The 112,862-nt window shown below is 41.1% G+C and overlaps 1 protein-coding gene and 2 pseudogenes across 2 annotated transcripts; 1 reads left to right on the top strand and 2 right to left on the bottom strand.

Moving 5' to 3' along the window:
• Positions 1–10,788: 10,788 nt before the first annotated feature.
• Positions 10,789–106,655, bottom strand: MAPK1 (mitogen-activated protein kinase 1). Of its 2 annotated transcripts, none has more exons than XM_090290956.1 (9): positions 106,327–106,655; positions 57,938–58,120; positions 56,039–56,228; positions 45,266–45,382; positions 39,590–39,704; positions 38,921–39,052; positions 27,708–27,817; positions 25,627–25,752; positions 10,789–10,926 (listed from the first exon to the last, which is right to left on the bottom strand). In XM_090290956.1, exons 1-8 carry the CDS (start codon positions 106,443–106,445, stop codon positions 25,636–25,638), a joined length of 1,083 nt encoding a protein of 360 aa, XP_090147082.1. In that variant the 5' UTR covers positions 106,446–106,655; the 3' UTR covers positions 10,789–10,926; positions 25,627–25,635. The 2 variants fall into 2 exon arrangements, with proteins under 2 accessions (XP_090147082.1, XP_090147081.1); XM_090290955.1 differs by lacking the exon at positions 10,789–10,926 and adding an exon at positions 16,424–21,114.
• Positions 54,853–55,742, bottom strand: LOC149997147 (nuclear receptor subfamily 2 group F member 6 pseudogene; annotated as a pseudogene).
• Positions 76,315–76,509, top strand: LOC149997146 (negative regulator of P-body association pseudogene; annotated as a pseudogene).
• Positions 106,656–112,862: the final 6,207 nt, after the last annotated feature.

Genomic DNA, 112,862 nt, shown 5'->3' with positions numbered 1-112,862 from the left:
CCAGGAGAAGGCCGCGGGTCATCTACTTTCTCCGCAAGTGTGGGTCGGCCATGGATAGCTGGGCTCACAACTCTCGGGGCGGAGGTGGGACGTGCGGGTTGACCGTGCGCGACGCCTGGGTTTTCCTAGCCAGACCCTCCTTTACCCTGTCCGCAGAGTACAGGGTTTTGCGTGCTTACCTGCTCCGACCACCTTCCCTGAGCTCTCCAAGTCATTCTACTCGAGAACCTCTGGATCAGCACCTGGTCACGAGGTCTGCTCTGGAAGCTCCAAATCAGACCGACGGCGCTTTCGACCCCGCAAGCAGCCCGCCACCTCTCGTTGTCCACACCACACTTTGTTCCCCGACTCCTTTCATATGATTATTTTGTTGGGCCCATAGCCTTTCTTTATAGTTTGTTTTTTAAATTACATGAATATTTAAAAACCCACACAGTTGAGGTCACAATGTATGTAACGTTTTTATACATGTTAGCATCCTTCAGATCTTTTGTGTAATGCACTGTACGGATCTGTGTCTTTGGGTTTCACCCTAATTATTAGGAAGCAGCTGGACGTTGCCATTTTTTTTTTTCTCAAAATGTTTTCTTTTAATTTTTTAAGAGATTATTTTTAGAGAGAGGGGAAGGGAGGGAGAAAGGGACAGAAACATCAATGGGTTGCCTCTTGCACGTCAACTGGGGACCGACGCACAACCTAGGCATGTGCCCTGACTGGGATTGAATGGGGTTTGCAGGCCAGCACTCAATCCACTGAACCACGCTGGGGCTGGATGTTACCTCTTAAACATTTGTGGGAATTTAGTGTTCTCCTAGCTATGTCTCCAGCTCCTGCTTTCACAAACCTAGTTGCAAAGTGGGAACTCATGATGGTTTTAAGAGGCGTTTTTCAGATGTGTTAGCATCTCTTCCTTAACTGTTAAGCCTTTCAGGGCTCCTTCAATTTCTTAAATATTAAGGGTTTTTTTTTATATGCTTTATTGATTATGCTGTTACAGTTGTCCCAATTTCTCTTCCCTTTGTTCCCCTCCACCCAGTGACTCCCCTCCCTCCAATTGTCCCCCCCCTTAGTCCATGCCCATTGGTTCTGCACATAGTTCTTCTCAACATCTTCCTGTCTGCTCCACTCCCTCCTACTATGCTTCTTAATTCCTGTACCATCTCCCTCCTTTTCCCCCATTCCTCCTCCCTGCTGACCTCTCCCAAATATGTTCTCCATACCTATAATTCTTTTTCCACTCTTGCTGCCTACTTAGTTTGCCTTTGTTTCGATTCCCTAGCTTCTGTTGTTAGTTGTTGTGATTTCATTTTAATGTTCATAGTTTTGATCCTCTTGCTCCTAAACAAGTCCCTTTAACATTTCATATAACAGTGGTTTGGATCTGATGAACTTCAGTTTTACTTTGTCCTGCAGGGAAGCACTTTCTCTGCCCTTCTATTCTGCATGACAGCTTCGCTGGATAGAGTAATCGTGGTTGTAGGTTTTTGCTTTTCATTACTTTGAATATTTCTTGCAAGTCCCTTCTTGCCTGCAGAGTTTCTTTTGAGAAATCAGCTGACAGTCTTATTTGGGACCCCTTTGTACATAATTCTGTTCTTTTCTCTTGCTGCTTTTAAGATTCTCTCTTTATCTTTAATTTTTGACATTTTGATTATAATGTGTCTTGGTGTGGTTCTCCCTGGGTCCAGTTTTTTTTGGAACCTTCTGTGCTTCCTGGACCTCTAAGTCCATTTCCTTCCCCAAGTTAGGGAAGTTCTTCTTCATTAGTTTTTCACATAATTTTTCAATTTCTAGTGCTTTTTCACCTTCTGGCAACCCTATGATTTGGATGTTGGCCCGCTTATAGCTGTCCCATAGGTTTCTGAGCCTCTCCTCATTTTCCTCACTTTTTGTTTCCTCTTTCTGCACTGGTTGACTGTTTATTCCTTCCCTATGTTCCAATTTATTGATCTGATCCCTGGTTTTCTTTCCCACACCATTTGTTTCGTATGTGTTTTTGTTCATTCAGCAGGACTAGCCTTCATTCCTTCCCCGTCTTGTTTAAGATCTGCTGTCAGGTCCATAAGCATTTTTATAACCAAAGTTCTGAACTGAGCCTCAGAAAGATTTCTTATCTGCTGCTTTATTAGATTAGATATTTGCTGTCTGGTCAGCTGTGTCACTGGGATCTCTATCATGATCTGTGCCATCCTGACAGTTTTATGTTTACCTTTGCTTCCTGGGCAGGACTGTCACACTTCCTATGCTATAGGGGGCGGAGCCCTGTGCACTCATTACAATCGGTTGACCCTTCTCACCATGCCGTGGCATTTTGTGTGGGGGTGGGGGTCCGAGATGGATTCTTGCCGTTCATTCTCCTCTGAGAGACTGGGAGCCTCCTCCTCCATCCCCACCCCCTCTGGGCCTCACAGTCCAAGGCAATGGGGGTCTCCCTTCTCCGGCATTGGAATCGCAAGCTGACAGGTCTGTTCTGCAGCTGGGGGTGCTCCCCAGGTGCTTCTCGCCTCCCCTTAAATACAGGTGTCTGTGCTTTGTGCCATCCCACTGTCACCACCGCTGCTGCTGCTGCCAGCACAGCTTGACCTCTCCTCCCCGGCTTCGCCCCTCCTACCTGTCCGGATGAGCACCACTTCTTTATAACTTCATACGTTTGACTTCCATGTGGCTTTACTTTCTGGAACTTCTGGTTACTTCTGGGTTTGCAGTAGCTGTATTCCTTCTTTCTTGTGGAGGGAGATGGAGCATGTCAGTCTAGACCTCCATCTTGGCCAGAATTCCAAGTTTTTGTTGTTTTTGCTATTGCAAATATCTTTTCTCAACCAGTGCTTTGTTGAAAACAAATTGTAATTCTCAAAGTTTATATAATTTGTATTCTGCTTTTTGAAGGGGAATTTTTCTGTTACTGCAGCATTTAAAAAAAATCCTCACCCAAGGGCATTCCCATTGATTTCAGAAAGAGGAAGGGACGTAAAGAGAAGGAGAGAAACATTGATGTGGGAGAGAAACATCGCTTGTTGCCTTTTCATACTCGCCCCAACCAGCAGTGGAACCTGAACCCAGGCATGTGCCCTGACTGGAATCAAACCAGCAACATTTTAGTTTACAGGATGATGCTCCAACCAACTGAGCTACCAGCCAGGGCTGTTATTGCAATGTTTTAATAAATATTTTCAGTGGCTGCACAATATTAAACTTAACAGATACCTACCTACATATCTATGGGTGGTGGTTGGGCACTTCGATTATTTATGCAGATCCTTTCACTCTTTGAAATTCTTAGCACTGGATTCACTATGGTTCTTTGCATTATGGCTTAGCTTCATTCTTGGAGGCTCAGGTTTCTGTTAGAATCTAAGTGACTACAGCATGTAGACCACCCTTCCAGCACCCTGGCCTGTCTGCTCCACTGGCCCCTCTCCTGCGAGGATCTTGTCATCTGCATGGCCCAGATATGAACCCCCTTGCTGACCACTGACCAGTGCCTTTCAAATGTTTTTAACTCTGACCATAGTAAGTGGTACAGTTCATGGGTACGAAGTTTCTGTTCGGGACGATGATAATTTGGGGAACAGACGGTGGTGATGGCTGCACAACAACGTGAGTGTACTTAATGCTGCTGAATTATACACTTAAAAATGGTTAAAATTGCAAATGTTATTGTTTTACCACAAAAAATAGTGAGAAAAAACCCTTATGACCCAGTACAGACACGTCTCACGATTTAACACACACTCTTATTTGGTGCAATGCTCTAGCATTTTCCATACCTGTTTTTATTGATGACACTCTATGTGACTTCACAAGGAACCCATCAGCCACAGCCTGCAGTCTGCCCTCCACTCTGTCATCACCACCCTCCATGACCTCAATTTTGGGCAGCCCACTCAAGGACACTGCTGTGCTCTTTGGCTCCCTCCTGTTAGTGACCTGATCACAGCCACCTTTGCCCACAGTAGGAGCCACAATGCACTGTCCCCTCCGCCTACCTGCTGGCTGTCCTCCTCCCTCATAGGCTCACCTCCTTAATCCCCTTCTCACACCACCTACTTGCCCGGCAGACCCCTGTCCTGGGAAGACGAGAGTGTGTGGCTGGAGAAATGCTTTACTCGTGGGGACGTTTCTAGGGCAGTGCAGTCCTCCTGGCAACCCTACACCTGCTCCACCTCTCGGGTCCATTCAGGCTCCCACTCTCCTGGAAGATGATCTTACGCCTCCTCCCCTGCTAGCTCTGTGTCCTACTTCACCGAAAATATCCACCTCAACTGGATAGCGTGCCTCCTGCCCCACCCCCTGCTGTGAGTATGTCGCCTGTGTCTCTCCAAGACCCTGCAAGTGGCACTAGTCTATTCGGCCCACCCTTATGCATGCTGAAGGGTCACGTGAGCCAGGATGTCCTCTTTCTCATGCTTCCTCAGTCACCTCTGCTGGGTTGTTCCATTGGAATGAGGCATGCTATCACCTCCACAAACCCCCTTTCGCTGTCATCACGCCTCCTGCGACTGTTCAGAGCAATACTGCCCAGGAGCCGTGAAGCCAGACGCCCTCATACCCAGGTTTCACTCCCAACCACTTGGCCTGCACGGTGCCCAACCTCATGTCAAGCCTCAGCCAAGCCTTACTGGATGGTCCAAGCAGCATTTCATCCCTCATCTCACATTTCCTACTCCTGCCCCTGCAGGCAGTTAGTCAGCATTTAGAGCGGACAGTCTACACAGCACCAGTCACTTCTGACACCAACTGCAGGTTGGAAGCTCCCCACGAGGGCGCTTAGGTTCAGTAACTTCCTGGAACACACAGAAAGCTGCTACACTCCTGGTTATAGTTTACAACAGAGGAAGGATACAGATGAGAACCAGCCATGGGGAAGAGCACACACTAAAAGGTGTAGGGAACTTCCAAATATGGAGCTTCCGATTGTCTTCTCCCCAGGAAGTCACCTGCTCTCCTGGCATCAATGAGTGATGACATGCACAGTCCTGCCAAGCAGGGGAGCTCACAGAGCCTGGGGGCTCAGAGCTTTTATTGGGGCTCTATCAGACAGGCATGACTAATTGATAGATCGCTCCAGTATCCTACCATGGGTGTGACCCAAAACATGCACCATTGATCATGTGGTGTCCCCACTTTAAACCACATTGTTAGGCCATCCGAAAGGATGCAAGTCCCTGGGCAAACAGACATTTCTATCAGGACTTAACAGATTACTTCCCAGAGCAGAGGGCAAAGGCCAGACTTTTTTTTTTGGGGGGGGGGGGTGAGGTTAAATTTGTTCCTATGCAGTCCTCTTACCACTCTTACCACTCTTCAGACACATGGCCTCCTGGCTGCTCCTCCTCAGGAACTCTGTACTTGCTGTCCCCTCCCCTGGAAGGCCCCTTTGTTTCAGGGTTCTCCTTGAATGTGACCCCAGCAGAGAAGCCATCCCCTCCAGGCTCTGGGGATCAGCAGCACCTCACCCACCCCTGCCCCCCTCCCTTCATCCAGCTTTGTTTTTATTCCTTACTCACCTCCTGCCCCAGAGTCTCTATTTTCTTCTTTGATTTATTGTCTGTAAAGCTACACCAGAATGAGTGCCCTGATGGCAGGGAACTTGCTGAATGAGCGACTCTTGCACGATGACTGAGGACTCAGTGAGCCCCACGGTGCTGGCCCAGGAAACGTTAGCATTCCCCCAGCTCCTTCCTCCCAGGACGCTGGCGTACTGGAGGCAGCACTGAGATGTGCGGGCACTCGTCAGAGCCTGGTGTACCACAGACTGGCACCATAAAACACCTACCAGCGAACCGGCCTTGTGATAGGGACTCAAGTCCAACGTGGGTGAATGGAATTCGAAAGTGGATTAGAATATGGAATCCCTGACACAGCAGGTGGCTCCGCAGGGTTGAGATTCTCCAGGCCCATGTGGCACCACGGCACGTGTTGGCTGACATGAGCTGGAGCCAGGCTAGCACGGGGCTCACATGCAGGGGCTGAGGGCTGAGGCGGTCATCCTCAGGCGATCTGGTCTGGCTGAGTGGCACAGGCTGAACTGTGCCCCTCACAAATGCGACTAATTTAGAGATGGCAGTCTTTATTTATTATAAAAAATTTTATTCATTTATTTTATAGAAAGAGGAAGGAGGAAGAGAAACATCAATTTGTTGTTCCACTCATCCATACATTTATTGGTTCATTCTTATATGTGCCCTAAGCGGGGATCACACCCGCAACCTTGGCGTATCGGGACAAAGCTCTAACCGCTGAACTAGTCAGACAGCGCTGGAGATGGAGGAGGCAACTAAATTAAAATGAGGCCGGTGGGGTGGGCCCTAATCCAGTCTGACTGGTGTACTCATGAGAAATGACCACATGAGGACACGGAGAGGACGGCTGTGGCAAGCCAAGCAGAAAGGCCTCAGGAGAAATCAAACCTGACAATGTCTTGGTCTCAGTTCCAGCCTGCAAAACTGTAAAGAACCAAATCTGTTAAGCTACCCAGCCTGGGGTACTTTGTTATGGGAGGTCTAGCAAGCTAATACACTGGGTTTTAGTTTAGGTGTAACCTAAAGCAATTCTCATAAAGGGTCTGCCAGACTGCCTCTGTCCCACTCTTCCAAAAACCCTCAGATTGGCCCAACCAAGCAGCCTACTTAGGGGTGACTTCAGTGCAGGCTGGCAGGTCATCGTGCGGCAGACAAGAACTTTACCTCCAGGCTGGGGGCTATCTTTGGCCAAATCAGGGGATGAAAGCTCTTGGTAGCCCCTTCATGTCTAAAATTCTATGATTTGGCCCTGACTGGTGTGACTCAGTGGGCTGGGCATTGTCCCGCAAACCTAAAGGGCACCAGTTCTATTTCCAGTCAGGGCACATGCCTGGGTGCCAGGCCTGATTCCCAGCTGGGGGCGTGCAAGAGGCAACCCATTGCTGTTTCTCTCTCTCTCTTCCTCCCTTCCCCACTCTCTAAAAATAAATAAATAAATAAAATCTCTTTAAAAAGGAAATAAAATCCTATGATTTGCTGATAGTTGCCTTTATGATAGTCAAGACCACTAGGAAGAGTGTAGTTACTCTTGGCACAGTAACAAGCCATTTTATGTTCTTTCTAAATTAAAAAAATGTCCAGACTTCTGGTCAAGATGGTGGCCTAGGTAGACACAGCTCACCTCTTTGCACAACCACATCAAAATTGCAACTAAAATATAGAACCACAATTACTCAGGACCATCAGAAATTGAGTTGAATGGAAGTCTGACAACTACGAAATTAAAGAAACCACATCCATCCAGATGGGTAGGAGGGGCACAGACCCGGAATGGGCTGGTCCCACACCCACGTGTGGTGGATAAAAAGTCAGGGGGACTATCTCGGCAGTGAGGAGTCTCAGCCCCACGCCAGGCCCACCAGCCCAGGGTTCCAGTGCCAGGAAGATAAGTGCCCACAACTTCTGGCTGCAAAGACCAGTGGGGATTGAGTTGGTGGAAGAAACTGCTCGAGCTCCAAGCAATTCCTCTTTTTCTTTCCTCAAGATTTTATTTATTTACTTTTAGAGAGAGGGGAAGGGAGGAAGACAGAGAGGAAGAGAAGCATTGTTGTGCACAAGAGAAACATAGATTAGTTGCCTCTCACATGCCCCCAACCTGGGTCCTGGCCCATAACCAGAGGGAACTGTATGTGCCCTGACTAGGAATCCAACCAATGACCTTTCGGTTTGTAAGCTGGTGCTCAACGCACTGAGCCACACCAGTCAGGGCCCAAGCAGTTCCTCTTAAAAGAACCCCCACACAGACTCACCTACTCCGACTCACTCCCTCTGAGCTCCAGCACTGGGATAGCAGCTTGAGGGGCACCAGGAAGAGACAACTGTTTGGCATCAAGGCAGCAGAGGCCATTGTCCCTTTTCTAAATCCTCCCCCCACAGGGCCAGCAAGCTGGTGCCATATCTGAGACCCATCAATCTCGCTAACACTGTTTGACCTGCCTAGTAGATCCCCAGAGACTCGACCCCACTCCACCCCACTTACAGGCCCACCCAAGCCTCTTTTCCATATGAATAGCTGGTCTTGGCTCCTGCTTCACAACTTCCTAAATCCTATCAAACAAGCAACAGCTGGCCTCAGTAAACCCCAGGCTACTGAGTGCAGCAGCCAGCCTAGATTCAAAGCTTGGCTTCACCTGGGAATCCCAAGGTCAGCACAAGTAGCAGCCATCTCAGACTGCTTTATAGTTCAGGCAGGGTGGCCCCAGGCAAAACACAAGTCGGGGCTGACCTTGGCCTGCACTACTGGGGAAACCCCAGGGCCAGCACACCCAATGAACATCTACAGACCACATCAGAGCACCACCACCCTACCCCTGCACAGCTGATCCTCCACGGAAGGCAGAGGTTGGTGGTCAGTGGTTACAGCCAGTCCCTGCAACTGATTGTCCTCGGTAAATCCCTCCCATTGATCTGCCAAGAGCAACCAAGGCTCAACTACAAGAGGAGAGTGTACTCAGCCCACGCAAAGGGCACACCTCAAGTAGCCAGCTTGGGTGATAGGGGGGCTGTGCCACCAGACCCTACAAATAGGCCACACACCAAGACAGGGATTCAAAGCAGCTGTACCTAATACACAGAAACAAACACAGGGAGGCCGCCAAAATGAGGAGAGAAACAAACACGACTCAAATGGAAGAACAGATCAAAACTTCAGAAAGAGAGTTAAACGAAGTGGAGATAAGCAATCTATCAGATGCAGTTCAAAACACTGGTTATAAAGATGCTCAAGGAGCTGAATGAAGACCTCAGCAGCATAAAAAAGATCCAGTCAGAAACAAAGGATTTGTTACAGAAACAGGGGAGTCCAAAAATCCCTGGAGTTTGTGGCTGGGGGATGGGGAGAAGGAAGCAGCTTTCAGAATGCCTCCACATGCCTGAGGCTGGTGTCTGGTGTCTGGTGTCTTTCATTATGCAAAATTGCTTGGATGCTTCCAAGGCCTCAGGTGGATGGGAGGAGTCTTGAACCAGGTGATGGTATGGAAAGCACGCAGAGCCTACGTGGGGTTCTGTGAATGGTCAGAACTATTGGCAACACCCACTGCGTCAGAGGACGCCGTCAGGGATATATAGGCAGCTGCGAACACTTTGGGGAGACGGCGTGCTCTGGGGCTGTCTCCCTCGCTGGCGGGTGTTCGCAGGGGTGCTCTGGAGAAGGAGATGAGATCCACGCGGTTTACAGAAAGAAGATAGTTTGCAAGGAGGCTGAGAATCCCGGTGGTTTTGTATTGAGAGCTGAAGGGCACCACAGCACAGAAAGGACCTCCCCAATCAGATTGAATGATTGGCAGCCACTGGTAAAGCTGAACTGTGTTTGGAAGGTAGGGAAACGGTGTTTCTGACCTTCCTAAAATTGGCTAGGTTTGGTAGGGGGGAGGCAAGGATATGTGCAACTGTTAAATAAACAACTTTCTTTTCACTCAACTGAAGTATTAAGAGATGTAATTCTGGCGGCGGGCAATCGGACCCCTAACTAAAGAGCCCGTGGGTTTGTTTTCAGTTGCAGCAGCCCAGGGGTTCTGTAACAGATTCACTAATAGAAATAAAGAACAATTTACAGGGAAACAATAGAGTGGATGAAGCTGAGAATCAAATCAATGATATGGAACATAAGGAAACAAACAAAAAACAACCCATCAGAACAAGAAAATAATTTTTAAAAATGAGGATAGTATAAGCAGCCTCTGCGACAACTTCGAGAGGTTCAATATTTGCATCATAGGGGTGCCAGGAGAAGAGAAAGCAAGAAATTGGAAATCTGTTTGAAAAAATAATAAAAGAAAACTTCCCTAATTTGGTGAAGGAAATAGACATGCAAGTCCAGGAAGCAGAGAGAGCCCCAAACAAGACGGATATAAAGAGGCCCACTCCAAGACACATCATAATTAAAATGACAAAGGTTAAAGATAAAGAGAGAATCTTAAAAGCAGCAAGAGAAAAGAAGGTAGTTATCTACAGAGGAGTTCCCATAAGACTGTCAGCTGGTTTCTCAAAATTTTCCAGTCTAGAAGGGATTGGCAAGAAATATTCAAAGTCATGAAAAGCAGGGACCTATAGCCAAGATTGCTCTACCCAGCAAAGATATCATTTAGAATTTAAGGTCAGATAAACAGCTTTCCATAAAAGAAAAAACTGAAGGAGTTCATCATCACCATGATGAACCATGAAATATTAAAGGAACTTATTTACGAAAAAGAGTAAGATCAAAACTATGAACAATAGCCCTGGCTGGCATGGCTCAGTGGATTGAGCACTGGCTCGTGTGTCAAAAGATCATGGGTTCAATTGCCAGTCAGGGCACATGCCTGAGTAGTAGGCCAGGCCCCCAGTCTGGGATGTGCGAGAGGCAATCAATCTATGTATCTCTCGTACATCGATGTTTTGCTCCCTCTTTTTCTCCCTCCTTTCCCCTCTAAAAATAAATAAAAATTTAAAAAAGAACTATGAACAATAAAATGGCAAAAAGTATACAGCTATGAACAATTGAATCTAAAAAGAAAAGTAAGCAAACAAGAACAGAGACAGAGTCAGGGATCCGGAGAGTGTTTTGATGGTTGCCCAATGGGAGCAGGGCGTGGGGGAATGGGTGGAGAGGTGAGGGGATGTACAGTACAGTACAGGAAATGCAGCAGCCAAAGAACTTACAGGCATGACCCATGGGCATGAACAACGGTGGGGAGGTTGCCTGAGGGAGTGGGCAGTGCTGGGTGGAGGGCAAAGCGGTAATGATCAGGACAACGGTAATAGCATAAGCAATAAGTATAATGAAAACTTTCCAGCTTCAGGATTAAGGAGAGAAAGATGTAAAAGCAGAGATGAAATTAAGCTACTGATGGAGGCGGTTGCCATGGCATCATACTGTCCTTGGAGTCTGCCAGCTGCCACTGTGATTTCTTCCTTCTGCCTACGACTGAAGAATCCCAAGAGAAAAAAAAAATAATAAAGAGGGAGAGAAATAAAATGTCTTAATTAGGAATAGTAACTAATGATGGGAATTTATATGTTAAGAGTCTGTATCAACATACAGGGTTTCTCAAAATTTACACAAATCACCTTGCATCTTGTTAGCATTGATGTTGAAATGCAGCATATCTGGGTGGGGGCCTGAGATTTTGCATTTTGATTTAAAAAAAAAAGCTTTTTATTTATTTATTTTTAGAGAGAGGGAAAGGGAATTGGAAAGAGAGGGACAGAAACATCAATGTGTGGTTGCTTCTCACACACCCCCAACTGGGGACCTCGCTGGCATGTGCCCTGACTGGGAATTGAACCAGTGACCCTTTGGTTCACAGGCTCGCACTCAATCCACTAAGCCACAGCAGCTAGGATTGCGTTTTAGTTTTTAATTGTGACAAAATTTACATAACATAAAATTTACCATATTAAACCACAGAGGCTGCATCTTTAATGGGCTCTGGGTGATGAGGATGCAGGGGTTCCATGGCCCCCATGCTGTGCATTAGGCTTTAATAGAGCCTTTCTTTGTACAGGTGCCCATGGTAGGTGGTAGGCAAACCAAAATGAGCAAGCCACACAGGGTGCTTTCCAGAAAGTTCCTGGCAGGGAGACAAGAGAAGGGGCAATGTCAGAGTGGCCAGAAAGCTGCCTGACTTAGAAGTGAGGCTGGGATTTGCATGTTGGAAGAGTAAAGCCATGTTAAGACACTTAATTCTGTCATTGCTGTACTCACTTGCAAGTTTGCTAGGCCATTCCCTAATGCTGGATGTGGAGGCTTCCTTACTTTCTTTTCTTTTTTGTTTTTTAAATTCTCACCCAAGGATATATTTATTGATGTTTTTAGAGAGAGAAAGGAAGGGTGAGAGAAACATCGATTGGTTGCCCTTGTATGTCCCTCGACCAGGAATCAAACCAGCAACCTAGGTATGTGGCCTGACCAGGGATCAAGCTCTCAGCCTTTTGGTGTGTGAGATGACGCTCCAACCAGCTGAGCAAACCGGACAGGGCTGCTTTACCTCCTTTTTGCCATTACAGATAATGTTGGTGCAAATGCCCTGTACATGTGGCTGTTTTCTCTACCATTATTGTCTAGGGGGGAAAAATCCCAGTAATGGAATTACTGAGTCAAAACATGTCTTCTGATTGGCTCCAGTCTCTGCCAGATTCCGCTGTATTCATCTACAGCACTGTTAGCAACACCAAAGGTTACATACTCCTTTACAGCTTCACATTTGGCTTTTGTAATTTCGCTTTTCCCGAAAAACCAGAAAGCAGGCTATGTACAACATGGCACTTCATCATTTTAATTGGCATTTCTTATTTATTAATGGCCCTGAATGTTTTTCCTCATGGAAGCAGACAATATTCTTTGATTAATATTCTTTGATTGGCTATCAGTTGGGAACGAGGCAAATTTGTATTTCTGTGATTCATTTGGTGTTCTGGAACACAGACTTTTATTATTGGTCGCCCAGGCAGATGTGCCCCTGGCTCCTGTGCCTGCCCCTCACCCCACCGTTGTCCATCCTGGCCTGTGTTGAAAGCAGATGTGGAGATAGGTCTCTCCAGTTCTCCAGTTTGTCCAAGTCACTGGACTTATTGGTTTTCTCCAACCACACCTGCTGAGTGAAACCTCTGCCCTTCTAGATGCATTTGTCAGGAAAGGTACAGGTAGGTAGCAAGCATAAAAAGAGGGTGATTCATTTTAGCGTCAATATGTAGAGCTTCAAAGTCATCACTCCTGCCCTCACAAGAAAACAGCTGAACTAAAAATCAGAGACATCCTGGATCCATCAGAGAACTGAGGCCGCAGGACACACCCCACACACCCCAAACTGTAGACAGGCAAAGACAGAGAATTGCACAGCTCACCAGCAGCACAGGCCCCTGGAGCCAGGAACTCACAGGAACACTCAAAATGACCCCTTAAATGCTAAGGCTGATGAAGTGTTGGATGCTGAGTGTGGACTAATTTGAGTTCAAAACTCATGGGGACCAAGTCTAAGGGGGCCCCACAATTTCATGTGTTTTACATTCAGGGAGCCCCAACAGGTAATCACAGTGAAGACTGGAGCAAAATCCCCTTGGTTTTGATTATGGGGAAAGTATCCATTTGAAATATGCCCAGATTGTTCATTCTCCATAACGAAGGCCAGCCAGCAAAGTAGATGGCTTCCTCAGAGCTTCAGCCCACAGGGGAAAAGATCCGCCTACCTCCAGCCCCTCTTGCCTTTCTGTGCTGGAGGAGCACGTATGAAGGCCACATCCCAGGCTCACAGGCCCCCTAGAAGACTGAGATCTATCCATCTGATTACCAAAAGCTTCCCATTCTCCCAAGCCTTACCACCCCATCAGAGCTCCTGTATACTCCAGCTTGAAGCTGAAAAAATGGCAAGTCTCTGATTCGATTTAAGAAGGAGTGTCTTGGTAAATCCAAACAACAGGGAAACAAAAGCAAGGACGCTGGAGGAAATTTCAGCCTCTGACACCTACAGCTGAGCACAGACTAATTCCTAGCCAGAAAAACATAACTTCACACTTATGGCCTGTCTACCTCAGTTTTTATTATCCAATATATTATGTCTGGCTTTTAACAAAAAAAATTATAATCATGCTAAAAGAAAAAAAAGTCTGAAGAGCAAAGCAAGCACTAGAACCAGACTCAGATATGGCAGAGATTTTGGAATTACTGGACTGAGAACTTAAAACAATTATGACTAATGTGCCAAAGCTCTAAAGGGAAAAGTGGCCACCACATAAGAACAGATGGGCAACGTAAGCAGAAACATGGAAACTTGTAAGAAAACAATCAAAAGAAAATGCTGGAAAGCACACCTAGCAGAAATGGAGACTGCCTTTGATGGGTTCACCCAAAGCCTGGACACCAGTGAGGAAAGAATCAGTGAGCCAGAATGTCTTGTCGGGACTTCCACACCGCTTGATCCCACCCCAGGTTCCCTGTGGAGGTGGTGACTAGTCACCCATGGCTTGGTGTTCCTTCAGTTTTGCTCTCTTTGGTGGCAGGCATTTGCTCTTCTATGGTTTCTATGATCATTTTGGGGTTCTTCTAGGGTAGAAGCACTGTGTTGTTCTGTGGGAGGAGACAGGTGGGCTCCTGGGCTGCCACACCCTCCTTACTCAGAGCAGGTGAAATTTTACTGATTTCATTTCATAAAAGAGCACCAGTGATAAAAAATATTTGAAAACCACTGTTGTGTGGAAAGTGTACGTGCAGCAAACACTTTCAAGGGCAATAAAAAACCCTGTAATTATTTAAATGAGAATACTTGAGTGTGGAAGTAGTGGCGACTCTGGGAAGGAAGTACAAGGACTGTGTTTGGGCTTCAGAGGACAGAGATTACTGGGAATGATGTGGCCACTGGCCCTTCCCTGACTCTCTCCAAACTGGCCTGTGTCAGCCTGGTGGCCCTCTGTGTATAGACAGCCAGCTCGTGCCTGCACTCGCTGTTTGGAGACCTCCCTCCAGTGTTGGCACCTGAAAAGTTTTGGCCCTGGTGCCCCAGGTCACTGCACACCCCCTTCCCACCACACAATGTGCTTTCGCCACCCCTAACCCCCGTGCGCCCCATCCTCCCGCCATTTTCACAGCTGTTTTCTTCCACTGGGGGGACTTGCAACTGAAACTGGACAAGGTACCTTCCTTCCCTGCCGCTACTGACCAGCTCATGTCACATCAAAAACCCCCCACTGTGGGCCCTACTCTGGCTGATTTTCTGCTCCCCTGGTAACCCCCAGCTTGTCATGCTGGGACAGTGCCTGTGAGATCATAGAAAAGTACGTATTGCTTTCTGCCCCTGGTTTCTGACAAAGGGCTCTTGAAACCCATGTCATTTTCTGGGTGACAGGGCACTAGGACACTAGGAGCATCTTCTAATTGGTCTTTGACCTGGTTTCTGACGCTGGGCTTCTGCAAACTTCACAGTTTACTCAGTGCTGGGTGTGACTGTTGTTCTAATGAAGTCACTCTGGGTGGGCTCCTGGGTGAGGGCTGGTCATTGGAAACACCAGGTTATAATCAGAAGCTTGGAAATTTCAGCCCTATCCATTCTCAAGAAGGGCTGAAAATGGAGTTAATGATCAACCACACCTATACGAAGTCTCCATAAAATCCCAAAAGTATGGGGTTCAAGGAGCTTCCACACTTTCGGGGGGATAACGCACAACTCAATGAGGACAGAAACTCCTGTGCTTGGGACTCACTATGTATCTTATCTGGCTGTTCATCAGCATTGTTGTATCCTTCCGTGAACTGGTAAACCAAGTTCTGTGAGATATTCTAATAAATTAATGGAACCCAAGGAAGGGGTTGTGGGAACCTCTGATGTAGCTAGTTGGGTCAGAAGCCCAGGTCACAACCTGGGCTTGTGACTGGCATATAAGGGGGGGGGCGGCGGTGGGCGGGCAGGGAAGTAGTCTCATGAGACTGAGCCCTTCACCTGTGGGATCCGATGTTATCGCTGGGTAGATGGTGTCATAATCAAGTTGAATTCTCGGATACCCAGTCGTTGTCCCAAGAAGTGCTTGGTGTTGTATGGAAAACCCCGCCCCAGCAACGCTGGAACCCATACAGCTTCATTTTCAAAGAACGTGATGGGAACGTGACCACTGCCTCCTACTTTCCACATCCCCCACCTCACCCCTGCGACCCAGGCTCCCCTTCCGCAATTCCTTTCTGCCCGCGCGCTGTCACCTCGCCCTCCCTTCCTAGTCCTCTCGGGCCACTGCCCCACCCAGCTACTGACATCAGAGAAAAGCGCTGTTGCCCCGCAGGCCTACTTCACGCCATACACTCATGGCGTGGCCCAGTCAGGCCCCGCAGCGCTGGGAACCCGTTTCTGCTTCGCTTGGTAGCTCTTCCTCATTCTCCATAAAGTGTTTCCCACTTCACTGAAAAAAACATGTCAGGGTACCACCTCACTCCATTTCTTCTTCTCCACCTTTTGTCTTCAGCCCCCCCTTGGTGCTAGATTCATAAAGAGTCCTCACATCCCATGTCTGCCTAGAGCTACCCTTTACGTGCCCTCAGCCTGCAAGGCCCAGCTCCATTGTCCTGTCTCTCCTTCCTCCCTTAGACTCAAAGACAGTCAAGCCTGTCCATGAAAACCAACCCCGTCACTGTTCCTCTGTGAAGACACCCACCCTCTCTTCCCTCCACACTCAGGGCTTGGGGAAGGGGGGCCTCTGCGCCTGGCCCCCACCTGCTCTGTAACCCTCAGGACCTGGGTTTGGTTTCTGCTCTTGTCAGAGGACTGCTCTATAGTCACTACTCAGCTCTGAACACCCTGGTTCTGATTAAATACAGCGAACTGGGCTTTCCTCTTTCAGGTTAACAGAAAGCAGTTAGTTCGATTAGCAGACATTTTAGTGCCACCTTAACGACAAAGTTTTAAAAAGTAAAGCATTTAGGAAGATTTGATATTACTGAGTACTTGTTTTTAAAATTTTATTTATTGATTTTAGAGAGAGGAAGAAAGACAGACAATGATTTGTTGTTGCACTTATTCATGCATTCATTGGTTGATTCTTTTATGTGCCCTGACCAGGGATCGACCCCACACCCTTGGTATATGAGGGCGACGCTCTAATCAACTGACCTACCTGGCTAGGGCCTGAGTACTTGTTTTGAGGTCCTATACTAGAAAGCTGAAATATGTTTTCATAATCCTCACCACATCCATGAGAAGGATATTGGTTCCATTTACAGGTGAAGGACTGGAGCAGAGAGAAGCACAATGACCTGCCTAAAGCCAGCTGCAGTTTATAAGCAGCAGGCTGGTTTTGAATCCAGTTCAATGGGCCCCAAACCTGTACTCTTTCTACACTGCTACACCAGAAACATTTCCAATATTTTGTCTTGTAAATATCTCATCACACGGTGCCCAATATCGACAAGAACCACATGTCTGAGAGTCCCTAATATAGTCATGGTCTCTTGGTCTGAAAGAGGCTCCCAGTGACACCAGCCCTGGTGGCAGAGTTGCTGAAGTTCAGGAAAGTAAGAGACACACGTGGGCACTGTATTAGGACTCCCAGTACCGCCTTCTTTCCTCCCCTACAGCCAGTGGTCTAAAGAATAATCTGGAAAACCCAATGGAGCACTAAAATTCCAATAAACTCCAGAGCACCAGCTTATGGTTCTATCACTAATAAGCAAATTCAAATTAGGAAGATACAGTTATTTGGGAAACGTTCTAATAAAGGAGTAGATGAGTTCATATTTTCACACATAAAATTCCAATTAAAATGTACATGCACAGTACCATGTTATTTGGGTAACACAGGGACACAATTTAATGATTCTAATTTCTTTGTAGTATTTTTTACAAGTCAGGTGCCATAACATTCAAATAATCCATCTTTTAAAAAGTACGTTTACAACATCAAAAGAATTAAGATGAAATATAAACCTTTCTACTTACAATTTTTATACAGATTAACCGAATCACAGATACCACAAATAAATGTTAAATTGCAACAATATAATGAATAAACATTCAGATTCTTAATAAAATCTTCCTTTAACTTTATACTAAATAATCTATGCAGAGTTTTGGGGTACAATACCAAGAAGGCACCAACAGTACAAAGCAGGTACAAAGCAGTTCAGAACTTTCTTGAGTGCTCTACACGGATAAACAGCACAAAAAAGGCAACAAGCTTTAGGTAAACCTGGTGCAACCCTAGAGAATTCCCTCTGGATGCTCAGTCATTTCTGATCCATCCTGCCAAGCTGGGTTACAGTGAGAGAAACCAAAGATTTACTCTACTGCTACATGCTTCTCATCTGCACTATGGGAGTATATTTCAAACACCAGCATAACAATTTTAAAGCACAAATGCTTTAAAAATGTATAAGCAAAAGGATTGCTCAGATTTTCAAAACCACTACATTTACAAAAATATTTCCCTTAAACTTGGGATTACTTCAAAACATTGATTTACAAATATAAAAGTATTATGGAAGGACCCAAAGCATGTGTGCATATGTATGTGTGTATTAACATACTGTTACCATACTATAGAAAAGTTACCAATTTAAAAACTGTATTAACATATAAGCAAATAAAGGTAAAACAGTCGCCTCTGAATGGTCTATTACGTGGCATGCGGCGTGGGCAGTATACCTGTGACTCTTTAGAAATAACCACTGATGAACCACATATGGCTCCTGAAAGCTAACAGGGACCTCCACACCCATCACCTATGCCTGCAGCAGCAGGAGTCACTGTGAACACACCGAACACTGTGCACTACACACAAACAGAATATTCCTCAACCCATGCATCAAAATGGTCTGCATGTCTCTACCAGCTCTGAAGACCTGTCAGCAGAGTCATCACGAGTTCTCTCAAATCCACTCCACTGGCTTGTTAGGTATTTTATTTCACACTAAATGAAAGGATTGGAATGTTTCAACAGGAATTTTTTGCTTACATTTTAGACACCAAAAAAGCTGTTAGTTTAAATGCTTATGTGATCATACTAATAATAGAGGTGTTCGGTACCACTAACATTGATTTATGACCTTATCTGTACATTTTTCAGAGATGCAAGAAGACCCAAATGGTGAGTCATCACACATAACAGCGAGTACTTTCTCACAGGTACCTAGGTTATGACAATTCTCTGACCTATTAAACCAAGTCTGGCGTGATTAGTAAAAAGCACACAACAAACGGTTACAATGATTCTAGAATGCATTAGTGGTTTCATGCCACTCTGACTCCAGGGTACCAGCAAGGAGGATGAAAGAGAGCCCGGTCCCCAGGGATTAGTAACCAAGGCTATGGCTTTCTATTTAGAGGACTGCAGATTAACCTCCTAATAATACTCACATTCCACTTAAAAACAAAGAAACGCGTAATAAAACTGTCAATGCTCCTTTTAAAATTAAAACTGACTTATCGACGTATCAAGTTAACAGTCAAATCTGTATCCTGTCAATGCTGTGTGAACCTCGGCATGGCAGCTCTGAGCACGGAGGTGAAGCTCATGTATCTGAGAGCAAGAATCTAGACTGATTCTGATTTTTGAGGATGAGTCAGCCATCCTTGTTTAGCCCGTGAGGCATAAGCATCAGCACCCTGGGCTGGGTGGGCCAGGCTGAGGGGTGCCTAGCTGCAGCTCGGGCACACAGGCAAGCCCTCTTTAGAAAGAACCAGAGAATCCAACCTGAGACATTTGGGCTTCTTCACCAGGATTTGACATAATATTTCAGACCTATGACTTGAATAAAGAAACAGGTCAGAATTGATTTCTCTGCCATGCAAGAAAGAAAAAGGGGGAAACTGCTTCCTAAATCATTTTACGTAAACCGAAGTGTTGGGGCCAGGCCTGGGTGGACGGTGAGGCCTATCAGCGCTTTTGCTCTAAGCACAGACTGAACCTGACTGTCCATTCGGACACGCTGATCCAGAGGAAATCAACACTGAATCTTAATGTGAATATGAAGATAGAAGATGTACATTTATTTCCATGAATTACAAGTGCATTTCTGTTCATATTAGCAGGCAGTCTTTATATAACCCATTCTTCATTGCTGTCAAAAATCAAACAAGAGAAAAGGACAGCTGAGAAATGAAAAGCTAAAAATAGAATTATTCCTAAGTGATCTGCTGAATAGCATTTTCCGTGGAACACAACTCAGAGGTAACAATAGATTTTTCGTTTCAATCATAGGCATGTGGCACTTGGACAGTCATCTCTGCACAGAAAGCTGTAACAGTCATGCGAGGGTACAGTAATTATTGAACAAGGCAAATTTCTCACCACAGAGAGCAGTGGGGGAGTCAAGAGGAGGCACCGCACTGGGACAGAACACCGAGTCAATGCCACAGTGTACAGTGGCAGGAACAAATACTTAGAGATCAGGAAAATAAGGGACTGAGCTCCAAACATGACTTAGTGCTAGCTTTTTCTGATGGTCTTAGCTCAGCAGTATCAGAAACATTTGCGAGCACTTGACGACAGAACAGTGCTTCATGTCATGAGCTCATGAAGGCTTTATTACAAACTGTTATATTGTAGGTTGAAAAATGAACTTGAGATGCTGACATGCTGTAGGAGGAGAGGAATTGTACACTTTCTCATTTGAAGACGCAGTGTTTAACCTCTGCTAAATCCTCAGGCATCGAAAGCGGTTACACTGAATGTGGCACACCATGTGAAGCGGTTTGGGGCATGGAACCTGGGGACGGAGCTCCACCCAGTGATATCAGGCAGCCTGCTGGCTACTGCTCCAGATACTTCCCTCACACCCTGCTGTGAGCTTTGTACATTTCTCACTAAATCCCGAGTGAAGATGCCACTTTAAAGCTTTTTGCATAAGTCTTGCAAACACTCTGTTCTGCATATAATGCATTTTGGCAAGTGTTATACCTCTACAAATGGTACAAGTAACCAAAGTAAATCTACAGAGTGAAGTTGCTGAGTGCAGTACATCTTTCTCTTATTTAGAAAAATGACTGAGTTTTCTAAAAGCCGGGCAAATAGCACATACCTTAAGTGATAGTGACTAACACATGATATGAGAAAGAACGCTGACAAATGCCCCCAAAGATTCCCAGGATGGGAGCACTTGCTGCAGGCTGCAACGTCATCCCAGGTGTTTCCATGAGTTCCTGCTCTGGGGAAACAATTACGGTGAAAAGGTGAAGTGCAAATAAAGGGCTGTCACTGACTTAAAGTGCCCAAGGTAGTAGCCTTCCCTATCATAAAGTGAGATGCCAGTGACGAGAGCCAACTTGGAAAAAATGATCTCTGGTGCAACTGCACGGGCAACAGGGTGTCACGTAAGAAAGGATTCAGGAGAGAGAGGAACCACTGCATCTTTCAAACCAGAAAGCGATTAGTGACTAAAGCAACGGTAAGCAGTAGGTGCACCGAAAGTACATACTGCCACAGGTCACCAGTGGGTGACACACACAGGGGTGCCAGGAACAGTTCTCTGGACTGAAGGAATTCTTTGAAAGCATAAAAGCCACAACTACCAGAAACCACTCCTCTGAATGGCTCAAAGGAGTCAAGGTGGATAAGCCGAGACAGGCTGGAGACAGGACCAGGGTCAAGAACTGGGAAGAACACCGATGTTTGAGCACGTCCCGTCCTCTGAGCCCTTGTCCTATTGAAAAACAAACAAACCTATGAATTAAGAATAAGTCACATTAAAACATCAGCAGCAGCATTAGGAAAATGTCCAAATGTAAAGAATGAGCCATATTAAAGCATCATTAACAACATCATGAAAAAGCAAAGGAAAAAACTACATTTACTGGGAACACTCGGGCATGTGCAGCATGAGGAGGCAGGGCGCCCCAGCGTTGAGGGCCCTTCTCAGGTATTTCTCAGGGTGTTTCCGTAACACTTGTAGGACACACACACACGCGCGTGCCCACAGGCTGGCTGGCTTCACTATTCCCAAGCTGCCTTTTATTAACCACATACCCACCATGCTAATGGTCAAAATCAGAGTCTTTGTAATATACTACAAAGCAAAAAACTCTTCTCCCTCCTCCTATTCTGGGTAAGTCTTTTTCTCTCTGGATGACCAGGTAGGACAAAATCAATGACATGGCAGCAGAAAGCGTGTTGTTATTAAAGCTCAAGTTTTATCCGACTGTGATACAGAAGAACAGCAAAACAAAGCGCTGGTTGAAAGAGTGAGGATGGCGGGCCCAGATTCCAGAAAGGCAGGGAGCTGTGGCATGGCTCCCACAGGCAGGAGAGGGTTCTGATCAACCAGCTCAGAGGCGATCTGACCTGCAAGACAGTACCCTGAAAGGCAGCAGGCGATAACTTGCTGACAGCCTTCACTCACTTTCTACACATGACAAGGTTCACCTGGCTCTCCAGATGTTTGCAAATGGGCCACCTCCAAGAGGCCCACCAGGAGTGTCACACTATAAAAGTATAAGCAGCACATTTCCCCCTTCATTACCCTAATGTCTCTATTTTACTTGGAGGAATTACACCCCAAGTCAGATCTACTCTAACCATGTATAGGCTTGTAGTTCTCAACTGTGAATATTAGAATCCCCTGGAGTACTCGTTAAAACACACATTGCTGCAGGGTGGGGTGCAGACCGCACTTCTGAGAGCCACTGCCTAACTGTATATAATGAATTAACTTCACCCCTACGTCTCTCTTAGTTTTCTTTCATCCTTGGGAGAAGTGAAAACACTGCCACTGAAATCATGTCCTATACTCTTGGTTCTGATGAGGAAGCAGGGTCAGGATGGCCAGGAAGGTAACCAAATGTGTCCAAATGCAAACGAGAGATCTTCTCCTTGGAGACCCTTATTGGTGTGAGAAAGTCTGCTAGTATGATGACAGTAAAATGTCACTTTGCTATTTCACAAAGCACTTTCAGAGAGATGGCTTTTGTCTACCACTCAAGACTCAGGACAGGAAGGGTGGGTGTTACAGCCCAACGATGTGACAAGGAGAGGGGCTCAGATATGGGAAATGACCTCCATCTAGAAGTGCGCCATTTTGAGCTGCAGCCAAACCCACTGACTATAAGGCAGCTGAGCTCTTGGAAACTTCCTTTGAAATGCATGAAAAAAATAAGATGGGTTGAACAGATGAACAGCTATGTGAGAAAATAAACATGGTAAAACATCAATCTATAATCTAGGTGGTGGAAATTTGGGTATCTACAGTAAAACTTTCAACTTTTCAGAATGGTTGAAAATTGTTATTTAAAAAACATTGGGGAAAAAAGAATCAGGCTTTAAGCATGTACTTGCCTTCTGTGACTCTGGAAGAAGTGACCTAAACACAGAGTGACCATCTTTGCCACCCCCCCGCCCCCCACTGGTAACAGTAACAAGCCCCAGTCCGTCAGATTGGAGTGGACCCTAGGAGGGGCCTTGGTCCTTGTCTGCTAACTGGGACTTCAGGAGGCACCTAGCCAGCAGCCACGTCCTGCGGCCCCAGAAGCACCCTGGTCTTCATCTTGTTCCCCATACTCACTGCACTTCCCTTCTCCTTGAGAAGCCTGGCCAGTTGTCCCACAGGTTCCTGATCTCCATGGTCCCCCAACACCTTACCGCCCCGAGTCACCTGCCCCAATGCTTCAGGACCTAAAACTACCTTTGAAAGGAAAGGTGAGCTTCTTGGAAGGCTTGGGCTTCAGCCTCTCCACAGCCTGGCTCTTGTGGGGCTCCATGTGGGCCTGTCTCCCTGGCTCCTCACTGCATGTCTCTCCTCCACCAGCAGTGCCACTGTCACAGCACTGTGATGTCGGCCCTCCTCAATCTTTGCAGCCCATACCCACGCGTGATAGAGCACCCAGCTCCTCACCGTCTCCCGTGTCCAGCTGTCAAACTTTGGGAAAGCAAAGCCTAGGTCTTTACTCGTACGCCTCTTTGGTTTCCCTGACCTGGCACCAGAGTGGTCAATGGTGATTAAATGAATAATGACAAACTGATAACTATGCCAACCCCAGATGCTCTTTTACACTAAAAACATGCATGACAGTTTTGTTCCCTACTAGACCACGTGATCTTTTGAGGCCACGTTCAAGTCTGCTCACCTGGGTGTCTAACACAAGTCTGGCTTAGAGTAAGCAGCTGTATGTGTGCATGAAACAAGAAACTGGGGAAAAACGGAGGCCACCAGCTGGCTTCAGTAAAATGACCTGTGAAGGGATTGTGAAGAAAGAAAAGCAACAGACACTGCTCAGCTCCATCTTCTAGGCTGGGGTTCGGCAAACCTGCTCTGTAAAGGGCCAGGTAAGACTATTTACAAAACCCAGTGGTAGCCAATCTGACTGCAGGTGATCTGACCTTGTGTGGACATGGGGAAGGAAGAGCAGGCTCTTGGGAGATCTTGAGAGACTGTTCATCCTACTGTGAGCCCCGACCAGAGGGGCCAGGAAGGAAGCCCCATGGGGACTCAAGTTAAGGTGTGAACGTGGGTGGGCTCTGGGGACTGGCTTTCTATCAGTGAGTGACTGTGCAGATCACTGTATGTAATAAATACTTCAACAGATTGTCATACTTGTGAGTTGTGCAAAAATAAAAGAATTCAGCTCTCACTAGACTCTGCCAAACCTCCTTCTCAGCCGCGTGCTAACCTCTCCCTCCTTCTCATTCGGACTCTTCCCAAGGGCTGGTCCTTAGGTAAGGATGGTTTCCACAACATTTCACTTGCTTTGAGCTTGTCTTTTGGGGTGTGTCCAGTGATAACACCAGGCTAAGAAAGGGCCTAACATCACTCCTCCCAAACCCCGTTGCTAGACTGAGAAAATCTGGAGTCTTTGAGCCCATTCCTTCAGCCTCCTGAATTCACTACTGCCCTAGTCCAAGCCTGCAGCCATTTGGTCTGCTTTGAGCTCATCTCCCACCCAGGCTTCTCCTCCAACCCTTCCTGCTGTGGTGTCACCCTTCTGAAAGCACCCTTTTCCACCCCCCAAACTAGTTAAGAGTCTGTACCCTACGTGTTCCCAGCCCTCTCACTGCCTGGCTCTCTCAGCTTGAGTGGGCCTGTTTTCAGCTCTTTTCTACCTTTCCCTTGCTTGTCCTCTGTCCTTAATGACAGGGTCGGAGACATATCAATGGCACTGCTGGACTTCCTTGGTGGCTGGCTTCTGGGGAGATTCTGCCAATGCAGGCAGTGAGTGAAAAAAGCCATGCTTCCTTCCCTTTTCTGCTTCTAATGACACATGGCTATTCGGGATGAGGGGTGGCTTCTGCGTTTTAGAAGCACTGGCTTGTGGTGGTGGTTTCAGGCCCTCGAGATCCCTCACATCAGTAGCAGTGCAGACTCCTGACCCCCCGTTCAGTGATAGTGATGCTCTAATGGATGCAGTGACAGCAGGTGCCTAGCACCCTGCCTTGTGCGGTGATCAAAGCCCCTGGCTAATGCCATTTTCCCTTTTGCTGAAGACTGGGGACAGCTTCCAGCAGTTACCAATCTGCAGGTCACCCCACCTCCTTCTTCTTGCTCTCCAACCCTTCTAATACCTTCTGACCAATCACATGCTCTCTATTTAAAACAACTTGAGCAGCTTCTGCTTTAGAGTCTGGATGCTGCCCAACAGTCAACCAGGTATCAACCCTCAGCCTGAGCCACTGCCCCCAGGTCCCATTATATGAAAACAAAAAGGACAGGACCTAAGAAAATGGAACAGAGATCCAGCTAAGAAACCCCAAATGTGTACCTCTGCAGAATCCACTGTCCCATAATGTCAGCAGGGTGGCTGCCTATTCCAGTACAAGCATAGCACCCCCTGGGCCACCTTTCTGCACCCTGCACAAGATGCTGTTGCCTGCCGAAGGCCGCCTCCAGCCCCTCCACACCAGTCTGCCTGAGCATTTCCCCAGCAAATGCTTCAACCCTTGGTTGTAATTTTTACCTCACGTTCACTTCCACAGTGTTCTAATGTAAGCTCTGTTCACTTTCCTCTTCCATAGGTTCTCTCAAATCAAGATTTGCATTTCCTTTATTTGAGCACTTGTTTTTTTAAAAAATCTACCAATATCACTGCATTATTGTCCATTACACCTTACAATCTAAGCTTATAAAGCTTCTATGCAGGCCCATGGAAATCCCTCTTTCTTTTAAATAACTTTTAATTTACATTCTCTCTCCTTCACTGGGGTTTATTATGGTCAAAGCTCCAGGTACCTGACAAATTTAAGATCTGTATCCTGGCTGGAATCTAGCAGTCTCTTCAAAAATGAGTTCTTTGAGCTTTTCCTTAGGCAAGTCATCCAATTCCATGTCAAACTTGAATGGTGCTTCAGCAATGGGCTTTAAGAGAAAACAGAACATTTAGTAGACAACAGTTGTTATGGTCAAGGAAATTGTTTACTGATTCTTAAAATAACTATGGCTTAGTCTCTCAAATTTACACAAGGCTGACGTCCACTACAGATTGAGAACTACGGTAAGTATGTACTTGTGCCCCAGGTGCCTGAAAGTGCACTTCCTATGAGTACTTAATAAACGGACTAGGAGCAACTGAATCGAGTATTTTTCTGAACTTATCCCAGAATACTTTTCAAATGTTTGAAGGCACTGAAAGTTAAAAATCACAGAAACTTGATGTTGTAGGGGTGATGGTATGTTTATACAATCAAAACCCATGACACTTGAATAGATGCATTTGATTAAATACATCAGTCTCTTTAATTGAAGAAATAGTATGGAACTGTTAAGACATGAAGCTGCAAGAAAGATAAAAAATGCCCACGTGTTTGTTAAGCAGAATGAACCCTATTTTATTTTAAATTTAGATACAGAGACATAAGACTGGGCAGGAAACACTCTAAAATTTTAATAATATTAACTGTAACAAGACTTCGAAGTGATCTTTCTTGTATTTTTTTCCTGCAAGTTTTCTTTTAGCTCTCTCTATAAATAACCAGAAAAAAATTTAAGTATAGATTTGAACTATTTATGTCAAAGAACCCCCATACATAATCAATGACAAAAAATGTCCATTAATATTATTTATATTTTGATTTTAAGTACCTCCAACTAATGCTATATTGTAGAACTAACCTAATGACGATACCAGTTGTTGATCACTGGATGCCTAGTAGTTATTCATGTACTTCTCACACCTGACTTAGGGGAAGGAAACATGGACCACCACCTCTGTACTAAGCTTTGGCCTCCTGAAAGGGGGAAAAGGATTTGTGTCCATGAGACAAAAACAAGTGGCTAGCCCTCCCTGAAGGATGGCTCTGTGCGGGATCTCACTAGGTGTCCTACCTATGCCATCCTTCTAATCCTCCCAACCCCCTATTGGGTATGGGGTAGCATCCCAGCTTGTGATCAGAACACAGGGCCTTTGGAAATCTCTAGCTCACAGGGTTAGCACGGGCTCCAAAAGGTATATTCTCAACTACTTCCCTGTTATTTACTATGTTGTGGGTATCTTTGCAAGATGCCTTAATTGTTTCTGGAGGAGGAGATAAAGGTGGAAGGGGAACCTGATTAATCAATACTTCCTCTTTGATTTCTGTTTTCTCTTTCATTTACCAGCTTTTAGCTTTTATAGTTCTTCTCCTCTTCCATTTTCCCCTTTAATTTGAATAAATTCCCTTTGGCTCTCCCTCTTTTTAAAATAGGAGTGAGAAGGCTTGCTTTCTACACATGAGCCTCTACTAGAAACATCTCAACTTTGGTTCATATTGCATTTTTTTCTGCTGTCTTTAGTTGGATGTCCAGAATGCTCTGGAGAGTTGTCACACTGACCTCTGAACTCAGCATGTCTCACCACAAAAGGCTCTTGTGTCCCCATCTTCAGGGAGGCACACCAGACAGGAAGTCACCGAGCTACATGGGAACTGTCCAAGCTGACCTCCCACCCCCTCTCTCTGTGACACCCTCTCCATCCTAAGGGCAGGCACTTTGGTTCAGGTGTTTCTTCCTGCCATAGATTACGACAATGGTCTCCAGTATGGAACCCCTTCCTTACCTGTGCTCCCCTTTATCCATCTATCTTCCCAGCCCCACCTCTGCTGCAGGGGGCCTGAAAGTTTTCTAAAGTAAGAAGGCCTTAGGGGGATGGGGAGAAGTTTCAAGCTGTGCTGACAGACCTAGGCCTCCAGGCAGAGGATGTGGGCCTGTTGGGAGGATCAGGTATGGTGTATCTCTCAGGACAATTTTAGCATGACACCTGGCCCCTCTTGGTTGGGCCTGCTGCTGGCTCAGACACATCCTTGCAGAAGCAGCGAGGAGGACAGACTCTTACTTACCTCATCACTTGGGTCATAATATTGCTCCAGATATGGGTGGGCCAGCGCCTGTTCTACCTCAATCCTCTTGTGAGGGTTGAAGGTCAACATTTTGTCCAGTAGATCCAGAGCTACAAAGAGAAAGGTTTTGCAGTGGTGAGAACCAAAGGAATAATAACTGAAATACTTTCTATTTCCTGTTCAAAAACAACTGAGCTAAGCATTGCCTTGGGAGAAGAGTCAGCACACTGGGGGTACCTATTATATCTTTGAGCTTCCTGAGAATGTGATCATCTGACAATTGCAGACCCAGACTCAGAAAGGTGATGTCATTAGCCATGGGCTGAAAGTATATAAGATAATAAAACCAAACCTGGACTTTTCCCTAAATCACTATTCTACTTTGTAGATACCAAAAGTTAACAATTTTATGTATGTACTTCTTTTAAGCCAACTCCAAAATGATTTTTTCAATGGTCAATTTATCTTCCAACATACAAAGGAGACCTCCAGGGTTACAGAAGACACTTGTCCTCCTATGTGGTTTTACTCTCCTCCTTCCAGGTCCTGGCTGCCAGTGATGTCTGAAGCACAGGTGCCAAGTCTACTCTGCAGTTTGGCATCTTGCTCCAAGGCCCCAAACTAAAGGTATTCTCTTGACCTGACCACAGTCAGCAGCTGAAGATTTCTTTTTAAAAAAAATTAATTTGTTTATTTACTTATTTATTTTTAGAGAGAGGGGAAAGGAGAAAGAGAGGAAGGGAAACATCACTGTGTGGTTGCCTCTCACTCGCGCCCCCAACTGGGAACCTGACGTGCAACCTAGTCATGTGCCCTGACTGGGAATTGAACCAGCGACCCTTGGCTCGCAGGCCGACGCTCAGTCCACTGAGCAACAGCAGCCAGGGCTTTGAACATTTCTTTCATATCGAAGAGTGTAGCAGTGGGAAGCAAGTGTGGCGAAAGGAATGAAACAAGGGGTGAGTGGATGGGGGACTAATGAACAGTTTATTCTGATAGACTCCATACCTAGAGTCCAGGGACCACCTCAAGCTGTGAGGATAGCCAAAGGGCATGGCTAACTACTGGCTAGGACAAGGATTACAGGAAATGTGACAGAACACTCCCTGTATTTAGTAACAGAATTAGGTTTCAATGAGAAGCAATATGTGTTAGAAGAGACATTATTGTTCTGATAAACCGGTAGCAAAGGGGGGCTTCTTTTTAAAATGTCTCCTTTTATTTAATGATGCTGAGACCAGTGGTTTCAATTTAAGTAGCAGGCCCCTTCTTCAGATCTTAAAAGGAGTCTCAAGAGAGGGAGTAGACAAAAAGTTACCCAAGCCTCTCTTAGGTCCTAGCTCATAGCCCCGAGGCACCCCTGAGAAATCCAAGGGCCTCAAGGATCAAGTCTGAAAACCTACTGCAAGTTTGAAACAAAACACATATTTTTAGAAAATGTGTCTGTCTTCAAGTGACACTTAAACAAAAACAAACAACACTGAGGGCATCTACTAATGCAGCACTGATAATTAGGGTATCAACCTCATCCATGTGCAAAACAAATTAGCACATGCCAATGAGTAGGATGGTAAAGTAACATCATTTTACTCCTTCAACCCTCCAAAATATTTTCAAGCCTTGAGAGCAGCAGGCCAGTACACCTTCTGAAGTGACTGCTTCTGTGCCAGAAAGGCAACTCGGGAGCGCAGGTGCAGGGCTGAGGAGGCACCTAACTGCCTGAGGTCACAGGTCACTAAAGGCGGCCGTTTTGCAGGCTCACTTGTGACTCCGACACTGACTTCCCTTGTTGTATGCCACCCATCTTGATCTTCAAGACAATTAAAAGATAACAAATGCAGTAAACCACATGTTGGACATATTGAGAAATTCCATATTACAAATAATTTTTCTCACATCCATAAAGTGAACTGTAGAAGTTGTTTTTTTTTTTTTTTTTTTAAGCACATAAAATGAATTTTTGCTCCTACTGATAATCTTTTTAACACACACAAGTGTACCTTAGGAAATTAGGCAACAATGACATTTTGCTCTACAGGCCAGAAGACTTTTCAGAGCAGAGGCGGCTCTTGGGAATCTAGATATGTTGGGCTTCCACTGAAGCACTGTCTGGGCAGCCGCGGAAGAGGTGCTCATTCCTGCAGCTGTGACATGGGGTCTTGGGCCCACAACCAGGCTCCATTTCAGAGGCTCTAAGGGTCAAGACAGTGCAGCACAATTGTCAAGGACTCAGGCACCTCCTGCTCAATCTGAGTCCCACAGAATACCAGGCAGCTATGTGAACACATGACACACCCTTTGCTGAGTAAATTTTGGAGTCCTATCTGGAACAAAGGTAATAAAACCTAACCTCATTTCCTGCTCCCAACCACCGCTTCCCCAAAAGAGCTCACAGACATTTCCCCACGCACTGTCCTGAGATTAGAAGTCATTTGCCCTTTTGCTCAATTAGACACCATCTGTGTCAGGAAAAGTCCAGGTGGTCCTGGCCACAGTCTGATTCTAACAGCATTATTTCTAAATGGTTTGGAGGTACTTTCCCACTTCAAAGCACCTAGAAGACTGCAGTGTTAAGATTTCTAAAACAGATCTGTTAGTTCCTCTAAGTTAAAGAATTCCAGGCCCTTAATCTTCCTGGTAACAATTTCAAAAAAAGATAACCTTTTTTTTTGGTACTTGAAAAAAATTACTGGATCTCTAGTGTCCTTTTACTGCAAGTACTATTTCTGCATTACTCACAACTACAGAAAGGGAAAAGGAAGAGAAACGGGAAGCAGCTGGCAGGTGCTGATCCCACGGTTACAGTGCTTGGCCTCCCTTCTCCCACGCCACACAGCAAGCCACTGGCACCAGTCAGATGGCATGAATCATGCTGCCTGTGCGTATGCATCCTTAGATACAGGTTTTATTTCCCCTAAAATACCTCAGTCCCTCCAAGACTCACCAGGATCTCTGACTCACCCTGGTGCCCTCTCAAAACACACACCTCTTTAGCTTCAGGGGTGCTTAATCCCACCCTTCTGGCCCATGAGGCTTTGTTCTTCCCCTCCTAGCCTAGACCCTGTGGCGGGTCACCTGACTGGCTCTCCACTGCACCACTTTGAGTTCATCTCAGCCATCAAGCAAAACTGATCCTGGATCAAGGCTGCATCTGTCACTTCCAGCCTCAACCCAAATTTCTGAACAGGGCCTATGAAAAAGACCTAGCTGTGCAAATTGTGTCACCACAACTTGCTGGCCACAGAAACCTCCTTTTAAAAACTATTGATAATCAATTTCGAAAGACAGCTATTCCAGCTCATTAATTCAAACTGTGCAAGGACTTCCCTTAAGAAAACGACAACATTCATATGTGGCAGACGTGTCCTATGTGTACTCTCCATTTTGTCATATAGAACATTAACAAGACACATGTGAAGAATGGGCTCAATAAAGTATTTATTACTGCTTCAACAAGGCCATTCTTACTGCAGTTGGCACTGGATTTTAGCTGGGAGTGCACAGCACTGCCACCACCTTGTCCTGTGTTGAGGGGCTAGCAGTTTTGCTCACCACTGCTTTTGCACCAAGATAGCAGATGGCAGCACAGAGAAAAGGGTAAAAAATGCCTTGGTATTAATATAAAAAGTTTTATCCTCACAGACACCCTGAAAGGACCTTGGGACCTCAGAGGTGCAAGAAATATGCTACTGAGAACCACTGTGGAACAAAAATGCAGGATTAAAAAAAATATATATATATCATGAAGGCCCCCAAGAGCTCTAGGAAACCCCTGGCGGCCTCTTCTCTATTCTAAGAAGATTCTTCTCAACTTGTATGGCTTAAATCATGGCCTTCTTGTCTATTGGCGCTCACTCCCCTTACCGAGGGTGCTACTGAGAAAACCGACATCCCCAGGAGTGACATTCCTGGATGTTCCTCCACCTAGATTCACACATGTCCTCACTGTGGAAAGAGGAGATCCTCTCGCTAATTAAAGCCAATCCTCTGTGACATGTGGCCTGATCACAACCAGAACACCTCCCCTGAACTAGACATTTGTGTCTCTACTTTCCACTGTTTTGCACTAATGTTTTAACTACTCTTATGTGGTCACCAAAGACCCCTTAACTAGAAGCCTCTCTGCAGCATGGAGACTACTGAACATGTCCTTGTTGTTATATTCCACCTCCTACTTCTGTGAAATATTGTACTAGTTTTCTTTTTGTTCATTCTTTCTACAGTCTTCAAGAGTTTCTATTCCACTGCCCACTGAAGGTTCATTTATCTAGCTTCTTATATATCTCATTCTTCTATTCTCTCAACATCTTGCATGATTTCAAATGCCATGTGTTAAATAACTCCCAAATCTATCTTTGGCCTAGAACTCTCACCCAAGGCTCAGATGAATAACTCTCCATAGGTAATTAAAAAGGATATAGCTTATGATTGCATTTATAACATATATTTATAGGGACAATAACACAGTCTAGAAACTTTTCAAATAGTAGGTTATCTGAGAAATGGAGAAACTTCTCACATAAACTGCATTTTTTTTTAATTAAAAAAGAGAAAGTGGGGGAGAAAGAACGGAACCCCTCATCTCTTTTCATTTGCTGGTTCTGCTTGCCAGTGTCCACTGCCCTCTAACTGCACTTGCCATGGGGGGCTCTCGAGCTTGCCCACACTCCCTGGCTGTGCTGCGGGAATGGTGACACTGGCTTGGCCAGTCACCTGGGTGGGTTCCCTCGGCCACATGACTAGTCCAGGATGGGTACAAAGAGGCAATGAGTGGTAACTTCATACTTGGGCTGAAACTAGCAGGAAATCTGTCGGTGGAGCTGCTGGTGGCCATCCTGCGACTGTAAGAAAGAGACTAACAAAAAGAGCACAGAGGAAGGCAATCCTGAAAGAAAAGAGTTCAGATTCCAGTCAAAGTGACCACATCTGGGAATTCCAACAGTACTGAGCTTGTCAGTTATTAGAGCCAGAGAAGCCCTTCTTCAGGCTGAGTCAGTTAGCAGTAGGTTCTCGTTATGTGGAACTGAGGACTCAAATGGCTGACCCTCAAATCTGTGTGAATAACTCACCCAAGATCCTTCATCCCAGCACCCACAGCCCCATCGTTCTACTGAGCCACACCTGCCTGGCCTTCACATCCCCATCGTTCGATGGTAATCACTGCTAATCTTTTGACATGTTTTGTGGAATTTTTTAATGCAGTTTCTTGTACGTAATTGAGATCATACTACATATTATAAATGCTTTATTATTTCCCCAGTAAATATTGATCATTAGTATTTTCCCATGCTATAAAACTTTTTACAAAAAATCACATTTAATGACTGTTAATATCCCTTTAAGTAGTTGAATCATAATTTACTCAACCATTCAATAAACATTTGTCATTTAGTTTGTTTCTACTGCCTAACAGGTGGCTTAAATTTAACATGGCACAAACTAAATTCCCAAACTACTCCTCCTAGTTTTCCTCATCTCAGAATTTAATTAGGATTCTGTAAATTTCTTAATTGTGAAATTTCTATAAATTGGGTTCTTGTCCTTTGCTCACTTATTTATCCATTGAAGTCTTAGATTTCTCTCTGCTCTATATACACTAGTAATATTAATGATGGGTCTAATATTAATAACTGATAATTCACTTAACCCTCCCAAATTATCATATATGGGTGGGTGGGGGATGCAATTTGTCCCAATTTGAGATGAGGAAATTGTGAAAAAGAGAGATTAATTAACTTTTCCAAAGTGAGAGATTTGAGGTGGCGGAGCCTGTTAGAACTCAGAAGCCCAATTCCAGTGCATAGAGCTTAACCACTATGCTGTGCTGCCTTCAAAATGACAGGATAGGGCTCCTTTAAATCCTATTCAATTTAGAACATTTTATACTTATTTTCCACACCTGTTCTATTTTGTTTTAAAATTTTTATGTGATCACATCTACCATCTTTCATTTGTTTGTTTTCTTACTTTGATTTTAAAGCTTATAGGAAGATAGTCATTCTCCATGCACAGATCAGAATAATACTGAATGTTCTATTAATAGTGTTAGTTTTTAACAGTATTAATTTTTAAAAAAGTATTTAATCATTAATTCTTTTGGATTTATTTTTATGTGAGTAATAATTTAAATTGATTTTCTTCCAAATAGTTATTCAACTAGCCCAGCACCATCTGCTGAATAATAATCATTTCTTGCCCCTCAAGACTTTGGAGAGAATCTTAAGCTAGACTACTTTGAAGAAAAATCTATACTACTACTGGTTCTAGGGACTCAGCAATCAGAAACTTCCACAAACATGTGAAAAAATATTCATTCCCACTCTTAATTAAAGAAAAAACAAATTAAAATGCCGCTTCTCCCCCATTATGTTGGCAGACCCAAAGTTCAATTCCCAGCCAGAACTGCTGGAACAGAAGGCATGTGACAGAATTGCCAAACTGTCCTCCAGAGACTCAACCAATTCACACTCCACCAGCTGTCTCTGAGAACATCCGTTTCCCCATAGCCTCAACCACGCAGGGGGTTATCAAACTTACTATGTTTGCAACTATGAGGAGCGGGGGGAAAATGGAATTACTGACTTTTCAAAGTTCATATCTCATATAATGAGTAACAATGAGTACCTTTCCCTATATTTAAGAGACATTTACACTTCCTTTTCTGTGAACTATCATTAATCAAACTTAAAAGTACTAATGTTTCAGCTTGAAAAGTTTTACTTTCTTTAGTTCCCTGAGGTCTTCCATTCATTTCTCTATGTAATTTTCATATAAATCTAGATTATTAGTTCTCTGGAGGCAGGCTCTTAATCTGTCTTACTGCTGCTGTTCTATGTCCAAGGTTTAGAACGCTTGATGGCATAGAACAGACACTCAAATCTAATTATTAAATAAACAAATATATGTATGTTATAGTAAAACACAAAAAACAAAACAAAAACTAGAAACAACCCGGAAGCAGATTAAATGGGGCCACAAACTCTTTACATCTCCTCCCATCAATGGGTGAATTTATTTCCCCACTTCTTGAATCTGGGGTGACCTTGTGATCTGCTCTAACCAAGACATTGTGGCAGAAGAGTCTACTGTTCTGAGACCTGACATTGACAGACCTTGCAGCTTCTGTTCTGGCTCCTTTGGAATATTTCTGCCATCATGCGACGCCCAGTCTGCTCTGGTGTAGTATGAGAGGTGAACCAACTGCGGGATGTTGTGAGGCCACCTCAGACCATGCAACTTGAGGTGAGCAGAGCAGACTCACCCAACTGCGGCCAACTTAATGGTTTTATGAGCAAATATGTAGTGGCTGTCTTAAGGCCGTGAGTCGTAGTGTGGAGTGGTTTGTTATGCAGCAATAGATACCTGATGTAAATGTCAATGTCCAATATGAGACTGACTAAAGACATTATGGATCCTCCCTACTAGAAACACTAGTCATTTGAAAAGATGTCCAAGATATATACATGAAAAAGTTTCAGTCTTGAGATCTCAGAATCTAGACCCACAAATGCCAGTGATATAACCCTGTGATAAAGGTACTGTATCACACAACTCTGTGATACACATTCTATTACTAACCCTACTTTATAAATGGGAAAACTGAGTCCCAGAGAGGGGAACTTATTCGAAGTTCACATAGCTAGTTAAGTTGCTGAGCTATGGATTGAACCCAGGAGGTCTAGCTACAAAACCTGCGCTCCTAACACATGATGCTGTACTGACAACTACATTTCTCCACTTTATCTTATTTATAGTTCTTCCCTGCTTCATTGTAGTCATCCAAAACCTACATTTTAAAATTAACTTACTGGATTTTAGTGGTGTTAATTATCTGAATAGACCAATCTCAAAGTTCATAACCTTAACATAAGGAAAATAAGCTTTAAAAAGCCTTACAAATAGTCTTACACAAAACTCATGACTATAGAAAAAGAGTAAGAAAACAAACAGGAGGAAAACCTGGAAGGTTTGTTTATCATGAAGTTTTAATTATGCAGTTTTGTTACATATATATCTTTTAAAAAAGCAACTCAGGAAATAAGATCTAGTTAACATGTTTGGAACAATATAACACAGTTACGTGCTGCACGACATTTCAGTTAATGATGGACCACATCTACAACGGTGGCATACCCACTGCACAGCGTCGCTGTGTGTACTACACCATGTAGGTTTGTGTAAGTACACTTGCACAATGAGAAGAAATCACCTAATAACATACTTCTCAGAATGTATCCTTGTTGTTCATCGGCACATGACTGTATACAAGTCATGTCTCAGTAACATGTTCAGTTATATGAAGTTCTAAACTTTAAAATCCTATAATTTCTAACTAAATAGGTAGAAGGAATAAACACATTTGTATAGCAAAATGTTATAGGTTATGTTGGGATTCTGATAATTAAGAGTACTTCTTATAATCTTATATATTCTTTCTATATTTCCAAACTCTCTACTCTTAGGCTTAAGACCTGGGTTCCAGGAATCCAGGTCTAATTTCAGCAAGCCCCCAATAAATCTGCTGCCCCCAGTAACTGCCTATGCCCTATGGTTAGCATGTTTAACACAAAGGTATTTTTTTCTGCTGACAAGATTTTAGCAACTTCCCAGTTCTCAGGGCCTAATTCCCTATCACTAACCCCATCTAGACTTTTGAAAGCCCCGCCAACTCCCTCACATTTAAAAAATCCTTACTTGGCTGCTACATCTCAGCCCACCTGTTTGCAGCTGGCCAAATAAATCTTTTAAACTCGTGGCCTGTTCTCCCATCATTTCTCTTCTCACTCTGCCAAACCTAACATCTACCATGATAATATACTACTTTTATATCAGAGATTTTAAAGGATAGTTCCCTTTCTATCTAAAAAAATTCAATTTTATACCAACAAGTGTTTCTGAACCTTAACTTGGTTTAACACAAGAAACAAATTCAACATCTAAGTAGACAGTTGTTAAAATTTTAAAAATACACACATGCCCTGACTGGTATGGCTCAGCTGGTTGAACGTTGTCTCGCAAACCAAAAGGTCGCTGGGTCAATTTCTGCTCTGTCCCCAGTCAGGGCATGAATGGAAGACAGCCACTGACAGTTCTCTCTCACATCCATGTTTCTCTTCCTCTTTCTCCCTCCCTTCCCCTCTCGCTAAAAAAAATTTAAAAATCAAAATAAAATAAAATGTTCAATTTCTAAACACTGAAAAACTGTATTTTTAAATACACAATACATGAAATAGCAAAAATTAAAAAAGCTAAGTTTCAACAGAAGATTGGATGAAAAGACTGTAAAATTATTAAAGATAAACCAGATGTATGTAATGACATGGAAAATACTCAAGACAATTCTATTTACAATGACTTTTCGGGAATAATTACTTGGTAAAAATATGCTTATGTAATGGAGATAGAGAAAAATACAGAAGGACAAATAGGTGCTGGAAAGCCACTATTTCTCTCTCTGGTTCCCTTTTCTGATTCTCTTTCCACTTTTAAGGACCTTGGCCATGACATTAGGCCCACCGAGATAAACCAGCATAATCTCCCTATCTTAAAGTCAGCTGAATTTAAGAACCCTTAATTCTCCTTTGCCACGTAATGTAACATATTCAGAACCTGGGAATTAGGATGTACAACGTAGTTCACTTTGGGGTGGGGTCATTATTCTGCCTGCCACAGCTTTACATTAAAAAAAAAAAAAAAAAGTTACTTAATATATTTAACAGATAAATGGTAAATGGGAATAAAGCACAATACAATTATTAAACAAAGTTAACTTTAAAATATCAAAGTTAATGTATTACTTTTTCTTATTTTTTGAGAGAGGGGAAGGGGGGGGAGAGAGAGAGAGAGAGAGAGAGAGAGAGAGAGAGAGAGAGAGAGAGAGAGAAGCACTGGTGTATGTGCCCCAACTGGGACTGAACCCACAACCCAGGCATTTGTCCTGATCGGGAATTGAACCCATGACCTTTCAGTTTACAGGACAATGCTCCAATCAACTGAGCCACACTGGCCAGTGTTAGATTTGTGCTTGGAAGAAGGGAAGAGCAGAGTGGACCAGTTCAAAGCCTTTACTGAAGGATGTTTAAGCAGGTGGGCTGAGTCCAAGCAGAATGCAGCCCGAGCAGAAACAGAGTGGGGCAGTGGGGAGGGTATTTTAAGGGGTGGGAGAGTTAGCAGGACTTCCAAAAGTCCAAATGGAGCAAGTGATTGACAGGGAAGTAGGCTCTGAGAACAGGGAAGTTATTAAATCTTGTGAGCAGAAAAAGATATATCTTTGTTAAACAGGATAACCTCAGGGTAGGCAGTTACTGGGGGCAGCAAATTTATAGGGGCTTGCTGAAATCAGACCTGAATTCCCGGAACCCAGTTCTTATGCCTAAGAGCCAAGGCTAATGTAGTACTATTTTTCTTTTATAAATCATGCTCTCAGAATCCTACCTAAGAAATCTTCACATAACCTAAAGTCTTGAAAATTGTCCCATTTCCTTCACAAAGTTTAATAGTTTCAGTAGGTTTCTGTTCCTTTTTTCCTTTGTGGTATGGATGGTCTAATTATTCGAGTACCGTTTGTTGAAGAGACTGACACAAGCAACAATACAGATAAATCTCAAGTGGGAGAATCTAAGCATAAAAGGCCGTATTCTGTGTAACTGAATTTATATGACATTCTATAAAAGGCAAACCTACAGGGACAGAAATCAGACCAGAAATTGCCAAGGACCAGGGGAGGGAGCTGAGTATAAAGGAGCATGAGGCAACTTTTGGGGTTGAAGGCCTACTCCATTATCTTGATTGTGGTGGTGGTTACAAGACTGTATACGTTTGTCAAAATTCAAAGACTTGCACAATTAAAAAGCATGAATTTTACGCTACATAAATTATTCTTCAAGAAACATGACTAAAAATTATCAAATGACAAGATGAAAAAAGGAGTAATTTGTTTGGCAGGATCCTAACTTTCTGAACTCTAAAAAAGTGAATGTAATCCAAGTAGCAAAGAAACTGTAAGGCAGAAAACTAGAGAGCCACTCCCACTCTCTTACTCTACAGCCACTGCTCCCACATAAAAAGGAAGAAGAGCAATAAAGAGTCAGCAATAAATAGGTATTATCTATTAGCCACAGGCTAACTTTTCAGGCTAGTGACTTAATGATTTAACAAGTAAAACAAACATAAAAACAAGAAGCTAAGACTAAGAAAAATAATGAAATACTTACCTTTGGAGTCAGCATTTGGGAACAGCCTGTTCCATGGCACCTTATTTTTGTGTGGGAGAGAAAGCAAATAGTTTCTAGCTTTTAAATTGATTATGCAGTTCAGGTCTTCCTGTGATGGGGATCCAAGAATACCTATCAGATAAAATAATTAGTTGTTAATCATCAAGACCAAGTAATCTGACCACACACCAACAGCTGTACAGCAGAACAGACCTTGATAATTAATGTCTTCTCACACCACATCCCATTGCTTACTTTTCTTATTAAGTTTTTACAAGGGTCCTTAACATTTTATTTTTTTATTCATCACCTGAGGACATTTTTCATGTTTTTTGTTTGTTTTTTGTTTTAGAGAGAGGAAAGGGGAAAGAGGACATCAATTGTTTGCCTCCCATATGCTCCTAGATCAGGGATCGAACCTAGGTATGTGCCCTGACTGAAAATCGAACCCACCACCCTTCGGTAATGGAATGATGCTCCACCTCACTGAGCCACATCAGCCAGGGCAACAAGGGTCCTTGACATTTTAAAGCAAGGAAGATTAAAAACTCACGTTTGTCATAAGTTAAAGAGTCGTTAGAACACTTTAATTTAATGAAATGACTCTGATGTAAACTGTGGGCAAATGAATTGAGTAAATCTAGCCCCTAATGTGCTCAGGAACCTTACCCAGAATGTGGTTCAGCTGGTCGAGATAATGCTTCCCCGGGAAGATGGGCCTGTTGGAGAGCATCTCTGCGAGAATGCAGCCTACAGACCAAATATCAATGGACTTGGTATAGCCCTGCAGGAGAAAGCGAGAAGACACAGAGAATGGTATCTGGTGTTTCGTGACTCAATGAGATCTTCCTACATGACAGGCGCATGGCTGTCAGGAGTTTTAGCTTCTCCTTTGGTTCTATAATTCATAAAGAACTGAAGAGATGGAGAAACCAATAACAATTTGGCTTTCTTAAAAGATGTTGAACAACGAAGAGTACTTCATTTTAATTCTCTTTGAAGTTGATTAACTTATCAAATCAGAATTTCCAAAGTATACTTAATTTCTTTTTTCAAATAATGAGAGAAAAAATTAGAATCCTTATACATTGAAGCTGGAAACAAGAAAAAGCAGTAACACCCATTGCTTTGTGGCCCATTCACTCATTTTGGAAACCTGGAAACCAACTCAAAAGAAGAAGCACTGTTACACTTTCAGTATATTTTTAGCCATTTTGCAAATTATTTTTTAAAAGTCAAGTTGAAAACCCTTGATCTCTTAAAAAATAAAAAATGTGTGTTGGTTCCATCATATTTTACCAATCCCTATTTCTTGTCTTCTTCTTTTATTAATTCTTCAGGTATAATTTTTCTTTTAAAGAAATTCTGTGAACAGACATGGAAGAATTAGCTAAATCATACAACCATACCAAAAAGAGCTGAATTTTACGAAAAATGCTAGGTAAAGTGATAAATGGAAGAAATGGAAACAGAAAAGAATTCAGCTAAATATTAAAAGTTCAGGGAAACAGCAATGTTTTTTTTTTTTTAATCAAAGAATTAATGATCAGATTTACAGCTATGATAAAACTGGGTTGAAAAACAAAATAATTCTTTCAAATAATCCAAAATAACTTTTTCTTTGGGCCAAAACTACATTAAGAGGAACATTTAAAACACAAAATAATAACTAACTAAAAGGACCCAGGGTTCCCTGAAGAAATGACTGCTCCAAGTCTGGGGCAGGGAAAGTACTATAAATTAGCATCTAGTGCTAAAAAGCAAAGAAAGTACAGTGGGGACATGTCAAAATGGCTCCCACTGAAAAATCTGAGCCCATCTTAACATCAAAATACAGAATAGTAGATATGGATTATAAGCCACTGAATAAAATAGCCATGAAGTAATAAATGGAGAGGACTAAAACACAGCAAGAATTAAGGAGTTATGAAATCATCAATGGATAAGAAAACTAGTGGCTGAAAATTTGATGATGACAACTTACAAAGTCTTTAAGTATTTCCCCACAAATTCCTATTAATTATTAACTTAGTAATAATTATGGTTAATGTAATTAACCGTAATGGCAGAGAGCTGGAAGAACCCATCTTAACCAAAAGATCAACATGCATTCCACTAATATTGACATAATCCAGATGTGTCCCTGATATGATGGACCAAGAAGAAAACATTGTTTCTATAGTCTTTATGACCAAAATACATGACATAAACTGAGGTTCAGTCTACAAAATAGCTGATTTGCATCCTTCAAAAATGTCAAGGTCAAGAAAGGCTGAGGAACTATTTCAGATTAAAGCGCACCGAAGAAACAGTGCAGTGTGTGAGCCCAGACTGGGGGAATAAAAGGTATAAAGGATATATTGGAAAAACACCCATGGACTGAACTAAGGGGGGTGGAATTGCTGGAGGGAAGAGGAGTATTAGGAAGAGGGGAGGAAAGGGAAACAAAATTGGGACAACTGTAACAAAAAATCAATAAAATATACTTAGAACAAGCAAACAAACAAAAAACATCGAAATTTACAAATTCATATACACCCACACAGCCCTCTAGCTTGCTAAAACTGGGACAATATGAGTATTAAAAAAAAAAGGTAATGGACAGCACATTAAAAAAAAAAATCCATGTATCCACATTTTGAAAACAAATGTGGGAGACAGGAGAAAAAAGAGAAAGCTCTTCTTTATAGAAAAATGACAGCTAGTAAATATAAAAGAACAATAAATTTAGAAAAACTCCATTTTGCAAACCCCAATACAATAAGTAACAAAGGCAAGGGTCATCAACAGGTAAACCACTGTAGAAAGGCTGCTGGGAAACGGGAGATTCACACATATGGTTTCCTAGAAACCATGGGGTTTCTGCCCCAAAGGTGTGACCTAAACCTAAGCATGAGGAACCAGTGCAAAAGATTCAGACACCAAACCATTAGGCAAAACAACTCACCTATACTCTGCAAAGTACCGTAATGTCATGAAGAAGACAAAAAGGGTGGGAGAGCTGATCTAGACCAAGCACAATGTGTGAAACTTGATTAAATCAGGGACTAAAAACAAAACAAAAACAGCTGTAAAGAACTCTTTTTTCAGTGGCAGGCAGGGGGCGAACACACACACCTGGGACGTCACTAAACTAATGCTGACTGTCTTAGGTATGCTAAGGAGATTGTGACTGTGGGGAGAGAGCACCTATCCTTTTTAGAAATATTAGTATGGCCCAAAGAGTCTACGAGTAAAGTGTCAGTTTACGCTGGGGAAATGTCAGAGGGTTTGACAAAAGAGAAGAGACAGAAGGGAGGGAGCAGTAAAATGTTAACAGTTGGTGAACCCATGATTGTTGGTATATGGGTGTTCACTGTACTCTCAATTCTTCTACAGGTTAATAAACATAAAAATGTGAATATACTGGTAGAAGTAACGTTCTTAGGCTGCGAATAAAAAAGAATTTCACTATAGTTAACTCTGCAAGGAAAGAGAGAGCTAGCCGAGCACCTTGCAGAACAGAGGCCACACTCCCTGGCTACTGCCCCCTGGACAGTAACTGAGAAGTTAAGACAGTGGAGGCATCTCAAGTTGGGACGGAGGCTTTAATACTATGAATCTGCCAGTACAAAAAGCATTTCAACAGCTCTCCTTTACAATCAGCAGGCACCAAACACGCGCGTGGAATGGCTGTCATGTGGCCAGTCCAAAGAAAGAACCTGGTACGTGGGATTATTTGTAATACAAAATTATAAGAGAATCAACATAGTACTTTCTTCTTTAAAACATGTTACACCAAATCCTTCTTTATAATGGCATTTAGTGGAATTTTACTTTTATAACTGAACTGAGTAAATGTATGATACCAAGAATAACTACCTGCTTTAAACAAACTCCATTTCCTCACAAAAGCAATCTAATGGTCATCCCAAACCCTTCTCTTGTATTACTCATAATGGACGGGGGATGAGAATAAAATTTATGGTCCTTGGATCTGAGAAACGAAGTCCAATGTCTATTTTTATTGCTTTTCCTCACTGTTTGTTTTTTTTTGAAATTTAATTTTTATTGTATTTTTTCCCCATTACCATTTGGCCCCCTTATGCCCTTCCCCCAACCAATCACCACAATTTTGTCCATGACTTTCTTCATGTTTCTTAAAGTTACTTTATGGTAAATAAAATCACATTCAAGAATCTCATAATTTTGAGATATTAAATACAGGAAGTATGTCAGGCCCACTTAAGTTCTCCAAATTTGACACCTTATTCATATACTATCTGCAAATGGCATATTAAAAATAATGAATCTCAATCTCCTCAGACACCCTCAATGCTTGCCACCTGTTGCATAAGCCTAACAAAAATATCATGCTTTTTTTTCTTTTATATATTTATTCAATTACTTTATCGGACTAAGACTCAAAACTTATTAGAAGAGTTTGCCTGCAAACTGGATGCACTCTTTACAGCCACTTGGAGATCAGAAGAACACATATCATTTGGAAGCAAGATAATTATATACTATATTTTTCGCTCCATAAGATGCACTTTCCCTCCCAAAAGTGGGGGGAAAATGTCTGTGCATCTTATGGAGCGAATATTGCATCACAGACCATGATATGTATTATCTGACCTGTCAGCTGTGGCAGCAGCTATTAGAAGAGAAAGCGGTGGGCCCACGCGAAACCCCTGGGGATGCTTAAATGTCCCACTTTATTGCTGAATCTCAGGGCATCTGGTCAGTATGAAGATAGTGAAGAAAGTGATATCAGTGATTGTGAGCACCTGAGCTTCATAAATTCTGACACTAGCAATGATGTGTTCTTGGGGTTCTCAGAAAACTAGAAGAGTACTTGAACCTTAAAGTCTCCCCTCATTTGTTAATGATAGTGATGGTGGTTCTTAATACCACTGTTGACTGCTGTTCAGTTTAGATGGTTGAAATGTTAATGTTATATTTTATTAAATATTTTAGTACACCATCTGGTTCAGAATTTTTTTTTCCTTCCTGTTTTCCTCCTCTAAACCTAGGTGCGTCTTATGGTCAGGTGTGTCTTATAGTGTGAAAAATATGGTAATTTTGAAAGAATCCACAGCATTCATACTCTTTCTATACCTACATTTTCTCCAAATCATAGTTTTGCTGAAAACACATTCATTTTTTTTGAAGTGTATTTTATTATGTTGGTACAGATGTCCCAATTTCTTTTCCTTTTGCTCCCCTATGCCCAGTATACCCTTCCCTCCAGCAATCCCACCCCCTCTTAGTTCATGTCCATGGGTTGTGCATATTAAGTTCTTTGGCTTCCTCCTTTCCTGTATTATTCTTAACTTCCCCCTGTCTATTTTGTACCAACCAATTATGCTTTAGTCCCTGCACCATTTCCCCATTTCTCCCCCTTCCATCTCCCAGTTGATAACCCTCCAAATGATCCCCATACCTATGATTCTGTTCTTATTCTGGTTTGCTTAGTTTTATTTTGTTTTTATTTTTTAGGTTCTGTTGTCGATAGTTGTGAGTTTGCTGTCATTTCAATGTTTATAGTTCTGATTTTCTTTTTCTTAAATAAGTCCCTTTAACATTTCATATAATAATGTCTTGGTGATGATGAACTCCCTTAGCTTTACCTTGTATAGGAAGCACTTAATCTGCCCTTCCATTCTAAATGATAGCTTTGCTGGATGCAGTAATCTTCATTATAGGTCCTTGCTTTTCATCACATTGAATACTTCTTGCCAGTCCCTTCTTGCCTGCAAAGTTTCTTGTGAGATATCTGCTAACAGTCTTACAGGTACCCCTTTGTAGGTAACTCTGCTTTTCTCTTGCTTCTTTTAAGATTCTATCTTTAATCTTTGGCATTTGAATGATGATGTGTCTTGGTGTGACCCTCTTTGGGTCTAGCTTGTTTGGAGCTCTTGAAGAGACATGCTTATTGTTAGATAAATCTGACCTTTACAGAACAGCCCCAGCCCACGTTCACAGAAGGACACATTATTGGATAACCTCTAACACCAATTCAGCCTCCACCCAGCAGTGGCAGCAGCAGGTATAAAAGCTGCCACAGGCAAAACTTCAGCACAACTGGTCAAGGACCAAGACCATTCATTATAACAGTGACCAGAGGGGCATGCCCTCCAACACTGCAACTTGTCAGCACTACTCCAGCTGAGGTGGAGAGGCCAAAACCAGGGCCCAGAGTTCAATTCTGAACAGGAGATTATGACAGCGCCTTGGCTCTGGCCAAACAGGCCAAGACTGAAACCAAGTGGCAACAGGCTTACTGAGAGGGAAGCTTACTGCAACACATGTCCAAGGTTGTTTTGCTTCCCGGCTTTCTTTTTATGCAAACTTGCTCCTTACCTTGGAATTCAACATAATTTCTGGAGCCCTGTACCAACGTGTGGCTACGTACTCCGTCAGGAACCCTGTGTGATCATGGTCTGGATCTGCAACGCGGGCCAAGCCAAAATCACAGATCTAAGAGAGAGAAACACATACATCTTAGAGATTCAACCAATTTAATATCAAAACATCATAAAAATAAAAAAAGACAATAGCAACAATGATCATAACAAGTAGCTGCTACTATTACTAGGTGGCAGTTACTTTGCTGGGATCCCTATACACATTCATTCTTATTTAATCCTCACAACCACCTGAAAGGCAGTCATGAGAATCCATGTATCTGAAACGAGGAACAGGATGATGGAGTCTATCACAGGACACATTTTAAGAGGTATGTCCATCTTTCGTTATATGCTGATTTCACATCAATCTCATTTAGGGTGCTTGTCAAAAACTGTTCTTTGTAAAAATAAAGTCACCAAAAACCACCCAGGATCATCTTTTCTATGGCTCCTACCTGCTGGCACTCCTAGGATCATCACTGCTAGGATCAGCTCCTCAACCCACACTCCTACTTCTCAGACTTTGCCACCTGTTCCATGAAGGTAGTTATTCCCAAAGATTCTTTCCAGTTTCCTCCCCCTTCCTTGTGGTCAAATTCACTCCCAAAGCTTTAAAATCTTTCTTTCCCTTAACATCCAGCTTCTAATTTTTACTGACTCACAAAAAGTACTGCTGGCCTTCCACCATCTGGCCATCCCATATTTTCATGCTACTCCAGACTCCAATGTACATAAAATATAGCTATAATACACTTAGTCCAATGTAACGGCAAGATATTTTAATTCCTTGGTCTCTGGGGAACTAACCCAAGAAAGAGAGAAGCATGTTAACAAAGACGGGTCAGAGTATAAAAGGCAGCTTGGAAAGCAGAAACTAGTTTGGAAAACAGACATTTATTATATGTAAGTACACAACCACAATCTATGATAGTGAGCTGTGCATATCTCTGTTTCCCATGTTAGAATGTAAGTTGCTAGGAAAAGGCAACACATAACTTACTTTTTATTCTTAAGTATCCTATACATATGAGCACACAACATTTGGTGAACAAATGCCTTACTTTAAATATTTTAGGAAGTGTAACAACTGGGATGAGTTAATTAATTGGCATATATTCTAGATCAGCAGGTCCTTGAAAAATATTTCATTCATTGGCATTTTGTTATAATGTTGATAAGAAACTTAACTTACTTCCTTTTGCGTAAAGTTGAAGAACTCACCAATGACGTTAAGTTAGGATTTATTGTATTTTCACAACATCTGAATTATTAAGCTCTTAAACTAAAAAAATCAGTGTATAAATTACCAGGCTGAGATATTACATTAATAATCATGTTAATAAAATTACATTGTTCAAAGTGGCAATATTAAGGAAGAAAGAAAAATAAGTTGGAATTAGCAGCATTCCTTCACCAGGAAAGACAACTGCACCTATCACTCTAAATGCTGCAATACATCTGTATGAATTAAAACCAAGGGTACACAGTAGCTCGTTCTCATCCTTTCCTTCCAGGAACTCTAGTCCAAAAGCTATCATATGGGATCATGTAATCTAAGGGTCTCTGTGGGGTGGGGAGAACCACAGTAGCCCGGTGGGATATGGAGCATCCAAGTGGGTTGAGAGCAGGCTTCAGATCGAGATATTCTCTAGCTGTGAGATGAAGAGGAAGTCCACATGGGGAGGCAGCGGCAGCCCACTCAGGGGATTAGTCTGAGCAGGGTTAACAGGATCCATGGATTATATTGCAAAGTGATAATTTTAAAATTTTATTATTCTTTCCACATGTATTGACTGGCATTTTTTAAAAAGAAGAGCTGCCTTGGCTGAGTAGCTCAGTTGTTTAGAACACTGTCCCGATACGCCAAGGTTTAGGTTTGATCCCCAGTAAGGGCACATATAAGAATCAACCAATGAAAAAAGAATAAGAAAAAAGAATCAACCAATGATTGCATAAATAAGTGCAACAACAAATTGACGTTTCTCTCTCGTACTCTCCTTTACTCTCTAAAATCCATTAAAAAAAAAAAAAAAAGGCCCTGACCAGTGGGGCTCAGGGTGTTCTTTGGGCATTGTCCTGCGAAGTAAAGGTTGCCAGTTCAATTCCCAGTCAGGGCACATGCTTGGGTTGTAGGGTTGGTCCCATCATGGCCCCTAGTTAGGGTGGGTGAGAGAGGCAATCAACTGATGTTTCTTTCCCTTTCTTTCTCCATCTCTCTAAAAATAAATAAAATCTTTAAAAAAAAAAGAAAGAAGAGTTGTCATTCGTTAACAGGAACTATTTGTTTAGCCTGCTACACAGGAAAAATATTTAATTCTTTCCCTTTAGTTACCCATTTTTACAACAGTGAGTTGTTGCAAGGGGTACCGTACCATGTGTTATTATTTGTATACCCCACACCTAGTACAGGGCATAGAATCAGCAGGTTCTCAAATTTACTGATTACCATTTAAAAAACAAAGAGGAAGAAGTGAGTTTAGACCTTTAAAAGATTTCACAACTCCATGCATGGTCATCAGTGGAAAGCTCGTGTGATTAAAAAAGACCAGAGGGGAAAGAAGAGGAATGCTTTAGTCAAGGAACAAGTATAAAGGACCCATGGACATGGACAACAGGGTGGGGACAACAGGCATTGGGGCCAGGGGTGGGGGCAGGAGAGTGCAGTGGGGGAAAATTGGGGTAACTGTAATTGAACAATAAAATAAAATAATATATATTGAAAAAATAAGTTCCCTTAAGGCTACAACAAAGATGACTAACCAAATTTATATGGCATTAGCCAGAAAACTGTCAAGGCTACAAAATAAAAAAGCAATAATATTTATTATAATTACTTATGAAGGAAGAGACAACTAGGATATAGTGTAAGGAACAAAATGACCTACAGCACTCCAGTTGACTACTTTTGGGTCATGTTAATAAAATTACATTGTATCAATCCAAATGTTCAGAGTCCTCTTTCCCAAGCACACCTAGAACCACATGTGCTGTGATCCTAGTGCATCCTAGGACTTCTAAGATTTATGTAGGCTCAGTCTAGCAAATAGTGAGGACACAGACTAGAAACCATACCCCACTATAGGTCCACTAAGAATACACCAGCCAATTCTCTAGTTAGGGTTTATATCCCTTATGTTTCTGTGGTCCTGAGAAATAAAGAGGAACGCTATAAGAGAAGGTCCTAGAAGGGTCCCAAGAGGCCAACATCTGCTGGGTCTCAGGGCTTCAGATAACAAGTGCAAAGCATGTTTATGGAAACCAAAATGAAAGCTTACTGCTGTTGGCCTTGACTGGTACAGTCAAAAGTCTAAGACACTGAGAACAACTGATATCCTGAGGGCTCAGGAGTAGGAAACACTTTAGTAATACAGAAGCCTATGGGAAAAGGAAGAGATGACATAATTACCTACTTAAAAATATATAACAAGAAGGAAGTAAGGCTACAGGTTATAAACTTTCTAAACACAGGAGCCTGTGGGTAGCAGCAAGATCACCCCAAGGTACTGAGGATGTGACAGGTGTACAGTGACTCCAGAGCTCAAGCAGAAAACTCTTCTCCCCATCAGGGCTCTTTTATCCCTCATATATGCACCTGAATTGCCACCCACCACAACCAATCAGTGACTTAGGGACATACCAAACTCATCTTTAGAATGAGGTTCTCTTGAGTATTTATGTAATGTAAATGAAGCACCGTCCATATGTACATTTTTTAAACGTGGGCAAATTCTATTGCTGTAAATATTTGAAACATCTGTTGTGTTTCTGAGTCTCTGTGTTAAATTGAGTTTTGAAAATGATGCCTGGATTATGCAGATGGAGTAGTGAATAAATGGCCCTAGGTGAAGACAAGTCCACAAACAATGAAAAGACAACAAAGTAGTGTGATTCTGTTTGTCTTGTTAAGGAGCATTTTCAAGCAAGAGAGTGAGCCAACTATTCCCAGAAATATAACATGCTTAAAATATTGACTGACAATGTTTCTCCAAAAACAAATAAAAGCAATCTGCCATAATAGGGTTATGATAAGAAATGAAAAATAAAGCACTAGGAGACAAAAACATCCCTTGTAATTTAAAAAAAAAAAAATCACTAAGAGCCAACGAAGTGTGGTCCTTCCTAAAAGAAGGTTCATTCCTTTTGTGCCCACCTGACTTTTAATCGCACAGATCCATGGGAAAGGATCTGGTTATACCCCATGTGAAAAGTAGATGTATCTAACTAGGAAGGATCCTAAGAAGTGATGAAGTCCAATCCAATTATTTTTGATGTAGGAAGCTGTCTTCCACAACACCTCACAGGATGCCAGCCCTCCTGTTCTAAACTTCCAGAAACAGCAAATAAGCTGACCACCTAATGAGAGAACCCAATCTCTTTTTTACATTGTTACAGAAGGCTCTCCATGATTTACTGCCAACCAACCTCTCTAGCTTAGTGTCAATGATTCCCTATTACTCACCCAAAGCTGCACACAGAATAGGTCTCAGTGTTTATGTACTAGGTCCCTTATTCTTCTTACTTTTATTTCTGTTGTTCCTTCTCTCTATAATACCCTAAGCCCCACATAGCCATTGGTTTACTAAAAGCATGCTCATCCTTAGAGGAATACCACCTTCTTCCTGATGCGTCTCACAGCCCCAGCTAAAATCAACCCACCTCTTATTTTTATTTGTACAGCATTCTCTTTAATATCTCAGTTACAGCAGATATTATTATAATCATCTATTGTTTCAGATTTCTGGGACAGACACTCATTTCCCTTGCCAGGTACACCTCACAAGATTTTTCATAGGAATGTCTGTTAAATTTAAGTACAAGAAATTACTGTTACTATACATTTATATGTCTTTTTAAAACAGCTTTATTACAACTCACTCATTTGAAGTACACAATTCAATGGTCTTTGGATTATCATCACAGGGTTACACAACCATTACCACCATCCAATTTTAGAACATTTTTATAACTGCAAGAAGAAACCTTGTACTAATTAGCAGTCTCTTTCCTATTGCACTTGTCCTAGGTTACCACTGACCTCTCTGTCTCTATTGATTTGTCCGTTCTAGACATTTCATATAAGTGGAAATATAAATAGGCGGTCTTTTATGATTGACTTCTTTCACTTCTTTCAAGTAATGTTGCAAGATTCATCTGTGTTATAGCATGTATCACTACTTCATTCCTTTTTATTCCATTGTATGAGTCTATCACATTTTATTTATCCATCATCATTTGGACATTTGAACTGTTTCCACCTTTAGGCTTGCTTACTACTATGAACGTTTGTGTATTTTTTGTGTGGTCATGTTTCATGTCACTTAAGTATACACATAGAAATGAAATCCTCACCAACACTTATCATCTCACTTTTTTTTTTTTATTAAAGGATATGCATACTTTAATTTGATAGTCATCATTTACGAACAGTGAGTGAAATCTTTTTTTAAAATATGCTGTATTGATTATGCTGTTACAGTTGTCCCAATTTCTTTTCCCTTTGTTCCCCTTGATCCAATGGCCCTCTCCCTCCAACTGTCCCCCTGCCTTAGTCCATGCCCATTGGTTCTGCACATAGTTCTTCTCAACATCTTCCTATCTACTCCACTTTCTCCTACAATGCTTCTTAATTCCTGTACCATCTCTCTCCCTTTCCTTCGTCCCTTCCCCAGCTGACCTCCCCCCAAAATGTTCCCCATACCTGTAATTCTTTTCCCACTCTCATTGCCTACTTAGTCTGCCTTTGTTTCAATTCCCTAGCTTCTGCTGCTGTTGTGATACAGTTTTCATTTTAATGTTCATAGTTTTGATCCTCTTGCTCCTAAACAAGTCCCTTTAACATCTCATATAACAGTGGTTTGGATCTGATAAACTCCTTCAGCTTTACTTTGCCTGGAAGCACTTTCTCTGCCCTTCTATTCTGAATGATAGCTTCGCTGGATAGAGTAATCATGGTTGTAGGTTTTTGCTTTTCATTACTTTGAATATTTCTTGCCAGTCCCTCTTGTCTGCAGAGTTTCTTTTCAGAAATCAGCTGAGAGTCTTATTGGGACCCCTTTGTACATAATTCTCTTCTTCTCTCTTGCTGCTTTTAAGATTCTCTCTTTATCTTTAATTTTTGACATTTTGATTATAATATGTCTTGGTGTGGTTCTCCCTAGGTCCAGTTTTAGTGGAACACTCTGTGCTTTCTGGACCTCTAAGTCTATTTCCTTCCCCAAGTTAGGGAAGTTCTGTTTCATTATTTTTTCACATAATTTTTTAATTTCTAGTTCTTCTTCTTCACCTTCTGGCAACCCTATGATTCAGATGTTGGCCCACTTATAGCTGTCCCATAGGTTTCTGAGCCTCTCCTTATTTTCCTTTTTGTTTCCTCTTTCTGCACTGGTTGACTGTTTGTTCCTTCTGTGTTCCAATTTGTTGATTTGATCCCTGGTTTTCTTTCCCTCACCACTTGTTTCGAATGTGTTTTCGTTCATTCAGTAGGACTAGCCTTCCTTTATTCCCCGTCTTGTTTAAGATGTGCTGTCAGGTCTGTAAGCATTCTTATAACCAAAGCTCTGAACCGTGCCTCAGAAAGATTTCCTACCTGCTGATCCGTTAGATCGGAAATTTGCTGTCTGGTCAGCTGCGTCACTGGGATCTCTATCATGATCTGTGCCATCCTGACAGTTTTGTGTTTACCTTTGCTTCCTGGGCAGGGCTGTCACACCTCCTATGCTATAAGGGGCGCAGCCCCGTGCACTTGTCAATACCAGGTGACCCTTCTCACCACACTGTGGCATTTTGTGTGGGGGTGGGGGTCCGAGATGGACTCTTGCTGTTTACTCTCCGCTGAGAGATTGGGAGCTTCTTCCTCCGTACCCACCCCCTCTGGGCCTCACAGTCTGAGGCAATGGGGGTCTGCCTTCCCCAGCGTTGGAACCACAAGCTGATGGGTCTGGTCTGCAGCCGGGGGTGCTCCCCAGGTGTTTCTCACCTCTTTTTAAATACAGGTGCCTGTCATATAGGCCTCACTTAATCCCGTCTGCATCACTGCCTTCTGAGACTCAATGGTTTGGCTGAACTAAGTGGCTGTGTTGGTGAAGTATGGGGTGGTCTGTGGGCTTCACTTTAAAACTGTTTTCTCTTTTCTATCCTAATGGCTTGGACAGAAAGGGCCCAGAAGTCTGAGATGGGGGAAACCTAAAATATTTCCCTCAGCCCAAATTAAGTATAGTGGGCAAAAGGGTTTTGGACAATTGTGACGTGCCTTGCACACCTTCCTCCAAAGAAGTCCTTTTCTTCCCCAATGTGGGACATTGAAAAATTAATCCCTGCCCTTTGTCATCTAGTGGTTATGGATTGAATGATGCCTTTTAACCCTGTTGCCAAATCTGTTGCCCCCAGAATACAAGAATGCCAGCCTGTTAAACTGAGCATGCCGTTGTCCGGGGATAGCCAACTGACGGGGTCTGCACGATCCTTCCCCATGTGGGAAGGCCACCCTCCGCTCCACCCCCACTCTTATTAGGGATTTCAGGACCCAAGGGTAGGTAGGACGATGACCATGTCCAGCTTGAAGCAGCTAGAGGAGCATGAGACCTTCACCCATTGTCTTTTATAAGATTATAAAGGGTCTTAAGTCTGAGAGAAGAAAATTGTTATTTTTTAATGTTATAAAAAAATAATTTTTTTTAAAAAGTAAAGACTAATACAGAAAACGGTGAAGCCGGGGCACTTGAATGCACGACCCATGGACATGAACTAAGGGGGGTGGGATTGCTGGGGGTGAGGGGTGATGGGCAGAGGGGAGCAAAGCCGAAAAAAACTGAACTATTTTAACAATATAATCAATAAAATATACTTTAAAAAACAAAAACAAAAACATAGAGGTGCCTGTGCTTATCGCCATTCTGCCGCCATCGCCAGCACAGCTTGACCTCTCTACCCCAGCTTCGCCCCTCCTACCTGTCCAGACGAGCACCACTTGTTTATAACTTCATACGTTCGACTTCCATGTGGCTTTATTTTCTGGAACTTCTAGTTATTTCTGGTTTTGCAGTAGTGTATTCCTTCTTAGTTGTGGAGGGAGACAGAGCGTGTCAGTCTAGGCCTCCATCTTGGCTGAAGTCTTCATCTGACTTTTTGATTACAGCTATCCTACTTTGTATGAAGTGGTATCTCATTGTGGTTTTGATTTACATTTCCTTACTGACTAATGTTGTACTCATTGGACATTTGTATATCTCCTTTAGAGATGTCTATTCAGATCCCTTGCCCATTTTTAAATTGGGTTATTTATCTGTTGTTGAGTTGTAGGAGTTTTTTATAGTTCAGATGTCTTATCAGATATATGATTTACAAACATTTTTTTCTCATTCTGTAGGTTTTCTTTTCACTTTTTTGATGGTTTACTTTGCAGCACAAGTTTCTAATCTTAATTAAATTCAATTTTTTTCTCTTTTGTTGCTTGTGCTTTTGGTGTCATGTCTAAGAGACTCTGCCTAACACAAGACTACAAAGATTTACGCCTATATTTTCGAAGTGTATTCTAGTTTTAGCTCTTAAATTTAGGTCTTTGATCCATTTTGAGTTAATTTTTGCACATGATGTGAGGAGGGACCCAATCTCATTCTTTTGTGTTTGGCTATCCAATTGTTCTAGGACAGTTTTGTTGAAAAGACTACTCTTTCCCCAATGAATGATCTTGGCATTTTTATTGAAAATCAGTTGATCATAAAACATATGGGTTTATTTATTGACTCTCAATTCTATTCCACTGATCTATATGCCTACTCTTAAGGCAATATCACAGTCTTGATTACTATAGTTTTGTAGTAAGTTTTGAAATAAGGAAGTGTCCTGTTATTTTATTCTTTTGTAAGAGTGTTTTTGGCTATTCTGGGTCTCCTGAATTTCCACATGCATCCAGGAACAGCCTGTCCATTTCTGCAAGAAAGTGACGTGGGGCTTTGATAGGGACTGCAATAAATCTAAAGACCAATTTGGGGAGTAGTACCATCTTAATAATACTAAGTCTTCCAATCTCTGAACATGGGATATCTTTCCATTTTTCTTCTTCTTTTTTTCTTTTTGCAGGTAGAAAATACCTTTACTAATGGCCTTGATACATTCATCATGTAGTGTCCAATGAATCACATGTTCAGAGGAACTGTTTGGTGCACTCAATTCTTTCCTGGCTGTGGCAGTCTAGACACCGGGCCTCTTTCCATCACACCAAGGACGCCAACCCTACCTACCTTCCCAGGAGTTCCTGGGGTGCTGAGTGTCAAGACTGTCCCAGGATTAGAACCTCAGTCTCTCCCATCTTGGCCAGAGGTTCTGGGGAGGACAAGGCAGGGAGCCTGGATGATCAGTTAATTTTTTGGTTTCATGATTATTTAAGAAACACAAAAGACAGGCATTTCACGGTTTAAAAAATATAGGAGCCTGAGGAGAGAGGCTGTGGTCCTTCACCTGAGAATTCATCCTTGAGACCCGGGCAGCTGCGCTTCTTGAGTTCTGCAGACCAGGCTGTGGTGCACTGGGTGTCCTGTTCAGTCACTGGCCTGAGCTCTGGGGCCTGTTGAAGGTACTTTCTTCCAAAACACAGCATGTCTTGGATCAGCGACTTGATGGGTGTCTTGCCCACTAGGCACATGAAGAACAGTGGGAGATGGGAGAGGCAGGGGCAGTGCACAACAGGTGCTGGAAGTACTAGGGTGGGTCGGCTACTGGGCCCACATGAACTGGGTGAGGGCCACCTGTACCTTCTCCTGCAGGCTCTCCATGTGCATGAGATCCAGAGAGGCAACAAACATTGGGTATGGAATAGCCTGATGGTCTTGAGGCAATGGTACTTGGTTGGGTCAACCTGCAGGTGGCCCAACTTGTCTACCTGCTCCTGGGAGGTACATGTCCAGTCCTTAAAAGCCACAGCAGCCATGGGCACAGCATGCAGACCAGTGGTGGCCAGCAGCTGTGCTGTGTGCAAGTGCAGCGTGGCCTACGCACGAAGAGCCCACTCTAGCTCAGGCGCAACAGCGCCATCTGGTGGGCCACTGGCAGGTCAGGAGAAAAAGGGCCCATGGCACACCCAACTCCACCTTGCTGAATAGCAGCTGTGCTGCTAGCTCTCACATGTTGTCATGACAGCACAGTGCCAGCCACACAGCTCTTGATCTTGAAGCACCTGGCTAGGACTCAGCTCTAACACTGGCTGCCTGGGGAAAAGGTTCTTGCCTGCCGCCACTGCTGCTAGCAAGGAGCAGAGGGGGCTGGCGAGTATAGCCAGGTCTTCTTTAACTCACATGCGCACCCCTTGATCTTATTTCAGACTTCTGTAGTTCTCCCTGTTTACTGGGAATGTCTTATTTGGTTATTAAAATCACTGAAGTTTTCTGAGTGTTCTTTTTATAAAATTTAATTGAAGAAAAAGCTCACCAAAACATGATCGTTTTAACTTACATGTAACACGCATGATCCTATTTTTATATAAAAGTACCTGTTATGTAATAGCATAGAAAAAACTTTGGAAGAAAATACACCAATTTGTTGTAGTGGTTACCTCTGAAGAGGAAAAAACAACAGGACAGAAGAGAACTAGCGTTCTTTACTTGCATTTTTTTCCCCCATAAAAATGTTTTCATGTATTTCTGGTATAATTTTAATATGAGTAATAATATAAATATACCCTAGTAAAAGTTTTTTAATACATATCACCCTAAAAGTAAATGATCTGCCTGACCTTGAGATCGCAGGTGGTGTTGAGCAGCAGGTTGGAAGGCTTGAGGTCACGGTGCAGTACATTTGCTGAATGGATATATTTCAACCCTCTGAGGATCTGGTAAAGAAAATAGCAGATATGGTCGTTGCTGAGGTGTTGTGTCTTCAAGAGCTTGTAGAGATCTGTTTCCATGAGGTCCTGTACTATATATCTGTTTGGACAGGTTAAGGTTATACACCAAATAGCTGTTCTCACTTAGTAAAGCACTGAAAACAAATGAACCCTCTCCTCAAATGGTTCATTATTATATCATGAGGACCATGAAGGAAATAAAAAACTGATAAAAATTCGGTGTTTCTTTATGGAAGGAATCTGAAGTAGTTAACTCCTCATTAGGTCCTGTGAGACAAACAGGCATTATACCTGCTTGATATGACCCATTATCGGCCTAGACTAAGGCCTGAAACAGGCTGTTATGAAAATATTGGCCAATCTTGAAACCCTAATCTTGTTTTCCGAGTTGTCCACCATGAAAGAGCCCCTCCAAGGCTTGTTAAAAAAGACCTGGGCAAGGTTGGTGACCAGCAAGCATCCTATACATCCCCTCTTTTCTTTGGCCCAGCAACAACTTGTAATGTCACTGTTCTCTTACCTCTTCTCTTCTTCTCCTCAAAAATTAACCATAACACTTTTGGAAATACAGGCCTAACACACACTGTTATTAAATTCAACCCTCAGTCTATCTGCTTGACTCTTTATTTAATGTTAAGATCCTAAATAAATAACACTATGAGGAAGTCACACCAAGAAGGAGCGAGCATGTGCTAGTTTTGGTCCTCTTGCTTTCTTGCCACATTATCTAAGCATCTAGAATTTTAGCTATGGCTAACTTCTTTCTTACAAAAATTAAATTATAAAAGTCTTTAGCTTTTAGCTTCACCATAGTATTATTTCATTAGCAATGCTTTTGCATTTCTTTTATTCATTTCTGTGTTACTGTTATTTTATGTCTCCTATAGATTCACGCTAGATGAGACAGTATGGGATTCAAACGAAACCAACTTGAAATCCTGTCATCTGAAAAAGGTTTGATTTTTAAGAGGTAAAGTAGGACAACAGGTGGTAGGGGCAGGGGCAGGAGGCATTTCACTTAAAATATCACTACAACTTAGTAACAGATGTATTTAAAAATGGAAAGGGCTGCCTAGAGATAGTCAACTACCTCTCCCTGGAAAGGCAGAATGCAAATTAGGCAAACTGGTAGGAATGCTGCACTAGCCAAAACTGTAACTTTTTCTGGCAGATCCTCTTTAGTATATTTAATGTCTTTATCTTTCAAATGTAGTCTTTACCTAAGCAGCATCCTCTGGACCTGCTTAGCCCAGATTTCTAAATGTTGGTCATAGTTAATAACATAATTTCAGAGGTGAGTCACCTTAAAGATCATGAGGGCTATTACCTTAATGTTAAAGATGAGAAAACTGAAACCTAGAGGTAAAATGACTTTGTCTAAGATTAGAACAGTCTGGATTTGACCAGGTGATATTCAGGGTACTCTCTTTCTTATACCCTCTACTATCTTGGTCTATGGCGCTTTCTTTTCCTTTTTACCATAAAAACAAACCATAACTTGAATGGAAAGCATGACTGGAAATGACATTACTACACTTAAAGGAAATCTTTACTGAAATTAATAAGAAAAAACAATAAATTTGTCAAAAAGACTAAAAATAGAACTGATATAATGAATCAGAGAAAAATTTTACATAATGCAAGTATAGTAAATGGCAAATAGATTACAATTTCCCCTTAAATGTGCTTTATATACTTCTCCTTTACTCTGATGAGTCCAGAACATTTCAAATTACATTTCCTCAACAAGATGACCAAGCAGTAGAGTCCACTGTCTGCAAAGGATACACATCTTTCATTTGCTCAATGGTTGGCGCTCGAATGATATCGTTGATTCCAATGATGTTCTCGTGTCTGAAGCGCAGTAAGATTTTTATCTCCCTCAGGGTTCTCTGGCAGTAGGTCTGGTGCTCAAATGGGCTGATTTTCTTGATAGCTACTCGAACTTTGTTGACATTATCATAAGCAGAGCTGAAAAAAGAAAAAGGAGGGGGGAAGAGATGGCATTAAAAAGTTCTCAGAATTATCTCAGTAGAAAGAATGCAAACTGGGAAAGTATTAAGTGCTTAACACTCCAGTTAAATACTTGTTTAATACACATGAAGGTAGCATATATTTATCCACAAAAAGGCCTCAGGCTAGGGAAGATGCAGCTGGAGCAGAGGGCCTGGCCCTGGTAACTGTGAATGACCATTTTAATTCTTCCACTGTTCCTTTTTTTTTTCCTTTAATTTGAAGATTTTATTTATTTATTTTTAGAGGACGGGGAAGGGAGGGAGAAAAAGAGGGAGAGAAACATCAATGTGTGGTTGCCTCTCGCATGCCCCCAACTGAGGACCTGGCCTGCAACCCAGGCATGTGCCCTGACTGGGAATTAAACCGGCAACCCTTTGGTCACAGGCCAGCGCTCAATCCACTGAGCCACACCAGCCAGGTCTTTTCCACTGTTTTTAACAGCAAATGCAATCTTGTGAGAGTAATCATTTTTCCCCTCAAAACAACTTCCTACTGTTGTATCAGATTCCTCTGACTCAGGAGAAACATTCAAATGACCACCAATTACATCTTCACCCCTAACAAAAATGGACCCAAGAGGACACAGCTTGAATGCTTATGTCAACTGTTTGTCTTACTTGCAAAATGGTACAACTCTCTCTCTTCTCAACCCCCCTGGAAGAAATTTAAGTGAGATGTTTGGGTAGTCTTATAACAAAATCTATAATGATTCCTTCAAAAAATACTTTCGCAGCCTCAACAAAGGCCCCATTCTTTCCAAGTTGTCATTAAGGTCTGACCAAATAGAAATCCAAGCAGGAACAATAATTACATTATATCTTTAATTTTATGATAAATTTGAATCTGAATGTTACTACCATATTTATGATTAGTATTCTATGATGCTTTTCATATTAATAAATATCAATCAACATCTTGTCCATTGATAGAAGTAATGAAATAACACCAACAGACAATAAAACATTACTTCTTGTTTCCTCAAGGTAAGTGCTAGAAATTTATATAAAAGAGTAAAATAAGTTTATTTCAAGTTTGTGCTTCTATAATATTTATCAGTCTACTTATTCTGAGAATTATTTGATGTCATTTGTCTATCACAAAACTATGCCGTAGGAAGGACCTCATCTTTCTCAGCTTCAATTCCCCCAAATTACCATTAATATAGTGCACACAGGTAACCCCAATACTTTTAAATGAAATTTATTTCCTTAAATACAAGAATCATTACCCAAATCTTATTTTGCCTTGGTTTGCTGAATGAAGACCTAAGCCACTGATTTTGCAGGTAAGTAGGCAAAAGGATATGTTAAGCTTATTCAATATTGGGAATAAGTAATTTTTGAAATTAAAACTTTTTGGGTCATTCAAATCATAGAAAGAGCATGAGCTCAACAAAAGGGAACACAGGTTAAAATAGTTGGTTTAAACTCCTCACTATAATATTCTAGTTTTACTGAGATGAGACACGGCAGTCAGACATGGCCATGGGCACACATTTGCTTTTAAGAACAAGACTGTTTGGGGGGTGGAGGACAGTGCTGACTGGTGTGGCTCAGTGAGTTGGGCATCATCCCGCAAACTGAAAGGTCTCAGGTTCAGGTCCTGATCAGGGCACATGTCTGGGTTGTGGGCCAGGTGCCTGTTTGGGGGCGTGCAACTGATCGATGTTTCTATTTCACATGCTTTCGCATCGATGTCCCACCCCCCAATAAATAAATAAATAAAATCTTGTAAGACTGTTGTAGGAAGGGGTTTATGCTAAGCATGCCCCTCCAACTGTATCAACACTCAGTGATAACATAAAAAACCAACTGACCTGTTTTAAGCAAGAAGGCATAAGATTATTCTCATTGGTTCCCCCTTGGAAAGGTGTGACCCTATCTATGGAGCTAGGTCTGTTCTTGTCTGTTCACTATTCTATTATGCTGATTTTTTCGTTTTACACTACCTGCTGCAGAACTGATCACAAAGAGTTTACACTCTTCCCCAATAACTCTATATTTGCTCGTTTCTTCTTGAATTTCTCAGTTTTGTTTTATATTTTGATTGTTCTGATACTTGGCAAATATATTTCATTGGTATACCTTTTACAATGGATTACTGGTATCTCTTTATTGTGTTTTAAAAATAATTTTTTTATTTTTAGAGAGAATGAGAGGAGGTCGAAAAGAGAGGGAGAGAAACATCGATCTGTTGTCTCTCATATGTGCCCCAACCGGGTATAGAACTACAACCCAGGCATGTGCCCTGACCAGGAATCAAACCAGCAACCTTTCATTTTGCAGGACAATGCCCAACCGACTGAGCCACACTGGTCAGGGAAATATAGTGTTTGTTTTAAAATCACTCTGGTATTACCAACCTCATTTTCTTTTGTTTTCTCTGAGAACTTAATCTGCTTATCTTCCTTCTCCCAACTACTGCTATGCTACAGCTTTTGTTTTACATGTGAGTCCTGTAAACAACCTACAGTTACAGTTTGGGATCATAATCCAATTTGTGACTACACCATCTTTGGGTGGATTAATTTTAAATACTTACATTTTTCTTTTAGCTGATAGAAGTGCTCTTTTCAAAAATACAAATTCAAGGTTAAATAAATTGTTCAAGGTTAGGAGAAGGAAGAGTTTCCTAACTCATCCCTCAAAGTGACTAATCATTATAAGTAAAAATGGCAGCACAGGAAGACCTGAACTCACCCCTTCCCACAAACACATCAAATTTACACTTACAGACAGATCAATGAACCTTGAAGAGGAAATGAGGGCAGACCGAACATTTTCTATATAATGGACCACAGAGAGAGACCATATAGGAACAGGTAGGAGAGACGGAGACAAGGTACCATGGGAACCACATTTCCAAAGCACTGACCTGCACGCAGTAGGGAGGAATCACTAAAGGTTCTATGAGCAGACTTGCCTGTCCTGATGTACAACGAATAAATAGTGGTTTAAAGGGCATTTAGACTATACCAGAAGAACATCTAGTTACTAACTATAGAGTATCTGCCAAATGGGGGGAGAACTGTGGGACCACTTTCTTACACTACATACGTACAAAAATAAACTCAAAATGTATTTAAAGACTTAAGTATAAGACCTGAAATCATAAAACCCCTAGAAGAAAAAAGGCAGTAAACTCTTTGACACTAATCTTAACAATATTTTTTAAATTATATCCCCTTCTGCAATGGTAACAAAAGCAACAACAAACTTCTGAAACTACATCAAATTGAAAAATTTTTGCACAGTGAAAGAAAACCATCCAAAACCTGAAAAGGCAGCCTACTGAATGGAATAAGATATTTGCAAATGATATGTATGATGGGGGTTAATATCTAAAAAATAAGAACTCATACAACTCAACATCAAATAAACAATCCAACTTAAAAAATAGGTGAAGGATCTGAAGAGATTTCTCCAAAGAAGACATAGAGATGGACAACAGACACATGAAAAGATGCTCAATATCACTAATCATTAGAGTAATGCAAATCAAAATCACAATGAAATATCACCTCATACCCGTCAGAATGGCTATTATCCAAAAGACAACAAATAAGTATTGGCAAGGATGTGGGGAAAAAGGGAAACTTCATGCACTGTTGGTGATACAGTAAATTAATGCAGCCACTATAAAGAACAGTATAGATTTCTCCAAAAAAAATTAAAAATACGCCTTGACCGGTGTGCTCAGTTGGTTGGGCATCGTCCCTCAAAGCGAAAGATTGGTTTGATTTCTGACTGGGGCACATGCCTAGGTTGAGGGTTCGATCCCCAGGGTGTTTCCAAGAGGCAACCAAGTAAAATATATTTAAAAAAATTAAAAATAAAACTACCATACAACTCAGCAATTCCACATCTGGGTATTTATAACAAAAAAATGAAAACAATAATTTGAAAAGATACATGCACCCCTATGTTCACTGCAGCACAGCACTGTTTACAATAGCCAAGATACAGAAGCAACCTAGGTGTTCATCAAGAGATGGATGAATGAAGATGTAATACATACATACAGTGGAATTTTCTCAGCCATAAAAAAGAATGAAATCTTGCCATTGGCAACAACGTGAATGGACCTAGGGAGTATTATGTTAAGTGAAATAAGCTGGACAGAGAAAGACTAATACTGTATGATTTCACTTTATATATGGAAACTAAAAAACAAAACAAACGAACAAACAAAATGAAACAGAAACAAACTCATAGATATAGAGAACAAACTGATAATTAACAGAGAGGAGAAAGGTTGGGCAGAATAACTATGTATGGCGTTGAAAGACAGTTACTAAATTTATTACAATAATCACTTTGTAAGGTTTATAAATGTTGAATCACTATACTGTACACGTGAAACTAATATACTGTACATCAATTTTAATTAAAAATAAATTTAAAAAGAATAAAGAATAACTGATGACAAAGAACAAAAACTAAAAAACAATCTCATTTACAAACACAAGCTTGAAAATGAACAAAAAGTAAATAGGTAAATATAATTTGATAACATATTAAAATAATAATCCATTATGTTCAAGTAATAGTTAATCTTAGGAACTCAAGAATGATTCAATTAAAAAGAAACATTAAAAATAAGACACATCAAATAGATATTGCTCCAAAGATGATACACAAATGGCCAACAAGCGTGTAGAAAGTTGCTCAACATCACTAATTAAAGAAATGCAAATTAAACCACATTAAGCTATCACTTCACAACCCTAAGGACTGCCACTAAAAAAAAGGGAGAAGGTTAGGATGTGGAGGAAACTGTAACCCTTGTGCACTGTTGGTAATGTAAAATGGCCCAGCCACTATGACAAACAGTATGGAAGTTCCTCACAAAATTAAACATAAAATTATCATACAATGCAGTGATCCCATTATTGGGTAGTCCCTTCTCTATATCACGGTTCACTTATTGCGCAGCCTCACTGTATCGTGGGATTTTTAAAAATATTATATTTAATTATTTATCGTGGATTTTTTGCTATATTGCGGGATTTTGCAGTACTGTATACATATGTTGTTAAAGTTACATAGGTCTAAGAGCGTAGAATATGTTTAAGAACATAAGTAGTGTTTATAGAAGTGTGGGAAATGTTAATAAGGGAGTGGGAAAAGTTAATAAAGGACTGGGAACAGTTTATAAGTGTGTGGGAAGGGTTTATAAAGCCTTAAAATATATATAAATACTAAAATAAATGTAAGGTTCCTACTTCGCAGATTTTCACCTATTGCCGGGGGTGTGGGTGGGGGTCTAGAACATAATACCCACAGTAAGTGAGGGAATACTGTATACCCAAAAGAATTCAAACAGGATCTCTGATACATATTAGCACATTCATGTTCCCTACGGCATTACTGACAACAGCCAAGGAGTGGAAGCAAATCATATGCCCATTGATGGATGAATGGAATTACTCTTTCAGAGGACAGTTAAAAAAAGGAACCAGGGTTCCTTGGATGCGTGGTTTATTCCTGGGCCTGGATGGGTGGGAAAAGACAGATTCTAGAAATGCATTCGATCAGTAAACATGGAAGTAGAAGCCCACAAAATTCTGGAGTAGATTTAACAGATGTTTTGTGATCACTTAGGAAGAAAGAGGAACCAGAATGAGTCAATTATGAACAAGTCATGCTAAATGAACATCATTTCCTGTTTTGATACGGTTACCACAACATGAGTGATGCCAGAGTTGTGATGGACTAAAACTCACTTGTTAAGAACTTCCCATTTGTGAGACTTCATGTTAGGACTGGTGGCAAAAACAAATAATGATCCCACTCTCAAGAACCTGGGTAGATTAAGTCCAAATAAGGGTTTTAAGGATAGGGTTAAAAGATGAGGCCTATAGAAACCATGTCCTGAAGCATGAGCAGGCTTTTCAAATAGGAACAAGGCTACAAAGAAAGGCAAGAGCTAACACGTGGAGAGAAAAAGAAGCAGAAAAGCCCTGGCCGGGTGGCTCAGTTCACGGGAGCATCATCCCATACACCAAAAGGTTGTGAGTTCAATTCCTGGCTGTGGTGCATACAGGAACTCTGCAACTGACTGATGTCTCTCTCTCTGCCTTCCCCCTCTCTAAAAATGAAGAAATAAATCCTCGAGTGAGAATTTTAAAAAAGAAAATGAGCAGAACATTATGGGAACAATGGGCCCTCATCCAACCACGCCCCTCCTCATGAGGTTTATGGGGTTGAGGGAACATGACAATTAGTAGTTCCAGAATCCCCTGTCTCCTGAGTCTGCTTCCAAGGCTGTGTGTGTCTCCTGCATTGTGGCTCTACTGAGAGCAGAATGCTTCTCCAGTGTGTGCACAAGGGGTGACCAAGAGGCAGCATTTGCAGGGTGTACACTGCACCTGGAACATCAGGCTTGGTGTATGCACAGAAGTTCAAGCTCACAATAGGGATCACTGGGGCTGGGAAGAGAAGAGGGCTATATGCTGGAGGCCTGCTCTCCTTGAATTGCTGGCACCAAATTAAATAGGCCAAAAATTTTCTATTTGAACCTGTCCTTCCAGGTCTTTCGGTTTATTGATCATAGTAGGGAGAATATATATTTAATGTTTCTTAGTTTGATTTATATGTTTGTGGGGTTCTATTGCAATCTTGATTCAGGCCTTTCAAATATTAGGGGCAAGCCTGGGTTTGGGAGGTACAAATAAAGATGGGGGGCTGGGGACAACAAGGACAGTCTTGAACTTCCCGACTTAGCGATCTAAGGATGCCTGTGGATGATTCAGATGGAGGAAATGAAGGCCCTGTGCTTCCAGCATCATTAAGGAGAGAGATCAATGTTGGGAATAAGATATGGGCATCTTTAATAGAGGCCACAGCAGTAGCACTACTGAGGGGAAATGATGTTGAGAAAAGAGGTCTGAAGATAGAACTCAGGAGCAGTCAGAGGAAGAGGAACCTGCTGGAGTGAGAAAGTAAGAACAAATAATGGGATGAGAACCCTGTCTAATCCCAAAGCCCATGTGCCAAACCACAGGAAACCAGGAGAAAGCGGTGCTTCAGAAGCCAAAGAAGGAAAGAGTTCCAAGCAGGAGAGGTTGAGAAAGATAAAAACTGGAAAGCATTCACTAAATCTGCAATGAGATGATTTGTGGTAACCTGAATATAAGTAAGTAAAAGGAGGAGAATGCGGGCAGCAGTGGGAAGAATACAGGTGACAATTTTTTTTAAGGCAAGGAGGAAGCAATGGCAAATCCAAGTAATCAACTGAGAAGCACCTGGTGTTATAAAAACAATAGGTTGGTAAAAGACTGGAGGAAGAGGTGGGGTGAAAAAGAAGTCTCCCAAGAGATAGTCAGGAAAAATGAGAAGGCAAGAGTGCAATTCAGATGGCATATGCAAAGGTGCAGAGGCCTGCGGGAATCTGGGGCAATGGAGCATGGAGCATACAGGGCCATGGCGGGGCTGAAGCTGAAGGAGGAGGAGGAGCCAGGCCATACTTAAATATCTGCAATTTTATCTTGGGGAGCCACCAACAGATGTTAGGCAGAGATTTTAAGCATGGAAACATGATACTTTTATGAAGGTCTCTCAGGTAGCAGATTACTGAAAGAATGTAATGGGGAGGACAGTGTACCAGGAAGGAGCCCTTTCAGCCAACTGGTAATGATGGTGGGAGCCATAGCTCTGGATAAGTGGACATGGGCAGATTCAGAGGGAGTGGGTGCCTATTTCACAAACCTCACATCTCCTAGCTTGGTCCTGTTCAAATGCTCTCCTTAAGGGCAGAATGTTCTCAATTACTCATGTGTTCTTTGTAACATTTATAAACCAATTCCAGTAGAGAAATGAAATACTATACTTACCTGACACCTCCCAAAGAAAGACTTGCTAACAAAAATTCTGTAAATAAGCCACAAATGCCATAAGGAACTGGGAGAGATACGAACTGTTAGCCACAAGTTCTTCAGGTCTTAACAACTCAGCTTCTACCTGTCTTACCACTCTTGCCCACCTGGAATAGCAATGTACTCCAGGTCAAACATCTGTCCTAGTGGGCCACGGGTATTTCAAATATAGTCTTGAACCACCTCAAAGCCAGGAAGAAACATGACATAAAGCTGCATCATAGACCAGTTGGGGCTCCTTGCCCTACACATTGTTTCATACTGAACTATGGACCAAATACACATTTAAAGTTTGCTAAGTGAAGAATGACATTTGACTGAAAAAGCTGATTCTGTTTTGTGTTCACTTCTTACACATCTGCTCAAGTTAACCTTCTAGCATATTTCTGATATTTAATATCAGAAGTTTGAAAGTATTCTACTATATCCAGTGCCGAGGTCCTAGTCTCTAAATATCCTCCTCCAATAAAAAGAACTAGGACTCCTTAAGAGAAATGGCTGGTTCTAGGGGTGATGACAGGGAAAATACAAGATGAACCCAGAGCATGGTGCAGTGCCAGAGTCAGGAAGTGCTCAAAAAATAAAATGGGAGCACATCAAAGGAACACAGGAATCAACCTGAAAGAGCTCCCAATGGCAAAAGCTGGAACAATTTGAGCAAGAAAATAAATAGTGCGGTATTAGATTATAATTCAAAGTATAAAAGAAATATACATGGGTCCATATTAACATAAATGATTGAATAAATAAATGGTGAAGAAAAGACAAATCTTGACCTAAGAATTTCGAATAATATGTACAGATGAAGCTCCTCTCCCCTCCAGGAGATGGAACTTCATCTCTCACCACACCTTTAGGGTGGACTAAAAAATTTAGTGACCTGTTTCCAAAGAATAGAATTTGGAAAGGGAAAAACAGTAACTTCACAGTGGAGGAACCTGGCAGATATCACCAAGTGATCACAGTTAACGCCACCAGTGGTGCCACCTGATATTGTGAATCTCCTGAGAGAATGAGGCAAGAAGGGCACCTCACCTCTGTGATGCTCCTTCTGCAAACCCATAACCCCCTAACAATAAGAACATCAGACAAACCCAAGTTGAGGGACACTCTACAAAATACTTGACCAGTTCTCCTTAAAACTACCCAGTTCATAAAAGCAAAGAGTAAGAAACAGACACAGACCAGAGATGAAGCAGACATGACAACTAAATCGCATGTGGTATCCTGCACTGAATTCTAGAACAGAAAAGGGAAATTGGTGGAAAAGCAAAATCTGTTAGAACTATAAAATTAGTTATAACATACCAATGTTGGTTTCTTAGTTTTGATAAACATATTACAGAAATGTAAAATGTTACTCAACATCAGGGAAAACTGAAACTGGGTGTAGGGAGCATATGGAAACCCTCTGTACTATCTTTGCAACTTTTCTGTAAACCTAAGATTATTCAAACATAAAAGTTTATCTGAGAAAGGTGGTCCCACTAAAAGATACCTCCAAAACTGATGAAATAATGGAGATAATATGGGCTTAAATTAATAGGTAGAAGGAAACATAAACATTTCATAATTAGCTGTTTTAATCTCCCATAAAAATAAAGATAATGCTTGATGGAATAAAAATATTCCTAAAAAGGTTAACTAAAAACTTTACCTAATTGAACTTTATAAGTTAAATTCCATCTAAACCATTTGACATTTACTAAATACCTAATATGGCTAAATACTCACTGAAGGTTGAAATAAAAACATCCCACCTGCCTTTCTCCCTTTGAGCATCCCTTAGAAAAGGGATGACAAAAATAATATTTACTGCCACATTACCTAAAAGAAAAAAGCCTGTATTGCCAAACATATAGATTAACACCTTATGGAATATTAATATAATAGGTCATTGTGTGGCCATTAAACTAAGTATGAAGATTCTATTACTAAAAGGTGGGATTCAAAATAAAATCACAGACTGCAGCTTAAAAATATTTACCTAGAGAAAGCAATTTATAAAGCAAGCTAGATGATGGGATCACGAGTGATTTAAAAGACAATTTAAATTGTCTTTTTTCTCACCATGTCTGTCTATTCCATTGGGAGACAAAAAATAACCAGTGAAGTATATGCAGGTGTGTAAGACAAGACAGTTTAAAGTAAGAAAATAAGTTCTTAAATGAGTTCCTAAAGTTCTAAATACCTTCACAGGCTTTCACTTCTAGCCATGAAGAACAGGGACTGATTTACTCTCCTACCGTATCGTCGTCGTCGGCAGCCGTCCGTCTCGAGAGACGATGGTGTAGCTTCTTAAGAGTCTATCTGCACCCCGAGAATGGTTGTGCAGTCCGACTCGGGAGTGACACGGTATCTGTCTCCTCCCATGTTGAATCGACATCTTGCGATGATGCTGGAGTGTCCTCTCCAGTGAAGCTGAAGCTACAGAGCCTGGGCAGGGTGATATGGAGGGTCTGCTGTTGCCCATGCAGCAGACCCCCCCTCTCTTCGCAGCTGAAGGGTCCAAGGGAAAGACGGAGTCGATACAGCTTGGTTTCAGGTGCGCCGCAGGAGTTGCCGGTGTTGACTACAACGTCAAACCGCCTTAGGGACTCTGGCTCCGGATTTTCTGTCGGGGTTTACTCCCTTAGCCTTTCCCCTGAAGAGGTATGCCGCAAGGCAGCGGAGGTTTTTTGGAGTCAGAGTTTTCCTTCTCTGATGTGCCCTGACTGGAAGATCGAACCAGCGACACTTAGCTCGCAGGCCGACGCTCAATCCACTGAGCCAAACCAGCCAGGGGTGGTCTAGAGAAACCAGACAACATGCATGAAACAGTTTTATGACATCCAACAACAAGCAGCACAGGGCGGCAAGGTGAGTCCCATGACTGCTCTAGCTTACTGCATGGAGTTTCCAGGCTGCAATGCAGAAAAGGGAAACCCAAATGGAACCTGGCAATCTTCCTGACTTGAGGACAGAATTTGAGGTTAGGAGAGCCCAAGTCAGTTAAAATTTGAGGGGCAGAGTACAGGATAGAAGAAAACTTCAGAGAAGGTTGGGGAGATCTGCAGAGGGTTCACTTTGAATCTTCAGCTGAGTAATGATCAGAACACATGTATGATGAAATTCCAAGTATGAGGAAAGAACTGCTAGAAAGGAACAGATGGACTAATCCATCTGGAACAAGGCTGGGAATTGTTCATATCCTATAACCTGGAGGGGAAACACCTCCTTACACATGGGCAAAAAATTGAGTCCTCAGTAGAGCACTGACTCAATACTGGGGGGCAAATTAATCTTTACTACAGGCTATTCTGGATCTGCCTTAAAAAACACTTAAAAGGAGGCTTTGAAAGGATCAAACTATTCTAGGTAACTTGAGTGAATCCCAGAAAAAGAAAATAAGCCCCAAAATAGTTAAAGGAATACCAAAAAAAATCTAGCACTCTATAATTAATGTAAAATCCACAATGTTATGCATCCAATCAAAACTTAACAATATCCAAAAGAGCAAAAAAAATACAATCCATAATTATGAGAAAGGCCAATTTAAAAAAACTCAGAAATTACAAACATTATAGAATTATTAGACAATAATGTTACAAGATCAATTATAAATATACTCCATATGTTCAAGAAACTAAAACATAAGGAGAGATTGAAGCTATAAGACTCAAATTGAACTTGTAGAGAGGAAAAACCACAATGGTTAAAATTAGCAACTTAAGAGAAATGTGGTGACCTAGAAGACAGCAATGGAAATTAACCAAAATGTAATACGGTGAGAAAAAAACGACTGATTGTGGGGGAAAACAGCACCAGTGAGCTGTGGGACAAGACAGAGTAGCTTAACATGCATCTAGCTAGCTGGAGTCTAATATCTTCACATGCACAAAATCTAAGGGAAAGGAAACACTTATTTCTATAAGTATTGATGTCAGGGAAAAAGAAAGATACAACTGTTCTCAACACTGGTTTGAAAACTAAGCAAGAGGCACAACTTCACAGCTGAAAGAGATTGTCATTATAAGAGAGTGGAACCTTATTCTGATGCCCAAGTACAGTACATATGGGCTTAGAACACTGGCAGCTAGAAACTTAAAATAGTCCACTTTTATATTATAAAAGAAAGCAATTATTTTCAGAGTTCCACTTTAACAGGTAGGAATACTTTTATATATTCTGGACTTTGAGGAAGAGAAGAGCCATTTTAAAATCTACTATTTGCAAGCTAGGACTGAGCAGCAGACATGTTTGGGGGAAAAATGTAAGGGAAAAAAGGCCTTTTCCAAATTGCTGCGTGAAAACTGCACCTTTTATATTTTAAAAAAGTATTATTTCAAAATTTCAGAAGTTCAAGTTATTTGCTTATTAAGTTTGGAAACTAGACTTTATTCTTAAGACTACTGATTTGAAGAGTTTTACTTTTTGCAGTACAGTTTCTTTCACCGACATTATTTTGACTGTGTTTTATAATACTAATGTTTCCTCTGCCAACATTAACACTCTCCAGTGCTGGCGGTGCCCACACAAGCTCTGGAAGCCAATCTGATCTCTGCAGCTTCGCTGCCAATAGAGTCCTTAGACAAGCTGTCAGTGCTTCGATTGAGGAGCTGCTTCATACAGTCCTGATCACATCTTCTTCTTTCAAGGTCTTAATTTACTACATTGTATAAAGCAACAACAGTTAACATAATTGATGTTGTACTCTCATGTTTTGTTTCCCCCATGTCAAGACTTCTGTATTTTGGTATGTATTGCATGAGGCAGATGAGTACTCAGTAACAGTTAAAGTACATTAAAATATAAAAGACTTAAAACTCTTAGGAGCTTGAGGGTTTTCTTTTATCATAAATGATTTACAGCACTCTAAATCTATCATACTATAAGGATTATTGGTGGTTCTTGTGGTAACTAAGTATAAAAGATCAGAAATGCCCAGGTCTACTAAATAATTATCTCATTGTACTCTGATGTAAGACAGATAAACAGGACTTCCTGCCAAGATGGAAGCCTAGACAGACATACTGCATCTCCCTCTACAACTAAGAAGGAACACAACTACCTCAAAACTAGAGACAACCAGAAGTTCCAGAAAATCAACTTGCATGGAAGTCCAACAAACAAAGATATAAAGAAGCAATACTCATCCAGACAGGTGGGAGGGGCGGAGTCGGGGCAGAGAGGATGCGGTGTGTTGGTGGCAGCAGTGGGCCAGCGGAAAGCAGTTACACGTATTAAAAAGTCAGGAGGGACACCTGGGGAATGTTCCCAGCTCCTCACCAGACCATGCAGCTCATGGTCCCAGCACCGTGGAAAATCAAGCCTCATTGGTTATGATTGTGAAAAACCAGTGAGGGTTGGGGCAGAGGAAGAAACTGCTGGTTTCTCAGCAGAGTCCGCTTGTTTAAAGGGCCCCATGGTCCTAGAATGCCTGCAGACCCATCCACTCTGGGAATGATAGCCAGGGCAGCAGCTAGAGAGGTGCCAGTCCGGTGCAGAAGTGGGAGAAGTGCCTGGAAAAGGAGACAGTGCTGAACAAGCAGCATTGTTCCCTCTCTGACCCCTCCCCCACATACAGTGCCACAATGTGGTGAACTGGGTCGCCCTGTACTGACGAATTCTGTCCCTTACAACATAACAGGTGCAACAGCTCTACCTAAGACACAGAGGCAAACACAGGAGCCTGTCAAGATGAGGAGACTGAGAAGTATGGCCCAAAAGGGGGAATAGATCAAGGTTCCAGTGGGAGAACTAAGTGAGGAGGAGATAGCCAACCTAACAGATGAAGAGATAGCAAACTTAACAGATGCAGAATTCCAAACACCGGTGATAAAGATGCTCACAGGCTTAACAGATATGCTTGAGTACAGCAAACACATAAGAGAAGAAGTGAAGGCTATGCTAAGTGAAACAAAAGAAAATCCACACAAAACCAATGGTGAAAGGAAGAAAACCGGGGTTCAAATCAATGACTTGGAACATAAGGAAGAAAAAAACAGTCAACTAGTACAGAATGAGGAAACAAGAATTGAAAATAATGAAGAGAGGCTTGGGAACCTCTGGGACAACTTTAAACTTGCCAACATCTGAATCATGGGGGTGCCAGAAGGAGAAGAGGAAGAGCAAGAAATTGAAAACTTATGTGAAAAAATAATGAAGGAAAACTTCCCAAATTTTGCGAAGGAAATAGACATACAAGTCCAGGAAGCACAGAGAGTCCCGGGCAAGCTGGACCCATAGAGGACCACACCAAAACACATCATGATTAAAATGCCAAAGGTAAAAGATAAAGAGAGAATCCTAAAAGCAGCAAGAGAGAAGTGGAGTTGGTGCCTATAAGACTATCAGCTGATTTCTCAAAAGATGCTTTGCAGGCAAGAAGGGACTGGCAAGCAATACTCAATGTGATGAAAACCAAGGACCTACAATCAAGATTACTGCATCCAGGACTTCCAGCCAAGATGGAGGCTTAGACGGACACGCTCGGTCTCCCTCTACAACTAGAGAGGAATACAACTACTTCAAAACAAAAGATAACTAGAAATTCCAGAAAATAAAACTACACAGAAGCCCAACGTACAAAGTTAAAAACCAGCGGCGCTCTTTGGGCAGGTAAGAAGAGCGAAAGGGGGCGGCACTGTTTGCGGTAGCACCAGGGACAGCGGCAGGGAGAGCAATCTCAGCTGCAGTCTAACCCCAGCAGCTTGCAACCCCAACGCTGGGAAAAGCAGCCACCACATCACCTTGAACGGTGGGGCCCAGAGGGCGGGAGGACGGATCCCGGTCTTCTAGCGGAATAACTGCAGGAATCCATCTTGGACCCCAGCCCCCACACAAGGCGCCACAGCGCTGTGAAATAGGTTGCGGATAGCCACTGGTCGCTGGGCAGTGACGACAAAGTGCGACAGCGCGGCGAGAAAGGTTGCTGGACCACCGCCGGTCGCTGGGTTGTGACGACAAAGGGCCACAGCGCGGCGAAAAAGGTTGCGGATCGCCGCTGGTCGCTGGGTTGTGACGAGTACACAGGCACTGCCCCTATAGCCGGCCCAAGAAAACAAAACGCATCTGTCAAAATGAGGCAGACAACTATAGAAATCCCGGTGGCGCAGCTCACCAGGCAACAGATGAAGAACCTGACAGATGAACAAACAAGAAACCTGTCAGAGGCTCAGTTCAGGGCCATTGTTATCAGGTGGCTTACAGAATTAACAAAAGATCTGGAAAAAGATGAGAAAGAATTGAAAAACACTCATACTGAAAGGAACAAAACCTCATACGAGACAGATGGTGAGGAAATAAAATCCAGAGTTCAAATCAACAAACCAGAACATAGAGAAGGAACAAACAGTCAACCAGTGCAGAGAGAGGAAACGGGAAGCAAGGAAAATGATGAGAGGATCAGAAACCTCTGGGACAGCTGTAAGAGATCGAATATACGGATTATCGGATTGCCAGAGGGCGAAGAAGAAGAACTAGAAATTGAAAAATTAAGTGAAAATATAATAAAGCAGAACTTCCCAAACTTGGGGAAGGAAATAGACTTACAGGTCCAGGAAGCACAGAGAGTTCCAAAACAACTGGACCCAGGGAGAACCACTCCAAGACACATTATAATCAAAATGTCAAAAGTTAAAGATAAAGAGAGAATCTTAAAGGCAGCAAGAAAGAAGAAAAGAATCATGTACAAAGGGGTCCCAATTAGACTATCAGCTGACTTCTCAAGGGAGACCCTGCAGGCAAGAAGGGACTGGCAAGAAATATTCAAAGTAATGAAAAGCAAAAACCTACAGCCACGAATACTCTATCCAGCGAAGCTGTCATTCAGAATAGAAGGGCAGAGAAAGTGTTTCCAGGACAAAATAAAACTGAATGAGTTCATCAGATCCAAACCACTGTTATATGAGATGTTAAAGGGACTGGTTTAGAAAAAGGAGGATCAAAACTATGAACACTAAAATGAAAACTGCATCACAAGAAACAACAACAGAAGCCAGGGAATTGAAACAAAGGCAAACTAAACAGGCAATGAGAGTGGAAAAAGAACTATAGGTACGGGGAACATATTGGGGGCAGGTCAACAGGGAGGGGGAATGGGGAGAGGGAGGGAGATGATATAGGAATAAAGAAACATCGTAGGAGGGAATGGAATAGACAGAGAGGTTGAGAAGAACTATATGTACAACCAATGGACATGGACTAAAAGGGGGGGACAAGGGGACGGAGGGGGGCCACCGGGTGAAGGGGAGCAGAGGGAAGGGAAACTGGAACAAATCTAACACTGTAATCAATAAAACACATTTTAAAAAAAAAGAAAGATTACTGCATCCAGCAAAGCTATCATTTAGAATGGAAGGGTTGATGAAGTGCTTCCCAGACAAGGTAAAGCTAAAAGAGTTCATCACCACCAAGCCATTATTATATGAAATGTCAAAGGGACTTACTTAAGAAGTTCAAAACTATGAACACTAAAATGACAACAAATTCACAACTATCAACAACTGAATCTAAAAAATAAAAACAAAATCCAACTAAGCAAACCGGAATAGGAACAGAATCATAGGTATGGGGATCATTTGGAGGGTTATCAGCTGGGAGGGGGAAGGGGAGAAATGGGGAAATGGTGCAGGGATTAAGAAGCATAATTGGTTGGTACAAAATAGACAGGGGGAAGTTAAGAATAATATAGGAAAGGGCGAAGCTGAAGAACTTATATGCAGGACCCGTGGACATGAACTAAAGGGGGGGGGGTGGGACTGCTGGAGGGAAGGGGGATTACTGGGCAGAGGGGAGCAAAGGGGAAATAAAAAGTGGAACTACTGTAACAACATAATCAATAAAATATACTTAAAAAAAGATAAACATTCAAACTGAGATAAAAACAATTTGAAACATTAATCATTTACATATTCATTGTATATTATGTTTGTTTACACGTATTGATATATTGCTTTGCTTTGTTTCCTATATGTATATCACTCAAAATGTTGTTGTTGGCAGCCGTCCGTCTCGAGAGACGATGGTGTAGCTTCTTAAGAGTCTATCTGCACCGCCGAGAATGGCTGTGCAGTCCGACTCGGGAGTGACACGGTATCTGTCTCCTCCCATGTTGAATCGACATCTTGCGATGATGCTGGAGTGTCCTCTCCAGCGAAGCTGAAGCTACAGAGCCTGGGCAGGGTGATATGGAGGGTCTGCTGTTGCCCATGCAGCAGACCCCCCCTCTCTTCGCAGCTGAAGGATCCAAGGGAAAGACGGAGTCAATAAAGCTTGGCTTCAGGTGCGCTACAGGAGTTGCCGGTGTTGACTACAACGTCAAACCGCCTTAGGGACTCCGGCTCCGGATTTTCTGTCGGGGTTTACTCCCTTAGCCTTTCCCCTGAAGAGGTATGCCGCAAGGCAGTGGAGGTTTTTTGGAGTCAGAGTTTTCCTTCTCTGATGTGCCCTGACTGGAAGATCGAACCAGCGACACTTAGCTCGCAGGCCGACGCTCAATCCACTGAGCCAAACCAGCCAGGGCTCACTCAAAATGTATATGTTTACTATTGGGAATTAAGTGGTGGTAATAATGAAAAGACACTTTAGGGATAATCCTTATTAATTAATAGCCACAATTTATTGGTTATCAAGCACTGCTGTATTTTAATGTCTGCAGACCTCTTTCAGAAGGTGGTACATTAATGGTGGCTTCAAAAGCAGGTAAAACTTATAAATAGGCAGTCAATGAGAAAGACCTGTAGAAAGGAGAGCTGCAGGAGCTAAAGCATGGAAGGTTGAGTACAAGTGCTGGGTCACTCAAATGGCTGGCATTTAGAACCTGTCCAGAGAAAAGGCAAAAAAGGCAACGCCAGACTGAGAAAGCTGAGAAATCTATACTTTATTCTGATAATATAGGAAGAGTCCTCAGACTATGAGAGCGACACTATCAAAATACAGGTATTTCTGCAGACTGAAGGAAGCTAAAATTAGAAACAGTTAAGACGGGTGAGAAGACTATAGATGTAATTCTCAAAATATTCATACTCTTAACTACTTTCAGATTACAACAGTTGTTAGATCTGCTGCTTGATCTTGCTATTTAAGGCATTAACATAGAAGCACATACATTAAAGACATATTTTCTCATTATTCAAAAAGCGGTATTTCAACTTATTTCCTTGGTAATCATATATAATTTATTGATTTGATTTAAAAACATTAATTAATCTGAGGGGACCTGCCATCATCTCTGGTCTCTGCCTCACTAGTGCCCACCAGAGAAAGCTGACACCCAGGTCTTATAATCCTTATGAGGGACCAACCTTGTACCTCTGGGAGATCCATGTTCCTGCTGGGAAACCAAGCCTCCAAAAAAGCGCTACCTCCTAGCTCCACAATGGGATTATCCAAAAGAAACCCTCAAGGGAGGTAATACCCCTCCCTCTCCCCTCCTCCTGCATCAATTGGCCTGAAGTCACACCCTCCTCCTCCTACAGAGAAGTAGCAGAATAATTCTCCGACTCTAAACTAGCCTTTGAGGGATTGCAGTATGACTCCATTTCCTTGGTGTATTCACAAAATAGTTTATCCAAGTGAAGATAAAGATTATTGAAATGCTACCCTGCTTTTTCTGTTGTCCTACACTGGGAAGGTATGATTTAAAAAAAAAAAATTTATGTATTTATTTTTAGAGAGATAGAAGGGCAAAAATACATATCTTATCAACAATTGGATCTAAAAAGCAAACAAGAACAGAGACAGAATTATGGATACAGAGAGTGTTTTGATGGTTGCCAGATAGGATGGGTTGTGGGGGAATAGGTGAAAAGGTGAAAGGATTAAGAAGTACAAATAGGTAGCTACAGAATAACCATGGGATGTAAAGTTCAGTCTAGGAAGGAAATGGAGTAGCCAAAGAACTTATTTGCATGACCCATGGACATGAACAATGGTGGGGGTAGGCTGCCTGAGGGAGTGTAGGGTGCTGGGTGGATGGGGGCAAAGGGGGAAAAAAATCAGGACAACTGTAATAGCATTATCAATTTTTTTAAAAAAAGAACTTTTGTTATTAGTCAGTTTACAGATTCAGTGGAAATGGCAGACAGAAAACTAGTACAGAAGTTTGTATTCAAGAAAAAGAATGTGTTTGGGATCTTGAAGGAGGCATACTGAATGACTTTAAAAACATTTAAATGTTAAAATCAATTTTATTTATCAAGTATTTATTAATCATCTACACTGTACTGAGTACTATGTATAAAGCAGTGTAAAAATAGAAAACTTCTTGCCCTCATAAACTTTATATAATATGGGGGAAATGTAAAGAAACAATATATATTACAAATATATAAATTATAATGGATGCTAAGAAACAATGCAAATTATATAATTAATGTCATCATGGATAACTAGAGAACTTGTTTTAATTAGGGGCTTAGGGAAGGCTCTTCCTCTCTAAGGAAGAGAGGCATTTAAAACAGAGACCTGAAGGATGAGCAGGAATTAGCCAGGTTGAGGGGTGTCAGAGAAGGTAAGTATTCTCTTGAGCAGGGAAGGGTTAGGCCTGAGTCTTTGTGGACCCAAAAGAAGACCCATTATGGCTTACGTGTACCAAGCAGAGACGGAATGGCTCAGGATGAGGATGAAGAAACAGGCAGTAACCTCGAAGTCGTACTAAGAACTTAAGGTTTATCTTAAATGCACTTTCACTTTTAAGCTGGGGACTGAAAGTGCCCAATTTATATTTTTAAGTAATCTCTCCTACTGTGATATGAAGAATGAATTATAGAAGTAAAAGTAAAAAAAGGAAACCATTTGAAGTACTGCAATAGTGAGAGGTGATAGCGGCGTGGACTAAGCAACAAGCACATAACTGGCAGTTTAAACAGGCCAGTTTACTGTGTTAAACCATGCCACCCGCTGCAAGACATTTAACATCCCAGGCCAAAGGGCACTATGCACCAGCGCTCTCAGTAAAATAATTGAAAAAACAAAAACCACCATACCTTTGAGGTGAGTAGTAAAGCCCCTGGACCATACAAGAGTGATAACAGAGAAAATTAGCAAGACTGAAAATGAAAGATGCTGAGTGGGATCTTGTGAATGAGACTGATGAACAGGCCAGATAATACCATCAAGGATGAAAATGAGCTGTGCAGACTGGAGAAAAAACACCTGCAGTATGTAGGACTTGTATTTAGAATATATAAAGAACTCTTACAACCTTCAAAATACAAAGACAATATTTAAAATAAGCCAGATTATAAGACACTTCTGTGAGATAATAAACACGTGAAAAGATGACTGATGAGTTATAAGGGAAATGCAAATTAAAACCACATACCCATTAGAGAATAGCTAAAATAAAAAAAGACTGACCATATCAAGTGCTGATGAGGATGCAGAAAAGTTTGACCTCACATACTCAGCAGGGGGTACTGCAAAATAAAAGTCTGGCAATTTCTTGAAAAGGTGTACATAAACTTACCATTTAACCCGGTGATTCCACTCCTAAGTATCTACTCAAGAAATGAAAATACATGTCCACAGAGATTTGTATACAAATGTCTGTAGAAGCTTTATTCATAACAGCTGGAAACCTGGAACAACCCAAACATCCATCCAAAAAGGAAGGGTAAACAAACTGTGTGTCATCAATACAATGGAAAAGAACTCAGCAACAAAAAGGAAACAACTACGATATACGTAACAACAAGCATGAATCTGAAAAACTACAATGCTAAGTGAAAGTAACCAGACACAAAAAGAGACTTTTTAATTCCATTTATACAGAATTTTAGAAAAGTTGACAGCTGATCTATAGTTACCTGAGGTGAAGACTGACTGCAAAGGGGCACAAGAGAACTTACTGGTGTTATGCAATGTCTGTATTTTCATTGTGGTAGCAGTTACACAAGTATATACATTGGCCAAGATTCATGGAACTATGCATAGAAAAGGTGTTATTTTATTGTATAGAAACAATTCCTCCAAAGGTGATTAAAAAAACTGAGCTGTGCTATAAAATTATGAGGTTGATCTTCTTCCACAATTCATACAGTATTACTTATTATTGGATTATTTTCCATACAAACTGTAAACCTACTTTTGCCCCACTCTGTATGCTCATATTAAAGGCAACTGCAAGGGAAATGCTCCAAACTGGTTTTGAGCAATGGCAGTATCATTAGAATAAATGCCCAGCCTTCCACAGTCATTTTCTAAGGTTTTGATATAAATATAAAATTTTTGGTATGTTCAGATTTTCTCCCTATCCTTCCAGCCTCAATTCATAGCAGAGACTCAATAATATTTGCGGAAAGTAAAGTTTGTCTAAATAAAGTACATATCTTATGCACAAGCACCACATACTGTACCCTGTGTTAAGCAACTAAAATGCCACCTATCAACTGTGAATGGGTTATTTTTAGAGAAAGCTATTAAGCTGTTCTCTAAGCTATCCATTTGGGTGAACTTTAATTATCTGAACACAAAACTAAGTACTTCATTTCACAGATAAAAATTAACTTGTCTTCAGATGCTAAGTAAGTTAGACTGATCCAAATTAATGTTCCAAAAATAAGTAGGTAGATAATACAAATGATGCTTTAAAAGAAAATACATTCCTTACTTTAGTTTGATTCTCTCGTAATTTACTAACCAGAAAAGCCAGTGCAAAGGTTTTTTAAGAGGGTGCAAATAATTAAGTGAGCAAATAAAAGCTAGCCTAAAGTCATTTCGGCTATAAAACCATAATAATTTTGAAGTATTTTAAGAATCAATGCTCCAATATACTATAAATATCATAGCTTAAAATTTGATGTCATTAACATGTATGCAACCTCTCAAGAAAAGGTGCAGACACCCCAGAGCTACATAAGCATTTTCTTCTCCCTTCAGTAATAGAAAACGGTCAAGCAGTCAGAAGATTTGCAATTCTGGCCTTTATCCCCTACTAGCTGAGACACTGCTGAGTTACCTAACATTTCTGAGCAACCATTTGTTTGCTTGGCTCAAAAATGAAGGAAGGAAAAAACTAAGGAAAGCTCAAGGGTTGTGAAGATGGTAGAAATAGCAGAAATAAAGACTAAAAGATATTAGGCCTTCCAAAAAAAAGTGGTATAGCCATTTTTATTATTTATTTATCATTATTAATTACATTTATCACATCATACCCTAAAAAGGAAGTAACATCAGACCTCAAATCAGGAGATCTGAGTTTTAGTTCTAACTTGGCTCTACCCTAGATGTCTGCACTAATAGTGTTGGCCAAGTTACAAAAAGGAGAAGGTTCCATTATTCTGTTAGGCTTCTCCCAAACATTAGAAGTACAAAATAAAACAAACAAACAAAACAATATTTATACGAGAGAATGGGGAAAGAACCCTCACACCTAGTTATGTGATTGAATGTACATACGTATGCATGCATAGATATAAACAGAAAGATGAAGACTTGTAACGAGTGATTCAGTAAAGGTTCCACAAAGCTTTTGGTGGACTGAGTACAAAAATTATTATTTTTTGTATAAAAAACTTACTATCTCTCTCCTTATGAATAGGAAAAATTAGTCTATGTTACCAGATCTAAGATTCATTATCATGATTTAGCTGTGACTATCATCTTCCTAACAACCCACAACCAAGGAAGTTTGTTTTATTTGAAGCACGTTGGGGTAGCACAAAGTCAGTGTTCTCCGCAACAGATATTCTCTAATCCAAAGCAGTGCTACTTAGAAGTGACCTTTGTAATTCGACTGTGCTCTGAACTTGTCATGAGAGAGAGATCGAAACCTTAATGGAGGAGATGGGTTACTCACTTTTTTAAAAATATAATTTATTTATTTGTTTTTTTACTTTTAGAGAGAGGAGAACGGAGAAAGAGAGGGAGAGAACCGTCACTGTGTGGTTGCCTCTCACTCGCACCCCCAACTGGGGACCTGACGTGCAACCTAGTCATGTGCCCTGACTGGGAATCGAACCAGCGACGGTTACTCACTTTTTGATCATTCTGTTGCATTTCCTTCCTTCTCAGTTTATCCCTTCTCACCTTCACTGGGCAAGAATTTTGGAATGGTCCAGGTAAGGCTGGCTAGCAGTGAGCTATGATAACAGCTAGAGGTAATCAACAAAGACTAAGAGCATCAAGTCTCCACCAATGCCAAGTATTCAAGGGTAGCAGAACAGGCAGCTCCATGTGCCTCTGGAACTGCAGTAAAAAATGAGCAAGGACCTCATTAATCATTCGATCGGCAGCCGTCCGACTCGAGAGACGATGGTGTAGCTTCTTAAGAGTCTATCTGCACCGCCGAGAATGTTGTGCAGTTCGACTCGGGAGTGACACGGTATCTGTCTCCTCCCGTGTTGAATCGACATCTTGTGATGACGCTGGAGTGTCCTCTCCAGTGAAGCTGAAGCTACAGAGCCTGGGCAGGGTGATATGGAGGGTCTGCTGTAGGACATAGTTTACTGAGCACCTAGCACAGAGCTTTAGAAAAATCCTTATCAGAACCCCAAGAAACATACACCCCTATTTTATAGATGAACAAACTGAGATAGAGGGGAGGAACCAATTAACTTATCCATCATTACCTAACTAGTAGTTAACAGAACTAGGATTCAAACCCAGGTGTGCTGACCTCCAAAACCCATGTTCTCGGCCATGACACCATACTCCACTGGTCATGCTCTCTCTTGGTGGTGATTAACCAAGATTAGGCTCATAACTGAGTGAGTTTGACAGGACAGCTGAAAAGAAGTTGAAGGAGGCAGAGAGTGATGACCAAAAAAAAAAAAAAAAAAAAACAAACAAAAAACATAATGATCATGATATAGAAAATGCTCTGCTTCCCAAGGCTATTTGGATTTTCTTCCTCAGGATGAGCTAAAATCTGTCTCCCCTGAAACTAGAGGCAAATGTGTGCTGTAAAGGAGGTATGGGAAAGCAGATCTGAAGGCAGAAGATATAAAAGCAAACCAGACACAAGGGAGGTAAGAAAGGGACCTGAATGGGGACAAGTAAAAAGATCATGTTGAATACCAGTGGAAATTAGTATCCACATATTTTTAGTGATGCCAATCATGACAACTGAGTGATTTTCTCCAGTGTATGTTATCAGTCTGTAAGCAAGATTAGACAAAATAAAGTTGGGTTCTTGTAGAAGAGGAATATCTAGAGAAAGTGAGAATTTGGTCAGAGGAGAGGTCATCAGACAGAACCCAGGCCAGACAGGTCCAGTACACTGGGAAAATGGTAAAGGTGAGGGTCTCAAGTCAGGAGGTGCAATGGAGAAAGAGCAGGAGGGCAGGGAGCTACAGTTTGAAAAGAAGATCTGCTTCGTAAGGCTGACCCTTGCACAACTTTGAAGCTTTATGCAAACAGGTCAAGGGGGAGAAGCTCAGATGACTGTCCTCATTACTGAAACATAAAGGACCCAAGAAATTTAAGTCTTTTATGAACTGCCTCATTGTCAGAAATATTAAACATCTGCCTCAGACATGTGGAAAATGACTCCCTAAGATGAAGAAAATGGTTAAACTTGAGGCACACAGTATTATTACCTAAACTCAAAAGAGTTGCCTGCACAATTAAGCAGGTGGTGAGATATTACATAACACATGCTAAACTAGGTGAAGTAGAAAAATGTAACATATAATTATAACTCTAAAATGCCAGTAGAAAAAAATCTACAGTCAGCTCTGAAGAACTATTTTTACTTCTTTCCATTAAAAAGTTTCTGCAGTGAAACTTTCTTTCTCTCTTTTCTTTTGCAAATCATCCTGATAGAAAAGGAAGTAAGCAAGGTAAGGAAGACCCTGAACAAAGTTTGTTAATTGTTCACGTGTATGTGAAGTTTCAAAATATATGCAAGTGACTCTCATATGTTGCTGGCAGAAACGCATATTACACAATCCTTCTGGAAGGTAATGTGGCAATACCTAACAAAATTATATATCCATGCACCAATCTTTCGATCCAGCAATCCCACTCCGAGGACTCTACCTTGAAGAAAAACTCCAACACGAAAATACACATGAATAAGGTTATTCACTGAAGCATTATCTGTAATTGCAAAATACTGGAAACAACCTAAATGGCCATACACTGGAGGGAGGCTGAATAAGCTATGGTACATTCATATGATGGAGTACTATGCAGCTGTAAAAATATATGAGAAAAATCTCTAAGAACTGCTATGGAGTGATTTCCAATATGTAAGATTTATTTTACGTTATTCTTCAAATAAGAGGGGTAATAAGAAAATATACATATATCTGCTTATGTATACAACAGAAATATAGAAAGGATAAAGACAGAACCTAAGGAAACTGGCTACCTAGAGGGAGTGACTAGTGAAGGGATGAAGGGTAGAATGGGAAAAAGGTGGTAGGGATGAGGAGGAAGTGATACTTCTCTGAGTCTACCTTGTGTATAGCTCTGACCCTCAGAATCACAGTAATGTATCACATACTCAAAAAATTAAATGAATAATTAAAACCAACCAGGATGTGAGAAGACTAGAAAATGCAACAAAAACAGTAATAAATGAATCTAACAACAAATGAGTAACATAAGTAACTTTAGCCTAAGTAACTTTAGAAAACAGTATTTTAACTGGATACTGAAAAGCTAACATCTTGAAGAACTATAGATACATCCTGTAATGCAGTTGGTAGATTCGTTTCTCACAAAGATATTTGGCTAGCAATTCTGAAACTACTTTATGTACAGAATGGAACTGAACAAATACATACACAAATGGAAAACGAGAGCCAGGTTGGTAAAAGAATTACAAGAAGGATGTCTAAAATAAACCACATGGCGTTGGACTAGAATCAGAGATTATCAGTATGAACTTATAGTTTAACATGCACACAGAGACAGAAATAAATATAAATGTGTGTGTAAGCGTGGGTTTGTATACATACACCTATTTTCCTAGCTCTTTTGGTGAGAAGACTTAGAAGCAGCAACATCCCAGTAGCAATGAGCACATTTTGTACCTCAGAATATAGTAAAAAAAAAAAAGGGGGGGGGTTAAGGTTTATCAAAAGGACCTAAGAGTCAATCTGGAGGAGGAAACAAAGGTCGAAACGGCAACAATTTGAGCAAAAAGATAAACAATGCCAATACTGGATTGTAACCTACAGAATAAAAGAAATATCCATGAGTTCATACTGATATAAATAACTGAATAAATAAATGGGGGAGAAGGGACACCTCTTTCTTACAGAAGCACTCCAGTTAGTAAATATGGAAAGAATTAGGGAAATAGAAAAATCATCATTCAGCAACCAAGGACAATAATTTTTTCAGACAAGATCCAAGGATGGCTACTTAAATTAGTGAGTGAAAATCTGAAAAGAAACAGGATGTATCTGCAGTCTTAAAATACTTGGCTACAACAGACTGGAATGACCTGTGGAGCTTTTATTTAAAAAACTGCCTAGTCACACACCCAGAAATTAATTGAATCAGTCTAGGGTACGGTCTGGGCTCTATCACCGCCACCCCCCTCCCCAAGGACCCCAGGTGATTCTAATGTATAACTAATGAGAATCATTATTCCAACCCTTTGCAGCCCACTTTGTTCTGGGTATGTATCTTGTGGTTTTAGGTCTACTGTAGAAGAGCCCTCCCTTCCAGGGAACACAAAGTTTTCACTTTCCCTTTGCAGTCTATCCACTTCTTCCCCTGCCCACAAGCACTGACTTCTACAGAATCATGCTGATAGGGAAAAAGCAATTACCTCTGAACAATTAACATCAAAAATTAGTAACAGAAACAGGGTGACACCTCAGTATCTTCAACTGTTGAAAATGAGGGTGTTGTTTTCTAATTGTTAGGCTGAAGCATTTCTTTAAATTTTCAAGAGGACTAAAAAAAATATTTCAAGAGAGATATTTTGCACCCATCCCTATCCCATAAGCATTTTATTAGTTCCTTATTTACCCTTCCATTATTCCCTGATGTGAATACATATTGATTTATTTACATGTATTGGAGTAAAGTGATTTCCAAATCTGTGTAACCATCAGAATCATTGTAGGAGCTTTTAAACATGTAAGCACCCAGTTTCTATTCCATATCTATAGATTGAACAAAACCTCTGGTTAACAGAACCTGGAACTCTTTTTACAAAGTTCTCCAGGCGACTTCCTGTGACAGACACTTTTTGGGTACCTGCCCAGCCCACATCACCCTCACTCAGAGAAATTTGCTCCATTGCCTTGTCTGTGTCCCTTGAGTACTGACTGCTCCTGACCATGGCTAATGGTTAACATCCAGCACAGGGAGCACCATCCAAAGGCTGAGGTGGGCCAACTATCTTCTCTTCTCAGAGAACATGGAGCTGGAACACAAGAGATTCTAGGACACCTGAGGGGCCAAGCTGGTACAAGAATGTTTGGAGGGCTGAGAATGCTGGGATGGGCCACACACCCACAGTTAATTCTGCACAGGAATATGAAATAAGACACAGCTTCAGAAGCTGGGTCTGTGCTCCAGAAAACGACAGAGGCACTGCCTTGATTCTTGATGACTTCCCAATTCCTGCATCCCTTAGGTCATGACCTGAGTTTCTGTGTTTCAATAATCCGACAGTGTACACAGAGTCCCCAAAGCACTTCAAATATCTACAAGAATTCCGTAGGATATTGGTCAGCAGAATTATGCATCTTGGGAAATTACTCAAATTCTTTTTGGCTTAAGTTACTGTTGAAACCTTATCTCTGAAATCAATTCCTTTTCTTTTTCCCTCACTTTCACCCCTGAGCAATAAACACATTACCAAATACAATCAAACACCTAGACAGAGAAGTACTGCCAGGGACAGCAGCTGCCTGCAAGTAACTCAACAACACTGACCAGTAAAGTAAAAAGCACATTCAGAATTATATAACTTTCAGGACAATTGCTGAAACTCATGGCTTTTACTCATTTCAGAAAACCTACTGAAGTTATAGAGTGACACATACTGAAGAAATAACTTTAAAGCTTATTTTGGGTCAAGTTACAAAGTTCTAATGTTAGAAGTCCTTGAAATCTGAATTCAAGTTCTTACACACTGTCACAACTCTGTGCTTAAAACCCTGAGCGATTCTCTTAATCTTGCTGAACTTCAGTATCTTCCTCTGTAAAAATGGAAAGACTATCTCTCCCATACAGGGTTATTTGGAAGAATAAGTATCTGCAAACTCACATCATAAATCCAACACAAATGCAAACAATATCATTGCCCCCTAGAAGAAAATAATTTTACCAGGGTCTCAGTCCCAACAATCTCATGTTTTACTTTATCATTTAAAAACAATTATCAAATCATTTAAATAATTTTCTTAATTTTCTACTGATCACTGTAAATGCATTATTTCAATGTGCCTTACATTTCACTACCTATAGAAATTATGCTAATTTTTAAGACTACCGAAACTACATAAAACTTTAAGAGTTAAAGCCCTGCCATAGAGTCTAAGGGACTTAGCCAAAGCCACTCAATGAGAGGGCTAGGATCAACTCTTGGTCCTTCCTCTGAAATCTGTATTCTTTCCATTATAACAAGAATGTGCCCAGAAAGTCTTATACAACAGAACTTTGGGAAGCTTTAAGTGAGAAATGATACAGAATGCCTCCTCTTTCAAAACCCAACAAAATAAAGAAACATATTATAAACAAAGAACAAAGATACTCAATTGAAGAAACACAGCAAGCAAATTTTAAAGGGCAACCTAAGGAGCTGGGAGTGCTCTAAGGCCCACGAGAAAAAAAGCAGGGTTCGCTTACAGAGTCAAGTCTGTAAGAATGGAGATAAAAGACAGAACAGAGCTCACTAACAACATTTAGAATGTTATATATAAAGGGAATGCTAAATAAAAACAGACCAGAATATATGCTGTAGAACCATATTACAAAAGAATTTAAAACAAAAAATGTCTGTGAATAGCAGAAACGGAATTTTAAAAAAAGAAAAAGCCAAGCAGAATGTACATTATAAGATAATAATTTATAAAGAAATAATGACAGAAATCAGGCAGTTAATAGATGATAATGCAGGTGAAACAATCAGCTGGAAAACATAAAAAACAGAAAGAAAGTTAATTTACAATAATAAAAGCCCACAGAAAGAGTTAAGATTAACTATTTAGAAATCACTAAAAATAATCAAATAATATTTTCTGAATTTGAAATAAAACAAAAAACAAAGGACATCATTGGCAAGAATGAAAGAACAGAATGTGCTTACCAATCAGAATTTAAAACCTGAGGGGCTCAGAATAGGGAAGAATAAATAGCAAAGTTAAAAGTTTACAGGGAAGAATAGCAAAGGAAAAATAAAAGAGATCTGAGACTAGAACTAGAAGATGACACACGTGGGCCCAACTGAAAAAATTTAAAATAAGATGATTATTCTCTAAATTGATTTTATGAGTCAATGTCAAATAGTAAACAATGACTCTGAAAAGTAAATCCCGACAACTTAAAATAGTAAAATGCATGTGGAAAGCTAAAGAAGACAGAATGCAAAATGATACATGTACACACACAGATATGAAGAAACTGGAACCCTTGTGCACTGTGGGAAATATAAAATAGAGCAGCTGCTTTAAAAAAGAACAGCATGGTGTTTCTTCAAAAAATTAAACAGAATTTCCATATGATCTGGCAATTCTGATTCTGGGTATCTACTCAAATGAAATGAAAGCAGGGTCTTAAGAGAGATATTTGTAAATCTTGTGTTTATAACATTATTTAAAATAACCAAGAGGAAGAGGCAATCCAACTGTCCACTTATCATAAAGAAGGAATTCCTGCCATTTGCAATAATGTGGATGAACCTTGAGGGCATTATACTTATTTGATTTGAGGTACCCAGAGTAGTCAAATTCATAGAGACAGAAAGTAAAATGGCAGTTGCCAGGGGCTGAGAGGAGGGGAGAATGAATTGTTTAATGGAGAAAGAGTTTCAGTTTTACAGAATGAAGAAGCTCTACAAGTCTGTTGTACAATAATGTGAATATACTTTACATAGCTGTACACTCAAAGATGGTTAAAGGTCCTGGCCAGGTAGCTCAGATGGTTAGAGCATTGGTCCTGATATGCCAAGGTTGCCGGTTCAATTTCCGGTCAGGGCACATACAAGAAGCAACCAATGAATGTATGTATAAGTAAGTAGAACAACAAATGAATGTTTCTCTCTCTCTCTTTCTCTGAAAATCAAGAAATTGTTTTAAAAATGGTTAAGATGGTAACTTTTATATCATGTGCATTTTACCACAATTTAAAAATAATTTTAAAACCCTAAAACAAGCTCCACAAGTTAACTACTTACACAGGTGTCCAGCCTGTACCCCGAATCATTAATTTCAATGCTTTGTTATCTAGCCCCATATTGGGATATAAGAAAAATTGCTCTCAGGATTACATTGTTTAGTTGATGTAGTCATTTCAACACTCAAAAGGCATAATCCCTATTTCAAAAAGTGAAATAATACTCTGAGAAGTTAGAGGATGTGTTCTAAGTCACCCAGCTATTAGTGCCAGAGCTGAAATTTTAAATGCAGTTTTAAAATTGATAAATGAAACATGTGAGGAACTTATTTCATCCTTTATTCAGGTATTCAAATAATACAGGGAAGTGAATGTAAATGTGACAAGAAAGGGAAAACTATGAGGACAGCACAAAGCTAAGCTAGCTTTAAATGCACTGGTATTATATCTTGCTGATTTGACAAATACTTGCTAAGCACCTACTGTGTGAAATGTGTACAAAGTGGTAGGGATCCAGCAAGAGACAAAGTCTTTGCTTTTGAGAAGTAGGACCAGTCCTTTGATTCATCTCAAGCTGACTTTCAAGCACACAACAGCTGTGCCAAACTTCCCAAGCCTCTGATCCTTCATGCAATGCACTTTTTTTTTCATTTTGCCTTTTTGTTGTTGTTGTCCCAATCTTGAAATGCACTCTTGACAGGTGTCTGATCCCACCTCCTACTTAACTCAGAAGCTAAGGCCACCAGGCAAAAAAAAAAATCCCTCACATCCATTGAGTTTGGCACGGTTTCCACAGTGACATCTTTCTACAGCATCCTTACTTTCTTCTCTTGAGCTCAGGGGGAAGAAAGACCTCCTCTGTCCTTCCCATCTGCAATCTCACCACATGTACAACTGCTCCAGAGACCATGGAGGTGCAATACAGCTAAAGGCCTCCTTCTTCCTTTACTGGAGCTTCCTCCCATGAATATACCTTCTTCTAACACTGCCAATCTAGCAAGCAGAAAACAGATAAGATGAAGTTCATCAAATTAAAAAACAGAAATTATAAAATCAAATCAAAGACACTCTATTAAGAGCATGCAACTCTCAGTCCTGGCTGGTGTGGCTCAGTGGATTGAGCGCTGGCCTGCAAACCAAAGGGTCGCCAGCTTGATTCCCAGTCAGGGCACATGCCTGGGTTTGCAGGCCAGGTCCCCAGATGGGGACAGTAAAAATAAATAAATTAAAAAGAGCATTCAACTCTAAGAATGGAGAAGATATTTGCAATACATAAACCTAAAAACACACCCATGTCCAGGATCTATACGCAAGTCCCATTACTTAATAAAAGACAGAAATCAAATAGAAAAAAATTTGCAAAATACCTAAGCACTTCAAGGAAATGCAAACAAAACCCACTATATATATATCAATTCATATCCACCAGAATGGCTAAAAACAAAGATAAAAAAATAACAAGTGCTGCGACTATGGAGCAGTCTGAACCCTACACTACTGGGCGTGAATATATATGATCTAACCACTTTGGAAAACTGCTGGGCAACATCCACTAACACGGAACCTAAACGTACCGTGATGCAGCCATTCTATTCCTATATACACAGAAGGGGCAGAAGTAGGGTTGCAGTTGTGAGTATATGAAACAGAGCTTACTCCTGTATTAGTATTTATTATTGTATTATTTATTTGTATTACAACTGTCAAATCTACTTTTGCCCACTCCTGTAGACTCAACAGAAATGTGTACACATGTTCACCAAAACACATGCACTAGAATGTTCATGGTGGCACTCTTAATAATGGTCAAAAAGTGGGAACAATAAAATGTATATTAACAGCAGGGTGGATAACTTGTGGTATAGTCACACCATAAAAATACTAATAGAACAATAAGAATGAATAATCCACAACCACACAAGCATGATGTTGAATAAGAGAAGCCAAATACAAACCACAGTGATCTTCCTCTCCCTCTCTTTCTCCTTTCCCCTCTCTCTAAAATAAATAAATTAAACAAATAAATAAATTAATTATTAAAAAGAAAAAAGAGAGAAGCCAAATACAAGAGAACAAACATGACCCTATTTATGTGAAGTACAAAACAAAATGAATCTATGCTGTTAGATATCAGGATAGAGGTTACTTTACCTCTGGACAATGACTGTGAGTATAAAGGGAGCCTCTGAGGCACTGGAGTTCTGATTGTTGATCTGGAGATTGATTACTTACATGGGTGTGTTTCATTTGTAAAAATTTATCAAGCTGTAATCTTACGATATGTACTTTTCTGTATGCATATTATAGTCAATAAAAAAAGGCTGAAAAAAAATTTGTAAGGTTGTGACAATGTTCTATTTTATAATTTGTACAATTATATGTATTCAACATTATTTTTTAAACAGTACATGTTTTACACGTTTGAATACCTCAAAATAAAAGAGGTAAGAAAATGATACTCCAATAAATGTAGAAACAAGAAACAAATTCCTAGAAAAACATAAATTACGGTAAAGAATTAGAAAGTAGAAAGTAATATAACCATATTTAAAAGAATTTGAATCAACATGTTCCCAACATAAACAAAGAAACACCAAAACAAAGCAAAACATAAAACCACCCAGGTCCAGACTGCTTTATAGGCAAGTTCTACCAGACTTTAAAGAAATTAATCATTCCAATTTTACAGAACTACAAACAGAATAGAAAAAGAAGAAACACTTCCTAATTTTTTGACAGTGGTCTAATTTTGGTACAAAAACCAGAGGAGATAAATGAACTATTACAGGCCAATTTCATTTATTTTTTAAAGAGGGGGGAAAGGAGGGGGAAAGAGAGGGAGAAAAACACTGACGGGTTGTCACTCGCATACCCCCAACTTGAGACCTGGCCCACAACCCAAGCAAATACCCTGACCGGCAATCAAACGAGCAACTTTTAAGTTTGTAGGATGGCGCTCAATCCACTGATCCACACCAGCCAGGGCCAGGCCAATTTAATTTATAAACATGATGAGAAAATCCTGATTAGTTATTAGCAAACCAAATTATGGAGATTTTATTACTTTGCATTATTTCCAGCAATATGTAAAAATGATAATACATCATGACCAAGCTGGGCTTAAGCCAGGAATGAAAAACTGCTTCAATATTAGAAAAATCTATTAATGTAATCTAAAATTTGTAACAGATTAAAGGAGAAAAAGCACATAAAATGTCTACCAATGCAGTAAAAAAAAAAAAAAAAAAAAAAAAAAAAAAAGCAGTGGAAATTCAACAATCATTCAGGATAAAAAACAAACAAACAAACAAATTTGTCTAACCTAAAAATAAAAGGCCTTTTAAAGTGAAAGGCAACAAGCATTTATGAGACCAATAAGAATAGCTATTCCAAGGCACAGATTCAGACAGTTGCCCAAACAGTGTCCCAATTAGGAGACAAAGGCAATGGTTATTTATGAGAAAGGGAAGGGGAACAATTACATCAATAGAAGGAAGGCATTTCTGTTGGTGCTGATAACATAGTGATGCTAATTCTAAACAATGTTTTTAATTTTCAGTCTGCAACTCATCCATCCTTCCAGGAGTCATAGTATCTACCTACTTTCTTCTTATTGTTGCAAACAGTTTTCTTTTGGGGCATAAAGTTGCTGTAGTCCCAGTAAAAGTTACTTTGCCCTGTTTTAACATTCCAAAGATTTGAGGCACAAAACTCGCAAGGCAATTCCTCTGGCATGACAGCTCTGGCTCCATTTTAAAGTGGCCCCAATTATTATTATTTTTTGACAACTCTGAAAAAACTTGAAAAAGAAAACTTAATAAGGAAACTACACTAAAACTCACAGACCCCTCATTCAATTAGAGCTTTTCTTTTAACACAAGTCAGTGATGGTCATTATCACCTCTGCTCTTAAGATAAAAGAAAGCTAAGTAATGCAAAGAAATAAAATTGTCATAATTTTCAATGCTATATATGCTTGTCCAAAAAGAATTTAAACACAAATTAATGGAATAAGACTTGAGCTAGATTGTGGGACATAAAAATCAATAAAAGTCAAATGCACTTCTATAAACCAGCTACAAACAGATACAAATTCCAACAGCAACAACAAATGTAAGTCACTAAGGAATAAATTTACCAAAAGGTGTACAAGAGTAATAGCATGAAACTTTACTGGCAAACTACTTAGAAAACAATGTGGCACTACCTAGTGAACACGCGTATGTCCTACCACCCAGCAATTTCACTACTGAGGATGTATCTAAAGAAACTCTTGTTAATCAGGAGATGTAAAAAGTTATTTTCAGAAACAGTGTAATAACAAGAAACAATAAAATGTCCATTAATAAATTGTGGTATACTTATACATGATATTTATAAAGCAGTGAAAATGCATAACTACATTCAAAAATATAATAATGAGTTTTAAAAAAAGCAAGTTGAAAAATACATACAGTATGATTCCACTTAAAAATTCAAAACCAGGCAACATTAAGTACTGTATTATTTAAGAATAATCACAGGTAAGGGGAATACATATGAAGTGCTTAATGGATAATAAACACTCAAAGAAACAGCAGTCATGGTGGTGGTTGTGGAGAATCACCTGGAGAGGAAAGAGAATGGTGGCAGAGAGACCAGACATAAATCAAAATTGGAAGGAAACATAAAAAAACACCAGGCCAATCGTGGCACAGGGAAATTCTATCAGTTAAAGATAGGGTAGTACCAATGAGATCTCAGAACACAGAAAAAGAAAGAAAACTTCCAAATTCACTTTACGAAACACGTGTAACAGTAAACCCCAAACCTGACAAAAACTGCAGAGAAAAAGATATTACAAATTAATATCGCTTGTGAATATTAACACAAAGTCTTCAAACAGAATCCAACAGCATATTATAAAAAAGAATAAAACGTAACCAAGCAAAATTTATTCCAAGAATGTAAAGGAGGTTCTATAAAAGGAAATGCATTAACATGATCCTCATATTAATAATGCTAAAGAAGAAAAATCATACAATCATCTCCATGGTGGCAGAAAATACATTTGACAGAATTCACTCTTTTTTTAATAAAGAATTTTATTTATTTATTTTCAGAGAGGGGGAAGAGAGGGAGAGACAGAGGAAGAGAAACATCATTTAGTTGCCTATCGCATGTCCCCAACCAGGGAGCTGGCCCGCAACCCAGGCATGTGTCCTGACCAGGAATTGAGCCAGTGATCTTTCGGTTTACAGGCTGGGGCTCAATCCACTGGGCCACACCAGCCAGGGCCAAAATTCACTCTTTTATGTTAAAACCACCAAAATAGGAAGTGATGGATACTTTCTTGAGTAAATAAAATATACCTCAGCCCAATGCTAGAATAGAATCTTACTTAAGAGGAAAACCACTAGAGCCTTTTCCTGGTGAAGTCAGAAACCATGTAAGGCCAAAACATTTTCCAATTTATAGGTAAACATTACATCCTAGGGCGCTAGACAAACATGTGCCTGTTCTTAAATGCTACATTTATTTGGCCTTCTGGGATCATCAGAAGCTCACTTTCTTTTATTATTATTATTATATATATATTTTTTAATCCTCACCCAAGGACATGCTTCTTGATTTTAGAGACAGGAAGGGAAGGGCGGAGAGAGGGACAGAAACATCGATGTGAGAGAGAAATACCAATCGGTTGCCTCCTGTACACTCCCCGACTGGGGACTGGACCTGCAACCATGGCATGTGCCCTGACTGGGAATCGAACCAAGACCCTTTGGTTTACAAAATGATGCTCTGACCAACTGTACATACACACTGGCCAGGGCTACCAGAAACACTCTTAAAGTTTCTATAAAACTTTGGCCTTCCCATGACTATTTCTGTCTTACACTTCATTTGTGGCGGGAAATACGTGTAAATGGCTCTTCCTAGCACTTATAGCAGACTGAAGAGAGAATCACAAATGTCTTTTCTATATCCCTTTGAACTAAAGAAAGAATTTACAACACCCCTAAAGAATATCACTTTTATTATCACTTGGATGGTAAGGGATCAGAATGGCCCTGAAAGGCTGCTTCAAAACATTAGCAAAACCTATGACAGGCAGAATGGCTCAATAAGGAGAGGAAAATTATTGGTGACAGTCTTAGATGAATGCAGCATTATTATTGACTGGTTTTCCACTGGTCTGAAATACAACATCAAATATTTTTATATGCCTATACTGCCTTCCAGTAAAAATTAACTTTTGGGTAAAGAGTATATAGATCCTTTAAAAAAGGGGGGGGGGGGACGACAGGTCAAGATGGTAGCATAGGCAGACATGGATTGCCTCTTCGTACAACCAAATCAAAATTACAATTAAAATACAGAACAACCATCACTCAGAATGGTCAGAAATCAAACTGAATGGAAGTCTGACAACTACGGAATTAAAGAAACCACATCCATCCAGACGGGTAGGAGGGGCACAGACCCAGAATGGGCTGGTCCCACACCCATGTGTGGTGGATAAAAATTCAGGGAGAATATCTCAGGAGTGAGGCGTCTCAGCCCCACACCAGGCCCGCCAGCCCAGGGTTCCAGTGCCAGGAAGATAAGTGCCCACAACTTCGGGCTGCAAAACCCTCCGGGACTGAATCTGGAAGAAACTGCTGAAGTCCCAAGCAGTTCCACTTAAAGAACCCAAACATGGACTTACCTACCCAGACTGACTCCCTCTGAGCTCCAGCGCCAGGGTGGCAGCTTCAAAGGCACCAGTGGTATACTGGGAGAGACTGAAGTGTGTGGCATTGGGTGATCAGAAGCCATTGTCCTTTTTCTGAGTCTTCCCCCACTAAGCCAAGAAGCTGGCAGGCAGGTGTCATAGCTGAGACTCCATCAACCTGGCTAACACTGTTTGCCCTGCCTGGGAGATCCCCAGAGACCCTGCACCACCAAACTTACAGGCCCACCCAAGCTGCATTTCCATATGAATAGCTGGTATTGGCTCATACTGCACAACTTCCTAAATCCTCTCGAACAAGTAACAACTGGCCTCAGTGAGCCCCAGGCCTGGCACTAGCAGCAGCAAGCCTAGATTCACAGCTCAGCCTCACCTGGAATCGTCAAACTCAGAACAAGTAGCAGCCATCTCAGACTGCTTTAGAGCTCAGGCACAGTGCCCCAGGCAAAACACAGGTGGGGCCTGACCTTGGCTTGCACCACCGGGAAACCCCAAGGTCAGCACACATAATCAGTAAAATATAGTTTTTTAAAAGGCATCTGCTTCAACATTGGAAACAAAGATGATTTAATGGGGGAAATATAAGTTTATTTAAGGATAGATGCTGCATTGCTATACTATAAGCCCCCAAACTAAACATTTTCACCTTTCTATTGAAGCAATAAATAACAGTATCCTGAACTTAGTTACTGACTCAAGACAAATTTCTGTGATAAAGGTGAACTCTGTAGGTTTTACTTTCTACTACATGATCCTGACCTTTGCTCAATTTAGATATTAATTGGGTAAATGTATTGTTTATTGTCTTTAGCTGTGCAGCTAAAACTATTTCTTCTATAAATAAGATTGTAGTTATTTTTTTCAGAATTACTTTTAATCAGTTCTATTTAAAAAAAAATTTTTTTTTAATTTATTGATTTTAGAGAGGGAGGGGAAAGAGGTTGCAGCTTTGAGCCCCAGTCAGGGCACATACAAGAGTCAACCAATGAATGCATAAATGAGTGGAACAACAAATCAATGTTCCCTCTCTCTAAAATCAACAAATTAAAATAAAAATTTAAGAGTCAACCAATGAGTGCATAAATAAGTGGGATAACAAACTGATTGTTTTCTCTTTCCTTTCCTTTCTCAAAAAAGAAAAAAGAAAAAAAAATGTTATAAAATTACAGGAAAAAAAGCCCTCCCTCCCCCTTTCCACTCTATACTCTGATCCTGTTTTAACTTTCTTCATAGCCAAGTGAAATGCTGAGTGCCTGTGACAGTTTATCTTCACTGAAAAATAAGCCTCCTCTAGGGCAGGCAGTATGTTTGTGCACCTCTCTATTCTCAGTGCCTAAAACAGTAGGCAGTACATAAGGTATTTATATTTGTTCAATAAACTAATCTATAGTTTTATCACAGTTTAAGATAAAATCATTTCACCATCCCCGCCCCACAAAACACACACACATCACTTATGACCCGCAACTTCACTCGTAAGTACCCAAGAGAAATGAAAACATTATGTCCACAAAAGAACTTACAAATGAATGTTCATAGCAGCATTATTCATAATAGACAAAAAACTGGAAACATTCCAAATGTCCATAATATGGTATAACCATCCAAATTAATCACTATTTGATGACAAAAAGATACAAGCTACTAATCCTGGCAACAACATGGATGAACCTCAAAACACTGTAAGTGAAGAAAATACCAGATACAAAAACAACTGTATCTTGCAAGATTCCATTTTCATGAAAGTTCTAGAAGAGGAAAAATAGCAGATCGGGGTTGCCTGGGGGTGGGAGTGGGAGTGACTACAAATGACAAGAGGAAACTTTTTGGAATGATGGAAATGTTCTAAAACTGGATTGTGGTGATGGTTGCACAATTATGTAAATTTACTAAAAAAAAGTTACTGAACACTTAAAATTTTATATTATGCCCATATAGCTGTTTTAAAATAAAGGGTAGAAAGCCACAGACAACCTCCTTTTGCTTAATTAAAAAAAAAATATTAGTATAGTATAAAGGGGTTAATGAGGTTTTACCCTATAAGGGGAATGAGCATTTTAAAATGGCTTATTAACCCAAATTAAGGTCCAAACTGCAAATTGTAGGACGCTGATAACTGGCAGGAGCTGCTGTCATCACATTCTCTCCATTTGCCTGGCATAGAAGATGCTCTCTAGGACTGTTAGATTAGAGAATGAAACTGAGTTGACCAAGGTCACACAACTGGAATTTAACACACAACCAGGGACCCCAAGTCTAATATTTTTATTCCTGCACATTCTGCTTTACACTCCCAAGATGATATTCCAAGAGACTGAGGTAAGGGAGGATCGGGTCTTGCCAAGCCCATTTACTTCAGGAGAGCAACAACAACCAGAGATTGTATGCTCAGCACTTCACTGACATATCTCACCTAATCTTCACAACACTGAGGTGTGTATCACTATCCCCTTACTATAGGTAATGAAAACAAGGCTCAAGTCACATATACATAGTCAAAGCCCATGCTCATACCCACTCCACTGTACAGATTCCCAGAAAGATAGAAGTCTGGGGTGAGGACTGTGGCCAGGTTTCAGAATGCTAGCCTCAGTCAATCTAGTCAAAAAGTTACTCGCTGGGTGGTGAGGTCTTAGGCATTTATTGTTAGGTTGCATAACTCACATACATATCTCATGTTATATATGTATATACATATAAAATATTTTAAATATGCCACCAGTTTAGCTGCCACCCCCATACTGCCAGAGACAGGAAGGCAGAAGAGCCCTAAAAGCAGCCCGAAGTCCTTCTCCTGCCTTAATTACTCCCTCTTCTTCACTTCCCTACAGGCTCTAACGGCAGGGAATGATTCCAGCCTGGAGAAAAGCAGGGGAAGCAGCACTAAGAATTTTAAGCTGTCAAGCCAGTAATCAACAGGAGACATCTTCTAACTGCCCTACTACCCCCACCTCTCATACCTTTAAAATGTCCAGTCTTCTCAAATGACCCCACTTTGGGCCTCAGTTGACTAGACCAGAGGTGGACACTATCCCAAGCTGGATCTGGTTCTCTCCCCCAAGGAACCAGACTCAGAAAACTGAGAAACACATACCTTAGAGAAACTTAGGTCAGCTCTCTTATGCCAAGTGCATGGAGAAGTGGTAAAAGAAAATTAAAACAACAGCAACAAAAACCCCAGCTGTGCAGAGATGCAGGGTATAGGAAGATTTTCTAAATGTAAAGAAAAAGAAGTAGGTGCTTTGATCTATTTTCTAGTTCCTGGCTGCAACAGCACCTGAAGCTTTAACTGCACTTCCTTTTCCTTCAGTACCATGAGAAAAACCCCTGGACCTTACTCATACACTCAATACCTACAAGGTAGTGCCTGGAACACTTCAGTACCCTACTCTACCTTTCACTCAGCTAGCTCCTAGTCATTCTCCAGGTTCCAGCTTAACTCCACTTCCTCCAGGTAATCCTCTCAGACTACTCCTCAAACTACCTTAGTCCTTAGTCCACCTTTTATGCCCTCCAGTAGTACTATGCACCTCATCATATTCAGTAAATGTTATTACTTTCCTGTCGGATTGTAATACCAGAGTAAAAACCACTTCTGTTCACTTTGATCCTATCACCTAGCACCTAAATCAGGTACATGCTTAACAATGTTAGTAAATGAGTGAAAATCAAGAAACTAGTAGAGGTAAGTAGCATTGAGAAGAAATCAACACTACCCTCCTGATAAAAAAACTAAGTTGCTTTGACCCTACCACCCTTCCAGGTATCCAGTTTTTCCCTCTACCCTCTCCTCACCAGGTTCAAGGCAACTATGACAATCATCATTTTAATAATTTGGTGCCAATGGAGGAACAAAGGCTATATGTAGGAAGCATGTTTCCAAGTAATTTGGTTTAACAGAGGAAAACCTACATTAGTGAAAGAAAAAAAAAAAATCACAGATTTTGGGGCCTAGAGAAATCTCAGTTCTGCTATGTACTTATTGGCTGTGAATCTTGGACAAGTTACCGAAGACCTGGTTTCCTTATCTGTAAAGTGAAAAAAATAATACCTGAAAGGTGAGGATGAAAATGAATTTCACACCATGACACCTAAAGCAAGGCAGGCTTGCAACAAATGTTGGTCATGGCATATCTCATGCAGACCCCCACTTTTATACACCACTTCCCAGGTCCTACAGTCCATAGATTTAGAACCCAAAGCCTGCCCGAAGGCCGAGAATCTCAGAGGGACCTTGGAAAGCATCTATTCTGTTGGCTTTCCAATGTGTGGGAGCCCCAGGAAGTAACAGAGAAAAGAGAAGCAAAAAATATATATAAACAGCACCTTAGGGTTACACAGATAAGTGGGTGAAGTATACTGGATATAGGGTGGAGTAGCTCTGGATGTTTATTGGCAAATCAGTTGGTTTTTTTAACTTAGTAAGTACATTAATGTGAGTAAGGGAGGAATACATTTTATATATGGCACCTGGGAAAACTCTACTTGGATGCTTTTCATTAAAGTATTTTTATAAATACTTGAGAATTAAGAACACACCAATTAAATTCATGGAAACAGTTATCAGTGATAGCTAGCCACCAGGAGCACATTATTAGGGATGTTACAAATATCAAAATTAATTTTGTTGTGTTTTATTTGACCTCAGAACTTTCAGAAACACTGGATTTTCTGTTGCTCATGTAAGTTGGTCTTCTCACATCTTTGAGTTCCATAAAGACCACTTTATTAAAAATTAACAGTTAACAAGGAAAACTAAGAATCTGAATCCAGATGTTTCCAAGTCTTAAGTTTTTATAGATTATACATAATACTGCTGGCCCTGCTTTTCAAACACGTGGTGCAAATACCCGGCAGAGTTCCAGGGAGGACGAAAAGGAGTGGTATGGCAGGGTGTAAAAGGGCAAGTTTATACAGCAGATGAGCCGCAGAGGAAGACAGGACTTGAATAGGGCCCACTGTCTCTTGGAGGTGGATTGAAAGGGTGTACTACTGGTACCTTGACAGGATTATTCTCTAGTGGCGGGACTCTACCATGCATTGCAAGTTGTTTAGTTTGCCTACCTCCACCACATCCACACCTAAGGCCAATAACACTCCCCAGTCAATGCAACAATCATGTCCACATATATTTCAAAATACCCCTGGACAGTGGATAAAAACACACCCACTGAGTACCCCTGGATTAGCAGAAAGAAAAAGAGTAGCACAATGGGCAGAAAGCATAAGAGACAAAGGGGAACACAAAATTTGATGAGAAAGAGGGCCATCCTTTAGTGACTCTCATCTATAAAATCAAGTCCAAATTCCATAGTACACTATGTCCTTCAGGATTTGGCCCTGCTCGTCCCAGCTGTCTCAATTCCAGCTTTGTCCCTATATTTCTGCCATCCCAAACAACTCTGTGGTTCTCCTTACCTGATACATTGTTGTCAGATTTCTATGCCTTTGCATGTACATTTCCCCAACCTAGAATGCACTTCTCAAAGCAAACTTCAAGTCATACATCAATACCCACCTCAAGTCTGTGAAGGTATACAAAGACAGCCCCACACCACACAGATCTTTTTTTTCTCACAGAACTTCACACATTCCTTCTTTATATCTTCTATATACCTTTTGGTATATTCTCTGTATTATTGCCCAACTCCATCCCACTATTTGGACTAAGAGCTACTAAAGGGCAGGGACCATGTGAATCCTGGCACATAAAAATGTACTCAATAAATGTTTTTTAAGTGAATGACCTTGCATTAAAGGTTTTCTAAAAAAACCTTCGTATCGCTTTTTAAAGCAATACAAGCAAAAGCAGACAACAGCTATATTCTGTTATTGAAAGCATGTATTTTTCCAACTCTGATCTTTGGTTGAGTGTCAAGTAGGTACCAGACAGACTAGGATGCTCTATCACTTCCTAGCTGTGTGTCCTTGTGCAAGTTAACTAACCTTTCTGTGTCGTTTCCTCATTTACAAAGTAACCACCTTTGCAGTGTGGTTATAAGGATTAATTTCTGTATGTTAAAAAACAAAACAAAACAAAACAAAACAAAAACAGAACAGCCCTGACCTGTGTGGATCAATTGGTTGGGCGTCGCCCCACATTGTGAAAGGTTGTCAGTTCAATTCCTGATCAGGGCACATAGCTTGGCTGCAGATTCAGTCACTGGTTGAGGACCATGCAAGAGGCAATGGATCCAGATTTCTCTCTCAGATTGATGTTTCTTTTCCTCTCTTTCTCTCTCCCTTCCCCTCTCTCTAAAAATAAATATTTTTAAAAATAAAAATTAAAAACAAAAACAAAAAACAGAAAGTGTTGACTAAACGGTAGTTCTATCATTTTGTCACAATCATGAAAACCTTACTAGAGCAGGATATCATAGTGGGTTGACCAAAAGGTCTATTTAGTTTTTTCCATAAAATAAAAGACACATTTTTCATTTTCACCAATAACTTTATTGATTTGGATATTTTGAGTATGTTGGCTATTTCCCACTATCGGCTTCTAGTGGGCAGAGGCCAGAGGCACTGCTAAACATCTTCCAATGCATAAGACAGCCTCACACCAAAGAATTATTTGGCCACAATGTCAGTAGTACCAAGAAACTTCTCAAACCACTTTTGACTCATTCCATCAGTCACAGCACCTTCTCCATACAAGCACAAATCTTTTTTTGCATTTCAGTTGCCTTTTTACCTTTCTTTAAAAAATAAAGCATAATATGGCAGAAATGTTGTGCATCTTCTTCCATCTTCAGTATTAAAATACCTGCACAAAAATTCACCAATTTTTTTTATTTGGTTTAGGTCATTGATTTTCTTTCTTTCTTTTTTTAAAATTTTATTTATTTATTTATATTTTTTATTTATTTATAGAGAGGAGAAGGAAGGGAGAGAAACATCAATCGGTTGCCTCTCACACACTCCCAACCAGGGGCCCAGCCTGCAACCAAGGCATGCACTCTGACCGGGAATTGAACCAGCGACCCCTGGTTCGCAGGCTGGCACTCAATCCACTGAGCCACACCAGCCAGGGCACTGATTTTTTTTAAAAAACGCACATTGATATGGCAACTGTCACAATACAATCTAACAAAATTTTTTTGAATGAAGTTAAAGACAACTAAGCACTACTAAAGCCACCAAACAGAAAAAACTTAAACTTTTTGGCCATCCCAATACCATTAGAAATGTAATAATGAAATTTTGGTTGGATCTGTCCATTTTGGGGGAGAAAGTCAACATATCCAACAGCTTTGTCTTCAAACTGCTTTGTCTGTCTTATATTCATATTCAATGTCTTATATTCATATTCAATACCAATCCTTTAACGAGCACTATCTCCCTTGGCTCCTTTGATAATGCGCACTCAGGGTCCTCTGGTCTTTCTGATCACACTTCCTTTGCCCCCTTCTGTAACTTGCCCTCTATTGACACCTAAGTCAGGCTCAGTTCTCACATTTTTCTTCATCTTATCCACTCTCAAGGCTTCAATTAGTCTCTCTACAGGGATGACCCTTTCATATTCAGAAAGTGTTTCAAATTTAACTTATCCAAAGTAGATATTTCTAATCTTAATTAATTAGATGATCAAGAATACAGCTTTGATTTTTCCTCTCATACCCTTCTTTTATTTTTTTTTCCTGATTTGTATACTTCTCACCAGTCTTCAGGTTCTTCTTCCCTTACCTATCTCTTAAAAGTGTTTACTGGAGTTACCTCTTTAGTCTTTCTACTCTACCTCACTGCCTCTTAACCTTTCAAGGAAGGCTAACCCCTTAACCCCTTTGAAAATCTATTGAATAATATAGACTGTTTATCTGCTTTCGAGTTCACTTAACCAATGACCTCAAATAAGAATCTGTACCCATCCATGCAAGACTAAAATTTGTACAAATTTTCATCTCCAGGTTCTAATTTCCTGTTATAAATTTCAAGATGCCTTATGGATATAGCCTAAATGGCCAACAGGTACCACAAACTTAATTTGAACTAGAGCTCACTATTTTCCCCAACAAACCTGCTCTACCTATGGCATTCCTTATTGGATAATGGTACCACCATCCTCCTCAGCTCCTGGACTAGAAGCAGTGTAAGTAACAACTATGCCCATACCCAGTTAATCACTACGCCTTGTCTCAGAAATCCCTCTCAAATCCAAATCCCACCTCTCTGACTCTTACCCTTTAAGATATCATCATCACATGCTTCTTGCCATATTTGCAATGATTCTTTCTATCACTCTTCTAACAAGAGCCCCTATTACTAATTCAATCTTTGCAAGGTCACTCATCTCCATCTGCTACCTTCCACTGCTATTACATTATTTCACCTCTAGATAGTTAAGAGTAGCCTAAATGATTCCCCCACCTTTTTAAAAAATTATTTCCTTTAAAATTTTATAACTGATGGTGTGACTGCCTCTTTTCGAAACACTGATGCTTCTCCACTGCTCAAATATAAACTCGGTTTTGCCTTCAGAGCTCTCTACAATTTGCCACCTAAGTACTCATCCAGGATTAGATTCCACTGCTCACACTGTCACTTGTGCTTATTATCTGTCTCTCGAAATCACACCCACCTTTAAAGGTCCAATTCAAATTCCATTCACTCTTCATCTTATATCTTTTACATAACAATTAAGAAAGAACTCTGCACAGAAAAGGTAAAATTCCTAATGAACTGATTCAGGAAATGAGAAAGAAATGCCTGAAAATCCTTAAAACTTTCTGGAACCACTACATTTTTAAAAATATCAGTATTCAAGTATTAACATTTCAATCAAGAAGCCCCCCATAACTCCGCACTGTTAATCAACACTTATTAAGTGCTAATAATGTAGAACACAGATTAAAGTCTTAAGAGTGTCTATTATCAACCTGAAGGTAAAAAGCTATAACTTGGATGCAGGATTTTAATTTCAATTTTATTTGTATTTGTGTTTGACTTAGAAAGGGAAATTACAGTAAGAGGACTTGGCATTTCACCCGAGAGACTTAGAAGTCTACAGCAGTGACAAAAATAGTTATCATATATAAACCATTTTCAGACTAGTAAAAATCCTATCAAATGGGGGGAATCCTTTCAATTAAAATGTTCTAAACCTAGCCCTGGCCAGGTAGCTCAGTTGTTTAGAACATTGTTCTGATACACCAAGATTGCAGGTTCAATCCCTACACAGAGAACAAGAAGCAACCAATGAATGCATAAATAAGTGAAACAACAAATCGATGCTTCTCTCTCTCCCTAAAAAATCAATTAAAAAAAAAGTCCTAAAATTAAAGACTTTTTTCAGTCCTTATTTTCAATACTATGTATTTTTTTTTTTAATGGACCAAAGGACATGATGGGCAATTCTGAGCCTCTCACGATGAGACATTTACTGGCATACTTACCCGCAGGTGCAACAGCAATCAGATGTATGATAGAGAAGTGATGCTGCAGGCAGTACTTTCTCTGTTACTTTCTAGTGCCTTCTTTCTTTTAAGCCTGACCTAATTTAACTTCTCTTTTGGCTCCTAAGCCTCTGAGTTTACATTAATTTCCACAGTTGTATACTGTGAAGAATTTTGCTCCTGAAGGGAATGAGAATATTCAACAGTGAATTTAAAAATTTTTAATAAGAATTTTATCTCATCTTTCTATCTAGCTAACATACTTGGTAAAACATGCCCTCTGTGACATTTCTAAAATTATGATCATTCAAATTTGAATGAAATAGATTTGCTTATAACAGTAAAATATGCTAAAATTCTAAAAGTCTTAGTACCACTGTTTAAGGATAGCAGGGAATAATGGAAAGAGCTACACCATTTGAAACAGACTCGCAGTCAACAATCTCAAGTCTGACTCTTTAGTTCAGCGGTTCTCAACCTGTGGGTCGCGACCCCCTTGGCGGTCGAATGACCCTTTCACAGGGATCGCCTAAGACCATCGGAAAACACATATAACTGCATATTGTTTTTGTGATTAATCACTATGCTTTAATTATGTTCAATTTGTAACAATGAAAATACATCCTGCATATCAGATATTTACATTACGATTCATAACAGTAGCAAAATTACAGTTATGAAGTAGCAACAAAAATTATTTTATGGTTGGGGGTCATCACAACATGAGGAACTGTATTAAAGGGTCACAGCACTAGGAAGGTTGAGAACCACTGCTTTAGTTGTATGACCTTAGAACTGGCTTCACATAGAAATACTTTCTCATCTGAAAGAGGAATATTACTACCTTTCCTTCCCTTGTTCAAATAAAATGATAATGTACCTAGTACGGTACCTGCCACGAAATGTTCAATAAATATTTTTGTTTCCTTTCTTCAACATAAAAGGCACAGTCACAAGATTTAGGTGGGAGTCTACACTTCCACAAGTCTTCATCAGCATAAAACATTATGCTAGTTGGTGCTATTAACAATACCGTCACCCTTATTTCACCTTTCTGAGGGATCTGAATTAAGATGAGGGAGCCTGCATATGCCTCTGCAAGAACTCCATTAAGGCTGCATATATATTTGCCATTAAAACATTACCAGTAAAAGTCCACAGTAATTGTGCTATAACGTCTGAATGCGTTTATGCTGGTACAAGAGCTCACTTGGGGTTAAAAAAAAAAAAGTCATATTAGGCCCAACTCCAAACGACTCTTTAATAAGGGAGCGATGCTGACTTATCCTTCCTGAAATGTCAACAGTAGGATATTAAAATCCATTTAAAAACTTCAAGACTGAAATATTCCACAACTAACCCTGGTGCCACTAATGCTTTTTAGAAAGCCTGCGCAGGAGAGCACCATTAGCACCACTGAAGATATTTAATGAAAGCCGTTCGTAGAAAACACAGGCAAGGTCAGGAAAACAGATTATCATTTCGGTGTCTTGCACACAAGCAGAGGTAAACCGCTTTCAAGACCAAGGTCCCCGCCACCACCGACAAGCATCTGAAGGAATTCCGGCTTTACAATCGGGATGTCAAAAAGACCACTATCCTGGCAAATTGGAGGTTGGGGTGGGGTTCCGTTCCCTTCCTGTGGTCTTGGCTCTAAAATCCGCGATGCACCCGGGTCCTGAGGACCCGCGGTCCTCGCCTCCGCCCCCCGCGCCCATCTCAGCGGCGAGCGAGGGCCGGCCCGCGAAGTGCAGCGAGCAACACCCAAATCTCGACTGACCCCAAAGCACCGCCCGAAGCCGCGGCGCGTGGACCGCGGCGAAGCCCGGGGTCGCAGACGCGGTGGCGCGGGAGGCCCAGGCGCGGTCGAGGCCGCGGCTGCGCCCGCTGCGGTACCAAGAGGTGGGGTGGGCGGGCGCGGCCAGGGCTGGGGGCGGACGTGGACACTCACCACACCATGCCGTAGGCGCCCTCGCCAATGTAAGAGAGGTTGGTGTAGCGCGGCCCCACGTCGAACACCTGCCCGCGGACCATCTCCGGGCCCGCGCCCGCCGCCGCCGCCGCCGCCATGTTGGCTGCCGGGCCGCCGCCGCCTCCGCCGCGCTGGGCTTGACGCTCCGCGGCCGTCACTCGGCCCACGCCGTGCCTCCCGGAGGGACCGCGCCGACGCCGGTGCAGCCGCCGCCGTTGACCGGGAAGGAGCAAGGAGGGCGCGCTCAGGAAAGCTGCAGAGATGAACCGTAGCTCGGACGGACTGCCTGCCTGACTGACGGGCGGGCCAGCGGGCGGAGGGGTGAGGGGGTGCACGCTGAGGAGGGCGCTTGGGCGGGGCCAATAAACGTGCGCGCGGATTGGCTCTCCGCGACTTGGGGGCGAGGCTGTGCTGGCCGGCGGAAGCTGCGAACTCTGGGCGGAGCCAGGCGGCGGCACCGGCACTGGCGCCGACTTACGAGAGAGGGTGGGCTGGCGGCGGAGTCTGCTCGGGAGGTGGTTCGCCAGACGCAAGAGGTCTCCTAGGCGTCGGGGAAGAACTCCCAGGACTGATGCTGAGGGACGGCCAAGGGCAGGGAAATCCCCGGAGTGTGGTCCTAACTGAGCCAGAGAGCGACTCGGGACAGCGCGTGAGGGACTGTGACGGGCCACACACGGGCTGCGGGCCTGGGTCCGGCCTATGAGTGCCTGTGGCCCCCCCACACAAACTTAAGAGCTCTTGAGACCAGGACTGAAACCAAAGGCATGACCGAGACCGAGAGAAATATTTGCATACTGAGAAAGTGTGAAACACAAAAGGTGGGGGGATCCTCTAAGCAGAGGTCCCTTCAACAAGTGTGTGCTGAACACCTACTAAGTTCCTGGACATACACCTCATAGAAGCTGCATTATAGAGGGAGGAGATGGACAAATCAACATTTATAATGCTCAAGTTGTGATAAGTACTGTAAAGAAATATAAAGCTGAGTAAAAGGTTAGAGAGGACAGTGGGTCCTCACTTAACATTGTGGAAAGTTTCTGAGCCCTCAAGTGAAAGGGGTATAAGGAAACCAGTTTTACCACAGGCTAATTGATGTAAACAAGAATTAAGTTCCTACAGCATCTCGTCAATCATTATAACGAATCCACCTACTGCTGAGGTAGGTTGGGACTTTAGAGAGAAAGACATTGGGATTCAGAGACCAACGTAGAGTGATACAGAGGAATAGAAACTTAAGAGGACATATCGATATATAAACACTAAGATGGAAATGCTAAACCAAAGCATCAAGATCTAGTGAAAATGAGAACTACACACTGAGGCTCAGAAACAGTCACAAACAACAGGGGTTGAAAAATAAAAATTGGAAATCCGAAGCAGGTGAATGCCGAGAATAACTAAGATGAGGCAAATGATCCAGCCACTGCTACTGAACCGTTTCACATGCCATCTTTAGAGGAGAGTGAGAGTAGGGAAACCCTGCATCCTGATTGTCCAACACTGTGCTGTGACCTTGAAAGCCCTCAACTCTGGATTGGCAGACATCTGCAAAGATCAACGAGTCAATCTCAAAGGTGAATAAACAACTTTTTAAAAACCCCTGTGGGAAAAACATATGTGGCACATGAGAAAAGAAAGTACTAGATCCAAAAATTACTCCTTTTAAATATATTTAGTCCATGAAGCAGAATCCAGTTTTAGAAAACACCTCATTTTTATTCTTGGTTATAAGAGGACATTGCGTCTTTTAAAAACAGGCCAAGGTAATGGAGAGAACATGAAATTAAAATCACAATAACCAAAGTAAAATTCATTAATCAAACTGGTAAAAAGCAGATTGGGCAAGAAGAGCAAATCAGCAATATGGAAGGTAAACAATTGAGTGATGGAATTCTTTAAGAGAGAAGGAAATGGATGGGGGATCATCATGGAGATTCAAACTATAGGCATCCCCAAAGGGAGATAGAGCAAATCAATCAGAGGTGGTAATTAAAATTATAATAAAAGAAAACTTTGCTTAGGTTTAAAAAGATCTGAGGTCGAGGTGGAAAATTGAGTGAGTTCACTGGGATCCAGAAAAATGAATAAGTACAGACCAACTTCAGGACATAATCTGGAAAAAGTCTTAAATTTCAGGGATAAAGAACAAACACTAAGAGTACCCAATCAGAAAAATAAAATTATAATGCTAAAAGCTTTTTTTTTTTTTTCAGATTCCTTCTCTGTAATAATTAAATGCCCAAGGAATATGGAACAAGATAGAACTCTGAGGGGGGAGGTTTCATTCCCTCCAATGTTTTAATTCTTCCCAGATATTTAATCATTGCTCAGAATATCTCTCCTGAACACCATCCAGCTCAGTATGTACCCCTGGACAGCCAATGGGACATCCCACAGGTGCTTCAACCCAATGTATCCAAACTGCCAAAGGTTAACTGTACATGTTCTGCATTCACACTGCCAGAGGTTTTGAATCTTGGTTGCTCCACTTACTACCTGTATGGCCTTGCCCTCAGTTTCCCCATTCTTCAAATCATAAGTTTGTTGTACAGAGTAAATAAGACAACTTATATAGAGACCAGCACATAGCAAGTAGCCAATATATGTTATCAGTTGTCACTATCTACCCCACCCAGACCTGTTCTTCATCTTGTATCTGTGGACAGCATCACCTTCACCCAGATACTCAAGTTGGAAGCTGGGATATGATCCTTAACAACTTATTTTACCTCCCTACCAATCCCTCCCCCACCCAACCAATCACAAATTCCTGTAAATTCTATTTCTATAACATTTCTGAAATTGTTGCTACTCAAAACATGGTCTCCAGACCAGCAACAACAGCATTATGTGGGAGTCTGTTAGGAATGCAGCATCTCAGGCCCCACCTCAGACCTACTGAATTAGGGTTTACATTTTAACAAGATCCAGGTAATTCTTATTAAACTTTACAAAGCACTGTTTTAAATGTACCCACGTTATCTCACTGCTTAAAGCCTACTACATCAACTCTTGTATCTAAGCTACCAAAGTAACATTGTTCTGTCTTCAGTGTTGTCTATCTCCATTGGCTTCTCCTTATTTATACCCAGTCTATCTTTCCATAACAAAATTGACCATGTAATTCCCTTTCTTAAAGCAGGTCAGTGGCTCCCAGTGCTCTCAAGAGAGAGAGACGAGGGCTGACTATCCCTCTACTCCAACTCCTTTTACTCTTCCCTTCCATCTTCCAGCCAGACTAGACTAATCTCAGTTCTCTCTTGTCTTTTGGTCTTAGCACATACCAATCTCTCTCCACTCTTCCAGCATTTGTGGACATTTTAAAGCCACCACATTATCATCACATGATGCACCCGACCACTGGTTTTCTCCAGAGAACTTCCCTTACCCGGTTGCAGAGGAACTAAACAACCTTACAATCAGAGTTTGGCTTCACTTGTGGTTTACTGTCAGAGAAAGTACACTGACCAGAGCACAACCCTATTCATTCAGGTCCTGCAGCGATTCTGTTCATCCTAAGATGGGTTTTAGTTATACATCAGCCTCTGCTGAGTCAGATTAGCATGAGCCAGGTCCAGGGGAAAAATTATCTAGCCACAGTGACAACAACAAATTTCTGGAAGCACAAAGGTGAGAACTAGGCTCTGGAACCCTAAAACCAAACTAAGCTACTATGAAAGAATAAGAACCTACTTGGATGGCTAGCTGGACATCTGAATATCTTCCCTGTTATCTTTGTAGGGTGGTAATAGCTCACAGATCTGTAGAATCTTAGAAAACAATAGCCATCTGTTATTTTTGCCTGCACAGCATTGACTCTTCCTATCTCTGGTAGAACAACCCAGTTTTTTTGTTTGTGAACTGTCTCTTCTGCACCCTTATGAGTAAACCTGTGACCCAGGGCTCCCCAATCAGAGTCACAGAAATTAGTTTAATGGATGGGCATGTGACCTGATCCAGGACAATGACACACAGTCCAGACTTTTTAAGAAACGGTTGGGGAAGGGGTCGCTCCCTTTCTGCTGGGGTGCTAGGGCAGTGACTCTGAGTCTGGGGCCAATCATGCCACGAAGGGAGAAATGGTCTCTGAGAATGAAGGTAATACAGGAAAAGCAAAGTCCAGATTTGGAGACAATTTTCTGATGACATAGTTTGAGACTATAGTCAGCTGAGCCTGGAATTTATAGGCTCAGCTGAATATATATATATATATATATATTTTTTTTTTCCCACTGAAGTCAACTTGACTTAGTTTTCTGTCATTTGAAACCACAGTTTCTAACTAATACATACCCAATTAACTCCCTTTTCTGCAAAAATTGCTCAGAATTATACAATAAATCACCAAGACATTAATCAGAAATTCATGAATGATGAAATGAGGGAAAAGAACTGGCAATGAGCCTTGAAACTAGCTAAAGATAGAGAGATAACTGAATAAAAACACCACTCAGTATAGACTGTTTGATGCTGATAGGTTGAAATAATTGTTGCTATGGTAACAAACAAAATACAAAAGAAAAAAATGAGAAAGAATTTTTTTAAATAGCAGAGTTTTTAACCTTAGATTGATGCAATGAAAACCAAAGAGGGAGGAAGGGGTAAAAAAAGCAAGGCACACTAGGTCTTATTTTGCATAAAATAAAGATAAGAATTATTTTTAAAATAATATAATTTTATATGGTTTTTAAGTGTAAAAAGCTTTTACATGGCATAAAAAGCTTTGTGTCTACCTTATAAATCATGGCAAAAGATAAAGGGGAAAATGTACTTCATATAGCAAAAATCAAGTCCTGTACTAAGAAATGTACTAGACATTTTCCTCACATTATAAATGGAAAACAAATGGCAAAGAATCATAAAGAGTATCAAAACACCAGAAAGTTAGATGATGGAAAGTTAGACTAAGTGTAAAAATATGAAAATCTTAGATCAAAGGGAAAACTCTGAAGATGCACTGTTGTTAAAAAAAAGATGTGCCAAAAAACACAGATAGTAAAAAAGCACTGTGAAATCAAATGAATCAAGTAACATATCAGCACAAAACAGTAAACAAAAACCTTTAGAAATACAGTAGAACCAATAGAAACAGAGTTACAGTAAAATATATTACCACTATCAGACTGTGAAAGTAAACAAAAATAAAGATGAGTTAAACAACAGGATTAATAAGAAATTAAAATACACGCTGAGTTCTACACCTACATAAAATGCAAGAAGTATCCTACACTGGACCACAAAAAGTTTTAATAAATTCAAATAAGCAACTATTGTTCAAGTCAAATCCTCTGATTACAATTTAACAAATAATCACAAAGACTTAAATTTCAAAATCCTCAACCAGTGGGAAATGAACAAACATTCTAAACGATGTTTCAGTCAGGGAGGAAATATAAACACAGTAACATACTCTAGAAAATCATGAAAATAAGATAACTACTACTGAAAGATTAAAAGACAATTTCTTTACTATTAGGTTGAAGGCTGGGCTGGTTGCCAGTACAATTATTACATAACATCACTCTAACCCAAACACAGCAGCTGTTTTTTATCTCCATTTCTAGATTCCTCTTATTTGTCCATTCCTTATATTTCAGTGTCTTACACTTCCAGTTACAAGCTTTCAGTTGTAGGTCCAGAAAACCTTGATTCAAACAGGGCCATGACTAGGATAAGGCCGGTAAGGGAGGCACCGGGGTTGCAACATTTAAGGAAACACTCACTCTGAGGGTTATGTAATTGCAGCATGAACATCCTAGAGCCAGCACTTCCGTAAATGTTGCATCCTAGGCACCTCAATTGCCTCACTGAAATCCTGTCCCTGCCAAACCAAATCGGTGTAAACAGTTAGGACCCGTACTTTCTCATTTAACAAAAACCCCACAGGTACAGGCTCTTGCTCCTCTTTTCTGCCATTCTAGGACCTGCCCTATCCTGGGCATCCTCCTCAGGCAAGTAGGGAGATGGCTGCAGCAGTTCCAGAACAGACATGGTGCCACACTATTCAAAGGCAGAAAGGCGTCGCCTCTTTGGGAGTCTTCTTTGTAAGAGTGAGGAACTTCTTCGGAAGTCACTCAGTAAACTTCCCCTCATGTCTCATTGGCAGACTGGGTCACATGCCTGTCCCATCTAATCATCCTCAAGAAGAATGAGACCACCATGAGTGTCTTAGGCCAATCAAGATTTACCCTTAGAACCTAGGAGGGGATGACTCCCTTAGTCACACGGGGGAGGGGTGGACACCCCAATCAAATTAGGACTCCAGCATCCAGGAAGACAGAGGAAATAAATGGGCAACAGCAGGGCGGTCCCAGTCTTCTCATATGACCCACTCCTCCCAGGGTAGCTCCTCATCCTCACCACCCAGGTGCCTAAGTCTCATGCATCAGCTCCACACTCAAGTGCACGATCCCTCATTACAATCTCCACTGAACTCCTCACCTGCCCATGTTTCCTGTCTTACCCAGGAGCCCCTCCATTTTCCCTGTTGTCCAAGCCAAAAAGTAAACATATTC

This window comes from Furipterus horrens, unplaced genomic scaffold (genome assembly GCF_987537825.1).
Source record: "Furipterus horrens unplaced genomic scaffold, mFurHor1.1.pri manual_scaffold_11, whole genome shotgun sequence".
Lineage (NCBI taxonomy): Eukaryota > Metazoa > Chordata > Mammalia > Chiroptera > Furipteridae > Furipterus > Furipterus horrens.
The sequence above is the reverse complement of the archived record's forward strand: the minus strand, read 5'-3'. Positions and strand labels throughout refer to the sequence as shown.

What these genes read in the sequence shown, in the direction of transcription:
- MAPK1 (XM_090290956.1), bottom strand. Translation starts at nt 106,445, where the DNA reads ATGGCGGCGGCGGCGGCGGCGGGCGCGGGCCCGGAGATGGTCCGCGGG. An exon ending in ACACCACCTGCGATCTCAAG is followed by an intron (nt 45,383 to 56,038) that starts GTCAGGCAGATC and finishes TCTCTCTCTTAG; the next exon opens with ATCTGTGATTTTGGCTTGGC. An exon ending in CCCAAATGCTGACTCCAAAG is followed by an intron (nt 27,818 to 38,920) that starts GTAAGTATTTCA and finishes TTCTCTTTGTAG; the next exon opens with CTCTGGATCTACTGGACAAA.